We start from the raw sequence: 144,179 nt of genomic DNA on the forward strand, positions 1-144,179 counted from the left end.
TTAATATGACGCAACATACCCGGAAAATTGAGATTTTTCAGCTTTAAACACAGAAAGCGATAGCCAGACCAAACTTCCTACGGCCCACAGAGAGTTACTCTCAGGTCTCGCAGATGTGGGCCAACCGTTTGTTTAAAACTATCGCGGTACTCAAACACTCATTCTTGAGTCACAAAGTTAAGCCTACTGTATTTTCAAGACATTATTCAGGGCACGTTCCAAGTTTACGGAATTATTATCAGTTCATTCAAGACACCGGTGAGATTTATAGCCTGACTTTCGTACATGGATACATAAATTATCTCGCATTTCATAAAAGCAAGACAAATTCATTCAAGACACCATGTAATGCAGATATAACTTTGCACTTTTCACAGCTTTATTTATTTATTTATTTGATTGCTGTTTTACACCGTACTCAAGAATATTTCACTTATACGATGGCGGCCAGCATTATGGTGGGTGAAAACCGGGCAGAGCCCGGGGGAAACCCACGACCATCCGCAGGTTGCTGGCAGACCTTCCCACGTACGGCCGGAGAGGAAGCCAGCATGAGCTGGACTTGAACTCACAGCGACCGCATTGGTGAGAGACTCCTGGGTTATTGCGCTGAGATTTTCCGGTGCATGCATGAGAAAGTTGCCCGGCGAAACTTTCTGCGTATTAAACATCGTCTTAAATATATCCCCCTCCGGCTGTAAGTGGGAAGGTCTGCCAGCAACCTGCGGATGGTCGGGCTGTGCCCGGTTTCCACCCACCATAATGCTGGCCGCCGTCGTATAAGTGAAATATTCTTGAGTACGGCGTAAAACACCAATCAGATAAATAAATAAATAAATAAATAAATAAATAAATTTTAAATATATCGTTACGAACACACACGTTCCCTCCAACTGTAAAAGTAATGGTGTGCTGTCAAGCCATTTTCATATGCTGTATCACGTTTCGAATGATTTCTTAAGCACATTAATTCAGTCTGATAAGAAAGTGCATGATGGCTGTTCATTCTGTGATAATAGGCTCTATGAATGACACTTTCTGAAACACACCATGCATGTAGATGTATAGACATCTCACCTCTACGGTCTCGTGTGTCGGAAAGTCGGGCAGAATACTGCGGATGGTCGTGGGTTTCCTCCTACCGTAATGCTGCCTGCTGTCGCACAAGTGAAATATTCTTGTGAATACAGTGTAAAAACCCCCAATCAATCAAATAAATAAATAAATAAATTTACCCATTTAGTTTCTTGTTTATACTCTTGTTTTATATATCTGTTAACGCATATAGCGATACCATTCACAGCAGACGTATATGTATACTGTGAAGAAAGCTTTGCGAGTGGGTACAAATGTATTCCTCTAATATTAAAACAGGATACTTAATCTGATAGTTCAAGGAAAGAAGTCATATTTATTGCCAACTTCTGATGGGAAATCCGCTTTTAAAACGCTAGTGTTAGGTTAAAGTGGTTAGTGTCAGTGTTAAAGTGATATAATGTGTTACATGCTCTTAAATGTGAGTACATCAACATTTTAAAGTGTTACGCCGAGAAATGATTGTTAATTTAACATACAATAAACTACATATATATACATATAGATTACAACATTTCTAAGCATTTTGTAAAGTTTTATATTTCTTACACTTTAGAAAGTGTTAACCTAACATTACAAATTCGTTCTCTCATCCACCACTGTCAAACTGTTACACAGTTGAGTTTGAAGAGAATGTGTTTCCATATATAGAACAGACAACGGCATACCATGATAAGAGAAGTAAAAAAAAATTGCACACTTACTCCAAGCTCTTCTTGTGAGAGAACGACAGAAGTCGAATGTTTCAGGTTTGGATTGATCTTTTCGTTTTATATTCGTTTTTGTATGCACAAAAAGACTGATCTGCATGTTCTATACATAGAATTATTATTAGCAATTTGAACGACCATGTAAAACTGTATTGTGTGCATTTGAATATGGACAGATGTTCAATTTAAAATTTTTTTTGGAGTATATGATATTGTATAGATATACTCGATAATTTTAAAATTTAATCATATCCTACTTTTTAAATTTATAATTTAACTGACCCAACAGTAACGGAATCGGTTTAAATTTGGGGAGGAAATATCGTTAACCTATGCAATAAAGCTTATGAAGTATACACCAATGATCAGTATACATAGTCAGTATACGTTGGTAGAGCGTCCGCTTCGGGAGCGGCAGATCCAGGGTCAACCCTGGGTCGAGTCACACCTAAGACCTTAAAGGAGGAAGTTGTAACTTCCTCGCTTGGCGTTCAGCATGTAAGGGATGGTGCAACGACTGGTTGACCCGTATCAGTATAATTTTCGGCTTACTTGCCCTCGGTAAGGCGTCTCAGTGAAGCAGCACTAGATAAAAGAGCGGTGGAAATCCGTCCTGCAAGAAGGAGGCACATTACATACATTCTAAGGATTCCTTCGTCGTTAAACCCCAAACACTCACTTACTCTAACTATTGGGCATGAGATGATATAGTTTAACGGTTAGCGCCCCACACGCCTGTCTCGCAAAATGAAGCCATCGCATCATGGCTCGAGAGATACGTGCATCATATGAATAACAGTCAAATTGTGCTCGAATGACTGAGAAAATGTAGAGTTAATTATTACAGTTGTTGGCGTATGAAACAGGTGCATATACCTCATAATAGCATTCAGATATAAGCAATTCCAGATGTTTAATTAAAAAAAAAAACAAAAAAAAACAATTCCTTTTAATGCAATAAATTATTTTCTCTGTATGATTGCAGTATATTGTATCCTGTATCATTTTTTTCCCTATTCTTTTATGATGAAATCATACCAAAACTGATTACATTTCATACATGCATTTTACTGACAAAAAAGGTTAGTTTCGAGAGAGTTTTTATTGGATCACTAAGCCGGGCCTAGGACAGGAAATTTGTAGATGCCCTCGCTCTTACTCTCTGTATAGGGACCATAGGTAACGATAAGCGGCCCATGACGACCATGTGCATGGCCGTTTGCAGGGAAGTCTGAAGACCACGTCTCCAACCAATGTAGTGTGCATATCTGTATGTCACACGGGGAAAATTGGTTAGTAACTTGTCAAAGGACGTTGGTTATCCCCGGGCACTCCAGTTCCCTCCACTCATAAAATCTTTTCTAGACATAATATGTAATCCTCGATATATTTGCAAAAATATATCTGATAATGAGTGCGATTTTAAGCTGCGTGCATGTCAAAACTGATTTCGGGTTAATTTTTTTTTTTGTTTTTCTTTTTTGCTCTTTATGGGAGACAAAGTGTAATCTTAAAACTCTTTGGTGTATAAGGAATATGACATCACATGACATTTTAGGGTATTATACCGAAGTCATTTCCAGAGCATTCTTCACCCGTATGGAGCTACATTATGTTGTAACAACATGGATGGCTTACAAAATGAATGATTAATATTTATAGTCCTTTGTTTTCTTGTGTTCAGAAAAGGGTGTGAAACTAAACATCAATCGAAAACTAAGCCGCTTTTGTGCGTTTTTTTTTTTCTTCTGCCAGCAAGACTGTAAAATCAAAAGAATTATAGACAGGCTTACATAGTAATAACCAATGCCATCGCCGACAAGTTAAGGATGAAGTTAAATTACTTCACATCTCACGTTACTGCAAAGTCCCAAAAGTCTGTCTTAGTCAGCAGATTGGGTTACGGATAGTGTTTCCATACAGACCTCAGTTACAAAGTTCTGAAAGCTATAGAAAAGGTTACCATATGTTGTATAGAGCCAATGTGTGGCTTATATATACCAACATCATAAAGTGACAATTTACTGATCACCAGGAGACCAACAGAGCCGTCAAAATTCAGTCGTTAAAATCAGGTAGGTTCAAAAGTGTTAATGAGGAACTATCCAGTGATAATGCAAATTTCAAGAAAGTTAGGTTTTAATTATATTTAAAAGCGTCGAGTCACAACCCGCCGGTCTAGTGTGATGATCTGAGGTTTATTCATGGGAGAACAATGTGGGTCTCCTTGTCTGACTCAAGATATTGCAAGGCGTACACATAATGTTAAGCCATAAATACTCAGGAAGAAGTAGAAGATCATGAAAATGGCCTTCCACATCAATGATTGCGAAACTAATGCAACCAGCTCACAAAAAAATACGTTTCTAATAATTACATAAATAGTATTGTAAGTAAACCTTATATGCCCTGTAAAAGAGAAGCAACCAATAGTTTTCAGCCAAGCAGGGGAGACGGTCGATATTCCAGGAATGATATATATAAAAAAAAAAATTAAAATTCGTAATCTGTGATTAATTTTGTGGTCGAATACTAATATAGGTATCTAAGTCGCGTATCAAATACATCCGTTTATAAAAACCTCAGCTCATGCTGAAATATTAAACATTTATTTATTTATTTATTTATTTATTTATTTGCTAGAGCCAGGGAAACGGCCGGAGACATATAATAAACATGGATTTCTAGATACATATACTTGATGTATAGGCATAACTGAGAAGTTATTCCACTATAGTCTAATTCTTTTAGCCAGCTATATTCAGCTGTACTCGCTACCAAGTGAACCTGTTATTGCAATGCACCAACATGTGGTTAGAACAAACTCCACGCAATGATACAGTACACACTTTTGTCTCAGCGAATAGACTATATTGTTTTTCATAACAGAATTTCCTCACACCCAACTCTAAAACCGTACTGCCGTCAGTTCATATTGTACAAGATATAATCCAAAACAAAACTCTTCTATAAAGGTTATATTATACTAAACGTGAGAAAAATATCAAATATGACAGCATCAGAAACAGGGTTTCGATTAATGTCGATTGGAGTTTAGGTAACTGGTGAGCCATTCGTCGAAGTATATTGAACTCTGTCCAATATCTAACATGCCACTTTATTGTTTTTGTTTTTATATAAACATGAGGCAATGAGTTCTTGCCGTAGACACCTTATGCTTTTTTATGCAAGTTAACACGGTGAATTTAAAAAGTGTTCTAACTTCGTGTTCTGTGCATAAATATGAATTTTCAACCTATTCATGTGTAGAGCTTGTGTTGTTACGTGATGAAAGGCAATTTTGGTAGGGAGTATGCCTGATTCTACAGATAGCTGAATATAGGCGACTGGCTATAGAAATACTATCTATACTTATAGCAACATCACATTCAGGAGGATATAAAGTATCTATACTTATAGCAACATCACATTCAGGAGGATAGAAAGTATCTATACTTATAGCAACATCACATTCAGGAGCATAGAAAGTATCTATACTTATAGCAACATCACATTCAGGAGGATAGAAAGTATCTATACTTATAGCAACATCACTTTCAGGAGAAGATATACTTATAGCAATATCCCATTGTGGGGAATAGAAAGTACCTATACTTTTAGCAACATCACATTGTGGACAATAGAAAGTGTCTATACTTTTATAAACATCACATTCAGGAGAATAGAATGAATGAATGAATGATTATGGCTTAACGCCACATCCGCAATATTTCAGCCATATCGTGGCGAGATCTTTTAAATCAGATAAGAAAAAACCAAAACAGGTAAAACTCGAAAACAAACATATTTTAAAAATAGTATATCTAGAAACCTATATGTATGTAAAGTTTTATCTATAAATATTTATGACAATGAAAATTTACATTTTATGATATAGGCCAATAGCCCTCAAATGTTTTCTAACAGCATCGCAAACAAATCATGTACAGAGTTGACTGTGTAGAATCTGTGCCGAACATGGGCAAAGTCTACGCAGTCAACTTGGATATGCTTGATGCCATATTGGGGGCATCACATCCAACACACTTGGGAGAACTGTGTGTTAGACGAGAATGCCCGATACGACATTTGGTTAAAACTACTTGATCTCTTCGAGACATTTCACAAGTATAAGAATTGTAGCCAATGACAGGATGAATAGCATGCAGTTTATTATGGACATATAAGATATATTGTCCATAATAAAATATATTGTTTTTGACTTTAAAATTGGTTATTTGTTTTTCCTTAAGGAAAAGCGCACAGTCCCTAGGGGAGGCCGTGTGATCTCCAACGCAGTTGCAACACCTTACTGTGTTGCTGCAGTCGAAACCATCATGACCTTCACTGCCGCATCTAAAACAAACCAGTTTATTATTGCACTGGCCCTTGTCATGACCAAATCTTTGGCAAGTGAAACAAAATGTCGGGTTAGAAATGTATTTATTTATTTATTTATTTGATTGGTGTTTTACGCCGTACTCAAGAATATTTCACTTATACGATGGCGGCCAGCATTATGGTGGGTGGAAACTGGGCAGAGCCCGGGGGAAACCCACGACCATCCGCAGGTTGCTGGCAGACCTTTCCACTTACGGCCGGTGAGGAAGCCAGCATGGGCTGGACTTGAACTCACAGCGACCGCATTGGTGAGAGGCTCCTGGGTCATTACGCTGCGCTAGCGCGCTAACCGACTGAGCCACGGAGGCCCCGGTTAGAAATGTATAAATCCACATTAACCCTATACTGGCCAATGTAGATATACGATGGTAGAGAGGTATTACTGAAGGTATGTATTTAATTTGAGGATGTTGCCAGCTTTTTTGTTGTGAAGCGCTTCACTCTGTCAACACCTTGTGGCTTTAATTCTGTACATATTTCTTCTTCAGATAGATCAACGGTATCACCATCTCTATCACGTATTATTCCCTGACAGCTGTTCGGGGAATTGTGAGGGGGTGTATTAAACAGATATATCAGAGATTTCATTTAAAGATAATAAATTTTAGATTGTTGTTTCTGGAAACATTCGATGAGAATGTCTCCGGATCGTAGTTTTTTAAATGATTTTTAAAGTGCCTGCTGGTCCTTCTAAAGCCCTTTTAACAAAAAAGGATGGACTTTAGAGGCCTGCTTTTGTTCACTAATACTGGAGAGAACGATAAAACCGGCCAATTGTCCTGTCTGTTATCAAGCGGGTCGGACAAAACTTCTAACATCCTCTTTTTATTAGTACCTGAAGTTAGCTGAGAGGAAGATCGGATAGATACATTAGAAACGTTCGACGAAAGGTTTAGGGAAGACATAATAGATATTAAATAGGAATTCACCTCACGTGTTCCCCACCCACCACGGAGTGCCAACAAGGGCGATACCTGAACCCCAACAGGAAACGCACCCAGGACTCCACATGAGGTATACTCACATAGATGCCCTTAATGAGACCCCACCACGAGCTCCCCCGTCTCCTACCCAGTGAATAAGGACATACATTAGACACGTACTACTCGATTGAGCCATGAGCCACCGCCTCAAAACGTAGTCACCCAAATGAAATTTCAGAAATAACATTTTTCTCCAAAGAGTGGTGTCATGGAGAAATTCTGGGGTCACGCATAGGCAAGACGTGACCAAGCCGATTGATCGTACCGGGCCCATCCGACCTCCCGTCTCTCTCCAAGTAAGGGCCAAAGAGACGTGTTGGACTTGAGGATCTCGGAAGACCAGCATGCCCTTAACCACCAGTATCCTGTCCCCGGAAATTACGGGTCGCAACCCACGCAAACCCGTGGGCCTCCGGTTACCTCTCACACAACCAAGAAGATGCGAGCCTATATTATTCACCGGGCCCACACGGGAGAGCTCTAGGTTAGTCACCTTTTACGACAAGCTTGCCTAAAGGGCTGAGGTCCTAATCGTTTCACCCCAGAGACCCCACGGGGGCAGGAGAACAGAAAGTATCTATATTTATAGCTACATGACATTCAGGAGATCTGAATTCAGCAGGCAGTCTTGACCGTGCTATAGCGTTCCTACATGTATACCGTTTTCAGTGTCCTCCGTGGCCTATTGGTTATCGTGCTCTCACCAATGCGGTTTTTGTGAGTTCAAGTCCAGCTCATGCGGGCTTCCTCTTCAGTCATAAGGGCTAAGCTTTACTAGCAAACTGCCAATGGTCGCGGGTTTCCCCTGGTCTCAGAACGGTTTCCTCCAACCATATTACGTTTTTGAGTAAGGCCTAAAACTCCAATCAAATAAATAAATAAAAGTCTGTTCTTGTAAGCAATGTAAGCAATTTGATGAATGGAGACTCTCCATTTGAATGGAGACTCACTTCTATACGATTCTTCATTAACAAGACATATATTCGATTGAGTATTCAAACGAAAGTAATTAGTATACGTGAGTTATGACGCACGGCGGAAATTTACATTTGCCAACACATCGACAGTATAAATAAAAAGCCCATTATACGTGAAAGTCAATTAGCGTTCTTTTTTTTTTTTGGATGAAACATACAGAAGTCTAAAAAAACTATCATGCGCACTGATGAAGCTATCAATCATTATATCGACTGTACAAAATGCAATCAAACTGAACAAATGTAGGCCTACATTCCATTTAGTTACTGTTATCACTTAATAATGACGAAATAAATGACGTAGAAAAAAACAGATCTAAGTTTGCATTCGAGCCATTTCTGTCTAAGTTCAATGTATTGATAAAAATTTTATACGGAGCTTGAAAACGTGCCTACATGTGCATATATATAGAAGACAAATGAACAATTACTGCTCACGCCATGCGTCTCAAATTTGCAGCCAATGAGGTGTACCGCCCAATATTTGATAGATAAGAAACATAATCGTTCCCATTAACCTGCGCGTGCTATCGCATTCAGCAGATCAAACATATGTTCCATTTACATGATTCCCTAATCACAACAAAGGACTGTCGCGTGCGTTGCAATCGGAAACATTTTCAGAGCTTTTCAGTCCATTAAATCCCTACATCACGAGACGATGGGTTCATGTCTTTTTGTTCTCCGTTTCCTCCCACCATAAATACTGGTCACCGTAGTATAAGTGAAATATCCCTGAGTGTGGCGTAAAGCACCAATCAAATAAAAGAAAAGTCCATCCTCGGAAAGGAAATTATTAGGGTTCCACTTCATCAATTGTTCTTGGGATCGTGGTGGCAATAAGTAATCAATAGTGCTTCCTGGTGTGGTCTGGTTTGCCTCAGATCATTCTTGTCAGATTTTCTTGTGGGAGCGCTGGACGACAGAAAAAATAACCAGTGAGTGTAACTAAATCTGCTTCTGCTATTATATAATATTTTGGAGATCTTGACACAGGTACTGAACGTCAAGCCAATGAATATTTTCGCTTGTGTACATGCTAATCCAATCAGGATGGTGAGTCGTGTATGTACGAATGTAGGGCAGTTCCCCCTCCGGACATTTTCCCCTCCAGACCCCCCCCCCCCGGACATTTTCCCCTCCCTAAATATCTACATGTACATATGATCTGTGGGAAATATAAATATGATCTTCCAGGTGAGGTGTCTTGTAATGAATAGCCCAGGGGGGTCAAAATAAGCAATTTTTTTGGCATATTCCCAAAATTCAGGTATTTTGCTTCATATGGTGAAGAGGCCCCTGTAGCCTGTCAGGGGGTCAAAAGAGTCGTTTTTTTATTTTTATATATTCACAAAATTCGGGTAGTTGTCTTCATATGGTGAAAACAAGTTTGTAATCAAAGTGGAACTTCCCACAATAATGCAGTAACAAAACAGTATTGTGATAAAAGCTTCTGAATAGACCTGTGTTCTCTAGAATTTGGAGTCCATGTCACCAAAGTGCTGTCACCACTGAAGTATCATGTCGAAGACATCAGACACGACACCCCACCCAATCACATTAAATTGATATTGGGCCAACCAGTCCGGTTTCCTTGCTCTAACCTGTCGATGCTGAGCACTAAATGCTAGAGGTATATATGTCACTGGTAACGTCAATATGTTTCAACAAAATAACTTTCAGCCTTTCGCTTTACAAACAATCTGACCAACGTCAAAAAACATCGGACACTGTTGAAATTGTTTGATTCATCTCAACCACTGTAGGGATGTACTTTCAGCCTTTGGCTTTACAAACAATCTTACCAACGTCAAAAAACATCGGACACCGTTAAAATTGTTTAATTCATCGCCACACATGTAGGGATGTACATTGTGTAATTTTGTGTTCAAAGGGAGATAACTGAGTATATGTCTATACATTATGTGAGTATGTACATGTATATAAAGTGGTAAACCAACCTCACTCAACCTGCCCATATATTCCCAAAATCATAGGGTTAAAAACACATTTGCTATCATTATTGCACCTTTTGAAAGCAGACGTGTTTTTGACCCTATGATTTTGGAAAGATTTGGGCGGGTTGGGTGAGGTTGGTTTAGTTTACAACCTTATATAATAAATAGACTTGAACTTTTCGTTTCTACATGGTCGATATGCGCTTTCTGCACGTGGAATGCTGTAATAGTTAAAACATTGTAATGCTATCAGCTCTCTTCACCATGTTGTGAATATGAACTGACAAAGGTACCCTAAATTGTAATACATGTTGTAAATCTAGAAATGCATGCATGTGACCTATTTAGAATGTACACATGCAAATTGAATATGTATCAAGCCATGATCTCTACGCCAAGACGGTGTGGCAATATATGGACATTGCAAAAGCACTGTCAGAGAAGCAAATAAAGACCCAGTGGTTAGTCCAGGGCTAAAAAAACAAAACAAGAAAACAATCACATGTATAAGGCCCGGATAGCACAGTTGGTAGAGCTTCCCGGATCAATCCTGGGTTGAGTCACACCTAAGACTTTAAAAGAGGAAGTTGTAACTTCCTTGCTTGGCGTTCAGCATGAAGGGGATTGTGACCCGTATCAGTATAATGGCTCGGGCGGGGCGCCTTACTTACCTTCGGTAATTCCTCTCAGTAAAAGAACGGTGGAAATCCCTCCTGCAACAAGGAGGAACATTACCTACATCCAAAGGATTCCTTCGTCATCATATGACTGAAAAATCGTTGACCACGATGTTAGACCCCAAGCACTCACTCGCACATGCATGCTTGGGATTTAATTAAAAATTTCTGGTCGTATGGCGATAAGGAACCAATAGGTGTCTACACATACATATTGTGTCTTCTTGTGGCAGGGTGACTTATTGCCGCCACTTAAATATCATCCTTAAGACACCAGACATGACACTGACCCAGTCATATTATTTGGACACTGGGCCAACCAGTCCTGTTTCCATGCGCTCTTTCTGTTTTTTTTTTCTTGCCATGCAAGCTACACTTTTTTAATGTCTTTGGTATGACCCAACTTGGGTTTCCCCCAATCACTGGAGGTAGCCACTCTAACCATTAAACCACTGAAGTGGACATAACTGAGAATAGGGCGAGATACGGGGTGCATGTAACCTATGTCAAAGTGAACTAATTTTGTACACGCAAAATTAAATCCTATTAATTAATTTTTCATCTGCATTGGTCATTTAATACAGGGCTGTTGCTGTAATACTCTGGTTTTATGTGTTATCATGGGTATTCACATGTACATTTAATATGGGCTGCATATACATGCACCAATGACAACAGACAATATCACTGCACACAAAATAACTAGAGCTGAAATGTCAGACAAGCATTTTGATTTTAACGCAAGACTTGTCCTGTCCTCTACCTGTAGTATTTAGACAATTGCCACCTTCCACATACTTTACAGGCTATCAAATATGTTTATTTGATTGGTGTTTTGTGCCGTACTCAAGAATACTTCACTTATACAACAGCGACCAGCATTATGGTGGGAGGAAACTGGGCAGAGCCAGGGGAAAACCCACAACCATCTGCAGGTTGCTGACAGACCTTCCCACGTACGCTATCAAATACAGAATTATAACACAGAGCACCAAAAATCCATATTACAGGTGTTGAAGGAAACCACACTCACACTGGATTGTTGTTTCAACTTGAATAGAAAAAAAAAAAAGTTTTATGTGTTCAATATTTTATGACAATCAACAGTAGTGTACATCATTAATGCTTTTTCACACATCAGTGGGTGGTCAAATATGTCTTCAAAAATTTTCAACAATAACTGGACTGTCAGAAAAGTTCGACCAAAAGGAACAACATGCACATAACTGTCTTCTGGGAGTCTCTTACTTTGCATTGTCCATATATCATTTCCCAGGATTTAGTCCCTCTTCATAGCTACAGTATAATCATTACATCTTAGAACCAACTTGCAGCAGTTTTACCCTCTTCTCTGGGGAGTACACAATATACTGAGGATCTCCCATTCATGATCCTGTAATATCAAATTTATTAAACGAAATTTTGACTTAAATTTAATAAGTCTGATATGACAGGGTCATGAAATGGGGATCCTCTATGTATCACATATAACAAGTATTTTGTCATTCCACATGGCTCCCAAGACCCCAACCCAGACTCCCAAGACCCCAACCCAGACTCCCAAGACCCCAACCCAGACTCCCAAGAACCCATGGTCTACAGGTTATAGTAGACTATACAATTTTCAGCATGAATACATCTGCTGTGAGATCCCAGAATTGTAAATGTGGTAGAGTGTCAGATGTCAAGATCAAAGTACATGTATCTGCTTTTCATAACAAACATCTAAGATGACTATGAATGCCAAATATGGGCACCACCTATTTCTTTACAACTCCCTCCTGTACTTGTTACATGAGGATCATGTCAACAGATTATTATCAAACTTTAACAATTGTCCAAGAGAAATGTTAATATAAAGGTACAATTTTGGCAACATCCATGATTAGCAAGAAGCTTGTTATAATTGGGGTAATGGGTTAGGTTTCCACGGAACCACTGAGTCACAGTTTCTTCACTTCCTCAATTATATGAAGTTCTTCGATTATGCAATTTCTTCACTTCAGTGTAAATTCACAAAGTCCACTAAAGTACATGGAATAGAACTAACAAAGTCAATTTTGTGTTTCTTCACAGCTTTCGCCGCTAAACATTTGAGACGAATTTTCATTTGGCTTCTCAAGATGACTTCAGCTACCCCTGTCACAGTGGCCGTCATGGGAGTCTTCCCATCACAATTACATATGTCAATGTGCGCTCCGAAGCGGATCAACATCATAATTAACTGGTGAAGCGTGTCAAAGTCACTGATAGGGTTGTCATAACGAACAATGACATGCAGAGGTGTGTTGTTCCTCGAGTCCAATGCGTTTGGATCGGCGCCACACTGCAGCAAGAGTTTTGCCAAAGGCGCATTGGGAAAAGAGACTACGTCAACCACATGGAAGTCATCAATCAGTGTCGCAGAATCTGCTGCCATATGCAGAGGTGTATATGAGTTTTTCAGCATAGGCTTCAGGTGCAAGAAACTGTACACCGTCCTATGCAACTGGTCATCTTCTTCGCTACTTTTATTAGTCTTCAGTGCGATTACAATCAGATACAGGGCTGTGTGGATATTGGATTGATACACTTCTGACAGAGTTTCCTTTTCGTCCTCATCCTTTTCGAGACGTTCCTGATCCCTCTTCAGTTCTATCACAGCATGCTTCAGGACATCTTGTACATGTCGGAAATTCAGCGTTACGTCCAGGTGTAACATCTGCGAAAACACCTGAGCGAATCGCAGTAAATCTTTATAAATAGTTCGGTTGTTTTTCTGCCGCAATCTCATGGCATGCATCCAAAGGGCTATGCAGCGGTCAAATCTTGCCGTATCTGCAAACACTGCGCCTCTGAAAATCACAGGGTGTGGAACTTCTGGGTTATCTGGGCCCAGAATCCTTTCCCGAATCGTCAATGATTCCATGTGAAGGGCATTGAAATCTCTTTCAATAGCATCAAGTTCCATCACAGTTTTGCACTCTCTTCTATTGTCATACGCTGGCACAGGCCCATAAACAGGTTTGTGTACAACATTGTCTTCATCACTAAACCGATCCAACATGGCTCTTCGTAAATACAGGAACGCTTTACTGATGTCATAGTTTTCCTTGAAATTGGCAAAAGAAGCTCCCAAAAGTTCTAAGGCTTCAATCTTACTCTCTCTGCAACATTCGGGCCGTGAAATGAAATACTCAACAACATTCGCCTTGCCACTTTCTGAAGCAACCAGTAGCGGTGTCATATTGTGGTCATTCTGAAGAAGTGACGCTCCAGATTCAACCAGCTCTTGCACGATATCTAAATGACCACATTCTGCAGCGAAATGTAAAGCAGTTGCACCGCACAGTGCCCTACAGTCTGGATCAGCTCCCTTGTGCAGGAGATATCGCACTACATCTTTATGGCCTTTGTAACAGGCAATCATCAGACATGTGTTGTTGTATTTGTTTGCTATGGTAATATCCGCCTTGTTGTCGATCAGATATTCCACGATGTCCAGTCGGCCTTCAAAACAAGCCGCCCTCAGTGGGGTTGAGTTTGTAAAAGTGGGGTGATTGACGTCAGCTTTATGGTCAATCAAATATTTGATGATGCCGAAATGACTCGCTCCTGCTGCGCACCACAGGGACGTGGCCCCTTCGATGACATACCCGTCAAACTTCACAGTTCCCGCCTGCTCAATATCTACGTTGAAATTACTCAGCAGAACCTGAACAACTTTCTCTTCGCCATTTCTCGCGGCGATGATCAGCGGGGTTGTTTTCTGTCCGTCTTCTTCCGTTTCATGTTCCAGCACTTCTTTCACAATCGTTCGATCCAAATTCCACAACATGGCGAAAATGCTGATCGCCATTCCGTCCCTGGCGGCCACGTATACCTTTTGCTTCAAGGTCTTCATCATCTCTGGGCCAAATTCTTCAGCCATTCTGACATGGAAGACAGGTTACCCTGGCAAACTTTAGCTCTATCTCACATTTCCATGATGTACTTGTCTGGCGATGACATATTCTTCTCGTCGCTCTTATGCTTGGGTACTGCGCAAGTGCAAAACTTTTCGTCCAATGAAATACATGGCATTTGACAGCTCCGTAGCAGACTGATACTTCCGGATAACAACAGCAGCACGTGTTTCGAAGTGGAGACAAACAGCTCGTGCATTAGACTTTTGATTTAGTTGTAAGATCGCAAGTTCTAAAACTAAACTAAAAACAGTATAAACGTATGACAGCTTTTGGGAAGCAGTGTAACATAAATGTTGCTACAGTAGTGTGATATAATATGCTTTGAAACCATCCACATGTAATCTATAGGGTCTTTGCATGACCTACTTTTGACTTCGTCAAAAAGCTTAAGTTAGGATCACTCCTAAAAACCTGGTCAGAATGCTGGCCGCTAGGTCATAGAAATAAGAACGACTGGACGCTTTACTTCCCAGTGTGCTCATGTATATACATACATATGTACGTAGGTTGGTATTCGTAAATCACTGGGGGTATGTATATAATTTGTCTTGTACAAGTGGGAAAGTATTTCAAAGACATGAGTTTTCTTGCATAAGCTTTCTGGATTTTAAGGATGAATATGGATGTGCATGGCTCATTATTTGATAGACACATCACTCATTAAGATCCATAGTGAGACCATATTTTTCTATGTTTGGACTGTGGCGTTAAGCCATAATCATTCATTCTATTTTAAGTGCAAGGTGCACTATTAAAATTTGGCCCCCTCTTCCAGTTTAATTCTATTTATTGAACAGTTCCCTGCACTGACCTGAAATGAAAACAGCTAAAAATGCCTTCTCTATCGAGCTTTACACCTGGTTCAGTTTGTGGTGAGGTGCATGGGAATGACCTGGAACATACCGTTGCGGTTTGAGGGTAGAGATGTAATTCTGGAAGTAAAAGTGACTGTAGTCTGTATGGACCAGTTTTATAGGCTCTCTGTTGTGTTGGCATGATAGTTTTGATAAACTTTGTGGAAGGAGGCCCAAAGGGGAGGGGCTTGTGTAAGTGTGTGTGTGTTGAGAGGGGGGCAGGGGATGTGTAAGTATAAAGGTTGATGTGACATTTGGCATTTATAGTGACATGTCTCAATGACAATGCCTCTGGAAAACAAAGTCAGCTGTAGAGAAAGTGTAAATGTACTGAAGAATATGAACATGAACTTTTAGGTTGAAACTGATTCCATGGGCATATACATATATATGTTATGTGTTTTGTTCTTCTTTCCAAAGGGTTTGCAATGAGACGGAGAAATTTAAAACCAAGTGATGCGCAGAATGACACATCTTCCATCGCACGGTATATATATATATATACACTTGTTCTACTTTATGGATTCTCTTTTATTACATTTGTTTATTCATATGTGGATTTATGTATCACTAATCAGTAATCTAATTGAGATGTACACAAAACTCCAGTCTGAGGATGACTTATTATCATATCCAATGATACTGAGGGACTGCTCTCTATGCCTGTGAACAACACACAACCCAATATTTAGAGTTCACAGCTGCTTTCTTAGTTACTTATCAGGGACTTGAGCATACACTGCGATCCTTGGATGTTAAGAAAAATCAGCATTGATATATTTTTAAAAAATGAACAAAACCCACAAAAATCATGATCATCAAACATATTGGAATAAACTTACAGTAGCCTAATTCCTCAACCTTTTCAAATATGCACTTTATGCTCATTTATGAATATATTTTGGAGACAAAACTATATTGGTTGGATTAGCCAGTCTCAAGTCTGCACAGAATGATGCCTTCCAAATATGATTAAATAAACATTCTACCAACATTTTGAAAGGTTGAAAAATTACAGTACCTTAAAATGTTTAAAAGTCAAAACTTGATCTCTTTTAGCCCATGATAGAGATTTTATGGATTTCGGATCTCATAATTAGGGCTAAAAACAACAGTTGAAATATACCGCATCTTGTGCTAAAAATGCAACCAGCCTGTGAGGAATTGATGCACCTTGAGTAACTTCATGTGCCATAATGTGTATTTAATTATTTATTGAAATAGATGGTAGCTGGCCTACATCTACCATAGTGATTACGTTTGCAATTAACAACTTGTGCAGCACATGTATCACATATTACAGTGCATATCATTCACAGCACATCTGCTATAGGTTACGACTTAAAAAATCATCCGCTGTAAGTTACAATGTGTACGACTTATAACACGTCCGCTGTAAGTTACAATGTGTACGTCTCATAACACGTGCGCTGAAGTTGACAATGTGTACGCTTATAACATGTCTGCTGTAGTTTACAATGTCTACCACTTATAACACATCAATGTGCTCAAGACTTTTTAATGGGCTCAAAACCAACAAAACCTAAGGGTTTCTATTTCTTGTGTTTGGGTGCTTGCTCACATTGGGGTATACCTTGTAACAAACAAACAGACAGACACTCTAATAAAGCAAGCCATTCTGTGGCGTGCTGTGCCGTAAACATTCCCTAAAGCATTTCAGAAGCCATGTACTACAGGTATGCCACTAAGTTTGTTGACATTAGGCGGAAAAAGACTACAATTCTCTATCCTGCAAGAGCTCTCAATGGTATTCCAGGTTCAAGTTGATTTTGTTATGCCTTGCCACAGATCTTAACATTTGTAACGCAATGAATGAATGCTTGGGTTTTTACGATGTACTTAACAATTTTTCAGTCATATGACGATGATGTATCAACAATGATCTGACCATACACACATGTATATATATGTAGAGGTACATAGGTACACATATTAAGTACTAAGCTGTTTGGTTTGGGACTGGTTTAAGGTTTGCTCCTCTACACAGATCTAATCTGTTTTTCCATAACTACACCAACATGTTTTCATATTTTATGCCTTCTATTGCACGACAGGGCCTGATCGAGGATAAGGGTTTGGCAACAATACGGCACATATTAGTGTTCAGTGGTTTTCACAGGATGGTTTCTCATTCGTGTTGGAGACAATATGAAACAAAGCGTTAAATAAATAAACCCCATAATGTCTTTTTTGAAAAATTTACAAACAAAACAAGCCAGTTATTTTTGATTCAACATCATTTATGTATAGTCTTGTTTGGGTATTGAAATTATTGACATCTTCAATAAATATGTCGCTGTGTCTGTGTGGTATATATGTACTGTAATTCTTCAACCTTTGCATGTTTGCAAAGTGTTTATTCAAACATACACTGAAGGCATTAATCTGTGTAGACTGATAAAATTATACATTTTGTGATGTGGCCAGTCCAAGTTGATTTGTGTGCAAAATCTAATTATTATGTGTATAAATTGCACTGAAAGTTGCTTTTGCATATGCAAAAGGGTCAAGGAATTAAGGTATACAGTTGTAATGCCGATGATAAATTAGAGTTTTATCATCTAAATTTTTGTTCTCAAAAGTCAAGCTTAGAAGTCATTTGAAAGTTACGACATAGAACAATGTCTGGGTTACATCGCCCATTTAGGGTGGGTTCATGTCAGTAAAGGTACCCCCACTCTGAGTAACAGGTTAGGTGAACTCGTCTTCCAACATCAGTTTGCTGAATAAGGCAGCATATTGTGGATTAAAATGTAATTAAAGCACTTGATTACAGTTTTCATTGCAGTAGCTCTAATCAGTGAATGATCTTTACATTTATTGTCTTGCAGACAGGATCATTCAAAAGCGCATTCCGAATTTCATTGGGATCTCTGGTTGATTCTTGCATTGGATAATTGGATCTTTGATTTCGGAAGGCCAATAGCTGCGGTATGCAAATTAGTATATTAACTCGCATTCCAGATTTAAATTGTCAATAAATTTTTAGGCTACTTTCATGACTGCATTTGTATTAGAAAGATGCAAGATCTTGTAAGGCATATAAGTATCTCCCATGTTTTTATAAGTGAAATCCTTTTATAAGTGAAGGTCCACATAGAACACCAATCAGTTGGGAAACGAAGTCAGTCTTGCTTCCTGTGGATGTGTTTTTAACAAAATCTGAACATTCTAGTTATTATTGTAAAGCAGGGTCATCATTGCTCAATGGTTGATCTCTATCGCCTGTCAACACAATATGGCTGAAATATTACTGATGTGGCATTGAGTCATAATTACTCATTCTAATGAGTGACAATGCAGATAATTTTCATTTCAACCCCAACTATAGTGATTACTTCTAAATGATGTATCATTCAGGTAATGAGAAACGGTACCAATTTAGGATACCCTACTAAGGGTAGACAACTCTGTGATAAAGCCCTTTATTAAGATATGCACATCCTCATAGCGCTGTGCCTATCTTAGTCCCTTAGTTATAACCTAGTATTGGAAAATACTAGCTATATTTGATACTTTGTTGTTTTGAGCTAGGGGTTTAGAGTCAATGACAGTATTGCTTTGTACACAGTATCACCTTGTATGCAATATCACCTTGTACACAGTATCACCTTGTAGACAGTATCACCTTGTATGCAGTATCACCTAATGTTGTTATGCAGTATAAGGCCATCAAAGAGCTGGCTTAACTAGTGATAGTACTCCATCATGAAATGATTCATTTCAGTCCTCTCAGATCTTTCAGTCATAGTACATAATGGACACTGGGCTAACCAGTACTTCACTTTTTCATGTGTTTTGTATTCAGCTGTTTGTACCTCTAGAGTGGTCTCCCTTGAATAAACCCAGCATTGGGGATTACTTTCACATGGCCTACAATGTGATCACACCTTTCTGCTTACTGAAGGTAAATTCTCCAAAAAGTACACTAATATAGAACTGCAGCTGTAGAATACGGAGTTGTTCATTCTCTGAATTTACATGTATAAACTGTTTTGTAGATGTCATATTTCAACGGAATCTTGTGCTGCCTTGTAAGAGCTCCATGGTTGGCTCAATAGTTGTTTTTATTTATTCTTTTATTATTCTTGTTAAATTGATTATTTTGTTTTTTTCCTGTAACAAAAACTATGCTAAAATCAACAGTTGATAGGTGAAATTCGACCTTTGTTGCAATTACTATATTCAACTTCATTTGATTGGGCACTAGTTTTAGTGCAAGTATCATGGCCAAGGGGGTTAGCACGCCAGCATGGTGCAATCACCCGGGAGCCTCTCGCCAATGTCGTCCCTGTGAGTTTAAGTCCAGCTCATGCCGGCTTCCTCTCCGGCCTTACGTGGGAAGGTTTGCGAGCAACCTGCGGATGGCGTTTTCCCCCGGGCTCTGCCCCATTTCCTTCATCTATAATGCTGGCTGCTATGGTCTAAGTGAAATATTCTTGAGTCTGGCATAAAACACCAATCAAATAAATAAATAAATAAATATGTAAATAATACAAGTATCCAAATACAAGTGTATTGGCACTTTCAGGAATGCGGATCTTCATTTTTGTTTGTCTTTCATTTCCTCTAGCTTTTAGAGCGATGTCCGAAGAAGATTTCATCTACAGTGACGTATCTGACTGTGATTACGTTTGTGATGGGCGCGAGTCTTCACCTGGTGGGAGATTCAATCAACCATCGACTAATCCACAGCGGGTATCTCAATCATCTGTCTGTACGGGAAAACCCCATCATGAAACAACTACAGCCTCACTCACTGGTATGTCACAGCTCTGTCTAGAATTGATTCTGGGAACAACTTAGAGAATTTACAACTTACAGCTCATTATCATGGGCATATTACACTTAAGTGAAAACTGGAAGTACACATAAAGGTTTGAAGCTTAGTTTGGGGTATTTTTTATTTTCGGAAACAATGATAAAGTAAATAAATAAATAAGTAAGAAAAGTGTGTTGGTACCGAAATTTTAACTTCCCGTACCTAAGACCGTGAATTGAGAAATTATGGCTTTATTGACTGTGCATGCCCTAATTCTTCATTAATTTCAGTCGCCTGGCAACCAATAATTTGAAACATTCTGTGAGATCTTTGTGGTGTAGAGAAATAATTTGCACAGTTTTATAAAGCTTACATCATTAGTGACACAAGCAAATCTTTTTGGAACCATTTGATAGTAGTAAAATAAAAAATAATGCATGTAATAGTAATGAAAAATGGACCATTGCTGGTGAACAGAGGCCTTATATATTTGTTAAGAAAACTAACTAAGATGTTCCTTATCAGTTCAGCACTATTTTCGGTATTTCCATTTAGACAGTCTTTTAAAACAGCACGAAATTGATTTACTGCAGAGAACACTCTACATGTACATGTATATACAAACAGCATGTCTAAATGTCTGTGTTGATTTGTTGAAATTCTTCTGTATTTGAATGACCCTAAAATGTACTTTTCCTGTGATAGGTTAATCTCTGTATGAAAAAAACAAATTACACTCTCTTTGTGGTTTAAGGTTGCTTCATTTGAACTCCTGTATGCATATGATGAAGAAATTGGACATTTGATGTGGTAAGTTTGAGAAGAGTTTTCAAGGGAAACAAGCCATAAAAAGATAAAGTAAGCATGGTTAGAAAGACCATTAAAAACGGTACGTGTACCGAAAAATAACTTTACTTATTTTCTTTCTTTTTTTTCCCACTTTATTAAGTGCTTTCAAACGCTCGGATTGTAAGGTGGGCTGTATCAACCATGTTGATGATGCATGTCACCACTAAAATCACACAAGCATTTTCCGGGCTGTGAATGAAGTATTTAATGTCAGATTTAAATTTCCATGCACAGGCACACATTACATGCTTAATGGTCACAAGAATTTTACTCAGACCAGAAGGTAAAAACAGGTGTAGAACAGGTTGCCGTTTGTCAGTGGTGGTATACATTTTGTAATTATCAATATGGTAAAGAAGGCATATCTTACAAACTGCATTTCAGTATTCCGTAAATAAACGTACATATATACGCATTTTAAGGCACATTTTTATTATGGCCTTTCTACTTTGCTAACTTTATTTTATGGTTTCATTCCCTTGTATAATCTGTTAAGCGTGAGCCAGAAAGTTTGTGGAATGATTAGGTGATGACGTAAAGCCTTTTCGCCTCATATATTTTGATATTTGCAGAGTAATGTAAAAATTGCCATACCATTCTTCTCCATTATGCCATGATGCTGTGTCAGTAGGAGTATGACTTATTGGAGACATTCATTTGTCTGTCCAAGGATCTGTAGGTAGAGATTGTCAAGTTTGCTTATTCACAAATGTTTTTTTTTTTCCACCTGGAAAATGATACTTCCCTGTTCGTTTTTATTGGTTGGATGTTGCATTTCTATAATGCTCATTTATCATGGTTTACCTGCCTCTTTGGCCTTAATTATGTAACTCTGGGAAATTTTCACTGTCTGTGAAATTGTAATAGCTGTTGTTAGTTAAGAAGTATCTTCGTAGTATTTGTATAGATTTTCTGAATAATAGTTTGTTCACATATTATTCATATCTCGTGTTTCAGTGACAGTAGGTCTGTCTGTCTGTTCACACTTTAATTTCAATCCAGTATTATGCCAAGTTTTTTTGGCTCATGGTCACTTGTGGAACCTCACTTCAAGTTGGAAAACCAGCCAGATCCATAAATAAATTTTGTATGTTTCATTCCTTGATTCTTGGTCACCATGCAATAACAGTGTCTGATTTTGGTAAAATTTTGTACTCAGGTTTGTTTTGTGTGGCCTCATATCAATGATAAGTTAGCTTGCTTCGTGCAGAAGTTCTTGATATTTGGCGTGGTATGAAAATTTATCTGAATTCCGTTGTTGATTTGTGATTTGTCTCCATTTCTGTTTTACAGGTATATTCCTTTCTTTGTCACTGTGTGCTTGTATTTCTCCGCATGCTTTGTGAAGAAATCCTCGTTGGTCACCAAATTGTCAGTGACAAAATGGATACTAGTGAAGTTGTCTGCATTGTATTACTGGTATGTAGGCTACAGTTTCATTTTTTGTTGTTGTCAAGATATTTATTCATTGCCTGATTTCTAAACTAAATATTTTTTATGTTTACAATATAATGGAAAAATAGTATGAAGTCAGCCTGTATATTAATGTCCTTTTGCACAACTGTGATTTTCTTGGGGAACTACAATGTTATTCATCAGGCCCTTGATGGTCTGTTTGGCTTAACTGGGGGATGGACGCAGTCTTGAATCCAGTCCTGTGGGCCTTGTATGTGGCACAGAGGTGGGCAGTTGGAATGAAATGTCTGTGGTGCTCGTCAGTGAAGTGCTACATGATTTTAGCTGGAAACCACTTGCCATTCATAAAAAAATTTCACCAGTTTGATCTGCCACACGTCGCAGTGTTTTACACCTGGCACATGCTGATTTTCTCCTCTCATAGTATAATGGCTGAAAACATCAAGTAACAAATTCAGTCCTCGCCTCTTCAGCTGTCCGTTTCCGCGAGTGGGCTTGTCAGATACCTGGTGAAACGAAAGCAGGTGGTTTACCCTGGGGATTCGTACAAATCTTGACACCTTTCATTATCAATCAGATTAATAAATACCTAAATGTTGACTCATCAGTATCTTGTTGAATTTACCCAGCAGGTGTACATGTATGTTCTTTACCTGTAGGTATTTGGTGACAGAAGGTCAAGTGTTTGTCATATTTTTGCTGACCTATGTCTTCATGCTGTTCACAACTCTGAGAGAGACAAAACGAGGCAACAAGCTGGACATCAACGGTTGTTTCTTGTTAATGGTCTTCTCTGTGACCCTGGGACTGGTGGCGGTGTGGGTGGGGTGGCTGTGGAGAGACCCAGTCCTGAGGGCGAGGTACCCAGGCTTCCTCTACATTCCTGAACCCTGGGCATATTACACCCTCTACATTAAGGCTTGATGACAAGTTATTATGTGTTAACGAATGTTATTTCAAGGAGAAGAAAACATAAAAATGATGCACCTTCAGATGAAATGGTGTGAAAAGTTAAGTGTAAATGTTGTGTTCAGCATTCTTTTTGGAATCGAGATCTGATCAGAGAAAATATTGAAGACCATATTTATTAATAACTTTTGACATTCTGTCATCTGAAGTAAACTTATATTATTATGTTTTCTCCACCTTAAAGAATCTTGATTTGTTGATTTTTGGCATTGAATGCCTGAAAAAATTGTTCTTTCTATTTTTCCCAAATGTTAGAGGTGGACTACAAATTTGCCATTCTTTGATGAAAGATGAACTGCTTGAGCAAAATTCACGCTTTGAGAAAACTTTCATTTTTGATGATAACATGCGCGCTAGTGATTTACAAAAACATTTTCAAGATTATGTGATAACATTTTAAGACTGATTGATAGAAGTTGTGAAATATTTTGGGAAAAGAAAGTGGGGTGACTGATTTTGTCAAGATAAGCCTTTATGATTTAGAATGATAGTATTATTAAGCACAGATCTCATTTTTTTCCTCAGATTTTATGTCATTTTTATTATTATAATTATTACAATGTAATTAAATTATTGTTACATGGAATGTTGAGTAAAAGTCTGTCTATGCATACAGTGATTGCATATTTTTCACTACTCTCTGTGCTTCCTACACATGTATATCACTACCAGAAAATTTTGCACTGAAATGTTAAATACGAAGTTTTCTGGGGTCACAATGATGAGGTTTAACCTTTGCTTCTATTCGTACTATTAAGAAAACGGCAAATCATAAATCTACATCCAGGCATGGCAGTAGTATGTTATTTGCAGTTGGCTGCTGTGGAAACTAGAACTAGAAACTCAAAACAGTGCCAGTTTAAATAAGAACTTGGTTTATCTCAATATGAAAGTGCAGACTAAATATGAATTTGTTCTCTCTGCACTAATCCAGCGATTGGACTTGTATTGCGACCATGATGTTCTTACAAAGAAATGAATAGACACTGTGATAATACATGTAATATCCTGAAGGGGTAAGGGGTATGGTCGCAGTCATGTCTATCTGTTCACAAAGAAATTCTAAATTTCTTGAACATTTTCGTCTCTGCTTGAATTAAAAGATTTTCAAGGTCAAATAAATGTTTGACATATATCCATAAGTACTTGTTGATGGGTTTTAGTGCAGTTTTAAATTTAATGTTCATTTATTTTTACTCTTGAGTGCGCCATAAAACACCAATCAAATAAATATATGTGGGATGGTCTGTCGGCAACCTGTGAATTGTTGTGGGTTTTCCATGGCCTCCCACCATATCCCATCAGAATTCATTTTATGCATTTGCACCCTTTCCTTTTAAGGTGATTATTTTGTTTTTAACAAGTTCAAATATTTATTTATTTGACTTACCACAAGTGATAGAAAAAAGCTGTGTTTCCATGGTTACCTCTGATGGTCCAAAACTTATAAACCATGCTTTAAAGCAGTAAGACTTTTTACTTGGGTCTGTTATATTTTACGTCTACAATACTCCAAAACTTACAAGAGAGGGTACTGATACTACACTAAATTGGTTATTTTTCAAGAAAACAATCCAGATTATCTTGGTCTATACCATTTAATTGTTATTTTTATACTTAAGGAAATAGATAGGCTCTTTAAATGTACAACTTCCTTTTTACATACTGTATTTCACCTTCATGTAGCATTTGGCCTGTAAAATGCACTTTAAGAGGCACAAAAGGCCTTGAAATGATACTTTTAATGACAACACTTCATTTTTTATGATAAGTAATCAAACTTCTTTAAAAAACCCTAATTGGCCTTATAAGGTGGATGAATCAATCAGAATGAAGTTAAACTTGTCAGGTGAAATACAGTATTTAAAGATGTGTTATTATGCCTTTGTAAATTTTTTGTTGTGGTGAGGTTTCTACCACTTACATGAACATGTATACAAACCTCGCCACTACAAGAGTCAGTGCAAGGTTTAACTTCCAAATCCTTATGGTCATATACATGTATATTGTCACCAAAGAACCTTGTTTTTGTATACAAATGTTTATTTACATTTCGATGTATATAAATTTACAATGAAGTATAAGTTGTATGACATTTGTTATATAAGGTGCACTGTATGGATTCTAAAAAATAATTTTTGATCCTTGACAAATTATATTAATATAAAATAAAATGTGAATATTTGTAACAATTTCTAATGTGTGTATCACATGTGTACATTGTTGTCTGCCCATTCATATCCCTCAAGTACAAACTTGTATACGACAGCATCTCAAGCTTACGAGGTAAAAATTGTAAAGCAAGATGATGGCATTATATTTGCGTTACAATACACACACAACCTTCCAAAAAGCAGTGAGTTAATGAGGTTGTGTGTTGTTAAAATTGATCTGTGTAAACATGATGGATTCTGATTGGCTGTCATATCCTCTGGAAGTAGAATGTTTTGCCTGCTGTGTTGAGTTCTGACTGAAACATTGTCCGTTCCTGCTGTAACTGCTGCCTTAAAGCTTCTTGTCTGACCTGAAACAAATTTAATAATCTTAGAACAACACCGGCCATAAGTGGGAAGGTCTGACAGCAACCTGCAGATGGTCATGGGATTCTCCTGGGATCTGCTGCTGTCGTGAAAGTGAAACATTCTTTAGTATTTATTTCAAATAAATGATATGAACAATAGCAAATCTGCAACAGCTTCAACATGCCACATTACTTCTTAGGATACGGTGTCATCTTACACTCAGGCTGTGGCTAAGTGAATAGCCCACATTAAAATATATGACAGACAGACAAACAAATGGATACAACAATTTATAAGAACTGCAGCTTTGCTGTAATCGAAGAAAGTACATGTATGTACATGAGCCTAGATCCTCTGGACTGTACACACTGTGACTTACATTAACTGGTCTTGAAACTTAAAAAATGGTAATGTTAAATGGAATAGGAAAGAAAATGCATGACATGATTTACATATGTTTTGCTGTTTTAAGCTGCATCTTTTTTAGCTGCAACAAGTAGGTCAACATGTATGTATGTGCGTCTGTCAGTCGGTTGGTCAAATTTTTGACATCCTGTCACTGAACATGTGGTCTGAGTCTGAATGCAAGATGAACTCTATGCGGTATGTTGCAGATGTGTGTATCTGATTTGCTAATTTGGCTGGGCTGCTCACTTTTCTAGGAACCCCCACCTTCCCGAATTCTGAAGGCTGGCCAAGGCCCTGTAGGATGAAGGATTCACCTTCAAACTGAGAAGTGAAAGTACTAGTACATGTACGATGTACTAGTAACACTTACTGCCAAAGCTGCTTTCCTCCCTAATCTGACTTCCTCTTTAATTGTCTTAAAGCTTTCCGTCAAGCGTTTTCTTCCGGCCACTTCTTCCAGCTTTTCATTCCAGTCTGCCTTTAGGGTAATTTCATGATCTCTGTCCCCCAAAAAGTAAGGAGAAAAACACATGGTAACATCACATAATGACAGTCCATGGCTGTAAGTCAGTGATTTATCAGGTACATGTACGTGATGAATGCTGCCGCCTTAGCACATAGAATCAAGAAAATCATGAGTCTCCTGAGCTCCACGGTTAGATAATGCAAATACTGTATAGCCTTAGTCTTATATGACTAACTTTTCATGTATTAAGGATATTTTAATCAAGTAGGGCCTAGTGCATGTAGATGTTTATATCATATTAAGGCATTTCCTGTATATAAATATACAAAAAAATGAACATATTAAAATGTATCAAAACTTCCATTTGATCCATCATGATCTAAATTGTATACCATTCAATGTACTGTACCTCTTTAGTCCACGTTCTCTGTCAGCGTGTAATTCCTCCGCCTAAGAACAAAACAGGTTAAATCATAATTAATTAGACCAACAATGTTTTAATACAGGAACAGATGACATGTACAGTAGGCTGTACACAGACGCAAATGAAACATACATGTACATATGAAATGTACATATGAAATGTATGTACACGGTAATTGTAAGGAAATCAGGTTTACTTGACTACCGGTACTGCACTATGGTACATGTTCAAGATTAAATTGTTGGCAATCAAAAATGTAAGCTACACGGGCCTGTATTGTGTATTACATGCCGTAAGGTAAGGAGTCTGCATTGAAACTAGTTTCATGCTTGTGTGAATTTCCTAGTTTTTACACATGGGGACTCCTACCTAGAACTGACAGCTTGAGACGACTGTGACCACGGACAGACAAATTATTTGGTGCCAAGCAGCCGTACAATGAAGTCAACAAGGGGAGTACGGAGGTGTTCAAGGTAAGCTTATGGAACAAGACAGGGCTGTGATAGTATACGTTATCACAGCTTTACAGAACTAGACAAGGCTGTGACACTATACGTAATCAAAGCCCCACAGAGCTAGGATCTTGCGAAGGATGAAAAACTGTGACAAATCGGTAAATTGATCAATGTCTTGAGGCACGTGGCGTTGGCTTTAGTCCAAATGTTTGCCTCACCAAATTCTGAATATCGGCCTACATATGATTATTACTTGTATCGATCCCGTACTTAATTTTCAGAAGTTGGTACAAACAACAACTCACCTCTACACGGTCTCTTTGTCCTCGCAATGCACGCTGCAGACTTTTGTTGGCGTTGTTAACCTCAAATCTGTAAGACGTTGCCAAACTCATGGTGTTATTTTGACTGTAAGGATCTGCACAAGTGTTACAAATCCGACATAAAAAGCTCCAAGCTGTCAAGCACAAGCTCGGCGTTACCAAGGAACCGACGCACAGCCATCAAAGAAAGTAGTGCATGCGGTGTGTGCCCTTTCTTCATCCATATGCATGCATGTAGTCTTTTTTAAAATTTTTATTATTCACTTATAAAGGTAATTTAAATGGTATATGTGCAATGAAAACGGAGCTGAATAGCCTAAAATGGAGAAAAAGAATATCAATGTTCATGCGCATCAGGTTGCCAATGTAAACAAAGGTTCAGGGGAGATAACTTTGAAATGTAAAGTTTTTGGCTGTGAATGAATGAATGACTGGAGGTTTATCGCTACATTGGCAATATTTCAGCCGTACAGTGACGATCGATGGATTGCAAATATGAGGCGTTTTAAGGTTCATGGTGGTTGTCATTAAGCTTTTCTGAACAGTTTTAATTTTAAGGTACCGATAATTTCCATTGGTGATTTATACGTTTGGGGTGAAGGAATTTTCCATTTACTGGTGCCACAGGCACCTGCCGTTGTTCAATGTATATTAGCTGTAACGTATGTCGTTGTTGTAAGGTGCCTGTTCTGGTACTGGCCTACATGTATGAGGGCAAACATGTTTATGGATGATTCAAGAAGTTCATATAAATCAAATAATTAAATGTATTTATTTCTTTAATAGTTGTTCGTAGCTTTACAAGCATTTTTTACTTGTACGATGGCGGGCATTTTTGTCACCGGAGGATTCTGGAGTTCACGCATAAACCATTGACCTGTGGCAAATCACTGGCTTAGATATGAACACCATATTGTAATGAAAGTTTTCTTCAAAGGAAGCTGAACTGCGCAGTCACATGAGGAGGTGAACATACAAATTCTATTCAAGGTTGGGAGTGAACCTATATCTCCTGTGTTCAAGCACTCCAAAGACAAGCACCGGATCTGCTCAACCTTCTCTCTCATTAAATAAATATAGGCCTGTGGCAAGTTAACATTGGGCAAACATGACTGCTGTTGTCTTCACTAGCCTTGAGGCAAAACACAGCGTGGACCAGTGAGGCTGAGTGTTCAAATCCAGCTCCTGCTAGTTTAAAAGTATGTAGAGTTCATTATGTGAAATACTGTACAGAGTGGCATAAAACCAAATCACATGCAATTTGAAGTACGATAGCCTTGAACAACATCGTCCGGTTTAGGCCTGATTGTGTGTGCTAGTCTGTAACTGTTATGTACTTAGTACTATCTACATGTATATATTCAGACTTGTTCAGTGGATGGCGTTATGAATGGCAACATGTTACTTCAGCTGAGTGTAGCACTATCAATAGCCAGACTTGGTGTCTTTATTGCACTTTTTCTATTTTCCATATCTCTCCAATTTCATCAGAATAGCATTATGACTCGTCAGATATTTCAAAAAGAAACCCCGCCAACATCTTGTTCCAGCTTGATTGGCCTACACGTACATGAACTCATTAGATTACTAGTCATTAAATTTCAACTCAGCGATTAAAATTGACTTGATCAGAACACTGAACCTTGACTTAAAAAAGATCTGGCCCTTGAGAAATTATTCCAGAATTTATATGTCCAGGAAACCTGTATCATAGTGTGTGAAAGAAACCAGTAAGCCAAGTTACTATAAGCTTGATATGAATATTCAATCCTAAGGATAAAAACTATGGTTTAAAAATACTTAAAAAATAGTTTAATGGAGGTTATCTCAGGCCCTGGGGCCACCTGAACAGGATGTCAGTGGGCTACATTTAATATGTTTATTTATTTGATTGATGTTTTACACTGCACGTAAGAGGATTTCGCTGAACAGACCAGCCAGCATTGTGGTGTAAGGAAACCATGCAGAGCCATTGGGAAATCCATGACCATCTGAAGACAGACCCTCCAGTTATGCTGGAGAGAAAGCCAACATAAACTGGACTTGAACGCACTGCGGCCACATTGGTGAGAGGCTTTCAGTCAATGGAATGCACAACATTCTAACCAAATGGCCACAGCCCTCATTTATTATTTTGTCATTTATGGCCATCGTTATATTTTGTCCAATGTGATTGAGGCAAACTGTTCACTGCCCATTTTCCAGACTTCCATAGGATGTTGTAGGAATTAAATTCCACACTGATACAGACCAAGCTCCTTTCGTGCATTGCCCTTTTCAAATGTAGTCATCAATGACAGCCTACAACTGAAAAGGGACAGTCCTGTCCTCCACCCTGTTACCTGTGGCAACTAGAGGGTATGTTCATGTCTACCCAAGATAAAGATAAACCGTCTTGCATGGGTCCCCAGGCTGTCTGTTAACCAACCAAACAAGACAGCTTCACATGTCACAGTGTTGAGTGTCAGAGGATATAAAGACAGGCAAAAGCAAGCTAACATTGATAGTAACACGTTCGCCAGGAAACCTCCAGGTACAAGTTGACTCAACCTGGGAAATCTTTCTGCAAAAACAATGTAGCTTTCTGCTATTAAGAAACTTTCTTACAAAGCTGAGCTATTGGAAGATGGACGTAAATGTCACCAATGCATAAGTCATGAGTAATTAAGAAATTCTATACAGAATCCTGCAAGAAGAAAATACCTGAAAAATCAAGACTTTCTTCAATTATTTATTGACCTGGTGATGAATGATATTATAGTACAAAAAATTTTTAAAACTACACTTATAAAGAGCTACATGTATAAGTAACTATTTTTTGGCCCCAATTATAAATTTGTCCTATCTAAAATGATAAATATGTCCTGAAGTTTGATAGAATACACATGGTATCTTTACTGTCGAGGATAAATCTACTATTACTTATTTAGGGTAAATTAAAGTTCATGTGAAAACATGTAGTAATAACCTATTAAAAAAGCATCTTAGTCCAGGCAGATAACTTCTGTAGCACTGTATTCAGATGATACTTTTGGCGTCTGGGATTTCAATGTTTCTGTTTTTGATGATGGAGAAAGGTTTTGACAGCTTGCGTTTACGGGTGCCTGGTCATTTCTCAGAGGTAGTTTGTCTTCATGAATAATGACAGTTGGCTCTAATGGATGACATGGTCCTGATCTTATTTGTCCAGTAGATTCTTTGGGCACTGGTTGAACTGATTCACTCTCCGTTATGCCTGCTATCTCTGGTAGTTTGGCTTTCATGATTTCGTCTTTAGCTTTCGTGAAAAACGTTATGGACAACTGGTCGCTGGGACGTTTTGGGGCATCTGCCTTCTCCTTCAGATCTGCGGGGGAGGCCAATTGTGCAGCAGGGGACGCCGTGGCAAACATCTTGCTGTTTGGAGTTTTCCTACCTGATGTGTTCATGTTGTCTGTTGTCTCCCGTCTGTTAGGAATGGTCAAGTACTGCCATTCACATGGCACAGGTAGATGACTGAGGTTATACTGCTTAAGAATGCTATCATGGACATACCAGCAGATCTTCTTACACAACGAACGCTTCTCTCGAACAGCAATAGCAGCGATCCGAATTTCCGTCTGCCGTTTGGAAATGTTGCATTCGTCTTTATCGTCATCAACTTTAATGGGCGTTCCGGACACTTCAGCGCAAGAAGTAGGAGGTGCATCCGAAGACCCCTGTGGCACTTCATCCACATCCATGTCATCTTCCTTCCCGTCCGATTTTGTTCCCTCTTCGCTGAATGACTGTGAGATTTTCCGTGCCCAGTACACCCTGAATTCCTCAACCAGTCTCTTAATCCCAAGAGGATTCCCATGAACCAAGCGAATCAGATCAGGCATGGCTGTCAACACACAAATTTGTGAGACACATTTACACATGTAAAATCTAACTGGACAAACAGCAACCCACCTATAATTTCATGGATTTTTTTCACCAATTATTAAATCGCCTTGGTGACTGGTTAGTGAAAAATGATGTCAATTTATCCCTGTAAGTGATTTGTTGTGTCTACGAATTCTTAAAATTATGTTATATCTATGTACTTATGATATAAAGTTACTTGTCAACGCATCAATAAATCAGAGCAAGTCTTACATGTATGTAAAGAAATGATTATTTTGGACAGTCTTCCATCAAGATACTTTAGTACCAGCAGATCCTTTTATACTTCAGTAAAAGATTTACCTCAACTTGTAATAATTTATACACGTACAACAAAAATTTGAACACTTAATTAATACAAGAAGAAGAGGTGAAAAAAAAAAATCAGTTCATGAAGATTTAAAATTTTTCTTATTAATCAAGGATTTACAAATAATTTTTCAGTGAAGTCTTTAAACCAATATGGAGCATGATATAAAAGGAAGAAAACTCGCACTTTCAAGCTGTTAAAGGATACATGAAATACTTTGGTAATATTTCTTAATGTGCAGATTATGATGTGTAATAACACATAAGTGCAAACAAATTTTTCAACTACAGCTTTGAGAGGTAAAGATGGCTTCAAAGTACAGTTTGGCCCCAGTTCGGTCAGTTTGGAAATTTAGTAGCTTGCAGCGGTGGTGTCAACGATGATCCTTGTTTAAAAAGAACTCTGAAATGGCCAAATGGGAGCTGGGGTGTGGGAACAGACATAGTGAGTGCTGGTGTAGGGGCGCGCAAAGCTGGCCTGAAGAAGCCATGCACTATCTGTGTACGTCATCTTGCCCACACTGTAGCAACACGGTTCGGGTCATTTTGGGGGTGTTCACCGAGTTCGAGTTATATCAATGATGAAATAATTTCAGAAATACTCTGACCATTGACAGAAAATATGCATTATATAGAGGGGTAATTAACAGGTATAAAAATACTCCCAAAATGAAATTTTTTAAACAAATATTCCGCCGCATAATTTTCTTCCTTTGACATAAAAACATAATCCTTGTTTTAGATTTCATTTTCACGTATCCTTTAACCCTCCAGTCTAAGCTACATGCAGTAATATGTTGGAATACATACCTTCCTCTGGGACAGGTCTCTTCATTTGTCCCTTGCTGGAGGGTGTGTCCCCCTGTTTGTCAAGCCCTTCCTGGTTAGCCCCTCCCTCCAGCTTGGCTTTTTCTGCCCTGGTATACGTGGTGGGGATGGGATGGCCAGGGTCATTCAATACCACAGCCTGTGAACACACAACCAGTCAATGCTGTTCTACCTCCACCTTTTTATTCTGTTTGACATAGACAATTTTATGATTTTTCTGTTTTTAAAGGTTTTCTGATCAAGTGAACACGACTAAGAGTAAAATTGCTGACAATGCAGATTTAGAGGATTTGTCAGTTGAACTTTTATACCCTACTCTGACACTGAAAAAAGTCATTCTGTCTGTGAAACAAAACTATGAATTGGAGCGGCCTAAAGGAGAAACAAAAGACAGAGATTGCCTGTACAACAAAAATATAAATTAGTGTGGCCTAAAGGAGAAACAAAAGACAGATCCCTTATATACTCATTCAGGCAATATTCTTAAGAAAAAATCACTGAATGGTGTTCACACAAACGAAAAAATTTGACACATTAATATTACACTGAAAATAAGATATTTTCCTTAAACCTTTGATTTACACTTTTCACTTCTTTTAAGAGAGACTTCGTTTACAGTTGTTAAAAGCCCAAGAGACAAACATTTGTGTGTAGCAGAAGATTCCCATTCTAAGCATGTGTATTTGAACCGAAGTATTTCTCTAGCCTTCATGATCACCACAGGTGCTAATTTCAGAGCCTTACTTAATGAGATCAAAGACAAAGTCAGTCAAGACAGAAAGTGGACTTCCTGGTTTGAAAATTAGACAGTATCTGATAGTAAGTAAAGGATGCCTTTTAAATGCGCAATGCGGGGGTCAGAATGTTTGGTCATTCACTCGTCTTTAAGATCTCAAAATAAAAATCTCAAAGTATCAAGCAAATTTTTATGATTTCAAGCACAGAAATGAATAGTAGAGGTATTTTTGTTGAGGTCATCACTCATCACGATATGGCTGAAACATTGATGATGCGACCTGAAACCATAATCATTTTTTCATTCACTCTTACAAGCTCAAAATATCAAACATTTTTGATCCCTGCAAACCTTGATTACAATAAATCACCTATAATTTCATTAGGTTTGTGCTGCTGTACAAATATAGACAGGTGATTATGTGGAGGAAAATCATGAAATCGTAGGTGATTTGCTCCATAAAACATCTGGCTTACCTTGAACTGAGCTAACATCTGTTGAGCCTCCTCTGGGTGTGGAGTGTCTTGTGAAGTCCAGAAGCAGCCAAATACGACAGCTTTCTGGGGCTGACATTGACGCTGCAGTTCTCTTTCCCAGGCTACTAACTTGGCTGTCTGCTGAGCCTTCAACATCTCTGGTGTCACCTGAATATTACACAAAATAAAACTATCTTTTCCCAGAAAATCAGGATTGAATGGGGTGCTTGGTTTGTTTGAAGTGTGACATGAATTTCAGCATTAGTTCAGCCATAAGACAATATGGTGCTTATTTTAAGAAAATGGTTCTCATGCAGACACAATACCACTGCTGTACAAGTTGTGTTCCATTCCAAAGAGTGAGTGAGTGAGTGCTTGGGGTTTAACGTCGTACTCAACAATTTTTCAATCATATGACGACGAAGGAATCCTAAGGGTGCATGTACGTGTAATATGCCTCCTTGTTGCAGGACGGATATCCACCGCTCTTTTATCTAGTGCTGCTTCACTGAGACGACTTACCGAAGGCAAGTAAGCTGCCAAGCCATTATACTGATACTGATACGGGTCAACCAGTTGTTGCACTATCCCCTTCATGCCGAACACCAAGCGAGGAAGTTACAACTTCCTCTTTTTTTAAAGTCTTAGGTGTGACTCGATCCAGGATTGATCCTGGATCTACCAGTCCCATTCCAAAGACAGGATGCTGCGCCATCATAGATCAAGGGTTATGAGAACCCTGACAGCTTGCCAGTAATGGTTTCAGTTCAAATGGCAGAGTAAGCTGACAGGACTTTTTTAATTTAATTATTCAAAACAAGTAAGTCCCCAAAGCCCGTTCAGCATTCCCACCAAGTTTCACAAAGATGGCGTGAAAACTGTTGGATTACCTCACCCAAACATAAAACCTCACACAATCCAACAAAACTGAATAGTAGTGAGTCTCTAATTTATAATCAAAACGAGTAAATGTCCAAACCAGGTTCATCACTCCCACCAAGTTTCACAAAGTTGATGTGAAAAGATGAGACTAGCAGACCCAAACACAAAATCTCACTTAATTGGCCCAAACAAAAAAGCTTACTCCGACAACGCCCACCCCCCCTCCCCTCCCAAACACACACGCTCACAATACGTTGCCTTACTTTGTAACACTGAGCTAAAAATGAAAGGTAACGCTTCTGATTCTAGCATTTGTCAGTCTTCTTTTTGTATTTAAATATTTATTTATTTGAATGTTGTTTTATGCATATAAATAAATACAACAAATATGAATTTATGTCAATATTTATGCATTTATTCATTTGATATTTTATCTGGTGTTTTGGAATGCACTATATTTTTCGCTTGTAGGAAGGAGGCTCAGGTTTATGGGTGAAGGAAACTGGAGTGTTTCCTCATTGGCCAGGTGTAAGGCCAGCCCGGTGAGAGCAAGATTACAGTTTATGACCCCCTGGTCAGTCATCAGTCAGCTGCGAGCAATGCTGTGTAACTATGTGCAGCTTACCTCCTCATCCTCTACACAGCCCTCATCCTCTGACAGGTAGCCATGAGGAACCAGCCAGCCATCCTCCTCTTCCTCTCCATCCTCCTCCTTGTTCTCCTCTTTCTCTTCTTCTCCCTGAATGGCACAGCATTCAGTCAAAGTTACACAGAGGACAACCAATACGACACAGCAGACAACCAATACGACACAGCAGACAACCAATACGACACAGCAAACAACCAATATGACACAGCAAACAACCAATATGACACAGCAGACAACCAAAGTTACACAGCAGACAACCAAAGTTACAGAGCAAAACAACCAAAGTTACACAGCAGAGAACCAAAGTTACACAGCAAACAACCAAAGTTACACAGCAAACAACCAACAGCAAATAACCAAAGTTACACAGCAAACAACCAATGTGACACAAAAGCCAACCAAAGTGACACAGAAGGCAACCAAAGTGTCACAGCAGCCAGCAAAGTGACACTGCAGACAAAGTTACACAGCTGTTCCAGATATAAAACAATGAATTTACTATAAAAATTAACATTTTTTCATAGGAAATAGTTAAGGCTCAAAGCTGTAGGTGATAAAGATTCTGAATATATGCCTTTCCTCATTTATTCCTTCTATGTTTTGAGCAAAATTTTGCAGTCGCTGTGAGTTCAAGTCCAGCTCATGCTGGCTTCCTCTCCGGCCGTAAGTGGGAAGGTCTGCAAGCAACATGTGCATGGTTGTGGGTTTCCCCGGGGCTCTGCCCAGTTTCCACCTACCATAATGCTTGCCGCCATCGTATAAGTGAAATATTCTTGAGTACGGTGTAAAACACCAATCAAATAAATATATAAAATAAATTATGCTTTGGTCTCATGAAAATGGAAGGTCTAAATTAGTGTGTGGTCTAAAATGATTATACCCATACCTCTGAGGCAGAGAGACTCTCCCCTGGTTCTTCTTCCTCCCACTCATCATCACTGTCCACTTCATAGTCCAGTAGCCCCTAACAAAGAAACATATATAAATTCAGTAACAAAACAACAGTAGCATCAAGAAAAGTATAAAAAACAATATAATAACGAAATAATTAGCTCCCGCATCCCTGACAAAATAAAATCTTTACCCACCTTCATAGTTAGGTAAGCTTAACCAAAACCATGTTGAACTGAACCCAAAGTCTGTTATTTATTTATGTGACCCCGGTGTTTTACCCCGTAATCAGGAATCCAAAAGTCGGTTGTTACATTTGATTAGCTTCAAAGCATTACTGTTTGTAAATCACTCCTGTTCAGACAAAAACAAACTGGATCAGTCCATGAATTTCATGAAATTTACACGCACAGCGAAAATGCGTTGTTTTTACATGTTTCACTTCAAGGATGGGAGGTAACCTAATAACAATTGGTTGACATTGCTTTCCATTTGCATTTGAAAGACACACTTTCATTGGATGAATTCATAGGTCATTTCTGAACTGTCTAAACAGCTCAAGCATGTACTGACAAGGCTTCAAAATCGGAGTCTGCAAATCACATACTAAATGCACCAACATCTCACTAGATATGTCTGGAGCCTAATAAATCAGGCCATTGTCCATTACCAGAATCCAAATGGATTCCCATACATTCACTTTGTGGAAATTAACCAGAATCTGGTCCCACAGTGCAGATACTCCAGGGGTACATCTAAAACTTGTCATTATTCACATCAAAACACTCCAACGCTCACTTGCCCACAGAGGGTAGAAGTTATGACTCAGATATTCTATAATTTTTGGTCATTTTGAAAACTGTTTTGTTGCTTATTGTATGAGAATCCAAGCAGATTCCTGCAGTTTTGGTTTACAGTAGTTATGACAAGAATTGTGTTCCAAATGAAGAATAAAGCCCACAAAACCACTCACAGAGTCTGTTTTCCATGGATTCCTAGGGGAGATAACTTTGCTCTTCTTTCTCCATGTGCCGTAGTATGGTGGTCTGTAGTTGGTGTGGAACTGAAGTAGCTTGACATGATAGGTAACCTTCTTCATTAGCTCAGAGTCATGCTCTTGCTGGACCACATCTTCCTCCTCACACCTACACAGTCAATAACACAATCTCTCACAGGAATTTCAGGAACAGCAACGTAAGTGTAATGTATGCAAGGGCAACGCATGTATTTTATTTTTTTACAATGTAATACGGTGTTTCACAAGTTTAGCATTTTGCAGGTCACACATTTTGTTTGATTGTGACTCACTAATTCACCTTATAGTATGACTTTAGAGTATTTTGTGAAATCTAATTAATTTCTTACCAGAAAAACTTAAGTGTTAGCATCCGAAAGCATCTTATTAAGGTCTTCATGTGCCTCAAAAAGTGAGTTCTAAAACACCAAACTTCAGGTGAAATGCAGTACATACTAACATCTCTGCTCAGCTAACCTCTCTAGTCAAGAGCAGCCAAGATGACAGCCCACTAAGTCCACAGTGAGCAGCGCTATGTTTTACATAATTACCAGTGGATTTGAAACATTAAATTGGTCATCTTTTCAATCTGAGTAAGAGCTATACTACTTTCAGGAAACTTATGAATGTATCATTTTCTGCTAAAGAAAGGTGTGGCAGAATACATGTAAATAAGTGAGTGTGAATACATCGTAAATCCAACTGACTTTGAACTCAACATTTATTTAGGAGTCTGTTACATAGATTCTTACCCATCGTTATCCCTGCTCCAAGACTTAGGCTGCCTTTCCCCTGTTCTTATCTCCTGCACGTACAGTTAGTGCCGTCCTAAAAAGACATTTATATGTACTATATTTACTTCATGAAGTTCATATTATTAGCTAATAAGTGAGCATACACTCTTTTGTACTTGAGAACTTTCACTTACATGTATATACATGTCCCAGGTTCAAGACATACCACCTGATTAAAAGATGTGGCCAAATAAGAAAAACTGGATTTGAACCTTGAACCTGCGGCCCCATTAATCAAGGTCTCAAAGATTAGGGAATATTCCTGCAGAAGGCAGAAATAAGTTCCCAAGTGAAGATTTGCACTGACTCAAACACAATATAATTTTAATTAGATTGAGATCTAAATGTCTTTAAATGTCTTACCTGAGAAGCCAGGTGTTTGTCAAGATTAAGTTTAGACTCCTCAGAGATCTGACAAAAGGTTTGTGGAGCCAGTTTCATGTCCTTCTTCAGTTCAAATGGCATGAACCTACCAACACTCTGTTCATCATCTACCTATATGAGCATAAGAATGAAGGGTTAGATGTTTAAATTGAAAAATATGAAGCTGGTCCAGGAATTTGGAACCATTCAAAATTTTTCGAGAACATATACATGTATCCATAAGTTTTACGGTCGTCTTCAGTTTTGGGTAAACCCAGAGGATTAGTCATATTTCACCTGAACCCATAAACTTAGTCATATTTGTGACTGAACTCACAAGCTTAGTCATATTCTAAGTGAACCCATAAGCTTGGTCATATTACGGGTGAACCCTTAAACTTAGTCATATTCCAGTGTCAACCCATACAATGTAAGCCTACTCATATTTCTGGATGATCTCATTAAGCTGAGTCATATACCTGGTGTACCCATAAGCTTAGTCATTTTCCGGGGGAACGTGCCAGCTTTGCCAGATTTCGGGTGAACCCGTAAGCTTGGATAGATTCTGGGTGAGCCCATATGCTGAGTAATATTCTGTGTTAACCCATAACATAACTAGGAAAGGAGTTATCTTTTGAATTTACATGTATGCTTACTTAAGTCATACTTAACAATTTTCCAGTCATATGGCAAAACAATGAGTCCTTAAGTGTGTGTACATATACTGTGTCTTTTTGTGGCGGGACGAGTCAATGCCACTAAACTACTGCATCAGTCACCGGGTCACATTATCCTGAAAAACATGTCCTGTTTCCTTGTTTTAACAACTCAGTGCTCAGTGCCAAGCCAGGCAGCAACAAGTACTACTTTATAGTCTTTGGTATGACCCAGCTTTGATCCCAGGCTGCTGAATTGCAAGGCGAACTTCCAACCATTAGACTATCAAATCAGTTGATCTTATGAATAAGTTAAGAGAGCCATGTTAGAAAAAAATTGGACTGCAGAGCTCAGAGCCTTTACCTTTCGAACCGGAGGAGTAGGTTTGGGTTTGGTGAAGAACCTCTGGAAGTTCTCCTGCATCTTTTTCTTCTGTGTAAGCTGAAAAGTAAACACATCTATCAATATTTGCCTTAACCAGCCAAGTAGCTGCACACACACTATGAAGTAGCCAGATCTGCACTACACATTTCACCCAAGTGATATTATAGGTTGTCCCTACATTATCTGTGATTATCGACTGCCATTGGCTGACCTGACGAGAATTTGGGATCGTAAAACATTACATTAATCTGCACAGGGTTTAAAGTTATATATACCCCGTGTGGGCGTTGTCCACAGCTCTGACAAGTTTATGTCAACATGTTACCCCCTCTAATCAGAGAATGGCAATCAAGAATGATGGATGATTTAGGGATAATTTTAGGAGTGGAAAAAAACAGGGATACCCAGGGTAAACCGACAGACCTTTCGGCAAGTTACTGAAGAATATTCCCACCTTTGGCATTACAGACTTGCATGCAAAATACTAGTGGTGGAAGACAAGTGGCCTCGAACTTACGTACATGTATTACTGCATAAACAGCCTTAAGGGATTGGCTGACCACTTGTCACCAAGACCCCACAAACAGGAAAATTGTACAAATTCTCAAATGAAAACTGCATACCACTGAAGACATCCATCTGTCATCATTTCTTCCAAAATCAGTTGTTCATTTGAATTAATGAATGAAATGGTTTACCACCACACTGGCAGTTTTTCTGCCATACTGCAGGCAACTTTTTTACTAATGGACTAATGTTCGATCTACATTACATCTCCTGACGACGCACAATCTCTTGCTGAACAGCACCTACCTTTTCTTCCACCTCTCTTTGCTTCTCCTCCTCTTTCTGCCGTTTTTCCTCTTCAATAAGCCTCTTCTCTTCATCCTTCCTTTTCTTCTCCTCTTGTTTAGCACTGAAATTGTTTCAACAACTTCTGGTACAAGTCTAGGATGTGCTAATTCATTTATTTGATTAGCATTTTTACTCCGTCTTCAAGAATATTTCACTTCTACAACAGCAGCCAGCATTATGGCAGGAGAAAATCCGGCAGAGCCCAGGGGAAACCCACGACCATCTGAACGTCAATGGCAGACCTTCCCCCGTACGGCCAGAGAAGAAGCCAGCATGAGCTGGACTTGAACTCCTGGGTCATTACGCTGCGCTGGCGTACTAACCCATGGGGCCACAGAGGCCCCGAATTCTAGGATGTAGGTCACATTTTTACGCTACTGTACGATATAGACAGTAACAGATGGCTGAATCTCTTTAAAAAAGCCTATCTCATTTAATTTAAAAAGGCCCCAACCCAGGCTAAGCAGTGTAAATGGCTTTTGTCAAGTGTACATTTACCCTTGACCATTAAGTATGCGTTGGATTATAGCTCGTCTTACTCTAGGAGTTCCTGCTTCTTCTTTCTCTCTTCTTCCTTTTGTTGCTGCTTCTCCAGTTTTTCTTTCTCGAGCTGTTCTCTCCTCAACTGTTTCTCTTGCTCCTTTAGGGCACGTTCTTTTTCTTTCTTGTCCTAGGCAATAAACGTTGCAACATGTTGAGCGACTGAAGTCCTGATTTTTAAAACACTCCTCACATGAAAACTTCCAACATTTTTTTTCTTCCTTTCACAATTATTGGTGTATGTGCACTCATAAAACACCCATAAGAAAACTGGCATGTTATATCATATACAAAAGATGAGCTAACGTTAAAAGCTCGGTGTTAGAACCTCCACAAAATAAAAATGTTCAAAGAAAGATCTCTGTACCAAGTAACTTTCAGCCATCACTTGAGTGAGCCATCACCTGAGTGAGCCATCACCTGAGTGAGCCATCACCTAAGTGAGACATCACCTGAGTGAGCCATCACCTGAGTGAGCCATCACCTAAGTCAGCCATCACCTAAGTGAGACATCACCTGAGTGAGACATCACCTGAGTGAGCCATCACCTAAGTCAGCCATCACCTAAGTGAGACATCACCTGAGTGAGCCATCACCTAAGTCAGCCATCACCAGAGTGAGACATCACCTAAGCCAGCCATCACCTAAGTGATCCATCACCTGAGTGAGCCATCACCTGAGTGAGACATCACCTAAGTGAGCCATCACCTAAGTGAGCCATCACCTGAGTGAGCCATCACCTGAGTGAGCCATCACCTGAGTGAGCCATCACCTAAGTCAGCCATCACCTAAGTCAGCCATCACCTGTGAATATTGTCTTAGAACAAAGAGAAAGAGTTGAACCTGACTCCTGTTATGGCTAGCTGCATAAATTATCATCAAATATCTAGATCAAAGCCTACCTTTTCTTCTTTCCTGAGACGTTCCTTTTCAGCCTTGGCCTCTTCCTTAAGCCTCTTTTTCTCTCGCAATTCCCTTTCCTTTTCTTCCTTTCGTTTCTGTCTTTGTGCTTCTCTCTCAGCTTTCTTTGCTGAGCTCACCTAGATATTGACATATATTCATACTTGTTTCATGCTATTTTAAAGCCTGTCCATAAGGTGAACATTATCAAAAATATTTGTTAGTGTTTAATAAAATTTCTAGAGCTTTTCTTACCTGTCCAGGGCCAAATGCAGCGTTTGTTTTTTTAACAGTGAAGTTAGATTTATCAGGCAATATTCCAGTGGTATGGACTTGATGAAGTTTTGAACTTGTGACAAGGAAAAGTTGGATTTCACTGTGTTTTGTGGAGCTCCACATCTCAACCTTGTTAAAAAAACCTGTTACATGTTTATTGTTGCAGAACCATTTCACCTTCTTTAGGCAAGACCTGCAGTAATTCCACTGACTAACTTCAATAAGAATATCAGCTATCAGTTATTCACGATCACTTGAGCTGTAACTGTGAAACTAACATCACCAGTACCAATATTAGGGTAAACAGGGGACACTACTTTCATTCATCAATGAGGTTCAAGATACAGCACCGTATGCTTCCCTTTGAGCCACATTGAAGATGTACATAATACGGCAAATTGCTCTCTGGCATTTATGATAGGCTGACGAGCAAACATTCTACGGTTCTTAAGCTGTTTTCTCAGGCATGAAGGAAAATGGTTTTCAAGAACTTTCACCGAACTGATATTCTATGTATTCCAGCACCTTCCATAACTTTTCTGTTTAAATACAAACCTTCATGCAGAGATTAATGGAAGCCATTGTAGTAGGTTATTTACAATCTCGTTTTGAACATAATGCAATGTGATATTTTTATTGAAATTCTCATGTAATTACAAGGGCTTCTGCCAAAATAAAACTCTTCATTCAAGGATCAGTGAGAACTCTAATTTAAAATAAATTTCTAATATGCTTTTTATAAGTATACAACTGTCAGACAAATGTACACATGTAGGTTTTCTTACAGTTTCCCAAAAGGCTGAAATCTCCTAAATCAAAAAAGCATAAATGTGCATTTCTCAACAAACATATATCAACCTCTTCCTTGGATCACCAAAAATTGTAACCATCGCTATGTTCAGTCACCTGCAACTCTCGAAAATCATACCTTGGATCTGGGTTTGGATGTTCGCGGTGTACTACCCGCAGATGTGGCTCTCTTGAAGCTGTCATCTGCAGTTACAGGGGAGACAACTGATGATGACAGCTCTAGCACACTGTCATCCATGCTGCTGTCCGCTGTTTCGGAGGCTTCGCCTGAACCACTTTCTTTTGTCTCTGGAGTCGTTATGTGTCCAGAATCAGAACTGCATTCCACTGGGTCAGCATTTTTTTCAACAAGCTCTCCATCTACACTCTTGGGATTATCAGTTGAATTTAAAGAATCACCAGAAGATTTGATAGAATTATCTGGGGATGAAGAATGTTTATCAGATGTGTCTTCAGATTTATCCAAGGTTTTTAATTCATTTTCAGGGACTTTTGAGATCTTATTAGTGACCTTCTCAGTTTCATCAGAGGATTTAGTTTTTGTACAAATGGCCTTAGAGTTCAACTTAATACTTGGTTTCTCTATCGTACACTTATCATCGACACAAACACTGACAGGATTTTCATTTGAAGTCCTCTCACTTGAGGTCAAGGTTGAATTAGAATTGTCATGAATTTCATTAACAACATTTGAAGGTTGAACACACTGCTTTGGTGTTTCTTCACTGGTCTTCGATGTTTTCTCATTCTCTGGAATTTTAATTTTCTCAACGGGCTTAACATTTACAGAATTGACAAGAAGTGTACGAATATTCTTCGCACTTGGGGACTTATCCACAATACTCTTTTCAGCTTTCCTTTTATTTGGTGACAGACACTTTTTCCCCTTAAGTTCAAACGTCTCAGAAGCCACAGTTTCAATGACTTTGCTAACATTATCAATCAAACTTGTGTTTTCTGTTACACTATCAAGCACAATAACCTCGGACTCATTTTCCTTGTTACTGTCCACTTCCATTGGTTCATCAGAACTATGAACATCCCCAGTTGTCTTTCCTTGATTTGCGCTGTCTGATACACTCTCGGTAAGATCAATCACATCATTAGTAGATGTGATATCATCCTCTTTTCGAACACAGCTAACGAAGCGTTCTAGAGTATTCCTGCTAATTGGACGAGATGAAGAACAAACGCAGTGTAAGTCGGCTTCTGAACTTGAACTGACTTCATTGTCATTTTCTGGCTGCGATGACTTCCCAGATACTACTGGTTTCAGCGACTTTGGTTGTTTGGCAAGAGGCGTGTCCGGGTCGGAAAGTTTCCTTTTCTTGCAGTCCTTGGACACAGTTTGAACAACAGTCAATGTTTTCTGCGTTAGTGGTTTGAAAGCCAGTCTCCCTATAGTTTAAACAAAAAGTGGTGTATCAATCAAAAAGGGTAACTAAAATATTATCTTAATGTTTAATTTCATGACCATATTACAACATTTCATGACGGACAACATTTTAATTTTAATTCCAATTCTAATGTACATAGATGTTTGCTAAGTTAAACAACGTGATTATGACTGACCGACTATCACTCTGTCACAGCTAAAAATCCTGCAATTCAGTTGGGCCCGCTTGCACAAAGTGATTGTAGACCCTACAGTTGAGTTTACAGTTGACTGTAAAAATAATTTACGCTGCTTGCACAAAGGAATTGTAAGGCAATTGAAATTTCTTGAATTACAATCGTGATCATAGATCAAATTTGACTTGTACATAAAGAGTGACCTGGATAAATGAACAAAGTACCAGTCAATAACTTTTCCTGCCTTGATTTTCAAAAGACTTTTACCTCATAATGATTCAGCAGCTGGCAACAACATGTAAAAATATAATTGTAACATCTCTTTAGGACAATTACATTGCACACATTTGCAAAATGAGTTGAAAAGTACTAATTAACAGTCTGTCGAAGGTTAACCTTAATTTTGGGGTAATTGTAAATATTTACAACAGGGTCGGCCCGATAATTTTTGGTAATTTTTGATGGTAACTTATAACTATCGTAGCTTATAATCCCTTTGTGCAAAAGGATGTCAACTGATATCTTAGTGATTTACAATCACCTTAGGCATACCACTCCTTTGTATACATGTAAGTGGCCGCTGCTTCTCAAATTTCGCAAAATTTGTTTGTAAAATTGTATTACAGTGGGCTCCTTTTTGTGTGCATTGGACGGCCCTCTCTAGATAATCTAGTAAAAGCATTGCTCAAGCTTGAAAATGATTTTTAAGTTGGTGCAGGACATAACAAGCAAATGTTCCAGCTTCCCCAGCTAATCCCAGTTGCAATGTTATATACATGTATGGCAGTTTTGTCCTACGCCAAATAGTATTTTAACAGTGGTACACTGACTGTCAGTTGAGGAATAATCATGACTGTAGGTTTAGCAGCAACAATGTTGTCTCAATACTGGGGAACAGGCTGAGTCCTGAGTAACCACGCCACTAACCTCTAGCTGGTCAAATCCACATGGTAACATGTCCCCCTCCAATCAGAACACAAAATTTTGTGATCACAATTCGTGGAAGTGTTGTTTCAAAGGGTAAAACCTCAAGACAATGTTGTACTGTTGTATTTTTAAGATGGAGGCATGAATTTAAAATGGGTGAATAAAATTTTGGGAACATGCCCATGAGCAGACTTTTGTAGTTTTTCTTTTCTAACAATGATAATCTTAGTTTTGTGCATTATTTTGGCAGAGCAATTTCTAATTCTTTTGGAAGTGGGTTATTTATAGTGTGCTAATTTTGCACTATCTTATATTAATTCAACCACGAATTTTAGAGTCCAGGAGTTTGACTGTTGGTGACGATTCAACTGTTCACGTGATATGGTCAAACAAAGAGGTAATTGGCCGTTGTGTTGAAATTGCTGGCGGCAGTATACCCTGAAGGGATTTTACTAATGAAACGATACTTTGTTGGATTATCATTACAAAATTTTGTGTCCCAAATGGAAGGCAAGATGTTATGACGTGGATTTGACCAGTTAAAGATAAATAGAGTGGTCATTTGGGCCGTTACCTGTTCCCCATCATTGAAATAACATTGATGGTCTCTGAAGCCATGAATAAGGCATATCCAAACATTCCTCAACCAACAGTCAGTGTACTTGGACTATACTTTTTGGTGCTGGAAAATTGTCGAAGTGTTGTTGTTTATTTCAAGCTGATCAACTGTGGCTTGAGAAACCAATCAGTTCACGCTGATCAAGCAGAAAAGTCTGACTCTCTGAAAATGGCCAAAGCAATGCAAACCGCTGGGCAAAGCTAGCTACTCACCCTGCTTCATTCTTTTGGACTGTGGACTTATCATGTCAACTTCAGGATTTGAAACATTTGGATCAGCTGAAAGTTAAAAGCAAACTTCATAGCTTAAGATGACATTTTGAATTATCTTACACACTGTTTATTAATGTCCAAATTTCTTCAAACAAATTGTCATACTAATCTGATAATTGTATTACAACCCCACCACCCCACACTCCACCCCCACCCACAAGGCAGATTCCCTGATAAAGACCAGGCATCACTTTCTTCATATCATCAGTATCAAGAAATATTATTTCGGTAACTGGCATCAAGAGTTTTATGCTTATGGTATTGCTTCAAGTGTTTGTTTAAAACATTTGCAGCAGGTACCTCCCTCTCCCATCCCAGTCACATACGATTTCCATCCCAAACATCAGCCACATGTACATTTCCTGAGATGGATTTACTGTCAACACACCAGGCATGTTATTTTCACACGTGCCGAATCAGATGACTGATATTTTCGTGTAGGACACGTTTGTCTACAGCAACAGAAAATATTATATTATTGTTGAATAATAAAGCTCAAGTCTGATATTTAAAGCAGAAATGGCCGATGGTAGCGACACAAAAATACTATGATAGCCATTGCTGGGTCCGTTACTTTCACCACGCACTGCCAGTAAGACGGCAATCGCCACGATCTTTTCAAAGTTTAAAGGTACAAAGTGTTTCTTACTTGCATGTGAAGTAGTTTTCACAGTTTCAGCAGACATTGGATCAGATTTCTGTGAAGCCAACACGGCTCCGATCGACGAAAAAGAAGCCAAAATACGGATACTCAGTTAATTTCAGAAATTTTCCCTCCTTCGGAAATATACAAATAGTTGCATTACTCTTTGTAGTTGGCGCGAAAGGTTGCGAGATCGCGCAAAACATGAAGGGAAGGAAACTGTTTGATTGGCAGATATTCCACTGTGTAATTCCATATTTATTTTGTCAATGTTAGTTTTATTTGAATATTTACTTTTTAAATTAACAAAATGCGCGACGCATTCTATAGTTTTTTATTGTCTATTTAACAGCGAATACCATCTTCAGCCCGTATAGCTGTGACGTCAGATGGGGATATCCTGCGAGTAAAGTGTCAGTGGGTGTGTGACACTGTAGAGTCACCAAGCGTGTGAAACAAAACTGTCACATTATTTTTCGCTGTGGACGCTGACTTACACTCAACTAAAATGTCGTTCGCAGGACTGAAGAAACAGTTTAATAAAGCAAATCAGGCAAGTATGATATATGGTTTGACAAAGTCGGTATGTAAATCCAACGTTGTTTCGCGAAACGTTTGATATTTTGACTTTTGTCCTGTCTTGTCTTATGAAGTTCTGGCAGTGGTTCGTGGTTCATAGTTGTATTGGCGGGATATTGTTGACTGACAGTTTGATTAAAGAGCACAGTGGAATGTAGGTGATACATTAATCGCTGTCGAATTATTGTTGTCGTATTCCAGTAAGATGTGAACAGGTGTTTTTAACCCCATCATTTGCCTGTCATACCAGAGATGGCTTGTGGTGGTAAAATGTGGATGTTTGATGTAACCACAGGATATCATAGACCTTCCCAGTAGTCAATCCAACCACTTAAATTTAAGATGTTGATGAAATAGGTTTACGTATATAAGTAGCAAGTAATTTTACTTCAAATATTTTTCATTCACGCTTACATTTAGTTTATGTAGATAAGCTTGAACATTCACCATTAGTAATAGTTTTGAACAGCAGGCCTATATCACAATGAAACACAGCAGACCTCCAAAGCACTGAGATACACCTTTCACAGAATTTAATACCAAGAAGTCTCATAGTATACCTCAAAACTGGGAGCAGTAAGTAAGGTTTTTGGCTTCTGTTTTGGTTAAATATTAGGGTTTGATAGATCCATGAATTGGAGAATCTGCTTTCTGTAATGGACATGTATGAAGCGGGGAAATGATGAACAGGCAGCAACCCCAAATTTTCAACAACCAGTTGTGGGGATGGGCATTGTTCAAGGATCGAGGGGGAGGGGATAAAGGATGTCAGAGATTGAAAATTGCACTACATTTTATTTAGACATATGTCCATGGTCTTGTCAAGCTAAATATCTGAAGGTTCAGATAGGACACTAAATATATCTATATGGTTTACATATATGATATTATTAGCAACATTCATGAAATCATGGGTCATTGCTAAATTGAGGGGCTATTTTATATATGTCTAGAGACATTTAGCATAATTTGGGTTATTTAAAGGATCAAAGGAACAGTGATGAACTATATACAGCCAGACTGTAAAAGTTCTTCAGGGGTGCATATTTTCTTAATAAACATCATTGTTTACTTGATCATTGAACTCAAAATAATTGTGTCTGTAAATAAACTTCCCTTCCCCAGCCATCTACGGTAGTTATAACATGGACCAGAGCTAATGTTTACTATCTTTTGTCTGTATCATTGTTGCTTGAAAAACATCTGGTTCATGTTCATGGGTCAGAACTTATCAAATTAGCTCTGATCATATCTTGTTTTCAAAAACAAGATCAGTGTATCTGAGCGGCAGTGATAATTATACGTATCTTCCTGTTGTCTATACATTAGGAAGTCCAGTGTGGAGAAATGTGGCAGCGTTCTCAGTTACATGAAGTGCTTTTGGCTCTCCTTTTTTTTTTCCCAGATTACATGCACATTTGTGGTTTTCATGAGTTGATATTCTTGTAATTCTAATTGAATTAAAAATTTACATGTACAGGTAATTGCAGGAGGTTAGCTAGAAATGTGAAGGAGGGTGTCCAAAGACCTCTTTTTGAGGCCATTATATTATAGCTGGGTGTCCAGATTTCATTTTCTTGTATCTCTCCAATGTTAAAAGTACCGAAAACAGGGTGTCGAAGTAACACCAGTGTTCTGTTTCACCTATCCACTTAGACAGGTAGCTGGCTAATCTTATGCGAAGGACTATGGCATTTGCTCTAAAAATTTGCCCCAAATAGTGTACTTTTAGGTGTTAATAAATGTTGTAAAATATTAGGTTTGGTGCTGGAACTTGTTTCCAGATGACTATCATTCTATCATGCAAACAAACTTCAAAATGTCGATGTCTAAGATCAGTAGAACTCCAGAATCAGGAGAAATAAGGGATGTAGTCATAGACAGAATGTTAGGTCATATACAGCAGTTTGTTTTGAAGTTGTTCATTTTGTTCATCTTTAAGACAGACTACTGTTGTATGCACATGCAGATAAATTCATTGTACACGTATATTAAAGGTAATTCTCACTCTCAGGTAAATGACTTGTGAATTACTCTTCAGCATTGTGCACTGGAGAACAGTGAAGTAGCATTATACCGGAAGAAGTACAAGCAGACACATATGTTCAGTTTGTTGATAAGCTCTTCCAAAGGAAAACAATTAATATGGTGTATGCATGGAATTATTGTTCATTAAATGAAATAGTCTATTGGGTCAACAATTAAAGTGCTATATTTCGGGGTGAATTATGCTAAATATGGCATATATTGTGTGTGAAGATTTAACTGATGGGTTAAAAAAAAAAACAATGTTTCAAGAACAACCAATGGTGTTACAGCTTTGTATACAACAATCTGGTTATACATGTAAGTTCAGTGCCCTCAGGAGCGTGTAAGTGCGTGCATTGTGCTTATAATTCTGCCTGACTGAGTTCTCAAGCGGTATCTCTTTTTACTGGTCTGATTTTGAAAAATAAGCCATTGAACCTTGAACACTGAAGCGTATATATACAGTGTATCCACATGTACATGGAGATGGAACCCTAATACTGATTGGGACATACTCACTCCCTATATATGCATGTACTCAAGTTTGTTCATATCATCTGTAGGTTGAAGTATGCACATGCATATAAATCCATTATACATGTAAATTAGAGGTAATTCTCATTAAAATAAATCAATTGCGAATTAATCTTCAGCATTTTGTACTGAGGAACAGTGAAGTAGCATTGTACTTGAAATAGTACAAGCAGCTATGGTTTTCATAGTCATACAAGTGTCAAACAACTGAAACTTATTTTCAATCACTGAACTGAGACTGCATGTAGAATAAACGACCTGCGTCCCTTGTAAGCTTCTTTTCAGATCCGTAATAAATCATTTCTGTCTGGTGAGACAAGACACTATTTGTTTTTCTCTATCCCCTAATCTACATCTGTTTATAACATTCTGTGCATAGTTTACAATTTTAATAAAAACTGCAACAGCAAAGTGCGTCTACATCTAAGCTAATTCCTCAACCTTATCACATATGAAAGATCAACTGTCAGTGCGGGTTATGTTCATTTTTAACGTGATTTTGGAGACAGCTACATGTACGTTGGACGGAATGGCGAGTTTAAGGACTTCACAAAAAGTATAATTTTATCAGTCCACACAGAATAATGCCTTCTGAATATGCATGAATAACACCTTGCAAACATGCGAAAAAGTTGAAGAATTACAGTATTCAGTACTAGAAGAATATTACCTTTCTTTCCAAGCTTTTTGAAAAACAAAGGTTTGAGTATGTTGTTCATTGTATGGTCTAACCATGTGAGAAAAAAGAACTTAAATATTCCTGCTACATGTTATATGTACACTGGTTAAGAAGGGCAGATTCGGTGTCCCAATAATTGTATGAAATAGGGTACCCTTTTACATCTGTGCTTTCTGTCTCAAAACAGGAATATACCAGTGCACTTTCAAATACATGTATGCCAGATAAGGTAGACCTAGAATTACAGTGCCCCTCATTTAAAGAAAAGCAAGTATATTTCAGTACTTGACATGTGCAATCAAGTCATCTTTTAATCATCTTTTTTGCCATAGCCAAATGCTCATGAATGACTTTGCAATAAGTAGAGCATAACTTCTTTTGCGGTACTTACAACTAACTTGTACATTTATATAGACTACAGGTCAAAGGTTTAGCGGACACCTACATATATGGTACATGTATATGGATGTAGCAGGTTTTACAGTTAAAAAAAAAAGGAAATGTAATTTTTATGTCAGTTATGCTACTTATGTTTTAATTAACTTTTACATTTCTGTAACAGATTATGAGATTTTGAAATTTGAGAGAGCTTCGTGACAGGAAAATAAGTACAATTTTGAGCACTTGTAGATTCATGCTCAGTTTACGCACTGCGTGCAGGTAGTTTTATCATGTGGAAATGACGCATTATAATAGCCAACACTGTCAGTGTGTTTTTTCTTATTGTGACCTAATTTCCTCGATAGGCTGTTGGCTTCCTGTTTTAGTTGACCTGAAATAGTGACAAGTCATAGTCACCCCAGTTGTCAGTAGCACTTCTGCGTCTTTCAATAATTGCTGTATATGTAACAGTGTTAAGAGGGAAGTGGGGTGAGATGGAGTGGGTCAAGGCAGAATATATCCAGATAAAGACATGTTAGTGTAGCTTGGGTGGGGCTGCCCTAGAATTCGCTTTATTAAGACTCTGTATAAATAAACAGTGAGTGCCCTATATGTTATTGTGTACAAATATCTTCATATTTGTGCATGTATGAATGAATAGATGGGAAGTTGTTTGTAAATGTTGAGCTGTGCATTCCATGAGTACATGCATAGATCCATAGATATACATGTGCATATAAACATACAGTACTACTGTACCTGTTATTGTACATGAATACGAACACCTACAATAGCTGGATGTGCATGTACAATGAGTCTTCATTATCGCCTTCCTACAATTATATGCTGGATTTTTCACCATGATAAATTAACTGTCCAATAATATTTTTTTTATTGTTTTCAATTTTTTTTTTTTTTGCATTTTGATCCATACCATTGTGTACCAGGTCAAAAATCTTATGCAAGTATTCTACAATACATGTAGCTGCATTGAATGTTGATATGTACATTGCATGCAAATGTAGAAGAGTTGACTGTGTTCAGTAAAAACAGAACAAACCTATAGTTGAGGTGGACACAAAATATTTTTCTTTAACATTAATAACAAAATTTCACAGTCCTTTGAACTAGGCAAAAAGCTTTGTGCTGATTCATGTTTTCATAAACATATTCTGTTGTTTTGTTAGCATTTCACGTTGTCGATGTTACAGTTACCAGATGGTGCATGCTTTGTGCAGTTGGTTTTTCAAAGAGCTCTGTATTCAAATCTAATTCTGTCAGATTTGCATTCGTAAAGGGTTTTATGTCAATAACTACATATAGCTTGTGGGTTAAAAATCAGTGTAGTGTTGCTGTTTAATTCATGAGAATTTTATGTTTGTATTTAGTGCTTGAAAATATTCACTGAAAATTAGCCTTATTTATTAGCAGGAGCCGAAAAAATTATACAATTCTAAGATTTTTCACCAATGGGCAGAATATTTTGATTAGGTCTATGTATGTTTGAAAAGACTGCAGTGGATAATTTACAAAGACATCCATAAAAACAATAAAACTTTCCAGTTCTATAGTGAGAGAAATGTCAGAGTTGAAATCCTATCCTGAAGGTTGAAAGTCTGCATTGGATGAAGTTGAAGAATTTAGGCTGAGGCATCTGTCCTTTCAGTTGTAATTCAGGTCTGTCAGTCATCACTGCTGTCATATCACTGATTTTCCAATCTATGTTTTCTATAAAGCATACTTGTGATATTTTATAGTGGGTGAAGTGTTTCTATTTAAATGCAGTTTGTTTCTCCATAGTTCTCAGGATTTTCAGAATCAAGCTGTTGCATGGCTGGTATTTAGATTATGCATGATGAATATTCATGACTACATGTACATGTGAAGTGCTATCACCTACACTGTAGTGATGATAAACGCAATCCACAAATTAGCTATTATACAGAAAGCGCAAGCGGTTGGATGGGGGTATCAGGAATTGTGAGCTCAGGGGATGTTTAACGAGTGTAGAACACAAGTTGAACTGACAGTTGTCAAGAACTGACAATTGCTGATACCTCATCTCATCGCTTGCTCCATCTATTACATGAATAACCCTCCAAAACAGCATACCTGCTGGCTTGGTACTTTAAAACATTGAATTTTTACGTGGATAGCGTATCTATACAGTGCAACAAAAGTAAGTTCCCCTTAAAACCCCATCGAACATCTTTGAGATCAGTTGAAACAATCAGTCTCTCGTCGAGGTGGGATGGAGTCCACTCTTGACGATTTCAAACGCCACCTTCAGGAAGAGTGGTTAGCCATACTGCAACGTTGGATCGCACGCCTCATCAACACAATGCGAGTGCGTTGAAAAATCTGGTTGACTCCTTTTATGAAATTTTCAAAATCGACCGATTTTCAGTTTACGCATGCCCATTAGCGCACAACTGCACGTCCACGTTAATCCTTGATATACCACGTACGCCGGATTCCTGGAATGGTGTGTGCAAAATTTCATTGCAATCTGGTATATATCAAGGGAGATATCAAACAACATTTTGGGGGGAACTTACTGTTGTTGCACTGTTTATATCCATGATCCAGTTGTTACTTACCCAAATTCTCAACCTTTTCGCGCATGAAAGAATGACTTTCAGTACAATTTATGTACATTTTTAATTTAATTTTGGAGACAAGACTACATTGGTTGGATTGGCCAGTTTCAGGGCTTCACAAAAAGTATAATTTTATCAGTCAACACAGAATACTGCCTTCAGAATATCTTTGAAGAAACAGCTTGTAAATATGTGGAAAGGTTGAAAAATTACAGTAACAAAATAAGCTTGAATATGTCAGAGAGCACACAAAGGTCCACATTCCAGCAAACTTCACTACATGTACTATAGTTCTACATCAAGTTTTTATTCCTTTTGACGATTCAAAATAAAATTTGGTTATAAATGGTTTGTTTAGGGTTCAATAAGCAAAAATACCTGTAGGACAGATTTTGTATCAGTATGCCACTTTTAACCTACAAAGAATCTTTAATCCAAAGTTCCATAAGAGAGCTGTAAAATAGTATTTCAAATTTTTACTGTATGTTGATTCAGTAGCAGGGGAAATACATGTACAGTATCTGGTATCTGGTATTTATAACAGACTGTGTTTTTTATTACTTTGATTAAATTGTTTTTCCAAGATCACTGAAATGATGTTGCTTTGTTAGAAGAACTAAAATCACAGATTGGATCTTATATACATATGTTTACATGTACAGATCTTGAATAGGTGTTACACTTGTTCAGGTTAGAGATATGTAACTGATACTAGACTGATACTGAGTTCCAGTGTACACTGTTGCCATCAGTAGTTTTGCTTGTTTTGCTAATGTACTATTAATATAAAGCAGGGTGTGACTTAACCTCATCTTGTTATTTTCTGAGGAGCAAAAAGTAGATGAACAGTGGTAACTGTACTAATTGGCCAGAACAATTACTGATAAAAATAAATGTTTGCATTGGCAATGGAATGAGGCTGTAAGATTGGCTCAGGCTGGTGATAAATGAATGACACATTGTCTTCTGTGTCATCTGATGTATTCAGTTTACTATATATACATGTACATGTACACTCAAGAGGAAAAGACATTCCGGTATGAAGGCCTTTGAAAAGGTAAAACTGTTAATCTGTTGTACAGTTCACATGTGCATGTAATTGCAGGCCTGTGACAGTGGTGTTATTTTGTTAGACCTTCAATTTAGATGGCAACTGTCATCTGTTCCTTTCTTTCGCCCATATATATATACACGTACATTTACCTGGCAGCAGGTCAAAGTATTATGAGTACAGATCTTGCACATGCAGATAGCTAACTTGTATAGGCAGCCAGAGGTTGTTATATTAATGACATTTTTGTTGATCAGAGGTTTAGCGTTTACATATGAACAACTAAATACTGAACCCCTCTCTTCTGTACGTGTGTCAATCATGTTAGAAGATGCTTCCATGGAGTAATGAAGTCGAGCTCAGCAAACTGTTGGTACAATTCTACCCAAGCTGGGTGACAACAATTTTAATGTGTTTTACTGACCAGCCAATATTAAATATCCAAAAATGGAAGAAAAATAAAATTGAGAATAAACCTTTGTTTTAAGCTTTTCTAATCGTGTAAACATATCTCCGACAAGAAAGCTTTTCAAGCCTACATTTTCCATATATTAGATGCGTTTCATGTTTTATTTTTTGACCTTCACTGGTCAAGGAAAAATTTTTGAATTAGGTTCTTTAGTTTTTAGTTTCTTTTTTTTTTTTAAAGAAGGGTCTTCTGAATTTAGTTAAGTGCTAAAAATGAAAATAATGTGTTGCGAGTTTCGTCCGTTTTTATCCTGGTTTCTGTCTCTCTGCCAAAATGGTTTTATCCCTGGCCAAAAGTTTTTCATACACATGTACTAGAGAAGGCCAGTCATTGCTCACCACTGCTAGGATATAATGTTCTTGTCTACTCTTTGCATTGTAGACATGTGGCGCCTATAAATACAATGTAACTGCATGTGTTTATTTAATTCTGCTTGGTAAATGACGAGCCTTAATAGAATCTGCATGTAGGCCAATTCATTGCCAGGAGATTCAGTTTGAAAATTATAAATGTAGTCTCCGAGTCTAGAACAAAGCAATACACAAACGTATATGTTTGTAAATATAGAAGCAATAAACATTTTTCTTCCCTTCCAACTGTATGTATACATGATGACGTATAGTCTACTAATTGTATGATGAATTCATTGCCTGGTGACATTATTTTTAAATTTGAACTGTGGGCTTTAACAATGATTTGATACAAACATTAAACATGCATCTTACACCTGAACCTGCATATCATGGTAATTTCTAGCATTAATTGTACCTTAAATTTTATATGAATTGAGTAATAAATACATTCAGTTTTAATATGGATATGCATGTACACATGAAATCCTTCATACACATCTCCAGTAAGTTTATACAACTGAATGTACATGTACCTTTATTCCTACAACCTTTTTTGCACAGGAAAGAGCACCTTTCAGTGCAATTTACGCACATTTTTACGTTGATTTTTTTAGACAAACTACATTGGTGGGATTTGGCCAATTTCAGGGCTTCACAAAAAGTATAATTTTATCGGTCTACACAGAATAATGCCTTCAGAATATGCTTGAATAAACATGGGAAAAGGTTGAAGTATTACAGTTTTGATGTAAGATATTAAACCTTTGATGATTTTTAGAGTCAGAATATTACTTTCTGCGCTAAAACTTAATTTTCCCAGAAAAATATCAATCTACCTTCCAAACAAACCTTAAAACACCGTTTTATCTAAGCTCAGTAGAACTTTATAAAGAATGGGGCCAAATGAGCAACTTAATTAAATAGCCATGGATGGAATTTTGGGTCATTCACAGTAATGTATTTTTACTTGAGCATGTATACATGTATACACTGTGCATTTTACATGCACACTTCTTGTTACTAAAATGATATCAAATCTATATGTGCCGTACAAATTTGAAATGTTTTATTTCTTTATTATTTCAGTATTCCAGTCTGCACTTGAAAATAATGAAATGGCTAGATATTGTACATTCTGTATGTGCGGGCTACATGTGAAAGCTAAGCCTGTGCAAGTCTACATGTATTTACATGTACATGTTTTCCCTGTGTTAAGGTGTCATTTGAGTAAGATTTGCTATAGTTTGTAGTATGTGCTTGTGCAGCCTTACAATGTCTGTCTTACTCCATGACAGACTAGAAAGATATCCTGTGAGGGGCATTCTCTGATGACCATCACAGGGGTGTCAAGTTCCACAACCACATGTGCCTGAGGGCTACAACAGCTTGGCTGGTACTCAGACCAGCAAACCTAGATATACATATACATGTACTTGTATAGCTTTTATAAAAAACTGTATCCCTCTTTGCCCTTAGCCAAAGTCTTCCTGGTCCATGCAGTTATGTACATGACTTCATTCTCCTTCTTCGGTAATAGATATGACAGTCAAGACTGAAACTTGGACTTTAAGTCTGTGTTTTCAGGGGATATTTATATTTATCTTCTATAGATCCTGGTTGAGGGCATCCTGTTTAATCATTTCCAATCTCTAAATTCTTGGTAAGAATTAAAGCCCAGACATAATTCTGTCACACATCATGATAAGAATTGTTTAGTGTGAGAGGCTTTCCACAGAAATGACTGGCTCTGCTCGATTTAATCCAAGGATGGCCATTTGATGGAAGCTTTCTTCGGATAAATGTTGTAAAACCTCATATTCATGCCACTCCACATTATTGAATACGTGTGAGATATTGTTATCAAGAGTCCAAGGAGGGGGGGGGGGGGAGGGGGCATTGTCTGTGACGTTATGCGTTATGGCATCGGGCTTTTTAATACAATTTGGAGATGATGATCTACACTCAAAAAATTAATCTGTTAATTTTTAACAGAAATTTGGTTGTCTTAATGAGGCCAGAGTCTATTTTTAGGTATTATAACATAATATTCTGTCATATTCAACATTATATCATGTTAGTCTCGTAGAATCTTTTTGTTAAATTAATAAAACGTGTTATATTCAATAAAATAATCTACTGTAATGGGAGAATACATTTTAGTATCACTCAGACAACTGACTTTCTGTTAAAATTAATTGATTTAAATTAAATTGATTTTTGAGTTTAGATCTGATAAGAACAACAACTGAGGAGAATTTTGGTCTAACTTGCATGTAAATGTTATTTTATCCCTTTGGATCAAGTGACAATATGTACTTTTAGTCTTATGGTCAATAATTGCGTGGGCAAGAAAATTCCTCTTAGAAAATTGCTTGGGCTTAGAGGGCACGTGCTCTGATCAGGTGCCTGCCGCATTGGTTAAGTTTCTTGCCACATACAGATTGTACAATACCTGGCAAGGTGCAGTAATCTTTTTTAAGAGATCCATCTAATTTCTGCCATCATTCACCCATAAACCCTATTCATCACATTCAATTACAAAATATTTGTCTGCACCATTGAAATAAAGTGAATGTAAATCACTGGTAAAAATGCCTAATTAAGATGGACAAATTGATATTGATATGAAATATACATGTACCTGTTAAGATGTATCTTCTTTAAGCTCTGTCAGATTTTTTCCCCATTGTTTACTGATGAACATTAATGAAATATATGTGTGCGCATCGTAAAACACCAATGAAACAAAATTTATAAATTAATGACTAATGTGTCTAAAGTAGAAGGCAACAGAGACAACCATTGACTATACATGTTTGATCATATAGTTCACTTGTAGGCCATGAAAACCCCCATATACCCGAATGTTTCTCATTTTGGGGACATCTGATCCGCTCTTTTAACTAATATACACTTAATTGTAGCAGGAATAATTAAGATTCTTTTTTTTTTTTCCACATGGCCAATCATCAAATAAACAACATGTTTATATCTACTTTTCCCCATAACTAGGAGAGCAGTGTAATTCTTTGCTTTCAGCACAGCTAATATCTGTCCTAAACATGAGAAGTACTGAGGTACATGTAACATGTGTTTTTGTACCTGTATGTTGTGTACATGTCATCATGCTGGATCTTTGAGTTTCAGATCAAGTCATTGCATCAGTGAAGACGCACGTTTCTTTTTCTCTCTGATAAACATGAAAGAGGAAGCACGTTTGTATGGCCGTCATATTAATTCCCTTAACAGATTTCTTGAGTAATTTTCCTGTCTCCTTTTAACAAATTTGTGAAGGTGTGCGTGCTGTAGCAATGGATTGAGGTCAAACCATTATTGATCTTCCTATTACATTATACTTTCCCAAACATCTGGTATTTGTGGGAAACTAATCATTTATTCATTTCATTCGGAAGAGTATAAGATAGTGTTCTTATTGTTCCTGATGAATGAACTATTCAGCATGGAAATGTTTTTATAGCCTAGAACAGTACAAATGTGTGGGCATATATGTAATATACATCATAATATGACCCAAATTCCTCAACTTTTTCAGCATATATAAGAGCAATTTTAAGTGTAATTTATGCAAATTTCTGATGAAACTAACATTGGTTGGATTTGCCAATTTCAGAGCTTCACAAAAAGTATAATTTTGTCAGTCTACACAGAGTTATGCCCTCAGAATTTGCATGCATGAACAGCTTGCAAACATGCAAAAAGTTTACATTTACAGTAAAGAAAAGTTCACAGTCATGCCGGTAAAACTTTTAATGTCATTGAATGAGTGAAAAAGCCACTAATCTGACACTGAAAACCGATCAAATAAATGAACAAGTATATGTTTATGAAGAACAAGTTTACTGACCCGCTCATACTGCCACAGTACAAATTGCATACATGGTACATGTTAAACCACTGTCATTTTTATTCTTGTATCGTGTTAGATCCAGCACGATGTAAATTCTTTTGACTGCCTCATATAGCCTCAGGTGAGATCTGTGGTAAAGGTCAAGCCTTTGGTCTGGTGGCCAAGATCACATACAAGAACTTCCAAAGGCATCAGCCATGTGTATACTGCTTTAATGAATGTCAGTTTTACAGAGAATGGTTTCTACCCATCACATTTCATAAGAAAGGTCAACTGTATTAGACATGATTACTGCTCTACCTGAGAAAATTGCCATATAAATTGTAGCAGGAAGCATGTAAAGGTTTGTTATTCTGTTTGGCTTTACCACAGTGATGTCTTTGTAACAAGTTATAGGGGGTGTGTCCATGCAGTCATTCAGGGTTTAATTGTTATTAGATGGTGTCATTTTTTCATTGTGACTGTAATTCTTCAACCTTTTTGCGTGTTTGCAAGGTGTTTTTTTAAGCATATGATGGAGGCATTTTTCTGTGTAGAATGACAAAATTACACTTTTTGTGAAGCCATGAAATTGGCCAATCCAACCGATGTAGTTTCGTCTCAAAAGTCAAATTGAAAGTATGCATGACAGTGTAAATATAATACATGTACATGTGGCTCACACATCTTGGTACATGTAGTCTTCATAAGTAAAGACACTGCATGAAACAGTACTGATTTTGTCATTTTCGTATATCCCTCAGACCTCAGAGATTGTATGCACATGTACCTTTGGAATATCTTATGAACAAGTGCATTTTTGATGTTTAGAGTCCTCCAGCCATTACTTACTTGTTGTTGTACATGAAGTTCTTAATATGTATGTAATATATATCCTGTACAGGCTGTATAAGAGCATTCTGATGCATATGTACATGCACATTTATGTGACCCAGGAGCCTCTCACCAATGCGGTCGCTGTGAGTTCAAGTCCAGCTCATGCTGGCTTCCTCTCTGGTTGTACATGGGAAGGTCTACCAGCAACCTTTGGGGGTCGTGGGTTTTCCCTGAGCTTTGCCCAGTTCCCCCTACCATAATGCTGGCTGCCATCGTATTAAGTGAAATATTCTTGAGTACAGTGTAAAACATCTATCACATAAATAAATAAATTTAAACCATGTTGGTACATTCATACACTAGCTATCGACATTCATTACAACAGAGTATTCAGATTTCAACTCAAAATTGAAGGGAATAAAGCTTGATTCTTAGTAATCTGTTACAGAATTTTAAAATCTGGAACAATTCATATCCAGATGAAATGACAGTGAGACAGGAATGAAATTTGGCAAATTTATTGCAAAAAGACCCCCAGGGTCTTAACTGATAAAACCGGGTCACTATGTCTTTGCAGGGTGGACAGTGCTAGAACACGTACTGTAAACCTTCAACCTTTTCAGCCACTGATGAATTTTTTTTTTTTTTCAGGGAAATTTATGCATACAATTCTTATGAAAATGATGCTAAAAATGATTGTGTCGCTTAAGATGCAAGCTTCATTAGACTGTGCAAATCATTTCTCTACACCCCACAGTCCTCTTAGAATGTTTGCAAAATATTGGTCGCAGTGGTGGTTGAAAATGTTGAAGAGTTAGGTATATCTGATTAAGATGGTAAGTAGGCCTTCTGCCTTTGAGCTCGGTGTTTACTGAAGATTTCTGAGTCATGTGACTGTAGCATTCGTTAATACATGTACATGTACGTGTACAATAATGCATGTACAATAATGCATGTTCATTTTACTACAACTACACTGTGCATGTACAAGCAGTATCCGACATCATAGCAGAATTCTATTAGAGAATTTTAGGGGGAAAAATATGCATTGTTTGCGTAGACACAAGTCACCTAACCTTTGTAATGTTGAAATAGAATCAGCCTTATGAAAACCGTGTGACATTGTTTGTGTTGAGGAAGTGGCTATGGATGATTTTCTTTTCTTCTCCTTTTGACCTGTGTAAATAGAGAGCATTTCTGGCACGCATTGTGTATTTTCTATTGACTTCAGGTTGAGCTGAGTATCTTCAGTCTACATATTTGGCAATACATATGTGAAGGTATACAAAAAAAGAATCGGTTCTTGTCTCGTAAGCCATGCAGCCTCCAGTTCCAGATATAAAACATCATCTAATGTTCATAGCAGATTTATACATATAGGTCAGATCTGCTCAGAATAACTCACAGACCAGTTTTTATTAATGTAGGAATGTGTTTTCTTTTTGTTCGGGGTTTGTTTTTTTTTTTGTTTTTTTTTTATTTATTTATTTTGTTGTTTTTTTTGTTCTTCTTTTTATATAAGAAACATCCATCAGCAATTTTCCCTGTACACTGTATTTGTAAACATGTTAATTTGTCGCCAACTTCAATGTTGATGGTATATCATCTAATAGGCTTATCTAAAGAACATTTGTTCACAGCTGAAGGATATGAAATTTTCAAGCCAAAGCTACAAAGAATGATGAACTGCTGTTTGACAAGTACTCATTATTTGGAGAATAAAATAATGAAGTACACTTATATGTCCATACATACCTGTAAATGTACATTGATATTTTGTACATGGACATAGGGTACATATTTTCTATGAAAGACAACATGTTATGGATATGAAAGCATTAGACATGTACATGTAATCCCTGAAGCAGAATTATTTGTATCCTACACGTACAGTGTATATGACAATCTTCTACTGGTTAGAAATTGGGCAAAGGCAGTTTAATATAATACGATGTTTAAAAAATATACATATAGATTTTTAAGTACAGTAGACATGTACATGTATCTTGCTTGTACTATATAATGTTTTGTGTTATAATTGTTGGCAAGCAATGGCACAAGTTGGTAGAGATTTCTCTCTGACCAGAGAATACATCTACGTGTCAAGACATTACATCATAGAGGCCCCAGCTGGCATTCTCAGTGACCTAGACATCTACATGTACTTTGCTGTCGACTTCAGCTATTAAAACATCACATAGGGAGCTACATGTCCAGTGTAAATTTATAGAGCTTGGCCTAAGGAAATTTTAAGTGTAAGTGAATCATTACGTGTAGCTATTCTGTTTTGCTGATTGGGGCTGTGATTTATTGTACATGTAACTTCTGTTCACAGTCATGCTTGTACAATATATATGAGTGTCTTAAGTGTGCTGCAATTATTATCAACTACGTGTAATATCTACATGTATTTATGTTTTATTGCTCGTGGAAAATGTAGTAATGTTACAGTCTACCAGGAGATGATTATAGGGCCACCAGAGAATCTTCCAACAACGTGTTTTAAAGCATGGTTTAACGCGAACAATAAACTGAGGAAAGAGTTCAGATGTCTTCAGATGTCTTAACCTTGCCAAGATAATAAATAAAAAATCACTGAGTATTTGGCAACACTGATTCCGAATCAGCTTTTGGATTTTGCCTATCTTTGTAATGCTTTGAGATTTGGTCAAAATCTTTTTTGACCATAGTCACGTAATTTCAACAGGCTGTAACTCGAGAACTAGAATTGAGACTTGCCCCAAATTGTAGCCCCAGTCATGTAGTTTCTGGTGCATGCCAACAGATTTGAGCTATAGTGTATCGTTTTTTCGCTAGAAATATTTAAATGACACCACCCTACTTAAAAAATAGAAATGTAAGCCCGTGCATTTAACATAGACTTTGGAGATAACTGTGCATTAGTATACATGTGCTGCAGGTAACCTGCCCCATAGATCATCCATCTGTCACTCAAACTGAGAAATGAACAACTATCCCTCCTATTGACAGCTATCAACACACAATTTTCAGTGTTTGCGCGTAAAGCCAGCACTATTCGCAGTGCATCATGGGTAATTCTCAACAATCCCGACGGCATTCTCCCATACACCCATGCTATCAGGAGTAGAATTCCAAAGACATGGCGAAATATACCTAAAATGTCCATCCACACATGACAACCCCAAAACATGTTACTCTTACTCGGCCGAACTCAACCGTTAAAGAATATTGCGCTTTCCAGTTTCTATTCAGTTCTAGACCTTACGTGCCCATAAGGAAGAGACAGGCTTTAGGATGCCACACAGAAAACCGTAGGCCATGGCTTTGGACTGAGGGTCTTTTATAAAAACAACAACACACAACTCTGCTTATTCCTTCGAACTGTTTGGACCAAAATTTCATATTTATTGTCTCCTAACATTTCCTGTCGCCTACATGCACTCTGCCCTCATCCACTTTGAAAATTGAACTGAGCCCAGGCAAACCAGATGGGAGGCTAGAGTGAGGTAATTGCACGCCATGTGTCAAAAAACCTGAAATGTACATTGTCAGCCAGGAGCGGTGATCACCAAGGCCTGACTCGATCAAGACGCCGTGTGGTTGTTTTCAGTACCAGACGCATTGTATATGTTATTTGGTTATTTGGGGTTCAAACCCAGTTGATTATTTTTCATTTTTATCATGCTTTTTCTCCATGTGGCCTGTTTTGTAAATACTTTTTCAATTTGTACATGCAGGTTGAATGTGTTGAACTTTCCATTGTCGAAGTACTTCAGCAGTTGAATAAAGCTATTCGTCGTTATGTGTGTTAGCATCTGTTGGTAAACAGATGTTTTCCAAGGCGTAATTTTTCCATTCGCGGCAAATTAGTTCAGTGCATTACTTTCATAGTGTTTTCTAATTTGACATTCGATTGGACCTTGATGCTTGGCCACTGGTATTGCTGTAAGGAAAGTAACAACTTTAATTATCGTTTGTTTTTATTTTTGCAGTATATGAGTGAAAAGATCGGTGGTGCTAAAGGGACAGAGCTTGATGATGAATTCATTGAAATGGAAAGGGTAAGTTACAGTATCCTAAATAGATGCATGAAATGACGTGAAATAGGAGCTTTGGTCAAAGTCATCAAGCACCTACATTTTTTACTAAAGTACATGTGGCAGGCTCAGTGCAGGTACATGTAGCTGGCAGCCTCATTTCAATGAAATTTCTGATAGTAATGACATTTGTGATCTAAAAATATTTATCATTGAAGCTTATTTCACATCATTAAACTCATTCACCTGTTTGACATTTAAATACTGCGTATGTTGAGAGTTGTTTCATTTATCTGTGTTTAAATACATATACTTGTAGGACATCGAGCATTTGCGTGCAAGATAATTGCTGTTAGCTTGCTTATTTTATGGTCTGTCAAGTTCTTTTACCACAGACATGGCATTTCATGATGATTCACATGTTCATGTACATTAAGCTGTGCTCAGTCTCAGTTGACTTGAACATTTCCTCTCAAAACATTCCACTTCCTGGAACAAAACATGTGGAGCCTTTTAGAAGATTTCCTACATTGCAAAAAAAAAAAAATGTTCTTCCTTATCAATGTTCAGAAGAATTGAGACTTCCTTCAAGAAACAGGGAAGGAAAAAAAGACTGATAAAAAGGAGTTAATGCAGATGTACATGTAATTGTGGTCTGAGTGGTACGTTAGTCCGTCAGTCCTTGGCTCAGTGCATGCTCATGATTCTATGTCTGCCTGTGGTTCAGTAACACCATTAAACCCCTCAGGAAGAGCAGTGTGGGTTCTGGTGGCCATTACTCTAAATCAAGGCAGATGTTGAAAATCTGATTTATATTAGGCCAATTTTTCTAGGCACAGATTTTGTGGGGGCTTAGGGAAAAACATCTAGTTCTTGTGCAATGAACATTTCACTCGGGGTCATCCGGCTAGTGTATAGGGTCACCCAGAAACATTTGTTAAGGAAATTCAGAAGATTGAATTGGTTCAGTTCAGTCATACGTCCATCATCCATATGCATACATGTACATGTAGTCATTACATCACACTTACCATGAATAGTACATTCACATGGTATTTATGAAGTTTTTTTTTTTATTTTCTTGATTGTTGTTTTAATAATATTATACTAGTACTCAAGAATTTTTCCCGATGATGACATGGTTTTATGGGTGGAGGAAACCAGAGTATCTGGAGGTAAACCACCAACCTTTGGCAAGTTGCTGACGAACTTTTCCACTTGTGACATCGAGATATGCACATCATATTGGTCAGATGGGACTATTTCGACAAACATTTGACTGCACAATCTTACAAGCGCTGAGAGGGAGAGACATTAAGGTGCGATGCACTTTCATTGAAGTTTTCCAAGAAATTGATACATGCACATATATAAATGTATCTAAGGATTTTTTTTTTCTTACATTTTTTGTCATATCCATGTTTTGACCCAGGCTAGTGGTCATGACAGAATGTTTTCTGAAACCATGCGACAGTTGTGGATTAAGAAGTGAAACATTCATCGAAAAATATGGATAAATAAATGAAATGGCTGTACCCTGAATACACAAAGCCTGACGCTGAGCTGGTTGTATAATACAAACATGTAGTACAGCTCCATGTACTCCTTCGTTCTGTTCACCTGGCTCCGTCCTGTCCCACCCCCAACCCTGTATAATCTGTCTCTGTCTGATGTAATACCGTGAGGGGGCAGATCCGTGGGTATTGATTGAGCCCCATGACGAAGGTTGCGTGGGCTTCTCACCATAGGCCAGCATTTCAGTGGGATAGCCATATTGTTTTTCTCCTCTAAATCAATTAGTCTCTGAGTGTGTATTTGTAAACCGCCCATCAACATGGGTTGAAGAAAGAGAAAGGAGAGCTCAGTGAGGAAATACACTTGTCTATTTGCTTATAGTAATAATATTGATTATATTAAATTGGAGAGGGAGCCATGGCCGAGGGTCTTTCAGTGGCTAGAGCACAAGAGGTGGGGGTTCGACCCTAGTCTTGAACAGGATTGTAGATATCCCCCTTTCCCTCCTTTTATTGTTTGTTTGGGTCTGGGTCAAAAAGGGCATGTACATTGTACTAGACTGCTGACTACAGCTATCCCAGTAGCCGTCTACTTTGGATATTCTGACCATTTAAACCAATAGTAACTGTGAAAGAATCACTTTCAATTCAGCTGCCTACTTTTAAGCTCTGGTCTCCTTCTCTAATTCAAAATGAAAACCCTGTTTGCACAGTCAAACACTTGTCTTCCATAATTATTTTTTCATATGTAGGAAAATTTGTGATTAGCTCGCCAAAGGTTGGCACTCAGGTGTACTCCATCCATAAAACTGACTGTAGTCTTGTAAGTAAAAATGTCTTGAGTATGCCATTAAACAATAATTAAAATAAATAAATAAAATACATGTAAAATAATTGCCCTAGGCTTTGACCAGTCAAACTTGCTTTGACTGTGTCAGCAGCATCTATACAGCAGGAAATTTGCCAGTCCCCTGAAGAGATAGCCATGCTTACTTCTGCACTATTTGTTTCCACCATTTACAAAACTGACCATGGTCATACAGTGCACATACCTAAATGACCTAAAATTTTGCCCACTAAAGTGTATTTTAAGAGAGACAAACAAATGTCACGAGATATCATTTTTGTGCTGAAAATTTTCTAGTAGAATATCATCCAGTGTTCCAAGCAAACCTCACAACATCTTTCTAACCTCAATAGAACTCTCAGAATCAGGAATAATGGGCAAGTTAGTCATGGACGAAATTTTTGGTCACTTAGGGTATTTGATGTATTCTTGAGTAGTTTTAAGCAAACTTTAAACAAAGATTTTTGGGAAGTGAAATTTAAAATTACATGTACCATTTTCGTGGGCGTCAAATACATGTGTTCCAGTTACCCCCTTGTGTGCTCTTAACAAGCGCTCATTCTATCTGCCCATTATTTCTAAGTTTTTGGATTCTTGGACACAAAACTCCACAGATTGGATTGGCCAAATTCAAGCTCCACAAAAAGTATGATTTCATCAGTCTACATAGACTAATGCCTACAGAATATGCTTGAGAAAACACCTTGCAAACATGCGAACAGGTTGTAGAATTATGGTATAAGCATCGGTCAGGACTACAGCTACATGTACCTTTTCATGCTTGTGTGAAATTGTGTACACATGTACATGTACATCTGTTATTAGGATTGCACGTCGTCACTAAAATTCCTCAAAATATGCCTAATTATCTCATCAGCGATCCACTTTCTTTGTGTTTATTTCAAGACAAATTTTACTTTTTAAAATTCTGGTGGAACTATTTTCTCTAGCTTTTTGTGTATCTTTAGAAATTCTCTGAATATTAAATTTATCTCATTGACTGCAAGTATATTGACATTTTAAAATTTTTTTCTGTTTCATTTTTACATGTAGGCATGGTTTACAGCTAAATTCTACGCTGTATGCATGATGATCTTGTGTTATTTGAAGGATAAAACAAAATGAAATTTTAGTTCTATTTTTTCACCTGCACCATACGTGTACATGTACACGTATCGTATTCTAAACATTTGCATGTAAATGTACACAATCAAATGTACAAATATCAGCCTTGATTTTTATGAGGCTCTGCATTTTAAAGCTCCATGTAAATTCTAATGTGGTACATCTTTTCGGTAAATGTTGATTATGTAGCATGGTTAATTGGCAATATTCCAAGACAAGCAAATTGATACATGCCATACATGTCCTTGTATATATATATATATATGATACTATTACAATTCCAATGTTTTCAGAAAACAGATGTTATGGGAAAGCTTGTGGATGAGGTTATGATAAAAACACATGAATTTCTTCAGCCAAATCCAGGTAAGTTTGTGTAACTAATCAAGCTAAAGTGTTACCTGGATCGGCTTAATTATGTTCGATTCCATGACATTAACATATAACATGCACATCTGCTTAGCATTTACATGCATGTTTTATGCATCTGTATATTAATTGTTGTCAAGAAAATTTTCTTTGATAAAATTTAAAAATGCCAGTTTAATTATGAGGATGCAAATGACCTCCCTGTAAACTGCTTGTATTTTGTTACTTTAGTTATTGGTTCCTCAATGTTTGGAAAGTTAAACTGCAGGCATTCATACAGTCACAATCTACTCACAGAATTCAGTGAATTGGATATCTCAACAAGAAGGGGTTCACTTGTGTAAAAGAATTAGAAAAGAAACATTTTCTAATGTCAGTTTCATTACTCTTTCCATGCCAGCTAAACCATTCAAATTTGTATCTAGAATGTTTTTACCCCAATGAAGCCATCTGCCTTCATTTTATTGAAAAATTGTGTACGGTGCAAAACATAAGTTAAATAAACATGTTAAATGGGGAGACAAAACTGTTTATTTTTTTCTGTTCACAGCTTCCAGAGCCAAATTGGTGGCCGTCAATTCAATATCCAAGCTTAGAGGTCAGTCCAAGCACACCATGTACCCCCAGCCAGAGGGGACTCTTGGGGAAACCATGCTCAAGTACGGCAAGGAGTTGGGCGAGGAAACACCATTTGGTAAGAATCGGGGTACAAAGTTGAAAAAACTTAAAAAACATTGATATAATTTGAATATATTGGTCTGTTTTTTCTGCACGTACCCTAGCTGTTCTGGTATCAATCAGAAATACAGTATATTAAGTTTTCTCCACCAGCGTCCCAATGGAAAAGAATAGAAGTGGCAAAAGATGCCTGAATCGAAAATGTGCATGCATGCATAAAGGATAGTGTTTGCAATATTAACACACAAGCATCACAAGAGAGATAAAAGCTGTCAAAGTTTTGTCGTGGAAAAGGTGCTAGGATTTTATTACCAGTGGTCCTGGGCTCTCTAATTCTCCTCTAGTTCTTCAAAAACTGATTTTGACTTCATTATAGGCCGTATGAAGACCCATTTTTTTGGTAAACCATCCAAACACAATTCTTTTTTTAAATAATTCAACAACGAAATCCTTGTTATTTTTTCCCTTAACCTCCACCTCTGCAGATGTTGATTTCACCCAAATCACAGTCGATCAGTTTAAAGCATTCTGATGACCATTCGTTGCCATACTCTGTAATGGTCACATTTGCACGGTGGCCAGCAGATAATTCTCTGTAGGCTGAAATGATTACAGAGGAACTTGCAACAAGTTTCCAGTGATGGCAGTATTTCATGTCCATTCTACAAAGAACCTTCATGTAGACTCATCGTACATGGATCATGGCTGGCTCTTGTAACCATCCTGAGAGTGCCACATGTATATACGTGTATACATGTACAGTATGTCTGTCCATCCCACGTCAAGGGTTGGTGAACAAAATTAGTGCATCACTCAATATATAATCAAGTAATTTGGAGAGATGCAGAATTTCATACAAATGTCTCCAATCACAGACTTGAAGGTTTCAGAAAGTATCATGTTGAGTTGCATTTTGTAAAATTTCTTTATCTTCAGACACAATGGTTTGGGTTCAGAATTTTTAATTAGTTTGACATGCATGTTTACCATTTCTTATTTTTGTAAATATATGTGGCGTACTTATATGATTTCATACAATAGTGCCCCTAAGCTGGATGAGGAAGGACCGAAGCGACTTTTTGCCTGCACACACATGTACAAACTGCAGTATATTGCAGATAAAGTTTCATTTGCAATACTACATTATAGCTAAATGTTGAAATACCCTTCCACAATGTGATGTACATCAGCATCCATTTCCATATGTGCATGCTATAAAAATACTGTGGCAAGTGTTGAACCGACACATGCATGTTCACACGACCATGTACACATGTACAGTGTAAGTCATCTCCAAGCATCATTGATCAGCCCAGAGCGTCCTGTAAGCCTTGGGCCATAATTTGCAGTGCAAACTTGATATATATATACAAGTACCCCTCTGGTGGGGGGGGGGGGGGGGTGTCATGTGGCAGTAGTCAGGGGTGAGGGGTCACTTCCTGGTCTGCTGGGTATAGGTAGTGCCAATTAATCATGTGAGTGCCGGGATATCTACTTGTGTGTATACATGTACTTGTACAGAAGGTTGGGTTAATTCTAAAGGACACTAAAATGTCTAAGTGGAAATGAGTGGATTTCGATGTTTTGAGAGAGGACTAAAAGCTTGCATGGTCAATCTTTGAAGCATATCAACCAACAGTGCTTGCCTTTCAAACTCTGTCCTGAGAGACTCCAGAAGAGGTGTATTTGTTGAGCATGATATTGAATAACATGTAAACCTACTGCTGGTATATATACTGCATACACATGTATATATCTTTCCTGTCGCCTTGGAATGTTATGCTGTTTGCTTGCAGAAATTGTCCGGAACATCAAAGGCATAATTCCATATACTATCATTGTGCAAATACAGCTTTCTATAATGGACACCACCTTAGCCTTACATCCTTCAAGTTAATTCTGTGGTAAATCCCAGCAACGCACTGTTACATCAAAATACATGTAGAATAGATGAGATCTTTGTTTTTTTGTTTGTTTTTGTTTTTTTTTTTTTTTGCTCTGATCCTTACATTCAATGAATGGATGCATTGGAATTTATAAAGCCTGTGAAATCGGTTTCTCACTGCACTGGTTGTTGAATGGGTATTCTGATTCAAAAGGTTTGGGGGTTTTATTGTGACAGAATAAATTTGTAACTTATTTTGTCTGGTGATTCATGTAAGTGTACATATATATGTTTGAGACAGATTATATGCATATACATGTGCACAACTGATATAATCACATCCTGAGTTGAAGCTATGTATAGAATATAATTTTTTTTTAAATTTCACAATTAAAAAATTAAGGGGTAATTAATTTAATTAACAACACTCACATTTGCCATAAAGAGTATAATTATGGTGTTTTATGGACATTTATAGTGTTTTTCTACAGATAATTGGATTCAGCAGCTGTCATCTAATACTGACAATAAACTGCTGCTCTTTTTGTGGAAAACAGGTGTTTATGACATGCCAGAGCACTCTCCATGCTCCCATTAATCCTGCTTGTCATCATGGCTCAGTCTGCACTGAAAACCAAGTCTTTTTGCCTGAAATGCCTTCAGCTGTATGGGATATTGCTGGACAGATATAGATAGTGTTTTCAAGAAACTTTGCAGAAGCTTGTAACTGCAATTCCATATTTTAGAACTACAAGTATAACAAAAATTTGATTTATTTATTTTGTTTGATTTGTGTTTTACGCCATACTCAAGAATAATACATTTACATGGCGGCAGGAAACCAGGTAGCACAATTTAAACAAAACCCCTCATTATGTGGTGATTATTTAAGTTATTTTAACTGCCAACATTAAGACGTTAGTAGTTGGTGTGGACCTACAGCATGCATGTAGGTCTTAGACATGCACCTGTGGATTTTAGTTACATGTGATCACTTCAAATTCTGCCTTGAAAGGTTGTGTGTAGATTGGCACTTAAATGCAGTGTGAAGACTCTGTTGATTTGTTATTTGATTTGTGTTTCACACCATACTGAAGAATATTTCACTTATACGACTGCGGCCAGCATTATGGTGGGAGGAAACAGGGCAGAACCCGGGGAAAACCCACTACCATCTGGCAGACCTTCCCACTTATGGGCGGAGAGGAAGCCAGCATGAGCAGGATGAAGGCTCTAACATCCACAGGTAAATACATGAAGCTGGGTACAAGTGTTGCCTGGAGTGACAGCCATGACATAAAGGGCATGATATTCCCACGAGACAAATCAAGGTTGAGTGTGGGACGTCTATTGCTAGAAATGACCAGTTACTATATAAAGCAGGCTTGCATGGTGTAATATTGATTAGGTATTCTGAAGGCATCATATACGGGCACACCTCCATGGTGGCTGTATTTCCATAGTGCCTGGTGAACCCTCTGTTCTATGTATATGTATAGTATGGCAGCTTGTCCTGTATGCCAGGGTGCATGTGTTTATCTGGCCAGTGTTGAAGTTATCTGCACTCGATTGCGATCTCCGTTGAGACCCATGAAGTCATTTGTTATGCAGTATATCATTGATGCGTTAGGATGGTGTGGAAGTAAGAGTCTCCCAGCTCTCCACAGTCTTGAGCGGGTGTAATAGCTATCAGTTGGCATCTAGCATTTATGCCTAAAATGTCTGAGTATTAAAACATGGTACATGCCTCCACTGAAGAGGCAGGTTCAAGCCGGAAAGAAGTCAATTTGTACCAGTTAGTTATTTATTTATTTGAATTGTGTTTTAAGTCATACTCTAGAGTATTTCACTTCCACGTGTACAACAGCAGCCGTCATTATGGTGAGAGGAAACTGGGGAAACCCACAACCATCCACAATTGTTGGAAGACCTACTCGTGTGGCCAGAGAGGAAGCCAGCATGAACTAAACTTGAATTCTCAGTGACTGCTTTAGTGAGAGGCTCCTGGGTTTTTGTGGTGCGCATTCAACCTCAATTTTGAATTCAATTCTTTTTCAAGGGTCTACAGTTACGAGTGCTTTCTCCACTACTTAACGACAGTACAGCATTACAATAAAGGCTGATACATTGTAACCTGGTAGGCATTGCGCTACAATCCATTTTTGATGTAACAATGACTCATTGTCCTTGGGGGCTGTTTCTCAAAACCAAATTGGTCTATGGGTATTGGACCAAATTGGCCTGTGGTTGTTGGACCAAAGTGGCCTGTGGGTATTGGACCAAATTGGTCTATGGGTATTGGACCTAATTGGCCTATGGGTATTGGACCAAATTAGTCTATGGGTATTGGACCAAATTGGTCTATAGGTATTGGACCTAATTGGCCTATGGGTATTGGACCAAATTGGTCTATGGGTATTGGACCAAATTGGTCTATGGGTATTGAACCTAATTGGCCTGTGGCTATTGGACCAAATTGGCCAATGGGTATTGGACCAAATTGGCCAATGAGTATTGCTGTAGCAATGGGTATCCATCTGTTTCTTGTAGGTTCTTGAGCCTGTGTGTCTACTATCTTTTAAAAATCCTGTTAGTAATTTTCAGTATAAATTTATCAAGTCTTGCCCAAAGGCAGATTCATTAATATAAACCTGGATTTAACATGGCTTTATTTTCAGGCCCAGAAGCTAGGTTTGCATGTTAACTATGTGGATGTTTACCTGTATTTTACCTTCATTGATAACCATAATGATAAAGAACATCAACTATAATGACAAAGTCAGTTTTAAGCTCTCTCTAACATTAATGCTGATTTCTGTGCTATTTGTTTTCTACAGGCTCTAGTCTGGTTGAAGCTGGAGAGGCATTCAAACAGCTGGGAGAATCCAAGTATGCCCTTGAATTTGCCGTCAAGCAGAACTTCCTTGATCCTCTTGACCAGTTACAAAACAAGGATTTAAAGGAAGTAAACGTAAGTGCTTGAGACATGAGCTGAGGTTCCAGAACCCTTCACAGCTCACGACTTTTGGACTGGTAATTGTAAACAAGTGAAGATTTTTCTTGGATGAAGTGTTGAGTGGGTGTTGCTTGTATATGTCTTGGTGTAATGATATGTACATTTAAGTACATTGTAATCAGTTCATTGGTTTAGAATTTCTTTATGGCAGTCGGATTTACTCCTTTGCTTTATAAATTGTAATTGAAGTACTAATAAGTGGCAAGATGCCAAATGCCTTAAAAATGCTAATCTTTGTTAGCAATCTCCTTTGTTAATGCATAAAAATGAAATGGTGTCGGACAGGCTTATATGTTTTTAAGACGTGAATTTCGGCGTACCGCTGACAAATGATGAGAGGTCTAATTGGTGTGTTTGTGCCGCCATGGAAAATTGCAGGGTGTTTTTTTCCCCACCCTGCTTCCCCCATCACTCGTGAACATAACGGCTGTCATACATGTTAATAATTTGTGGGATTGGTATAAAAGTTAAACTCAAATATTTGAATTAAATGTTATAATTGAATTGTAACGTATAAGTTGAGTGTTTGACTCCAAATGATATTCAAGCAAAATCTGCATGTACCCTCTTGCAGTAACTTTAAAGCATACATGAACGGCTTGAGATTTTTCTTTATATGGAGTATGTGATATGGCCTAACATATGAAAGCACAAAAGGCTTTTCTGCTTTACTCTTGTGGCTTCAAAAATGGCTTTAAAGTACAGTTTTCCTAAGGTCCCAACGGTCAGTCGAGAAATTAAGAGTAGCCTGCTATGGTGATTAATGTCAAAGGTGATAGTTATCAAAACAAGTTTATTTAGGAGAGAGCCAGTATTAGGGGCACAGTTCCAGTATATTCATCGATGATGACGTTTCCAAATATTTCCGACCATTGACTTAAAATATGCATAAAATGGAGGGGTTATTAAGAAATATAAAACATGCCTAAATTAAAGAAAAAAATTTATCTCATTTCTGTGGCACATCTATTTTAATTTTCCGTAAAACCGTACGCTCTGTTTTATAATACCTTTTACCTCATGCATCCTTCAAATGTTGAAAGTGTGCTGTAACTATGAGTTCTGTATGATGACAATTGTGTATTGCTGTGTCAGTCACATGTACTGCTGTGTCAGTCACATGTACTGCTGTGTCAGTCACATGTATTGCTGTGTCAGTCGCATGTATTGCTGTGTCAGTCACATATGTTGCTGTGCCAGTCACATGTGTTGCTGTGTCAGTCACATGTGTTGCTGTGTCAGTGGCGTGCTGTATGACTAGGATGTGAGTTACACATACAATCTTGCCTACATGTATGTAGTTCTGGTGTCCTCTTGCTAAACGAATTACAAAACATGTAACATCAAAGACAGGTGTCATGTTTTATTGTGATCACATAAGTCATGTTGTGAAAAACAGAATTCTTTCTATTTGCATAAGGATGAAGATGTGAATTGTATGTTCTTGCGGTTTTCTGTTCTTCAGCATCATAGGAAGAAACTCTCTGGCAGGAGACTGGACTATGATTGTAAACGTAGGAAGAAAGAAAAAGGTAAAAAGTTTTATCAGAAATGGTTTTATGTACATATTTAATCTTTATTTGTGTGTCATTTATGCCGTTGTGAAGTAACTGTAAACCATCTGTGTGTGTTTTGCAGATACATATTATCTAGGTGTAGGTTTTAATACAGATGTGTATCTGTTTATAAAAGCCTTTTTTTTTCATGAGCTACCTGAAATTCCCTCCTTTTCAATATTTTCCCTAAAGGTTTGTAATGAAAACAAGTACATGTAATTAGGTTGTAGGCAACAACATACCCGTACTGGTTTTTCATGATTTCGACATCGCAAGTTGTTTTCCTTGCTGGAAACAGTTTAAAGCATTTAAATGCATCTTTTTTTTCAAGCTTTTCGAATTCTATCATTTGTTATGACAGTTTCTTATTTGGCTTGACATGGCTTCTATGCTGAAGTTTAGCCGTACACAGTGGCTGTAATATGCAGACCCAGTAGACCTACATGAACAATTAGCTTAGACATTTGAGCTTATAATTGCCAACTTCTCGTTTAAATTGTGAGAGTAAAATGTTCATTGTGATATCTGTAAGAGCCATTCAGAGTTAACAAATATCATTTCTATTTTTAAATGGAATATAGAATAAATTTTGTGTAATGTTGTAGCGTGGTTGTATCCATGTTGTTTTGTCCATACTGATTTATTGTTATATCTGCTAATGTAAAATTCTTCATTATTTTCATTTTGTTTCCATCTCTTTTTCATCATTTTCGTCATTTTATTGAAATACCTTTCATCTGGATTGCTTGATTTTCATTCAGCTTTCACGATCTTTGTATTCTCTAACCCCTGTTGTTTGTTTTCACTTTCATGATCTGTCAGGAGGTAAGAGTTGTTCCCCTTTCATAGCTCATCTTGAGTCTCTTGTATGATTTCACCCTCTTCTGTTTTATGTTATCATGCTCTCATCTGCCTCACTTCAGTTGTAGGCTCTATCTTACTTGCATGAACATAAAAGCTATTGCTAGCCTGTGTATCAGGAATGGTTGCTGTTTTGCTACATGTTTGATGTAATGATGCAAATAAAGTTGGCAGTGCATGGTGGATAAACAGCTTACTTTTTTCGTGCCCCAAGTTCAGTAAGAACATTTTTTACAAAGTAGTAAGTTTGTGAAAAAAAAAAAAAAAATTAAAATTTTAAAATGAAAAACTTGTATAGGCCTGCCAGATGTTTTGGCCAGTTTGTATTATGTTGTTTCGAAGTTGTGTGCCAACAATTGCTCCCAAGATGAAAACCTAAATTGTGGATAAAGCTATGCATCAGACATGATCATACTGGTTTAAATCAGAAGCCTATGGGTGAAACATTGCCCTAAATTTTCTAAAAAAGCCAAAGTTACTTGAAATATTTGAAATATTGGCATTGGAAAGAAAGTTATGAAATTGTAATTGTTGTAATATGACTTAAGCTGTGTAAAAAAATTTCGCTGTTCACAGCTGACCATATGTATAGGATTTACATGGATGTCAGCATCTTGAAATTATATACATGCATAAATTAATTGTATTCTAAACTTTGACAAACAATTTGACAGCAATATATTCCATATTTGAATTAAAAAGTGAATACTTTTTCAGATGGCTAGAATGTGTAATACATGGACTTGCAGCTAAATCTTGGTCAAATTATACACCAGCAGAATAGCATGAACTGACACACACACACACACACACACATATATATATATATATATATATATATATATATATATATATATATATATATATATATGTTCACATGTGTGGTGAAATGCATCACATGCAAATCTAAAGGTCATTATTCATGCAGTAAAGGATCTTGTGATATTACAGCATGCTAGTGTGGTGCTTGGGCTTTAGATGGCAAAATCTGAACATCTTCCAATGTCACACAGGCTTTCATTTTGATCATTTTTAACTAGAATTTATATAGATAATTCCCATAGCTTCACTTTACAATAATGACCCAGAATCTTGTTCAAATCCACAAAGCAGTGTGTTTTGACAGCTATAAAACAATGTGTATTCTGTTGTGAAAAAAAAAATATTAGTTTGAATTGGACTTGAGGGAAATCCAAGCAGATTCACCTGGTTTTGGTCTATCAGAGTCATGATGAGAATCAATCAGATTCACGGATTTCTGTCAAGCGGCCAAAAGTAAAGCCCTATCACATAAAATGTATATAAATGGTTCAACGATATGTATATTACATGCTGCTAGCGCTAAATAACTCTATGTGACCACATGTATATCATGGTATGGCTGTGGAACTTTGTTTTCAAATAAACTGCAATATATTTTCGTATCAAACTTCACTCATAAAGAGTTGGTTGTTATGGACACTACAGCTGGCTAGTACCACAACCATGTTCTGTGGAGTTGTTGGACCTTCCCTTAAGGTGAAGGCCTAGCACAGGGTTCTGAGTATGGTGTGGTCAAGACCATGCTGCGTATACCATTCAACCTTAGTGTACATGTGTTCCATGTGACCGCCAAGAGTTTCAATTTTTAACCTTCTATGTAAATAAAATATAAAGAATTTTATTTACTGGATGAAAATTTAGAGGCTGAGGTGAACTTTACGAAAAGAATTCTTTTTTAGTCAGGCCTACAGTTCTCCAAAAATACAGTGGAAGACATGGGCCCAGTTGTTCAGAAGTGTTTGAAAGTTAAGCCAGGCTTAAATCTTAATACCAGTCTCATCCTAATACAGGGTAAATGGCACTTTAGTCTGGACTAAAGTCAATACCTGGCTTAAGTTCTAATACACTTTTGAACAACTGGGCCATGGTGTACATGTGCAATTTGTTTTCAAACAGTATACTGTCAGGTACCAAATGCTCATGCTAATGTGGGATGCATAACTAGCGTAGTGTAAATTTGGCTAAAATTTGTCTTTATACCGGTTGTAGCATACGTCATCTGTGCATGATGTGTATGGATAAACGTTTATATATCTGTGCACAGGTAGATAACAGATCAAAAGTGCATTGGGAAGAAATGTTTATTGAAATGACATATAATAAATTGCGAATAATTATTCCTTTATGTATGTGTTTTTGATTCAGCTGCAGGAAGTGGTAATATATATAGATATGAGCAGTCACGTTTGGTTTCATAAATAGTCCTTATTGAGGCATACATGTGTGTGTTATTTAGTTTTGAACATATCTATGGTGTACTCCCAGCAAAATCAGTTAATTAGCAGGAAGTTGTGAGAGGACTTTAGAGGTGGGAATAATGCATATGTGTAATTGTTCAGGGTTGAACCTTTACAATCTGCACACTTGTATAATTCTCACAGTGTTTCATTGAACTTTAAGCAATTCTCATACTTTGTCTTTACAGCATTAAGTTGTCTTAATTCGTACATAGCTGCATCCCTGACATTTTAAGGAGTAAGCTCTAAATACAACTAATCTAGAGTACATTATTAGCATCATCCTAGAAATTATGATGAAATTTTTATTCAGTCATGGTAGAAATGTAACCACCCAAAGACATTTTTGCAGTATTTGCTTTTTTTATTGTCAAGTGACTGTCTGCAAATAGAATTCATCTCTCAAGGCAAATTGTATGCATCTATCATAAGTATTATATATAAATATACATATGCTTATCATGGCATGCTTCACACTTCTGTCAAGGTGGAGTAAAACCATAATACATCATTTACATGCTTCACGGTGCTTGGGAAGGTCTGACAGCAACCTCCAGATGGTCAAGGGTTTCAGTCGGGCTCTGCCCTGGTTTCCTCTCACCATAATGATATCCACATTCAAATAAGTGAATTATGCTTGAGTACAGCTGGAAACATCACATAAATATATGAATATCGTAAGACATTCACCCATCATGCTTTACACTGCCAAGGTTGAGTGACCCATTCATTTACATGCTTCACAAGTGGTGACTAGTTTTAGGGTTAAATTCTGTTTTTCAGTTGTAGAGATAAAGTATGAAAAGACAGTTTCACTGTCATTGTTTACAGGAAACATGTTTTGTCCTCTAATTTCCATGATTTAAGTGTAATTTGCTGAAGAACTTCCACATTTTTTATTCCTGGTGGTGGGTTTTTGTATTGATTTGGTGTAGGTCCCCATTGTTCAGGGTGCTGGAATTCTAAGTTAAGGAGTTCTTTTTATTTTTTTTTCTAACATTTACATTATTTGGCATGTAATAGGTTTTATAAGTTTTGGTGGCATACATATTTTAAAGGCAGTAAATCTTTTTCTTTTTGGTAAAGAAAAAAAAATAATTAATTTTTTAATCTGTTCATGATTTATGAATGAAAACATGTTTAAAAGCTTTTCAGAAAGTTCAAAATTCGTAAGTTAGATGCCACTTGTAATTTGTGTTTTGTATGCTTTTACTTGAAGTATATAGAAGAAGAAAATATATAGATACATAAAAGAAAAAATATCTTATATTACAGTCCTGCCCACATGGCATCATGAGAAGTTGCATAATGTTTGTTCTTCCTGCTGAGTCCTGCTTAAGGTTCATAACGGATGCTGATGATTTTGATATTTTACATGTAAATAAAAGTACATGTAGAACCATCCATGGTTTACATGTTTGAAGCTCTCTCAGGGTGCATTTAATTTGTCAGCAAGCGTGTGTTTGTGAAGTCACTCTCTACGTGCAGTGACTTTCCCAGGCACTTTTGTGTTCTAATCGTGTAGGAGATAAAATGCACTTTGGAATAACCAAGGAATTGCACAGCATCAGAATTTGGAGAATCGTCATGTTTAGTTATTTTTTTGTTGTCAAAACTCTCTTATTTTTATTTATTGACTGAATTTCCCGTGATAATGGACATTGCATTTTGAAGGTTATTTCTCATATAAGCTGTAATTTAGTATGGCCAAGGAGTGCTTTGAATTTCACATTTGTGCCATGGTTATGGTGCAGTGAGAATGTTTTTAAATTATCAAGTCTTTAAATTTATTTTCTAGGTTCCAATGTTGGTGAAGAAGAAATCCGTATTTCAGAAGAAAAATTTGAAGAATCTAAAGAATTGACAGAAACAGCAATGCATAATTTATTGGAAAATGATGTAAGTTTCGTTAAAAAATAGAAAATCTAGGACTACTCTTGAATGATACTTGGACAACTTTCAAAAACTTTGTAAATCAATTTTTCGTAGCTTTTCGTGTAAATGACATCACTTTATGGCACTATAACCGAGACAACACCATTGAAAGAAGCTAGACACCATTGAAAGAAGCTAGACGCCATTGAAAGAAGCTAGATGCCATTGAAAGAAGCTAGATGCCATTGAAAGAAGCTAGACGCCATTGAAAGAAGCTAGATGCCATTGAAAGAAGCTAGATGCCCTTGAAAGAAGCTAGACGCTATTGAAAGAAGCTGGACAACGTCTTTTATGAAATGTAACTGAAGAAGTTTTGTGAAAATAGCACCTGGCTTGTACATTCATACATGTATGTAAAGTGCCTGTTGTAATGGTATATTCATATCATAGTTTTCTATTTGCTCCCCCTTTTTTGTTTTGTTTTCTTTAACCTGTATATGTAATGTTCAAGGTCACTGTGAGCTGCATTTTTCATGTTCATAATCCTTTGTTATGCAATCATGATAGGTAAAATCTCTTTATTGTTCATGAAAAAGGAATGGTCTTGTTTCTAAATTCAAGTAGAACAAGTGGTCCACAAGTGGTTCAGTAAGCCAGAATACTAGTAGAGGCACAGGCCCAGTTGATTTTGTTCATTCAGTCATAATTGCTTGTCATTTCAGGTAGAGCAAGTCGCCCAATTGATTTCCTTCATTCAGTCCCAGATGGATTATCATCGTCAAGCGGCTGATGTCCTTTCCTCACTAATGGACACCCTGGAAGACAAGTAACTTCATTTATTCAATTGAATTTAAAAATTCCACCCTTTGTGGAATTTTTTGGGGTGAATGTTTAACCTGGGACAAATTCGAAAGAACTTTTACATTTTCATTGCTCCAGAAGTGCTCTCTAGTTTAGGAGATTAGATTGAATGTAAGAAATTAATATAACTTCACACAAAACTCTTATTGTGGAACCCCAGCCTTATGTGGGAAGGTCTGCCAGCATCCTGCAGATGGTTGTGGGTTTTCACCGGACTCTGCCCGGTTTCCTCCCACTGTAATGCTGGCCGTTGTCATATAAGTGAAATATTCTTAAGTAGTAGGGCATAACACCAATCAAATAAATAACTAAATAGACTTAATGTGGAACCCATAGGTGGATAAATCAATTAGAATCAAGCAAATTGTGTGACTTGGAAAAATGCTAACTTGCGGAATCTCTTAAACACTATGTTACAGACGTAATGAGGCTGCCAGCAAACCTAGGACCCTGCACATTCCCAAGCGGGTGTCGTCCGGCAGGAGGAGCGCGTCACCGTCACCGATGTACGACAACGACTCTGACACGGGCAGCTACACATTCACCTCTAACAATCCTCCCTCCTACTCCACAGGTGAGCTTGTTAGCACAACACTGTCTTACTCAAGTACTCTAGTGTCACAGTCTTATGCTCGTTAAAAGACACTTGAAAAGGTGTAAAGGCCTAAGCCAGGTGGGAGTCTCAGCCTCCCATAAGTATTAACTAGGGTCAGCTGTTCTATTTTCCTCAGCAGGGCTAAACAGGATTACTCGTCTACCTGTACATATAATTCAGTTTTTCTGGATTTTCCTAGTTAGCTGTGTGCAAAGAACTGTGGTATTATGGTACATGTATGTTATAGCTGTGTTTTTTTCTACTGGCCTTACTGGAAAAGAAGTCCATTTGGGATAAATTTAATGGAACAGTGCAGTTCTGTTTGAGATGCTGAGCTGCCTTTTACTCCAGTTTTCATAACTACATTTCTTACAGTTGATATATGGCGATAAATGTACAAAATGGTTGGCAGTCAGAAGGTATATATGTTCATTTAGAATACAGGTGACAAAGCTTAGACTTTGCCACAAGTCCGTTTGTTCAATATAGCTTATCATGTGTACAACATGTAAGTGTTGTTTTGTGTATGATACACAGGCACTTTTGATTTCACCGATTTTGGAGGTAAGAGAAACCAGAAGAAAAAAGTAGAAATCAAAAACAGACAGCAGCAGCCTGACTGTGCAATCCCCACCTCGCAGCTTTAATTCCAACTATTCCAGACTTTTGTACAATATACAAGTACTGTAATTCTTCAACTTTTTTACAAGTTTGCAAGGTGTTCATTTAAGCACATTCTGAAGGTATTATTTTGTGTGGACTGAAGAAATTATGCTTTTGAAAGCCCACTTTGAAGCTCAAATTGGCAATGTAATTTTATCTGCAAAACCAGATTAAATATGTAAATAAATTGCACTGAAAGTTGCTCTTTGTATGTGAAAAGGTTGAGGAATTAGGGTAATTATCCTTTGAAAGAAGATTTTTTTTTGAATATACTGTATTTCACCTAAAATCTAGCATGTGAAATCGCAATAAAGGCCATAAAAATGATATTTTTGATGCACCAGCTTCAATATTTATAAAAAGAAGTTAATCCAGCTGCACAAAATTCTGAAGTGACACAAAAAGGTGGATGAACCCTTCAAAATCAAGCTCAAAAAATGTGGCGCTTGAAAAATGCGGCGCTTGAAAAATGCTAAATTTTAGGTGAAAAATAGCATGTGTTACTCAATGAAATACTGGCATACAGCTGTATATACATGTGTCCACAAACTTCTACATAATTATGCAAGTTGATGTACACTATATGTTACTGTGCAGAGACCACTCTGTTTCACTCTGAGGAATAGGATTTCAGAGTGGTTATGTGGAAGGAACCTCATTTAGCTGAGTACTGCAGAATTCGATGCTGTGTCATTTAAGTTAGTGGTAGGAAGAAGGGTTGTTCTGGGTATAAACAGTTGTAGGAAGTGTCATCTAGACTAACACTGGTAGGGCATGTCAGTAAGTCTTTAAATAGTGTTCAGGAGTGTCATATAGGGTAATAGTGATAGGCCTATAAGGAGTGTCATATAGGGTAGCACTGATAGGCCTATTAGGAGTGTCATATAGGGTATTAAACAGTGGTAGGCCTTTTAGGATTGTCATATCGGGGAGCAGTGTTGAGAAGTGTAATTAGGTGTTCTCAAATAGTGGTGAGGAGTGTCATAAAGGGTAACAGTGATAGGCCTATGGGGATTGTCATATCGGGTAGCAGTGATGAGAAATGTAATTAGGTGTTCTCAAATAGTGGTGAGGAGTGTCATAAAGGGTAACAGTGATACAAAGTGTCATTGAGGGTAACACCAGAAAGTAATGTTGTGGGTTTAAAGAAAAAAAAATGGAAGTCTCATTTGTACCTGTAAAACTAAGTAAAGAGTGAAAACGTTTGCAGTGCAAACCTAATGCTTCCAATCCATCCAGTTTAGAACTGTTTTCTACTTATATATCTCAAATGATCACGCTACAAACTGATGCTGTAACAATTGTCCTGAATTGTTTTGACTAGGCCCAACAGATTATGATGGTAAGTGTATGCACCCGGCATGTGTTATGAGTATAGGCATGAAGCTTGTAGGGGGAGGAAAGGATGGCTGTTTAGGTTATTGTCTCTGTTTAGGTTATTGTCTCTGTTTAGGTTACTGTCTCTGTTTAGGTTACTGTCTCTGTTTAGGTTACTGTCTGCTTGTCTTTATGTTGTCATGCAGTAGCTATCAAATAGGCTGTTTCAGAAGGATGCTCAAGGTCACCTTGTCCTACACGGATAAAGATTGTAGCAGTTACATGGACAAGGTCATCTGCTTGACAGTTTTCTGATTAGTTTTCTCTTCTTGGGTTAAAGGTCATGTCGTTTTAAGGGGAAAAGGGAAAAGTCACAGAAAATGTAGATGTATTTTTTTTCTTCCTTTGTTTTTTTTTGGGTTTTTTTTTTTGTCCGTGGGTGTATTGAGGTAGGTGATGGTGTGTAATCCATGTTTTCATATATTCTTGGCCTGAATTTTTTATAGAAACTTCTAAATTTACAGTTTTGGTATCAGCATCATCAGCATTAAGAAAAAGAGGTTAAATAATGTCTTATGTCTTTACCATATAGAAGTTGGTAGTTTCATGTTCTTTAAAAGCATGTATAACGAATATTTCTTGTAGTCTTTTGCTGTATTCATTCATATTGTATCACACTTGCCCACTTTACTTGTAGTTGCCCACTTTCCAGCCATATTTTTATCAAACTTGCCTATGCATTTAGACAATGCTCTTTACACTCTTGCCTTCAAGCAGCTTATATTAGCTACATGTTAACTACTAGTACAGCATCATCATCATCATCAGCATCATCATCATCATCAGTGCTGTACCCTCCTTGGCCTTCTAGCATTACCACTCCTGCCCTTTCAGCCAGAAATCTCATATAAGCAGATCTGTGCTCAATTCCAAGACTAAAACTTTAGAATTGGTGATCCTCATACTCCCTCGGCTTGTGCCAGTGGTAAAGAACATGGCAAGTTTAGGTCTGCTTAGTGTCAGTGTTGTACGTGAGGCTGTTTCTCTAAGTGGCCATGACGTTACGCTGGTAACAATTCCAAGAGGGCCTATGCCGTCAGTATGTGATGTCATGATGATTAGGCCTGCGAAACGCTAGGATCCTTTTGTAAAACTAGGGCCAGATGGGTTGAGTGTTAGGTCTGGTTTACATCAGGATGTAGCACTTTAAATGGAGACCAGACTTCTTCAAGTAGGCATTATTACAAGGTGGCCAAAATACATGTAATCCTGGAAGAGTTGTTATTTCCCAAGGAAACAAATAGTCCAAGTGCAGTGGTCTCATAAATAAATCCAGATGTATCACTTATGCTACTATTTGGCTATTAGCACTTCCACATTCCATTTTTATTTTATTTATTTATTTTTTTTTTATTGTACTGTATCATTTCGTTTTTTATCACACACATTTTAAAAGCAATATTTATATTATGCTCACTTTGTTTGCACATTTGAAACACTTGAAGAAGATGTTTTGATCTTCTCATGTCATATTTGGCCTCAGGTGATCGTGGCCTCGTTTGATATGAAGTACATGAGGTATTCTATGCGTGAAATCTTATCACAAGAATTCACGTACTGGAGTTAGCCAGAACCAGGTAGCCATGTTGACGGGACTGGAATGAATGATTAGGCTTTAAGAACCCATTGTACTGGCTGGAAAAATTTGTGAATATACACCAGCAAGTATATGTACAAAAGCTGTGACTGTCGTGACGAGGAATGAGCAGGTGTGCATAAAACAAAAAAACAAAAAGAAAATCACAGACATTTGTGACATTGCTCTGCTTAGCTGTGTTGCTAGCTTACACACAATACCCACCTGTATATGGATGTCTTGTATTACTCGGTAGTTAACTGCAACTTTCAGCCTCAAGAGATATTTATCTGTGTCAGCAGGTGCAGATTGAATTGTATGAACTAAGAATTCGACTATTTTCTCTATATCTCAATGTGTGCACACGTCAGCAAGGAATTCCCACTGATTTGAAGTTTGTGACACCCAAGTGTGAACATATTGGTGAAGAATCATGGAAGAACATTTGGAATATGTACTTTTTCATTTCCACCATTTAGAAGTAATTTGCACTCGGTGATTCTGTTCTTGTGTATGAGTACAGTAGGATATTAAATGCCAGAATCTTCTCTGATACCCAGATTTTCCTCTGCAGTCTTCGCTTTCCCATATTTTATTTGCATATTTATTTCTAATGATTACCATGATTTGTATATTTTTATACTGTACTAAATATTAAGGTGAGATCGATATTAGCTGATAATGCACAAAATTTATTAAGGTAAGTTCAAATGCAGAAAATTTCGTATGATGGTTTCATTTAAGACTTTTGGCAAACATACCTGAGGTTTTTAAGGAAAAATAACATATAAAAGTAGGTCATTTTTCAGAAAATTATTCTGGTGTTGAAATGCGCAAACTGTGAACTTTAATTGAAAGAATATAGAGCACTTTAGCTTGTGTCGAAAAGCATTCTGACCATTTTAAACATTTACAAAAAACTGAACATTCCAGTTTAACCTTGTTAGTTTCATTTACACATAATGTGACAGGTACAGTTAGCTGGTTAAGTAAAAAAATGAGAAGAAAAAAATCACAAAATCCAGTAGCATATCTAGACATAAATTATTGGGAACACCAAGTGATGGGCATCTAGCAGTTTTGTTTGAATGCTTTTATTGTCGTTTGCAGCTCCCAATAATTCCAATAGACAGAAAGCTTGCTGCAAGGCACTGTACGATTTCGAACCAGAAAACGAGGGTGAGTTGGGTTTCAAAGAAGGTGACATCCTGACACTGACAAGCCGTATAGACGAGAACTGGTTCGAGGGATCCATCAATGGCGTCAGCGGTTTCTTCCCCCAGAACTACGTTGAGGTCCTGGTGGATTTGTAACAGACTTGTTGATTGGTCACCGGTGACATGTGCCGATGGTTGTACTATGTGTGATAGTAAAGACAAGAAGTAGAGGGGGAGCAAACAGTGCGTATGTTTCAAGTTGTATCTTTTCAGTCTGACATTGAATCGCACAGTGCAATCATATGACACAGCTTTGTGTTAATATACACATGTGAGTGTGTGAGTGCTAACCATGCAGGTAACATCATCAAACAGTCTGAAAGACAAAAAGGGAAATCAAAAATGTCAATATCTGTGGTTTCGTTTTAGCAGTATTTTATGCCTTTGATCATAAACTTTGAGTCTAGCATACGTACTCAACACAAGCAACACATTGTGGGTTTGTTTAGATTGAAAATTTGCAATTCGAAACAAAAACGTTGAAAGTTGTTCTCCCTGGTAAGTTACAATTGTGAATTCACTGCTGAACAGCACTTTACCCCTACTGTGGTCTTGCAGGCCTACAGTCCATAAACTCAGTGGAAGTAGGAGTAGAAAATTTAGGCGTTCAAAAAAATTTGTTTTCAGCTATAAAAAAAAAATCTGGATTACTTAAGGCAGGTATGTTACAATTCTACAGCAGCACAAAATGGAAAAAAAAGAAAGAAGAAAAAAAAAAAAATGTGGTCAGTAGCCTGCAGAGTTGTTCCCCCTGGTCGTCACGCATTCAGTTTTAGTACTGAGCTTATGGAGTGTAAGCTTGCTTGTCACGAATATATAATGAGAAAGATAGTACAGGCGTAGGTCAACATTGTCTAATTTGAACGACTCTCATAGTCAATTGTTAAAATTATTCATAAATCCAAACTTTATCAACATGGATTTGTTGCAGTGTGTAGTTAGAACTGCGAAAGTTGAAGTTACAGTGTTGGATTTTGATAAACACATGAATTTGTTATGAATTCTGGGGGTAACAGGAAAACTCCACATGTTAGAATATCTGTTGTCAAATGAAAAATTAAAACCAAAAAGAAATGAAATGGCAAATAAACCTTCACCCAAACACACTGGCAACAGAGTATTGGCTTGGAAGGCAATTATCAAATTAATTCTAAAATTATTGGGGCCAATTTGCTCAATAAGTGATTGTTTCTGCTTTATAGACTGCTGTTTAAACACTTGTGTTGGGGTTTGCCGAGGTGAAAGTAATATCCTTACAGTTCCAAAATTCTTTGACCTGTTTGTAAGATACATACACATGTACTTGACATTATTGTACTCCAGTTTTTTTTTCTTTTTTTGATTTTTGGTGTGAAATTGAAATTGTCAGATAGACTTTTTTGTATTGTTTTTGACTTCATCTGCTGATACCTATGTGCTGTAAATATAACTGGCCACTGAAATTCATTGGATTTTGAATTTATGGTCTAGTAAAACCATTCATTAGCTCATAGAATCATCACTGTAGATAGTTGAACATTTCGAGAGTTTGGTTTGTCTCCGCGTGCTAACAATAATCTATTTTATTTTTCTGTATAGTTTCTTTTATGTCTTCTTTACAATTGTTCATTTTTCATTTCTAACGTGTGTTGCAAAACAAAGTTTGCCTTTAGCCTATGGTTTCTGTTGGATGTTGTTTGTCAGATTTATGTGTTCAAGGAAATAATGAAGATTACTTATACATGCACTTCAAATTTGCTATGTGTTTAAATTTAAATGGTACTACACTGTTGGCTTTGCCATTAGGAGAATTAAGTTGATTTTATTGCTTTAAATTGCCAGTTACGTTCATTGATATATTGTCGTATTTGTTGTTATAAGATACAATTGGAATTGTGCCAATGCATGGCAAACTAATTTCTTGTGAAACAGAGCAGTTATCATCAATTCCGAAATCATTCCGATTTTCACATTTCTCGTACTCCACAGTTGTTCATTATTGCAGTTATCGTGCCAATCTATGCTTTATTTGTTGTCCCAGTTCAGTTGTGTAAGTCCGTTTTTTTTATCTGTTGACTTTACCTTACATTGCAACAGGGTATGCATGTATTTGAAAACCATAGGGGCGTCTGGTACATTTTGTGTATTTTTATGTACATAAAGATGATACTTTAAAATTCTTAAGTAAAGTTCTTATGCGTACCTTTCCAAACATGATTTACTCGATAAAGCTGTGGTACTATTTTCTTGTATAAAGCTGTTGCATAGTTCCATGACAAAGTTAAGTTTTTTAGGAACTGGGTAAACTATATTGTTGAAGGGAAAATAAAATTGAAGAAATAGTGGGGGGTAACTAGACAGCTATGAAAAATTGTTAGTGTTAAAACCGCCGTTAAAGTGTAAGAAACTAAGATTGACACATGCGACTAAATTACTGCCTTTAAACAGTGCTCATTGTGTTCCCTTTGATGCCAATTATGTTTGTTTGTTTGTATGTATGTATGGTGTACATGTAGTATGGTGTTTGTGAAAATCACTTATGCAATGCACTGCTCTGTCAGATGCACTTTGTCTGGCAGTTTCATTTCCGACTTTCACTTTCAGTATTGTTCTTTGAGGGCAGGTAATCCACTGATTGCCACTTTTGTATATCCATTGGTGTGAAACTTTTTACTGTAATTCATTTAATCATAGATTCATGCATTCACCAAGTTTTTGCTTGTAAGTGTAAATTTTGAAACCACATCATTTTCATTACTTACAGTTATTATTTTTCATAAGTTCCTGGTGACAAGGTGCATTCATGCATACATGAACGACAGCAGTCTAAACTGTGCATGCATGTACGCAGATGGGTGTTTCTCAGAGATGTACATGTATCTTTGGTAGCTAGCTAGCTTCAACAGGGGTTTAGTAAGGTCATATCTTCAGTTACCAGGATAAGTTGCATATTATACTAGATGCAGTTCTGTTCCTCACCTGATGAAATTACAAAGCTGGTCTACAATAACTTACTAACCTCAGTCCATCTTACATGTGATTTTTATGCCTCAACTCTTTAAATCTGCTGTTGAACTAATCCTATTGAAACTTGTTATGACAACTTACATGTATAGAATCATGACAGCCAATAACAGCTTTGTCATACCTGCGATACAGTATGTTGTTGATGTTCTGGCTCCGGCTTCTTGAAACTTCTTAAGTTATTTTGCTGAAGCAAAAGTGTTTTGCTTAAGCAACATAATACTATACTTAGGAAGCATTTGACTTAAGATTTGTCGAGAAACACTCCATCCTGGACTGAGGCCAAAAAAACTCTGACTTAGGCAATTTACTGGGGCCAGTTCAGTTATTAAAGCCAGAATTAGACATGCTTAACGCAATCCAAGGTAGGCAGCAGATTCAAACATGCAGATGTCAACTGTTGAAAATGTTTACCTTAAGAGTGCTTCTGAACTCATTGATTCAGTTGATGTGAAACCTAGGCCAACAACATAATTAATATTTACATCATACATGTAAGTGGAATATGGGTCTATAATATTGATAACACCTTATGTCAAGAGAAAAACCCATGCCAGATCTATATTTCCCTTCCCTCAGGCTCTGCCCGTTTTCCTCCCACCATGACACTGGCCATGGTGGGAGGACAGTACAAGTGAATTGTTCTATAACAGTACAAGTGAATTGTTCTTGGCAGAGTATGGCGTAAAACACCAATTAAATAACAAAATAAATAAATAAATAAATCTGTACTACCCTGCACAAGATACGCAGCCCACAATTTCATCACAACCTTGTTTTTATGAGAACGGGGTATAGTACAATCATCAAAAGAAATGTTTATGAATTAACTTACAATACACACTTAAAATGATATCAGCAGTGAATGGAGCATGAATGGGTTTACACTTTTGATGTAACTTCATTTAGATATGCCAGATAGTCTACAGATGTCATCAAATCTAAATTTTTGTTTCCACTAACGATTTATTGAACACATATTTTATTGAGAAGAATTTTGTAGCTAAAGACAGTTCTATTTCGTATGCCATTTGTCAGGGTGTGTAGGTAACACCTGGCTATAAACGGTTTCATGTTGACTGGGCTTGTTGCCAACTTTAAATTAAATTTTTTATTTTGAAATATAAAAGAAATAGAGATATTTTTTTTCTTTGGTATCAGGGTGGATCTCTGTTGAAAAACATATCGCTTTGTGCTATTTTTGTTGAAAATTTACATTAATTTGGCACATACTAGTTCAGCCTGGTATTGCAGCGCAGACTGGAGATTTTCAGTTAAGGTCAAAACACATTTCTTATACCAGTAGAATTTTAAGAAGGCATCTTAAATTTTATTTTACATATAGCCCAGAGTGATAAGTTCAGCACATGTAATATAGATGAAATTATTCGTTACAGTCATGGATGTATATGAAGTATTATATTTAACGAGAAATTTAAAATGGTTCACAAGAGTTTCTGGTCGTTTCTATACAATCAGCATTCTGCTAGCATAGCTATACGACCATCAGGGCCAGAAATAAGTGAAGCGCTGGAAGACCTACAGGTAGACCTACAGGTAGACCTAGATGTACATGTAGTGCTTCAACAGGGATTCTTAGTCCATTGAAATTTCCCTGGTATGGAACTTGAAACGATGGCCAGGCAGTGAAACATACAACATGTAAAAGCAGAAAATAAAATCTCCCCCCACCTCAAGATTTCATGGAGATAAAATACCTTCACATATTCAAACTGAAACCATTTTTGTTAAGAACATCTGTTACTTGTAGCATAAGCCCTGTTGTATAATTAAAGAGCAGGTAGGGCGTGTATATCAAGACCTCAAGAACATGATACAGTGTATATGCGCTTTGGACTTTGCAGGCATCAACTTTTCTGACTTCAACTTTTGGGTAATGTGAATTAGGAAATAAAGGTGTATATATGAGTAAGTTGTGCACTTAGTGATTCAGATTTGTTTGTTAGCCATTTGCTTGATATTAGGAATGCTGATCTGAATATTAAAACTTTAAGACCTAAAAATGGTAAAAAAAAGAAAAAAATGTCCACTCTGTCTTGTGCTCTGTATATCCTGGAGCAGTGAAGTCATTTTGGAATTGTATCTTGTCAATTGTAGATCAAAATTAGTGTAATGGAAGAATACAAAATTACTGTTTATATTTCGCAGGGAAATTATGTTACATGATTTAAAATACCTTGAAGATCAGAATACAACAGAGTAAAATTCCAGCTTTCTGTTCATTTTCATTTACAATGCAGTTTGCTGGCCAAGACTGTAATATAGCCATGTTTCAGGCAAATGATTCCAAGGAGAGATAAGTACCTTTAGGGTATGCTTGTGTGTATTATATACTATGAATAATGAAATTACGATGATTTGATATTATCTATCAGTAAGAATATAAGATGTGAATGATTATGGAAATGTAGCCTGTAGTTTGTGATTACCACAAATATCTCCAGTGAATATTTCTCTGGGTGAGGGGTATACAGTTCATGGCATTATGGGAGGTTGATTGTTCACAATGAAATAAACATTTGTCACTTCATTATAGGGATGTTTTGCCTTTTTACTGCTAATTAATGGTCATGATGATTTTAATTTACAGCCTTACGATTATCCATATGTTTCAAATAAAGGGCGAGGGCCGAAGTGTTAAGCACGCCAGCATGGCGCAGTGACCAGAGAGCCTCTCACCAATGCCGTCTGTGAGTTCAAGTCCATCTCATGCTGGCTTCCTCTCTGGTCGTAAGTGTGACGGTCAGCCAGCAATCTGCAGATGATTCTGGGTTTCCCGGGAGCTCTGCCCACTGTGCTTACCATCTTTATATAAGTGAAATATTCTTCAGCACGGTGTAAAATACCAATCAAATAAATAAATCCAGTAAAGGGCCAGCCCCAGAGATTCTTGACTCTGTTTGCATAATATGCAGCTAGGGCTATGGAACAGAGGGGATGAAAGCTGAATGGCTCAGATACTGCAATGATCACTGCAGCAAAAAGGCTGACCCAGCAGAGTGAACACTAGGTCGCCAGACAGACTGGAGTTGGGAAAGTCCCAAGTGGACCTCGTAGGCCAAGGTGCTGTAGAGCAGGTCCCAATTGGACTTTAATGTTCCAGGTGTATCAAAATAAAACATGGTTACAGGTGAACTAGCTGGAGAAGGTAATGTCCCAAGATAGATTAACTCTCAAAAGGACCGGAGAAGGCAAGGCTTACTTGCCTTCGGTAAGTTCCCTCAATGAAGCAGCACTAGATAAAAAGAGCAGTGCAAATCCATCCTGCAACAAGGAGGCACATTACATGCACTCTAAGGACACCTTCTTTGTCATATGACTGAAAAATTGTTAAGTACAACTTTAAACCCCAAGGACTCACTCACTCACTCTTGGCTCTATGAGCACAGTTATATAGAAACGGTCATGTATATGTATTTAAAAAACAAAACAGTATACCGTTTGATTCACTTGTTTTTGGCACACAATAGGTAGCATAAAATAAACGCCCTGGGGTATGTGCCTGCATGGTGTGCTCAAAAAAACTTTCAATTTTCTGATTTCATAATTGGTGATTTAGACAGTGTTGAAGAATGCTTTATTTCACTTAGTATCTGACAGTCAACAGGTTTAATGGGAGCAAAATTGCCAGAAGTCCTTGGACAATAAGTTCAGATTCAGAACGCCAGCTTTTACGCCAATCTCCTGGTATAAATGTATATATGCTTGGGTTTTCACATCATACTTAATACTTTTTCAGGGGGGGGGGGGGGGGGGCACATTATTGCCACTAAGGCCCCACAAGCAGTACAAGTGAGAGAATTTACAAACGCCTTGACCGACAGATGATATGTCCTAGTGATTTATTTACTTATTTATTTGATGGCTGTTTTATGCCATACTCAAGAATATTTCACTACTATGATGATGGCCAGCAGGGCCCAGGGAATACCAACAACCAACCAGATTGCTGGCAAACCTTCCCATGCATGGCTGGAGAGGAAGCCAGCATGAGCTGGACTTGAACTCACAGCAACAGCATTGGTGAGAGGCTGCTGGGTCATTGCACTGCGCTGGTGTCCTAACCACCTTAGGCACGGAGGCCCCTCCCAGTGATTGAAAGGCAAATGCCACTAAACACTACACCACAGACCACTCCCTGTATGTATATATTAAATATGATCAATTACTACTTAAGGGAAAAGCTATCCATAACATCCTGCCAAAATGAACACTGGTATAATAGTAGATAATAGTCATTACATAGGGGTGCTTTCCCCATGTTAACGTTGCAGTTGCATACAGCCCATGTACCACTCTTTATCCGACATCAGACGAAATACTTTTCACTGGACAACAATGGTCACTTGAAACCTGCAGACCATGTCAAATGTGTTTATTGAGTACGTTATCTCCCTTTGTTTGGTTGCGAAAACAATGGTCACATCGTTGAATGGATTCACCTTTACATCGGTCTTCTCCACTAAATCGATGGGTCTTTTGCAGGATAAGTTTCTCGCATGGTTACTCAGTGACAGGATACGGAAATATATGGTGTCAGTGTCACTGGCCCAGGCAGCCCTGGATTACCAACACCATATATTTCTGTATTATATCACTGAGTAACCATGTAACTAAGACCCTGAAACGAATAACCTACACATCAGTTTTCTGCACTGAATTGATGGCTTTTTGCAGGATAAATTCGTGACATGGTCACTCAGTGATAGGATGTGCCAATAAGAGGATTACTGACGCCATATATTTACGTATCGTATCACTTACCATGTAGCAAATAATATCAGCTTCACTGTGCTCTATGGTGACTCTTTCCGTAATGGTTCAACGTGAGAAATTTATGAAGTGCGATACATTGCAGCATTCTACACACATGTACATTCTGTCAAACATTCACAACTCACAACTACCCTTGGCCAGCAAAAGAGGAAAATCACTTGCAACAATTCTTTGTACGCCAATATTATAGGTCAGAAACTTTTACTGTTTCTGGGAAAACTCAACGGTGAGATTAAAATAACATTCTTAATTAGAACATGAACAACTGTGAACAGGCAATGTCAAATGACATGAAGACATTGCCATTGTGCCTAACATGAAGGAGTCCTCTGCAATGTGGATACACAAAGAATATATCACACAAATGTATTTATATAAATATATATATATATATGTTATGTTGGGCATAACCTGACAGAGCTTCCAAATAACAAAGGCTCTGCTCTATTTTTTAATGGGATTTTGCTAGCAGGTTTTTTTATTTCTTTTCTCACAATATTAATTTACTTAAAAATCCTCCGTTTTTTTTCACATTGTTAAAAGCAATGCCAGACTATCTGACACATATCTTTTCTGACAGCGTCATGTTACATCCAACAAAGAAGACTGGCCTCTGCTCAGGTACCAAAACTCACAACCATAACTTAAACTGATGTTGCAGATTTTATACATTTTACCAACAATAAAACCAACTGTTTTGGCCTGTTCTTTCATTTTAGATATATGAACATGTAATTCTGAAAATGCCAGTCTGAGTTATGCACACTGTTAAAATGCAAGAATAACTATTCACACTGTTAAAATGCAAGAGATCTGTCAGCAACCTGCGGATGGTCGTGGGTTTCCCCCGGGCTCTGCCCGGTTTTCACCCACCATAATGCCGTCGTATAAGTGAAATATTCTTGAGTACGGCGTAAAACACCAATCAAAAAAAAAAAAAAAAAAAAAAAATGCAAGACAATTTACTAATTCAACAATCCAGTGACCTCCCACATCACTTTCAGATAACAGAATCCCTCAATAAAATCTATGTAAACAAAATGACAGAAACACTGAGAAAAAAAGCCCTTGTAAAACAAGTTAAATTTTGATCATTTAGCATTTGATGTATATAAATTATTCATCTGAATCACATTCAAGTATTAAAAACTTTGTCACCTTATTGGCCTGACAATGATTAAACTAAGGGCCACAAGGGTTAAAAATTTAAATGCTTTGTTTTTTAAAGCCAATACAAAGTTACACTACGAAAGTTTTCGACAGCTTTGGCAGTGGCGAATGTGAAAGTTGACGACATATTCTGCATTTGTTCTCTGGACGCTGATGGCAAATGGCTCGAATGGGTGGAACGTAAAAGCAACGAGTCTCCGTGCTGTAGGAGGAGGGTTATGTCCCAGAACTCCTGCATAGATCTTGAACTTCAGCAGTGCAGAGTCTCTGGCGTAAAATCTAAAACAAATAGAACAGAACACTGTAAAGTAAATTTCCACTTAATGTTGTGTTTTATAATTTATTTGATTGGTCGTTGTGTTTTATAGGTCTTTTTCGCAAAGTCTAACATGAAGTGGGAAATCAAAATTTCATGAAAGAGTTTGAACCTTGAAAATCAAAATTTCATGAGAAAGTTTGAACCTGGGAAATCAAAATGTTATGAGAATGTTTGAATCAGGGAAATCAAAATTTTATGAGAAAGTTTGAACCCTTGATTATATATACATGCACATATTGTAAGGTTGATGTAAATGGAATATAAAACAACGTTCATATACAGTCTGGGGCAAATCAGAAAATTAGCATTTGCCGACTGCTGCAAAAGAGGCAAATCCACAAACACAGTCAGTGAAAAAAAAAAATAAATAAATGAACAGGCATTTACATGTAAATCTAGTTGAGAGGAATGGTCATTATGGTCTAATATTTCTTGCCTGCAAAAGCCGGTTCCCAGGTATTTAAAATCACAGTTTTGTTGTTACTGTACATGTATTCTCTGCTTGGAATTAGTTAATGCAAAAGGGCCGCACCAAATTACCTTCCTTGAGGTCATTCTGTTCTCAGGAAAACGTCGTGTACTTTTTTAATCAATTCGGCGGTAATTTAAAAATCCTAATCAAATACAATTGACAGCTTCGCCCAATTCTTTTAAGCTGAAAAACATGGACTTCATTCAAGTTATCTCAACATTTGTGACTTTCAACAGCTGATATCATGTTTGTTTACGTACTACATGTTTTAATAAGGGAGGTCCCACTTCTCGCAGTTTCACTCCTCCAAAACTAGTCTCCCGTTACATCATTAGTTTTGCTTGTGTACTGCCTTGCTTTACAGGCATAACTAAACAGAATGCTGATGGCTTAAAGAAAACAACACAAAAGCACACCACTTGGATCAACCTGTTTTAGGCGTCAAATTAGTCCAACATTTTACCTGATGGGGTGGTCCCCACACGCCTTCGGGCGCTCCATCACAGACACCCACTTGTCGTCGTAACTGAAGAGCGCCAGATCCAGATAAGGGCTGCTGCTGTATGACTGAGCACTGATGGGAAGCTGCGCCAGGAGACGTTTCACAGCTTCCGTGTGTCCCCCAAACTTGGCGTTTATTATAGTCTGTTTAAACCTCTGCTGGATCTGGCGAGCGTAGATATTGGACGAGGCAGAACATGTGAACTGAGCCTGACAGTGAAGTGTCGCATTACGAAACATGTCGCAGAAATTTTCAAACAAGTCCAAAAGATTTTCAGAGCCATTTTCATACACGGACTCAACTTCCGTTGTCAGCATGTTGTAGATGACGAAGAACGACGGCTGAGAATTGGGGTCAGAAACGCGCAATGTCACAACGTCCTCGCTGGCATACTTAATAAGGACATGGTTCTCGTCTAGCAACTGCATTTTCCACATGCGTAAAGACGTGAACTGGTCGAAACACTGGTAGAACCTGCGGAGTCTATATGGAGTTCCGTCCTCCACGGCTCTTCTATACAGGTACACCATAAGACGGTGCTTTAGGGAGTTAATCGTTACCTCGTTGTAGGCATGGTTTGGCCTCTGAGGGTTGGGCCGGTCCACGCCCATGTGGAAAATGAGTTCATCGTCCTCGTAACAAAACCTACCAATACTGCGAACATCAACAAAGCTTCCCGAAGGATTCACCTGGAAAATATGAATTGTCTGTTGCTGTACTGAGAGGACAGCGAGCGTGTCCCTGTACAAATACAAACCCTGATTGTGAGATAAGAAAATTTTGTCGCACTTGAACTGCCGTCGGTCACATAAACGTCCAGTGGACAGTTCCACCAAGTATAGCGTATAATCCTCAAGAGGGTAACGCTGGTTAGGTGTCACAGACTCATTGTTTCTGTACATGTCATAGAAATAGGGATGTGGCTCATCAGGAATGTAACAGGCAGATCCGACAATAACATGTTTGCCATCATCTGTAAACAAGCTACACTCCCTGTTCAAATGTTCACCATTCACAGCCACAGCCGTCACGTGTCTCAGTTTGAAAAATATGTCGAACAGCTTGCCCCGAATATTCACGGACACCTGGTCATTGCTTGCTGCAGTAAAGTCACCATGGGTGTTTTGTAACAGTTCTTCTGCAGCTGCCGGACCCTGGAACTCATAGATCTCAATAGATGTCTGGTCCGAAGAGAAAGCGATAAAGAAACGGCCATCTGGAGAAAACTTCCTCAGGAAACATGGCGGTTTTTCTACATTGATTACCGTGAAGTTTGGGAAGACGTTTGTATGGAAGATGCGTGCCCGGTGGAATTGGGTGCCAGGACGCCCTGGGTGAGTCTCACGCTCCCTCACTCTGTACACAACGTTTTGGTTGGGGATTTTTCGAGGTTTCAGTTCAGACAGGTTATAATCTTCGCCTTCTCCATTTTCATCCATCTTTCTACTTTAACTTCTGCGTAATCCTCAAAATGCCTAGTCTTCCTGAAACACACAATGAAACAGATGTAAACATAGACACCAGACATTTTAATTCACAGTAAGGTTGACTGCGACACTGCCCTGTGTACTGATGAACGAAAATACAAGATATACGAAAACAGCCTTTACAGGTAATACGTATATGTTTTGAAAAAACCGACCTGATAACACGACTGTTACATGTACATTTTCTGTGGTAAGCAGTGCAAAAGTTATTATATTAGATTTGCATTAACCACTTAATGGTACTGCAATGAGGTATGATAAAATTGGCTACACCAAAAGTTTCCATGCTCATGAAAAGGGGAATAACTCTTCATGCACATTCCCCAAGAGATCTAGTCAAGTTAATACACATGTTTCTAATACATTCATCTCAGACGAATCAGTGTTCAACTTGTACTGACAGCAATGAGCATTGCTTTAACTGACCTTGATGGTTATGGTTTTTAGGTACTGCTCAAATGTAATTCAGTGAAATTAAATGTCGAATGTGGTCCTATTTGGTGATATGTTAGCAGATGTGAACAATCAGATCCTTAAATATCACCACAATCAATGCTTACTTTAATTGAACTATGCTCAAATGCTGAAAAACAGCCAATAATATTTTGAGAATAACCCTGCTGCATTTGAAGAAAAATTAACTTATTCTTAACTTATTTCAATGTTCTTGCTGAGTCTCGCCTTAACGCTTTAGTCAAGAGCGATAAATATTGAAAGCAAAACTTATTGCATCAACTAATTCTGAGCAGAGCATACAAGTAAATAAGGATAAGACAAACACTCTGTGTTGCACACTGGCAGCGACCAGCACACATGCAGCTAGAATTTGTTCACAGTCTCCCTGCCCCAAATTAAATTAAATACATATTAAATTATGCGCAACTAGTTTCTTTACCTTTTAGATAAACCCAACAACCATGTACCTGATTTCATCCTTAGTAGTAAAAATAGTACTTACTGCTTTTAGTCATAATTATGTGGAAAATTTTGTGTTTCAAGTTTTTAGATGATAAAACGATTTGTGGACCTGGTGAAAAGATTCAGAAATAGTGTAACCTTGCTTTTCTTTGAATTCCATTTGATGACATGAAAGAATATGAGAAAAATGTGGCGCTAGATATTTTTTAAAGACGAAGATACATATGCGCCGTCAATATCGCAAGCATCAAATTCGATGTCGGAAAGAGCTATTCTGTGTTTGTAAAGGCGAGTTCTGTATGGACTGTAGAGGGTTGGGATGGGGTATATATTTGTGGTAGTTACAGCGTTGTTCCACAGTCAAAATCTAATCTACTACACGATGCAAACTCTGACAATCTTACACATGGTTTCACTTTCTCTACGTCGACATTTCCAACCCTTCGACCTCGTTCGTCCAGCGCCTTTCCGTCCTCCTGCCCACAGTTCACTTGTACTTCGCGCACCAGTCAAAATCCGTTTTCTACGTACCTTAGGCCCAGTAACTCAAATATCAGATATATTAATGAGTATTACTAGAGAAAAAATACGTCACGTGGGTTACCAGGCCATTGATTCCATTAAAAATGATTACATTAACAGGTTTTTCTTATCCAAGGAAGCAGTACTTGCCGTATGTAAGTCATTCAGCTGCTTAAACTGCACTTCCGGTTGTTTGACACTCATGAGAATAAGGTCACAGATCTTCCTCTGCCGCAGCCATTTTCAACAAGGAAGAAGAGTGTGAAAAGTTCCAAATTTGTGCACAGTTTTTCAACAAACAGGTGATTTATTTCAGCTAGCTTCTCGGTCTACAATATTGCTGTGATCTTAGCATGCTGTCGATTTCTGATCTGAGCAAATAACGATTCCAACACCCAGGACTTCCACTGTCCACGCCAGTGTTGTTGTTGCTGTAGCATCATAGTATATATGTAGCTGTTGATAGTTGCATTTAACAGTATAGCCTGAAAATGACTTGAGAGAAAACATCCACTGAAAATGTCTGCAAAGTGACAGAAACTCGAGCCATACCACTCATTGTCGTGACTAGTATTCTTCACAATATCTAATCTACTACAGGCTGACGCTCACAGGCATGAATTGATAATAAAATTTCGATCGACGTTAGTTGTAGGGTGACGTAAGTCTTAAATCAAGCAACAGTGGAATACAATACCAAGGGTGTCAGAATGACAGTAAGGGACATTTACTGCGTCTTATCAGGTGCATTAAAAACTTCCTTAACATAAATCGATGTTAACTGACTTTTCAGCATAATCAGCTGACCCGTACAAGAAATGACCCATGACAACCTCACAAATTCACAAAACAAGTTGATTTTCAGAAACTACACCCAGTGTGGCCGTAAGACGTCTGTCACCATTTAGATCACTTGCGAGAATGAGCGAGGGTGAAGCAGTTACTGCCATCTGACATCAGAGGGGAGGAGGAACTAGCCAAGTAGGCTACTAGACTTGCTGTAATGATTGCCATGGGGATTATCTCCCTTGAGCAGTCTTTCTTTGCTTACATCTATAATTTGACTTGTATGCACAACTATCAGAGCAAGATGGTGGCTACAGTGGGGAAAGTGTTTGAATCTGTATTTATTTGTAAATTTGTACGATTGTCATAGATCATGTTTGGTTCAGCCAGACTCAGAACAGGTTAGTTGATTGTGGGATGACTCTGTGAACATTGATTTACGCTGTGAAAGTGTTAATGCTCATGTGAAGATGCGGTAAATGTGCCTTACCATCATTTCAACAAATTTGAGGATGTATTCCACCGTAACTCTCGCAACACTTTGTGTTGCTTGAATAAAATGGTTACGCCACTCCGCAACTAGATCGAAGTGGGAATTTTGCAGTTGGGTTTTCGTTAGCAGTAAGTACTCAAATACAGTGTACAGCTACCAGTGAAAGTTGTGAATGAAGCCGTCACTTTTATTTGAAGTAATTGACCAAACATGATTGCCCCATATCAAATTTTTGCTTCTTCCGTGCACGCTCACACCATTGCTTACACTTGAGTATAACTGTTTATGTGGGTAGACCATTCATAGTATACTTGTTTGTTATCTCATTCAGCCAGCCCTACGAGAGAAGGTCTTCCAGCAACCTGCGATTGATCCCAGGTTTTGCTGAAGTGAAATATTCTTTAGTATGGCTGAAAACACCAAATGAAATAAATATATATCTCACTCAAGACTTGTCTTACATGAAAATAGGGCACAATTCCTCAAAGCCAACCCTACCAGTTTAACCATTGTTGCAGATGCTCAAAAGGAATCTGACAGCCTGCATACATAAAGCTGACAAATTACATTTTTTTGTTTGGGTCTGTTAGTCTCACCATTTTTACCACATCCTCAGAAAACTTGATAACATGTTAAATATGCTTTTAAGATGTTTATGTAGACATCTTGTTTGTGAGATTACACAGAATTTTTTTTTTTTTTCTGTTTTTTCAAAATTACTAGTATTTTTGCTTAGGCAGTCATGTGAACTGAAGCACTAATCAGCGAGCCGCCAGGTTTCTCATAACCATTGGTAAACATTACTTTTCCCAACTGAATAACTTCGTGGCTATTGTTGTATGTTTATCAGTGAAAAGGAGCATCTCTTTGGCAGCGGAAATAGCAGCGTAAGCACATTACCAGTAACTTTAGTATAATAGCCTGTGACAGTAAAAAAAAAAGAAGTGGAATCTTTTTCCAGCAAAGTCATTTGTGTTATTGTAACATGTGATACTTCTCCCACTCACCTCCCTCTCATTCAGATATGAATAGGGAACCTTCATAGACTAATTGTATCGAGAATCATACATAGTCATACTGGTGGTTTCATAATAGGCTTGTTTGTAGATGTACTTATAAGAATTTAACGCAGTCAATAATAAATAAATCTGAAACATTGGCAAACACTAGTGCTGTGGTGGTTGTTTTCCTCTACCCCTTAACCCCTCATGGTGTGAGTGTTTAGTGTGGCATTATGCGGTTACTCTGCCAAAGAAATAATCACATTTATGCTATTTGGACATTACTTAAAGATTTGTGGCAAAAAGGTTGCTGGTAGAGCAGGTTCAAGGGACACAACTCTAGGAGTTATGTTTGTTGAGATAAAATAGCTTAGTCATTTAATAATGACTTCTCAGTCACATAGGTTTAAAGTAAATCTTTTTAAGAACTCACTTCACTGTTTTAATTTAATGTGACAGAATGTTACTGCCGGGATCAAGGTGGTAAGGTCACAAAATGTAGCAAAACAAATCCTGTGACGTTTTGTGACATTGGGGTAAACTGTGACAAGATGTAGATTTGGCTTCATAGTCTTCGTTTGTCCTTTTAGAATTATTTTGAGCATTTTAAGTTGTTTGAAATCTATAAAACCAATGGTATTAGGTAGATAATAGTTGATCTGTTTATGATTGGAAGTCACCATGAACTTGCTTATCCATTTAAAGCATCACTGTCGTTAAAAAGGCTATTCTGAAGATTTTTGACAGAAAATTAATCGGTGCAAATCCAATCAAATTTTTGCTAATATTTTAGAGTATGCCCAAATATATGCACCTTTCACAAATTATCAACCTGGTCTGAGCATGTATTACTGGTACTATTCAAAATGTGTAATAAGTTCCTAGAATTTATGAAATGGGTTATGAAATGTAATGACCTGTATTTCAAAGAGCTCCAACTGTTAACATGGTGAACTTTTAAGTTCAACAAGGGATAAATTGTACAGTCTGTTTTGGAGCATAGTTTAGATGCCAAGTAGATGAGAAATAAAGCCTTAAAGTGGCCAGGCCTTCTTGTACAAATAACCATTATTCATGTACCTAAATAATAATATTCTGGTGGCAAAGATCTATATATTTCACCTGATGTATTGCAGGTAACTGAAAATGCAAAATTTAATGAAAATGTTGATCAGAGTGTGACGTGTAAGGGTTGGTATCTAAACAAAGTATTGAAGATTTTACATTTCTGTGGCCATGTTATGCATGCCTGAGTAGTTGGATTTTCAGACCTTGTGTCCCCTTGAAAGGGAAATTACAGACTTCTGTGACTCCATAACAAATAAGTATATCGAGATTGTCAACTATCACATGTTCATAAAATCCCGTATCTAAAAAACCACTTGGAATTTGGAGCTACAAGAAGAGGCTGCAAAATTCTTGGCCGGAGGTACTTAGACAAGAAATAGAAAACTGAAATTTTTATTTTTCAGTATAATCTCTCTCTAGCTCAACACATTGTTCACATTTCATATTCAATGCCTCGATACCATTAAAAAAATATTCTTTGTCTTTGACCTCAAAATGCTCATTCACCACCACCATGATGTCCTCATGGTCCTCAAACCTTTTCCCCCGTAGGTATTTTTGCAGGTTACTGAATAGAAATTCGTCGCTAGGAGCCAGGTCTGCAGGGTGCATGATTGAGCTCTTCAAAGCTCATTTCTCTAAGGACACCCCTTATGCAACCTGAGCAATGTGAACGGGTGCGTTGTCTTGCCCCTCCTCTTCAGTTTGCCGTACCTTGGGCAAAAGGCCAGCATAATATGTCCCATTCATTGTAGTTCCCTTAGACAGGTAGTCAGTGAGAAGAATCTCTTCACAGTCCCAGAAATTGTGGCCATGAGCTTGGATGCCAACTTTGGAACTTCGAATTTCTTTGGTGGTTTTTCACTTTTCTGAATTCACTGCATGGACTCTTGTTTGGATTCCGGGTCATACTGTTGAATCCATGTCTCGTCTGTGGTCATGATACGAGAACAATTTCATCCAAATTGCCCCTGCACAGCTCCAAAAACTCTCTCGAACATTTGACTCGTCTCTGTTTGTCGAGTGTAGTGAGCATTTTTGGTACCTACCATGTGTTCACCGTTTTCATATGCAAATGTACCTGCAAAATTTCTCCAACTTGTTTCTTACTAATCTTTGGCTATCTGCCACAACTTGATTCTATGGTCTTCTAGTACAAGTTCTTAACTTTATCAATGTTGTCATCTGTGACAGCTGTTGATGGTTGGCTGGAATGGGTGTCGTCTTCAGTGGACTCTCTCCCATGTCGGAACAGTTGTATCCGGCTTTTCACTGTAGAATATGAAGGTCCCGAGTATCCATAAACAGCAGACATTTCCTCAAAAATATCCTTCTGCGTTTTATGGCTCTTTGTGAGGAATTTGATCCCCACGCGGTGCTCAGCATTCATCAAGCTTGTTGATTCATCAGATATGGTGATGTTTCTCGTTCAAGAGCATAATGACCATAAGGACTTGTAACTTCCGTTACATATTGATAAGGAGCTATCCAATTAGTAATCTACATAACAAGCAGATCGGATGCAACCTTGAATTAGAAGATCTTTTCCAGTCACAAAATCTTTAACAGGCACAATAGCAGCAATTTTTAAACATGGCCTGCCGATATAGTAGTTCTATTAAATTAAACGTTGAGGTCTATTTTAACAAATTTCTGATGTTTGCCTGCCCCAACGTTTGCTCATTGAATTCTAAAATCTAGTCCATCCGTAAAGAAGTGGGCTTTTAATTTCACACAAGAGCACGAGAAAATGGGACCTTTATTATCAATGCTACTAGTATAAATCTAATCCTGAGTCAGAATGTTGCAATCCACAGAAATATTTCTTCTCGCTCGTCAAAATAATTTATTGCAGTCATGGTGAGACGGGTGTACTAACATATTGGAACTGCATGCCATAAAACATGGAAATGAACCTAAAAGGACCACACAGCCTTAAATGACAAATTTAGTGATGGTTTCATCAGTCATCATGGATTAAAAATAGAGAGAACAATTTGCCCAGTCAATCGAACGAGAAAAGTCAACTGCAAAGGTTTCGGTCAAGGCTTGCATTTATTGTCTGCGTAGCTGTCTTGTTAACCATGTTTTCTGACGTGGCCTTAGATTTAATCTGGTCTTTGAAGAGTGAAAAGTTAACACTTCATCAGATTTTCTGCGTATAACTAGTCCGAAGGATTTAAATGTGTACTGGTTACTGAAAGAATCCTTTTATCTTCAACTCGAACAAGAAGTCATCATTGGTTTTTCTTTTTAGTTGATGCAGAAAGGAAAGTATGTGCCGCAATACGAACGCATATGCGCGAATAAGCAAAGGGAGATAATTTGTTCTTAAGTAGCTTTCAGCACAGAGCTGTCTCTTATTACATCTCTCAGTGGTTTGCTACGGCCGTGAACGGTGTTTCCTACGTTTTCAGTGAATAATAAATTCATTGTATCTTTTTCATGCTGCTATAAATTAGAAAGCAGAACTTACAGTTGTCCCTACATCTCATGCTTGCTCTGCAATTTTATTTGTTGATTTTTTTTTTTTTTTTTTTTTGGCCGGTTTTAAGTTAGCCAGCTATGGCAAACTTTCAGCCCACTTTTCGCCATTTTCAGACCCCCATTTTGATCCCTGGGATGACTGCTAGTACCTCAGAGAAAGACCAGTTCTCATATAGCTTAGCAACACTTTCTCATATATAATATGCTATAATATTTTAAGAACTTTTTCAGAAAAATACAAGGTAATCACTATCACAATCTCTAAAAAATAAAAAAAATTTTTAAAAATTTTAAAAATTGTATGATTTAACATGAAATGACCCAAAAGCATGCTTTCACTTATAAAGGTGAGATGGCCAAAGTACTTCTGAATTAATAAAAGTCAGGATTTCCATTAAATTTTTCATGATGTTAAAAGTGTAATGCCAAAAGTCTGTGATGTATACATGTATTTTTTTGTATTTGTTCAGGCTGAAATCAGTACTAACTTGGGTTTACCTAAATGTTTAATTGCTTTATGATACAATGAGCAGATAGTGTCACTTTTGTCTGTCATTTACATACAAAGATAAAAAATGAAAGTTATACTCAAAACAAATAGTGCAGATGATCTAGTTTATGTTCCTATGTTTTAGAAAATATTGTTTCATTTAAGTGAGCAGTAAGGGTTACAGTTTGTTTTTTCACAACTTGCCAATCATCAAAACGTGTGGTGGGACAAATACCATGCAGGCATTTTGCATGACACTCGCTTGAATCTAGGGATTCGACATTTCAACATGTGTATAGAAACCAAACAGTCAGTTTCCGTACATGTATACATGTGATTAGCTCACTGATAAAAAACAGGACAATATATTGTTTCCTCCATCAGAGTTACTGTTAAACTGTTTATCTACATGAAATATAATCTCTCATTTTTCTTTTTTTTTTTCTTTCTCTTTTACTCCAGTAACACATGCATATGTACAGCACAGGCATTGTCAGATGGAAAGTGATAGTTTTAGTAAAGCGTGCTATAATTTGACCGTTTGATGTGAGTGGTCACGTTTACTCATACTGCCTGAACAATCGCTGTGCACCATTGGCTATCCTGTATAATAACCCCATTGAATAATGTACAAAATGACGAGCGTTTTTAACATGGCAGACAATTTGATGTGGCTGTAAATTATGCTGGTGAATATGGTGTGTACCATTGCAGCTGTCGTGTGTCCTTTAGCTTGCCATGGTTGTTATAGGTTTCCCATTTTATTCAGACCTTACAGTTTGAGGAAAATTGTTTTCTTGAGTATAAGTGTGTAAGGTTCATGTGGAGGGGGGGGGGGGTTGGTGGTGGGGGGGCAGATGCTACATTATGAAAAGGTTTTACCTGTAAGTTTAAGTTTCATAGTGTACACATACATGTTGTTATATTCTTTACAAATAGATATTACTCAGTTTGCATATACATCTGCGGTAGCATGGTAGTGGTAACGTGTGTGGCACCAGATTTCATACTTGTACTATTCTGACAGTGGGGAAATCTCAAGAAAGCTCAGAACATGTTTTTACATATATTTGTGACGTATTATGTTCAGGACTTGGCCAGCTTTATAAGGCTTTGCATGATCAGGTGATCAGTCTGCACATAGCAGTTCTGACCAGATGTCCCTTCTCCAGTATTTATGAGCTCATCAAGTCTCCCTGAACAATGACCTGATAGGGGGCACAAGCAGTCTGCTATGACTACCTTGTCCACCTGGAGATAATTACATTGCATGGCCCGAGTTTGTGAGGCACAAAGTCCTGACTGGCTGCAAAGGGGAAGCTTAAACACACACACCCTTCTGAGTTTTCAGAAGATCCAGGCTATCTGCAATATTGATGGCAGCCACCAGAGTTGAATGTAGGGTATTGTTGTGTGCATCTCTTCCAAATAATCGATTGGTTTATTTTATTTATTTCATTGGTGTTTTATGACGTACTCAAGAATTTTTCACTTATACATTAGCGGAAGAATCAGTTGAAGTTCTGCATTTGGATATAAAAACTTGATGGATTTGCGCTTCCAAACTGATTAACTACTGAAATGTCATGTTTTCAAAGCTTCAGTTGAAGTGTTTAGTGATTAATATATTGATGTAAAAGGAACTACATACTCTTATATGTAAAACCATGGTCAGTGTAAAACCTTGGTCAGTGTAAGCTATTGTAATTATCTTAGTGCTACATGTAATTCATTCAGCTGAAGCCTTGAGGTGTGGTAGGAAATGACTGGGCAGAATTTGACTGTTTCCATGTACATGTTCTTTAGTACATGTATCTTGTACTGTAGAGCTTTGCCGACCTGCCACACCCTCGTAAGTTTAGAGCCTGCAGTTGTGGCCAAAATCATAGACATAATTAGTATAAAAAAAAAAAAAAACAGCAGAGTGCCATTGAGACTGTTCCAAGTGCTTTGCCAGCAGAGCCAAGGCTAATATAACACGCTGAGGAGGAAAAGTGGAGAGTCATCGTTAAAGGTAGTGCTTGGAGTGTGTATATAGTTTGATCATCTCAGAAGTTTCAGCTGGCAGAAGTCTGTCTAAATTTGTCCGCGCACTGCCTCGGGGCGTGCTTTAGGTTTGCCATCTCTCTCAATCTCATGCCCCTTTTCCCCTGTTATTACCATGCTTGTGCTACCTGACTATTGCTATGGCAGCCCGCACAGCCTGCCACCAGCGTGTAAATCAATACCTGGAACCAGTGCCACGCCCTGCATGGCTGCCTTATCTTCATGGCTACCTGTCTTTAGGTGGGCAGTTGCCGTCTTTCCAAGCTGCAGTCACAATCAGGTAGCCAGGTCTGTTCATATAGCCTCTAATTAATGGAACCACTACAGGTAAATGAACGCATCACACTTAATTATCTCAATTTATACCTGGCGCAGGTTTCACTAACGAGGGCTACACCATAGTTTGGCACCAGATCTGATTAATGAAACTAACTGATATGATGACGTTTTTTCAATCTGCCTGTCTTCTGTAGCTCTACATCTAAAGATGTTCCCCTACTTCCCTGTTGAAATATGATTCTCTGTTGTTAGTCTCTTGGTCAGTAGGATAAAAAAAAAAAAAAAATTCTCTTGGGCGAGATGGCACATCCTTATTATTTTCAACCATGTGCTCATAATTCCGTACATTCATGTTGACTAATTGTTTAATGTTGGGTGTGGCTTCTTTTGCTATTATAACAATGGAATCTGAAGTGCTGAAACAGTTATCAAGGAGAATCTTACTCCAAGGTTTAGATTCAGGACTCTAGAATAGGCTGTTAGCAGCCATGGCTGAAGCGAGAGCAAGCCTGGTGAATTTCCGATATATTGGTTGATTGGCTTGATGTTGCATAGCTAGCTGACGTGTGGTCTTATTGATTCTGTACCTGAGGTAAAGGGAAGCCAGCACGACAAATATCCAAAGGCCCGATCCCATGCGCTAACACAGTGGCCGGATGAGGTGTGTGTCATGTCTCCCATTGTATCACTTGGGAAATTCATACTGAAAATGTAAATGTTGCACAACTATTTGTATACGTCTAAAATTACATTGCATTGCATCACAGTAGAATATTATAGTGCTAGTGCCCAAGTGACGCGCCATTTTGTTAGTAGAAACCGTGACATGTTGAAATCAAAACTTGTGCATTTCTCAATGCTGTGCCAGTCATATATAGAACACACCACATTCATTTTGAACATAGGTTTTTACATTTTTATGTTAAAACATGGTGAGACAATTCAACAATTTGACATTTTTTTAATAGGAATTTCTCAATAGGAATACTCTCAGTGGTCAAGTGGAAATTATGTGCGGATGTAGAGAGGGTTGGATGTACTTCTGGAATAATGAAGTTTGATGTCATATAACAGGAACTGTGAAGTTTGATGTCATTCAACTGGAACTGTGAAGTTTGAAGTTTGATGTCATTCAACTGGAACTGTGAAGTTTGATATCAATCAAGAGGTTGTGCTCTTCACATTGCACTTGAACAGAATAATGAAAAAAATAGGATGATAATGCATGGTTTTGAAAAGTCTCTTTCCTTTGAAAGATTTAAAGGATAAAAATGTTAAACTGATTGTTTCATACACTTCATGTTGTACAAATTATTACACCATATATTTTTTTCCATATAGGCCTTATATATATATATATATATATATATATATATGAAAAGGGAATACATGTACTTTGTTGTTACTCTTCGACACATTATACATTTAAATTATCTGCTCCCTGTTTTTCTTTGAGAAAGAGAACATGGTTTAAGGTTCACTGCATAATAAAAAGCAGCGCATATAGTGTTCATGCTGAATTCCTCTCCGGCCTTACGTGGGAAGGTCTGGCAGCAACCTGTGGATGGTTATGGGTTTCCCCCAAGCACTGCCGGTTTCCTCCGACTATAATGCTGGCTGCCGAAATAAGTGAAATAATCTTGAGTACAGTGTAAAATACCAATCAAATAAATAAATAAATATAGCGTACTTATATACATACTTATATATAATGTACAATTGTATGCTGGTTGAAAGGGGAGATTTTCAGCACGGTACATGTACTAACAAGAAGTCTGTGAGCAAAAATATGGTCACTTCCTTATGGATGGAAAACTGATCAAAATAAGTGTTTTTGAAGGCATTTAAATGTGGAGAGTACTAGACTGAGCATTGGTGATCATCAGTATAAATATGTCTAGCTTGCGGACTTATTCCTTGGTATTAAAGAATATTTAAAACCCTCCAAATACATGTATGTGTGAAAGAGCCTGGAAGTACATCATTTAAGGTAAAGTTAATATTAGCTTAGGTTAGGTGTGTTTCAGACTTGCCAAGTGGAATTTCAGACTTGCCAAGTAGAATTTCAGACTACATGTTACAAGTATTTCACAACAGCCTTCATTGACATACATGTACTTGAGGAGAAAATGGCCATATTTTCAGTATAAATGTAAATATATGTATATACAAATGTGTGTGTGTTTGTGTGTGTATATATATATATATATATATATATATATAGCCTACAGGTAGTTTGTTAAACTGGCTGCATGTAATCAAGCATCCATTTTTTCCTGGGTTTTCATTGGCAAGAACATCAAATGTCGACATCAAATTGAAGCTCAGGAGATGGCCCATTCAGGTATTAGCAGGTTCTGAATAGCTATTTCCACTGACTACCCTGAAGCATAGCCTCAGTGTGGGCCCAGTGTTGCTGTGGTAACAACTGTCTCTTTATTAGTTTATGCGTATTTTGAGAGATAAAATAAAAAATACATGGAAGCATCAGAATCATCCACATACAGATTTAGTCATCAGTTGGAGCCAGAGTACTTTGGTCCCATACATTTTTGGAGCCATGAGATTTCAAATATTTTACACGGTAACATCATGAAAAAGGACAGTTTTCTTGCTTGTGGTGGAAGATGCCGGTGAAATATCAAAGTACAAACAGTTTCAGTGTTGCAATCAATTTATCTGGTTGTAAGGGAATACCAATGCTATTCTGTGTTATGTTGTTATGTTTTTATGATTTTCCGGTTTCTCAAGACTTTCTGATCATGTAAATATGTCTTCAACATTGAAACTTGCATTTTCCAAAAATTTAGAGATGTTTAAATGTAAATACCCTCCAACATTGATAAAAGATTTATTTTGCCTGAAAAAAAATTTTTTAAATTTGTTGTAGATTAATATGGTCAGAGCATCTGGATGAAAGTGTTCCATTCCAGTTCACCAGTAGTTGATTCGTTTACTCACTTTCAATGAAATTGCATTCACGGATGTTCTAATACACACACAAGTGTACATTTACCTGTGTATAAATTGAAACTGTGCATGTACATAAAGACCCATGCGCACTAGCGCAGCGTAATGACCCAGGATCCTCTCACCAATGTGGTCGCTGTGAGTTAAAGTCCAGCTCATGCTGGCTTCCGCTCCGGCCATAAGTGGGAAGGTCTGTCAGCAACCTGCGGATGGTCGTAGGTTTTCCTCGGGCTGTGCCCGGTTTCCACCCACCATAATGCTGGCCGCCATCGTATAAGTGAAATATTCTTGAGTAAGGCGTAAAACACCAATCAAATAAATAAAGAAATAAATAAAAACACATGCATTAAGTATGTTTGAAATGCAGATGATCAATACATTTAGTAGGTTTTATAGTGTGACATTTGACTGTTCTACGTGTAAGTCGGGGTGAGTATGAGTTGTATTTGTCAATTCTGAATGCTGAGTTCAGATTATATGGGTGTTCGGTACAGGCATGCTGGAATTTTGATATTCAGTACCGTGTAGACTGCACAATTGGGTTGATGTTTGTCAGTGTCAAGCCATTTGTCTCATACTATCACTTTAAGAGGGCTAATTGCTTTGTATACAATTCCCTCTTTCCATTGAATGTCACAATGGGTAGCTTTCTGCATATTAACACTAGCTGGCCCAGCTTCTCCATTATTAAATATACATATATGGAAGCATGAAGTGGATCATATTGGCAACATTATGGTTAACGACTGTTGCTAATACCAACAGAAAGGATGCTTACCTTGGTCTGTAACAATGGAAAACTAAACATAGAGCAGTAAATAGCTAGCCATTCTGCTGTCCAAAGAAATGACAAGCTGGAACTAAAGGAGCTTTTAGAACAGGAGTTAAATTCATAAGTCTATTATTCTTGCAGTACCGCCGACAACGGGCATTATAGTTTGGCATTGCTGTCACCATTGATTTTAGACGGGTGAATAGCTGCAGTGAATAAAAAAGCGGCCAGTGTAACAATTGGTCAATGTAGACAAGTGCGATGTGCCTGATGATGATCTTCGGGAAGCTTTTAGCACACCTCTTCTTTATTCTGGAAGCTCATTAGCCCACCTGCCATTCTGGTTACCACAGAAACCTTGTCAACTAGAGGCGAAAACATGACTAGAGACTGCGCTAGCTACCAAGTTCACCTTGCCTTCCCCTGGATCTCCATTGTAATGATGATAGCCCTTATTCAGATAAAGGCTGCTGTGTTTTCGTCTCTGGGGAGTGACAGGTGGGCAGTGGCCATAGCTTTGAGACAAAACCATACCTATTAGTACTACCATCCATGATTGTCAGTAATGCCATTTACCACTGAACAGAACAGCTGTCAAATAGTTCTTCTTTAGGAAGTGACTGTCTACCTGTATAATGGACATTATGGGACTGCCATGATATGTCAGCTACTCACAATGAAAACAAGCCCTTGTGACTTGAAGGTGTCGCTGTTCATTTTACAGTTAGTCAGGTTTCTTATTATGCAAGAACCGTCATATTCGCCTTAGTAGGGATGTTGTCCATTTCAAAGAGTACTTCTATAATGTCTCAGTAGATAATGGATGAGACGCGTAATTTTCTCGGAACAGTCTTTTGAAGCCGGTCTTAATTTGGCATGCACACACAGTTGCATCAGCTCCTTTTCATATTGCCCGTTAGCATCAGTATTTTATGCCTGAGACTACCAGGGCGCAGCCAGTTTTTCTGGCCCCATAAAACTATCATATAAAAATAATGGTAGAATCCAGCTTTAACTAACCTTTTAAAGAGGTAAGTCTTTGTAACTAGTGAGGATTTTTCCTAGTTTGATTAGACAGTTAATACGTGTAAGAATTGAGTTTGAGATTTGTTAATTGAGCTATATGTAACTGTCAGTTTTAGTAATTAGTGTAACCTTTTCAGCCTCGAAAGCCTTTTTTTCTATGGAATTTATGCATACAATTATTATGAAATTGAGGCTAAAATGATTTGTTTGTGTCAATGAAAATGCAAGCTGACTAAACTTGTACAAATTATTTCTTTTATACCAAAATAGTTCTCTCAAAATGTTTTGAAACATTGATTACACCTATGCTAAATATTGAAGAATTAGGGTGGGTAAGCAGCCAGGTAATCATTAAAGAATACTTTGTTTGGGGTAACAACCCTACCAGAAATAATTCTGTTTTTTAATTTTATAACTCATTAATGATAAGAGATATGGATTTTAAAGAAATTAATATGGAGAAAAAACTATTGAAAGAAATTCCATCAAAAGTCCGGAAAAAAATTGAGTAGGGCAACACCCAAACAGACATATTTCTAATTAAAGCCCTATGAAGTCAAACACCAGGGCTTTTACTTTTGGTGGCTACTGTACATGTATGTATGATTAACGAGATGTCTTGTTCATTGATGCCATCAGTGTGGCATGGAGAGAAAATACGAAACAAAAATACAGTGTAGCTCTGAATCAGGCTAAGTAATCTTCACTTGAGACAAAATTAAGGACTAATCATTATCATAATTATGAACTAATTATGATTAATCAGGCATATTAGTCAAAGCTTTAATTTATTGGCGATAATGCACGTGGATTTTAAACCATGAATACATTAAGTTTTCACTTCACACAGTGTTCCACTTGCTGGGACTTCTGTAAGATTTCAAACCCCAAAAGATTCAAAGATGTGATAAGTCTATGGTCAGGAGCATATGGCTGAGGTGACCACATACTATTTTTGCATCAGGGCAATATTGGCAATTAGACCCCTAGCTAGAAATCAAAATGGGCAGGGTACAAGGGTACATTTCTCAGAAAAGCAACAGTGTGGCAATTTCAACTGTTGTACCAGACATAATGTAGCCAGGTGCAGTGCCCTTCTGAAAATTGCCCAGCTAGCGGTTTGGCCATTGTTTACTCATAAATTGTTAGTTACTGTAGTTTCCAGAAGAAAATGTAGGTTGATGTGAAACCAGTGAAGTGCTGCTCTGTAGATCTATATGGTCAATACGCTGAAGTGTGAAATCTGACTATAGTTAACAATCAAACATGCATGCATGCACATTTATTGTAATATCTGGGGATTAACAAGGAATGAAACCCGTCAAGTAGGTGTGTGAACTGATACTGCATCATGTTTCAAAGAAGGGTTTTACCACACTTATAAGCTTTCTGCAAGAGAATCGATACCTGTGCACATCAGGGTGGGTCTGATGGCTATTACAATTGCATATATAAACGTATACTTCAAAAGAGAAAAAAAAATATGCCAGATGTCATGATAATTTTCATAGAAAAAAAAATGTTCTGAAGTTTACAAGTACAGCAGGTTACAGTTATCAGTGTACATGTGTGCAGTATGTGTTATCAACATAAGATTGGAACTTTCTTCAGTAGGGTTCATTGACATGTTTTATATGTATAGACATGCACATTATAAAACCACAATATACAACCTGTTTCAAAGAAACCCATCCCAAGTTATAGGGTTACCCTGAGTGTAGCTGCAGGAATGAAATATCTAAACATCTAGAGCTGCAAAATATAGTTCTGCTTCAAAGTTTACATTAAAAACTGATTCAAACATTTTCAAATTGGAATGCTTCAACTACCTTATTAATCTGTCACTGCTGTTCATTAAATGACTGGTTGGGGCAAATGAGCAAGTACTAGAAGCCCAGGTTTATTTTTATACTAATGATCTAGAGCACTACCCGATGAAGAGAATGGACAGAATAATGGCCTGTGTGGTGGTGCATGGGGTCTGGGGTATGACTATTATCTGGTTGTGGGGAGGGGCACGTGATGAGCACTAAAGAGAGATTGTGGGGGGCTTATGTAAGATTCCTGATGATATCGAAGTTCATATACCAGGGGCTAATTTGTTAATCATATGTACAAATGTATCAAATGTCTTGTCCTTGTCGTTCCTGAGAAAACAGTGTGTTTCATCTGTCATACTTTATACCCCGAAGGCATTCTGGGTACCGCCCAAATATTGAGGGCATATCACTAATAACGTAAATGGGGCTTGAAGAGTTCTTTGAGCTCATTGTTCTGAATTGAATCAGAGTCCCTCAGTCCCCCTGGGTGGAGAGAGGAAGGGAGAGAATTACCTCAGCACAAAAGAGGATGTTCATTCCTAGCTTAAGTCTCATGACAGTGCCCAAGCACTCACTCTCATGGCAGTGAAAACTGGCAGCTACAAGTTCAAAATTTAAGCAGATTTTAATAAAGTCATCTGAACTTTATATGATGGAGCAGAGCAATACTAGAGAACTAGAGTGAAATTGCAATAGCTGATGACTTATGACAAAAGTTAATGTCACCTGACCAACTGATGAAAGCATACAGTTTCTTGTCAAGGCTTATCTATTTTCATACACCTTAAAAAAGTTTCAGTAGGTGCTTACATCTGTTGACTTATTGTGCTAACTGCAGTGTTTTTTTTAGTGACAAGCTGCTTAATGTATTATATAATGTGTAGGAAGTTTTAGAACTTTTAATGTCACATGCAAGTGAATATAATGGATATTAAAGTAATCAAGAGAAGCAGGCAGTTTGAGTATCTACATGTGCTGTACTTTATGTGCTAAAATTTAGTCCTTGAGTATAAAGTTACTTGTTTTGCCTGATTCTTAGAGTTCTGTTCATCGTAGAAAAGTGTTCTTAAGATTTGTTTGAAAGATACATGTAGGATGGTGTCCTACTTGAACAAGTTTTGTCAAAAAAAGCAATATTTTATTACTTTTATTTTCCTGTAAAAATGCACTTTCTGGGGTGAAATTTTAGGGCAAATTCATGTACATCAGTCGCATGTTCAGACTGTTACATGGAAGTGGAGGAAATGAAAATCTGAAGTCCAAATATTAATAAACAATAAACTTGAAATAGTTTGTGAAATACATGTATATAGTATTAAAAGCCAAGATGTATCTTGGATTCATGCGTGGAGTGCACACCAGTTTATCGCTGGTGTACCAGCTCAATATTGTGTATGTATCACAACTGCTTGTGTTTGTTGCATTTAGTTTAAAAGGAAGCAGTGTTTGTTGTGCTGAGTAGTCGCTCATGGTAACAGTGGGCTTTATCTGTTTAGCGTGATTATTGATTGCTCAGCCTTCACCTTGTCATCACAAGTTTCTCCTACGATCCTGTTACAAGCTGAAGCTATAAAAAGGTTTTCTTGCGTACAAATGTTTGTTAATGACAGCAGGAGTTTGTACATGGATGTGTGCCTCCACTATTAACTGGTAGCGCATTTTCTTATAAAAGATACGTTTACATGCATGACTGTGACGGCATTTTTAATTGCTAAAGTAAAAAAAAAAAAAAATAGTAGGAGGGACTTTATTACGTGGTTAAGATGCTTGTCATTGAATTGTTTATCAGTATGCTGCCTCAGTGAAGCATGATGGACAACAGACATGATACACCATCAATCTACATTATTCCGACAAGAAGCTTAGTGTGTACTGTAAGGCTTCTGGGCTCTGAGCAAAGATGTAAAGATCCAGTACTTAAAACAGCAGTAGGACAGTAATTGTTGGAAATTTTATCCACTAAGGGTACATAAATGTTGGCCAACTTCAAGAGCCTTGATAAAAGTTAATTGGAGTCTACAGAGCTAATTGAAACTGTATTGTGAGCTGTTAAAACCACACATATGTGAATGTCATAGGCTAAAAGTCTAGAACAGAACTGTCACCATAGTTTGAAAAGGAAATAAAATGTATATATCACCAATTAATCAGTAGAACTGCGCTGCCCTCAGAAACAAAATTTTTGTAATGTTGCCTCATGGCATTACGAAGTTGCCTGTAAGTCATAAAGTATTCTTAATGTGGCGTTGATTAAGTTCGAAGTGTCAATCGGTCATTTTGCTGGAATGACGTTGAAAGTGTGACTTGTGGCTAATAATGCTAATTGTCATCCATACCACCAGTGAATTGTGTTATTGGTGAGTTAACTCAGATAATATTTTTTCTACTGAAAATAGGCTTTAATTCAAGAGGTTTGTCATTTGCAGGGACATGGGGAAAGGTCAGTGGTTAACCGGGGCACTTCTGTTTCCTCTACCCATAAACCTGACCGTCATCCTAAAAGTGAAAATATCGAATCCGCTCAAAATATATATTGCAAACAATATGTTATCGCAAAAAGTATACAAGCTCCTCTAGTGTAGTGGTAACCCACAGGCCTATTGTGATTCTGTACTAGTTTTGAACCGCTTCACATGATCCACGATGCATAATTAAGTGCGCTTGTGGGACTGTGTTAATTATGTGGGCGTTGTGCCAAGGTGGAGCAAGACTGCCTGAGTGCATGATGCTGAACGACTTGGGGGTCGAGCTCGAGCTAATGGCTTTCATTGCCAGGAAATTCCCGCCATGATTTCAAGCGGGGATCTCTAGTGCAAAGACAACTCCTGAAAACGGTATAGAATGTATGTATATATTTCAGCCAAATACAGAAATGGAGTTAGAGTACAATTTGAACGCTGATTGGATTCTAGTGGTGGGTTTGTGGTGGCATCCTGTTTAATTTGTCAGCGCACAATAGCAAACAAACGTTGAGATATTCCAGGTGAGCTGAGTACACAAGTAGAGCCTGACTGCTATTGATATTCGTGCTTGATTGGTTGTGTTGCCTTCCTATCTCAGTCGGCTAACAGCATCATTACCCGTAAAGCCATCCCCCATTGTTTCCTCGACAGGTGAATGCAATCACGGTCCAGTAAAGGCAATTAGTCAACCCCCTCGTCTTGTGCAGCATTAGGCTTTGGGTATTAATGCAATGTCAAATACAGTACAGATGACATTCTGGCTGTTCCACCATGTGGAACATCTCTATGGGACAATGACAAAAACCATTAACTAATCCACATATACTCTAGCGTTGCCATTAATTTTTACATGGTTCTTCATTGTCAACATCACCCTGTTTAAATCCACCTTTATATTGAAAAGATGGAACCGTACGGAATATCTACATTTAGGTGACGTTTGTACGAAAACAGGAGCAAATTTGCAATTGCTGGACAACTCACCAAAAGTTGACCTCGTTTTACACTCCAAACCCTCATTCAGTGAATTGCCCAAATTAAAAAATTTGAAGTCAAAATTTTTTACTGAGTTACCCAATAAACCAACAGCCAGATGAGCAGCTACTTCAAGCATAGCAGCTGAAAATAATGAGCACAACTTTCGTTTGTACATGTTCATATTTAAGAATTAACATGTACGTTAATTAATATGTCTCATGAAGCATGATGGACACTAGGCATGACAAATCCAAAGAGCTACATTATCCTGACACAAAGCTCAAATTGTAAGGCTGCAGAGCCCCCAAGATTTAGTAATTAAGACAGCTTTGATGTTCCTACTGTAATTCTTTAAACTTTTTGCATATTTGCAAGGTGTTTATTCAGTCATATTCTGAAGGCATTGTTGTGTGTTGACTGATAAAATTATACTTTTTTGTGAAGCCCTGAAACTGGCCAATGCAACCATTTAAGTTTTGTCCTCAAAATCAATTTAAAGATATGAACAAATTGCACTTGAAGTTCTTTCATATGCGAAAAGGTTGAGGAATTAGGAGAGATGCAAGAAAGAGCCAGTTCATACAAAGTATGGTGTTTTGATTTCTTTGTTGTGTTTTGGCAGTTGCCATGTTTAGCGTACCTGTATTTGGTTATTAGCCTGATTGTGCGAGTACATGTAAATCCTTTAATCAATCCACCTGTTGTGATATGAAGGCAAAATTAATCTGTTATGTGGAAGAAGTTTTTGAACTATGATGGAAGGATTCAAGACTTAATGGAGAGTTGTTGGTCTTAGTCACAAAGAAGTTGAATAATTCAGTCATTGTGTTGTTTTTTATTTTCAACGTTATAAATTGAACAGTTTTCTCTATAGATTTCTTTGCATAAATGTACAATGACACAATCAAACTTGTCTTATAAATAGTGTCCTACTAGTGGAGAATGATTCGCTAGCCTTCAATATAAACATATCAATGTATTGGTTATTTTGAAGTTATAAGATCCAGTTGATGATGTAGTGAAGAATGTTCACTTGTGTGATTGTTTCAGTTATTAAAGTTATTATTTTACACATGTATGCATATTTGCATTCTGATCTCATTATTTGATAATTATTGTCGGTCTGAATGAAGTTACCGATGTATGAAACAGTGATGAAAATACACGATATGCATTAACGAAACAAAGGAAAACATTTGAACTTTTTATATTTTGTTTTTAATCCAGTTCTCAGACCTTGACTTCCGAGTAAAATGTAATGCAATGTAATATTGGGTAAATTTCTTTGGCATACTCGGAAACAACATGACCGGTGATTAACCTGGTAATAATAGTGAATGATACGAAGTCTTCTACGAAAGCCCTCAAGAAAGCCAAATCATTGTGTTAAAACTAATCCAATATCCAATTGACCAGTAGTCTGACCATGTAAAGTTTATCCCACGTTTATTGGAGAAGTGTATGGTCAGGAAGTTTGTGAGTTCACCTGTGAGTTGCTCAGTCCACTTATAAACATAGCCATCATCATGTGAAGCATAATATATATATATTTTTTTTGATTGGTGTTTAACGCTGTACTCAAGAATATTTCACTAAGTATACTATTTAGAATGGTTATTAATTGGATGTCATGCATGGAAAAACTTCAGTAAAAGGCAAAATCAAAACAGTACCCTCACTTTCCACATTTTGGTCACAAAATTTTTTTCATCAAAGAGTTTAATTACATGTATATACAATGTAGCAGAGTTAAATGTACATGTACATTGACAGTCTATTAGAAAAGCAGTTATTTGAAATTATACATGTATATATTGTTTGTACTTATTCCTGTACCTCTGGGAAGAGAAAATTATATAAGTTGACTCGTTAGGTTTCATTTTTTCACGTAATCCTTAATCAAATAAGAAAAAAAAGTAAATCAATAATTCACAGGCTCTGCCAATGTAAAATAATTGAATATTGCACTTTTGATTTGATTCAATAGTATGGCTGTTAGACTTTCTAATGTGACTTGGGCAAGTCAGAGCATGTTATCATAAACTAAGGGGTTATGTATTATGTTTTTTGTAAAGGGAACAATGGCATTGGAAACTAAGGAGTAAAATGTTGAGCATTGTTATTAATGAATGTACAATGTAGAAGTGGTTGAAAATAAATATATAGTTTTTTGAGATACTGTTGTTAAGGCCATGACACTGAAGACTGGGGCAGTTGATAGATGTGAACGGTTTTGTTTAGGATATTGTTTGTGCTGGCAACATACTTCATCCTTTTACATAGCTGTTGACAAAATACTCAATTATTGATTATCAATTCATCAATGATCCCAGCCCATGTTGGTCCCTGAGTGACAAGGGGCATTGATCAGCTTAAACATGTTTCAGTCCAAAGAACCAGAGTCCGGAAAAGATGAACAGTTTGCTATCATGGTACCTGTACTCTGATGGGCAGATCTGCTCTTTGCATTGAAAGCTTACTGTCACAGGGCTCTAGCCTCTCGTTGATTTGCAGTGGAGACCGATAAAACCTGCTATACATTCTTGTATATCTGGTACTGTAACTTCATAGTCGGTATACCCAAGGTTTCATTACAAATGTGAGGCAAAGGGATGCTTCGGTAAATGCTTAATAATGGACCCGGTTGAAAGAGTTGGTTAATGTGCACTGCACTGTATGCCTTGGGACAGACTCTCAGTAACAATACTACACAGGTAGACGACACAGTTTTTTTCCCCATCGGCCCTTCATCATTAAAACCTTGTGTTATTGATTTCTTCACAGCTACAGGTAAAGTTCTTTGATCTCCCCCATCCTGTTGCTTTTCCCTTCCTTGGTAGATCTTGTCTAGCCAGCAGGACAGTCCGTCTTTAATCACATCAAACACTGTTCACTCTGATCAACATTATCGTCTTCCCGGGCCATAATCCAGGTATCTCCCTAATTCCCTTACCCAATGAAGAGGATCTCTAAATGAGCACCTGGTTTGAACTCAGGTGATTCTGTACGCCTATAGACCTTAATGCAAATTCTAAACCTAGAACGTGGAGATGCTGGACGACATGAACTTTGTCATTTTAGCGACATGATCTGTATTGGTCTAATAAATAAAGGAATTATTATATCCATCTCGTATCAAGAGCGAGATATCATCAGTGAATAATTCTGCAGTCTGGTGAGTGGGGTGGGCGGGGAGCATCTGTATAAAGATCATGTCAAACATTGTGAGAGGAAATGGACTACGCCATTCTAGTTGTGTATTTTTGGATCAGAGTTTCCAGAGTTCTAGCTCACTTGAAATCGTCCTGCATGCAGTGGTTCAGGCAGGGTTGGAATTTACCACAAAATGTTAGTTCAGTTGCCACGAGGAGCAGTGCCCTTTGAAATCTACAAATAGTAAGGCATTAGTTGGTCCATGAAATAAACATAGGAAAAATAATGTGATGAGACTGCTTTACATGTAATTTTCCTCTAATGGCGTAGCAACTAGTAGTATAGTAACTACTATATGATAGTTTATTTATAAATGTAGGTAAGTTTGCTGTCTTTAATAACTGGATTAAACTTTAGAACAATATTTAAATCTCAGTTTTCTTGTTTATTGAATCTACTGGCCTGACCAAATGTCCACTGGCCTTGGGTGAACCCGTGTTGGAACTATGCTAGTTTACTGTGGCCATTCAGGTGTACTACATTCTGTGCACATGATTGTAAGATGCTCTGTGGAAAATGTATACCTGCCTTAGTACTGGTTATATAACATTTGTGACGCATAAATCTCCACACAAATGTCCTTGTAGACTCTACATTAGGGTTTACTGTTAATATCTCTTACGCGACTTTTCACTTCTGCTACGGAAGTGGGAAAGCCACTCATTTAGAGGCACATATTTCTGCAACTTTCTGTTCAAGCAATACAAGTGAGGAAGGCAGTAGTTGAAACATACTTTTGCTGTTTTTGGAAGTCATAGACATGTGTCAAATGTGGCTAGCCACAGACGTTAATCTTTTTCGAGCAAGTGCGTGCTTTTCATGGCCCTTGCAGATGACCATGTGTATGATTTGTGGTCCTAAATTTTCAACGAATAATTTGGAACTCGTTAATACAAGGTGTGGATTAACAGAATGCCTGAATAGCAGGAGTAGAAGGTGTGAAGAATCAGATGAGCCTTTTTAAAGTGAACATAAAGTTTGCCACTATATATACCTTGAAAAAATGATATAAGATACAGTTATCACAGAAAAATATTTAAAAAATTCTTTAATGTTTTGAAAGCTGAGAAGATGAAGTTCAGCATTAGAGATGTGGCACTGACGGACAATTCACTCTGAGCAGCTATGTTGCAGAAGCCCTTATGAACTTGACCAATCACTAGTGCTAAAAGTGTCACAAGATAATTGGCTGTCACGTAAAAAAAACCCTTTAGCTCTCGATTGTTAGAGTGGTTTCTTATAGTGAATAGACAGATATCGATGCAATGAATTGGATTTTTAGTTTGTGTTAAACTGATGCATTTTGAACCCAGCATTTATGAGCAGGGAACTGAGAACGGCTACGCATGTCACAATGCGTACAAGTTGGGCAGGATCCTGCTGTAACTTGTCAGGGTGAGCCGGCAAGAAAACTGCCTTGGGAAAGTCATTGTTTGAAGAAAAATATTGTGACTTTACATTATTTTTCCTTAGCAAAGTCAGATTTATTAGGAAAATATCTCCCCAAAATGTGAATAAAACAGTCGGTTATAATTCAGAAGGTCTTCTTTGTTTGGTAAATTCCCTGAAGTCGGTACAGCCAGCCAGGCCAAATGCTTACACCCATGAAGGATGATACTTTGACATATTACAGTTATATATAACAGTACCAAGCTGCCAATTTATATACTTTGCTAAATTTTTCAGTGTGCATGATTTTAATTTTTGCATTTGTATTGTTATTGTTTTTTGATGACCAAGGCTGATGTAATTCCTTGGGATTTGTTGCCACCGCAGATAAGTTTCTTGGTATGCATGATATGGACGTTTGTGCTCGCATATTTTGACCTGCATATATTTGTTACATCTGTAGATAAGTTTTCCTCTGCATAATCTGCATGGTTGTGCAAAAGTATTTTTACCTGTATAAATGCAATCGTTAGAATATTAGAAAAACACAAGCTTTCTGTAACCTGACTCTGATGACAAGATCAGCCCATGTCTGTCATGCCTGATCTGTAAGGAGAACATAAATCCTTCATTCATTTGATTAGAATGTTATCACACACAAATGTATAGTGGTCTGCAAACCCACTGTGGTAATGAAGCTAGCATTGATTTCCTGTCAACAGCTCAAGACACACTCATTGCCTGATTGGAATCTCTTCCAGATTATGATTTTCATAAGACAACAGAATAATTCATTTATCAGAAGACGTCTTTAATACATATATGTGCTTGTTTTTTCTCTGAAGAAATGCAGTCAGCATCGTCAGATATTCTGTGAAAACATACATTTTACATGTGCTCTTGAAACACTTTATAATAAATATGCCCACGCTTCAGCAAATGTTCTTTATTTGTGAATTACATGTACATGTACATGAGCTCTGTTTCTGGCTTACAAGTTGAAATGTTAGACTAACTAATAATATGATGTCTGTTCATTTGTATAGTGGTATGATGTAAAATTAACTACATGTTTCATTCCAGTTGCGTACATGTGCATTTTGTATGCTTTAATGAAACATGTGGTAACGGAGTGCCTTACTGGCCAGTAAGGTTGTATGATCTAATTTATCTCCTGCCAATGGGAGTGCCATTTCAGTCGGGAGGTTTGAGGTACCTGGTGATGCTTAGTTTTGCCTGGTTTGCCTCCACCTTCAACCAGACTATGGTATAGAATAAGTAAAATATTCTTAAGTATGGCATTTAATAATCAATGATGTGAATTAATTTAAAAAAAACGGAAAGGAAGGGGATATACCAGAGATTTTTGGGAAAATATCCATACCCACTAATCAAATTTTCGGTGTTTACAAAGAATATCTCAAATTATTGACTTTCAGAAAATATCAGAATTGGACCTGCAATATTTATAGTGAGAACAAGGTTCTAAAGTTTAAAAAGTTATAATGACAGCCACCATAAAAATGCTAGGTTCTTTATTACCAACTTTAAATGATAATGATAGTATGATATTTTGTGAAAGGTAATTATTTCGGCAATTTTTAAATAGTAGCAAAAATTTGATTGGTTCACAGTTGTTTTTTGGAAAAAAATTCTGTTTAGTTTAGGTTCTTTGAACACTGAATAATGGAAGCATTTTAAAAGAAGAATCAAGAGCTGAAGATCATAGAACAGCAATGATGTCTATCAATAATGCTTACTGTGTAAGCTCTCTACAAACTCAGTTGTAATAGGCAGTATTAATGAAAAGTTTTTTCTGGATACTATGAGCATCTGAATGACTGTTGTATGTGATCAGCAATATTGGAAGCTGTTTATAAAGGAAATGTCACTGAGCACATTGCAGTTGGATCCATTGAACTTGGTTACACCTACATTTAGATCTCCCTAGCAGAGTTATTCCTAACCAATGCCCTAAAGGGATTGTTATGTATGTAAATGCCTTGTGTATACAACACAAAGCTAAGGGAGTGAACTCAAAACAATTGGGGTAATAGCTATACACCTCTACTTCCAAGAGCTTTGGGTAAAATTTACTGAGCGTAATTATATTTAGTTTAAATTGGTGCAATGAGATCTGATGGAAACATGGTAAAAAAAAAAAAAAATTGCCAGTGTCAAGTGTGCCAACAGTGATGTATATTTACATGTATGTGGGCATGCAAACACTACATTGTGGCCTGTAGTGGCTGTTAGGCTGTGTATGGGAGCAGGACCTGGCTCAGTGGTAGAGCTGCCACCCCCAAACTGATCACACACAAGGTGCAGGTTCAATCCCAGCCTGGAACAGGGAATTTTTTATACTTCACCAGCAATAAAGTGGTAGATAATGTTGTCTGTGGGTCAGTTTGTACAGAACTACGTGTGCATTCGTTGAAAACCACCAAAATGGCAAGCTTATCTGTAAAACAGTAATGTCACATGTACATGTAACAAAAGTTGTTAGGTTTCTGTGAGACCTCGGAATGGGTTTCTTCCCCTCATAAAACTGACCACCGCCACATAAGCTCTTGAGTATGGCTTTAAACAAAAGTCAAATAATTAAGTAAAACATTAGACTACTTTAACGGAACATGTGTATTAATATTGTGTATATACATGTCGTGTTGAGTGGTTGTCCTGTTCAGAGCATTTGTAAGGATTTGTGAACCATACCTGGTTTATAAATATTTCATAGTTGGCTCGTATGTAGTGTAATACCATAATGGCTGTAGAACTTCCTGAACATGTGAAGCGACATTTACACAAGCCTTATGTACATGTACGGTATATACATGTATACCCTTGATTTATGGGAAATGTGGTTTTTAGGGCAGAAGTTATGAATTTTGTACACAGTGCAGTATACACATGTATTACAGGTGCATGAACTTGTACTGAGATATAGCTTTCTTTTTTTTTTTTTTTGGTTGCTCTACATTTTAAGCTGCTGAAACTGCCCTGTGCTGTTCTGTTTGTGTCGACACCTGTGATTGGTTGGCGGTTTACCTGGTCCAGGTAGCCTCTGTACTCAGTAACTGCCACCTTGGCCCAGGCAGAAACATGCAAACTTCTGTGCAGTCGTTCAATATTGCATTGCATACCTGCCGTCCTCTTATTGGTTGGTTATTTTCTCGTTACAGGTATATAATTGCTGTACAGGTGTGCCCCGTTAGCAGACAGCCCGCTCTCCCAGGACGGGACGACAGACCTCTCTCACCTGAATCCGGCGCCCTGCCCACCTTGCCGTCACCGTGACAACCTCAGCCAGGTGTAGTGGGAACAGTCATTACCTGAGGGTGATTGTTGATTAAACAGCCAGAAGTACCTGTGTTCTCTGCCCTCTCAGCGGCCATGGCGCACGAGGTTAAACAGGATGTCGACATGGAAGGTGAGAATTTCTAATTAGCGACCATATCGGGCTCTTGACACACCTTTTCCTGAGCATGTTGTCAGTTCCTTTGACATAACCGGTGGTCTTGTCACCAGTTAAGAAGCCGGAAATGTGACTCCTTAAGCAGCTCAGCATCAGCTTTGATGAGGTCGCTTTCGGGAAAATTCTGAATTCCCAGAACACCTACCTAGATAGGTACATGAACGTCACATCAACTGACTGACTCGAGGCCAAAAAGACATTTCACCTGTACAAAGCCAGTGATGTTTTGTGACATGTTCTACAGTCATATTTTATGTTAAGGGTGTATGAGGGGTACTTCTTTAGAAATTTGTTCGAATGAGAAACATTTTCATCAGACATGACGTAATAAGCAAAGAACTATGCATAACCAATGACCCTGATGTAGATGTAAATGTGTGTGTGTGTGTATCTGCTCACACATGATAATCATCCACGATAACCTTACAGGTGTCAGGCTAATACATACATGTACACAGCATTTCTCATTTTAAGAAGCAAAAACAGCTAAATTTTCAAACCAGTTGCTTCAGGTTTTGTCAAAGACTGAAACCTTTATGTATCTGCATTAAATTTTGGTTAAGAAAACTCAAAGCGATGTTGGATGCAAAGGTTGATAAAAAATATGTTCTTGTATAGTATAGTCTTCATGCAGATGTTTCTTGTAGTTGTCACATGCAGTGCATTTTATAACTCCGTGTACATGTAATATCTTGTAATATCTTCACATGTTCAGTATGCATGTAGTATCTTAAGGCACAATTGTAATATCTTCCAGTATATATGTAATATCTGGCTAGCATAATGTAATTTCTTGCTAACATACATGTAATATCTTGTATCCAGACATATCGTAAAGCTGGTCATTAGTAAGTCCCAGGTAGAATTAGAAATAGGGGCAATTGTAAATTTACTCGCTTGACTGTTGTAGTTACATGTATATTTCAATTGATAAAATATAAAGATTGAAGATATCAAAATATCTTGTAGGTGACATATTTTGACAGATTTTCTTATTGCACGCGTCATATTCCTACCTGAAGTTATAAGTTGAGATTCGCTTATTACCTGAGAGGACTTCGCAGCAGGAGCCACACCCTTGGACTCAATAATTGGCCTTTCCTCTCTGTGCCTCAATATCTTCAGAAAACGAATGATATTTCACAATTAGTGAAGTGTAAGAATAGCAAAAGCACCCTCAGCTCTGAAATCCGCTCTTATTAAATATTTTTTATGTTTCATTTTGCCCTGGGGGTCCTGGAAAGATAAGAATCAAACCTCAGCATGCTGAACAATTCTGATGGTGTTGGGTTCCATTAAAACGGCTGCTGACAGAGTTCAGCATATGGAGGGGTTTTTGTGTTTAATTTTGTAAAATAGGGTTGGTTTTGTTAAGGTGGATGACTAATGTGAGTGTTGATCACGGGGACACAAAGCCTCATGTGAGACTGGCTGGGGTCCTGGGTAGTCGGAGGTGAGGGAGGGGACAAAGAGCTTAAAGGTAAAGCCCAGGTACAGCAACCTCCCAGTCCTCAGATATCACACGGGTGATCCCTGCCTCTTTAGCCCTAACCTTTCCTCAGCCGAAATAACAATTTAGGAGGCAATTTGTGCCATGAAGGTTTTTAGTGTCCAAGACTTGAAATTGGATTTTCTGAATTGACACACTTTAGAAGGGCAAAGAAATGTTATTAAATATTTAGTGACATATTCCTATGAAGAAGAAGCGGTGTTTTCCTTGTCAGATCATCAAGCAAATTTATTTTAGGTGTAGTAGTTAAGTGCATTCATTATAGGCTTTAATCTGAATATAAAAAAATGCTGAATTGTGCAGAAAGTCACTCAGCACATTTTTCCTGTCAAGAAATCAATTCATTTCTGTGGCTAAATGTTCACTTTTTTCATGCTTCATTTCTGTGGAAACAAGAAAACACTCCATAATAAATCTGCCCATTTATAGTAACCTTGAGTTTTTTGGCAGGGGTTTAAAAGAAACGGATGTACAGCCTTAAAGTCTTAATCAAACATCTGTCCATTTTAAGTCCACCTGCTGATCAATCCGGCCACCACAAAAAGTGCACGTCAAAATGTGTCTGATATCACATTAATCAAATTCACAAACCGAAAACTTTTCAATGTCTCATTCATGAATTGTTTTCTGAGAAAATTTAGCTTTAGAACATGTTCTTCTTATTTTGCCTCAGACTTGCACAATACACACCTGATATTGTGACACACACAGATTTTAGCCTATGTATGTTTCATTTTGAATGTTTCATTAGGATGATGATATTTGAGCAGATTTCTCTTCAGTCAGACGTACATGTAGACTGCTGTATTGTTGAACAAACACATATGCATGTATTATGTGCTTTAGTAAAATGCTCTGTATAGTAATGCTCTGTATAGTAATTTTGATAAATCTGTTTCTTCAGAAGGTTTCATAGAAATTTTGTTTTTACAAAATCAAGTGAAGGGCTTAGATCCATGATCGATTGCGTTGAAACTTGCTCACCCCCCACCCCTCCCCCGTTCATGGTCTAGAAAATGTACATGGTTCAAAACAGAAAAATCAAGTCAAAGAAAGGTGGTGACATTCTATTTGTTGATATCGGCCAACTGTGCATCTTTCTAGACAATACACTGTAAAATGTTAATATTTTGGATGTTTAGATTGCCATGGCAACTGAGAACTTGCTTCTTTTTTGCCCCTACTTTCTTCTCTGCCTAGCCGATCCAAATGGGTAGAAATAGTATCCAATTGATTTGGTCTGGGAGAAACAAGTGCCACGCCTTACAAAGGGAAATGGTCGGGTGGCTGTGAATGGACGTCGTCGTATGGTTGTCAATACCTGGCCCTGAGCCCCTGTGTGGTAGCCTATTGATTATCATTAACCTGGGCCACCATTACCATTCACCAGACTCCATTGTGTTCTTCTCTCTCCCTGCATTGTTCCCACCTGAATCACCCCATCAAAATGACAGGTATTAAAACAAGGAGGCCAGTTTCCAATCTTCAAAATGGGTAGGAAAATTGGGCAGAACAGTCTTTGACAATATTTATCAGGGAGAGGCTCGCGAAATGTCAGCTTTATTGACCAGAATTGTGATGCTGAGCAGCAATGGCCTTTGATTGGCCTTCCTATCGCACTCCCTCCCTACCAGATAGATCAGTTTTCGTTGCCGTATCAATATTAGGCAGCGAGAGTGGGACTCTTCCCCACCACCCCACTGTAGGATCTTTTTAATGTGGGCCAAGTTTCGAATGTCATAATTTGGGCTGAAATAGAGAAATTGTGGTAGATCTAATGTTAGGACAAATATGCAACTAAATAACAAGGATTTTACTTGGAACTAGGGTAATATGAAATCACATATTTTCAACCCCTCATTAATCAACATTTTAATTTCGTCTTTTTTTTTGTCCTTTTTTTTGGGGGGGGGGGGGGTGCTTTTTTTGGCCTTGGATTCCCATGTGAGTTCTCACTATGGGGATGAAAAATACCTGCATATGACCCGGCTCACCGTCGTTTCATAAGTTCCAGCTAGGGTTAAGCTAATGGTGCGACTCACACCATGGTCATGCGATCCCAATCACCTTACAGGTGACGAGAGTTGGCTCATGGATTTATCAACAAAGCCCATAACTGATAAACCATTAGCCATATGTAGTCTCCTGGGAACCGAAGTACATGGGTTAGTAGCTTGCTTGTTGGACTAATTTGTGTTCTGGGTGAGAACAAAACCAGTGCCTCTACCGTAAGTGATGAAGTGTAACGGGGGTTAATATTGTATTAATGAGACTGTCAGTAAAGCGTACATTCACGCAGGTCTATCACACTTACAACCCTGCCTGTGCTGCAGCCAAGGTAAACAAACCGAGGCGTCCATAAATTCCCCAGGTGCCCTCCTGATTAAACTCCCCTTCAACACCTCTTGGAAAGCCTCCCACCTTTCTCACCTTATCACTTGCTCATTAATTAAGTCCACAGCAGTAGTAAAACACCAATGAATAACCAATCAATTCCTTTTCTAGAAATGATTTCCTTCCTTAAAAACATGATGAAAGTGCTTTGCTGATGTTGAATTTTGAAAGTGTAATTGTTGAGTGTAATCTTTGAAGTGTCTTGGGCTGAAACTCCCCTCTCAACCTTGCAGTTTGTGCAAGACTGACATGATCTTTGTGTTGTTAGTTCGCTCAGATTTAGTGCACATCTTGAAAACAAGATAGAAATGTGTGCTGACCCACCCAGACTCCTATTAAAACTTTGAAATTGGAATTTAGTATCATTCAGGACATATTAACTGTTAGTGTAATGGGTATTATTGTGAAGGTAAAAAAAAATTTTAAGCGAATGTTGCAAGGAGAACATTCTTTCTTCTGGGCCTATCAGATGAGCTTGTATATTGTGTAGCTACATATAGATTTAAATCTACTTGCAGTTCATATGATTTCTGTGAGATCCAAAATAAGTCCTTTCGAACTTGATGTGAATCGTTGTACCAGATATTGCCCATTACTTTTCTCTCCTCCTGGTAATCAGTGTGAAAAAAGGTTGCATTCAAAGCTGTATAAATTAGTTTCAGGCCACACCAATTTAATTTTTTGTTTTAAGGGCAGAAGGCATGTTTTTTCAGTGTAGTTAAAAGGTATAAAAATAAAACTGATAAATCATCTAATTTGTGGGGAAAGTGGACTGTGCCGGCAATTGTTCCTGTTGAAGACAAATTTATGTTATTGGGAAGGCATGAAAAAACAGGACAGTCGTTAAAAAAAGAAGATATACGGATCAGACACAATAAAAGTGCAGATTTTTTAATTTTATTTTTATTCCATTTTTGGATTTTTTGATGTCGGCTCACCCATAAAACACCAAATAAAATTGTTTTCTGCTTACTTTCCTTGAATGTTTCTTTCTCCTCTTCGGCCACAGGTACAGTTGTCCTGAAACAGATGAACTAATAAGTATTTAGGTGACACACCCCCTTTCCTTGTTATATACTAACACTAGACTGTTTGGGTCTCTCCCATTGTGGTTCTGGCAGTGTCAGGAATTCACCAAGGTTTCCCTTTTTTGGAGTCTAAAGCCTGACTCAACTCTGACTTGAATATGCTCTCTCTACGGCAAGGAAGACACCCACTGTGGGCAAGCACAGTGTTGTAGTTGGTAGCTGACCTAGATGAACCTGTAAGTCTCACGTTTTACTCTCAGTGAAGAAATATTTTGAGAAAAACTGTAGCGTATAAACATTCTGGTTTGGAAACAAGATTTTTACTTGTAGGTCTGAATTTTCTGTTTTATTTACAAGAAACTTCTCCAGGACATGCACATGTGTTTCAGCAGAAGGTGTTGATTATTGCTAGTAAGACTGTTGTCTACCTTGTATCGCTCAGTATTTTCATTTGAATATTGGTGTACTATTGGCACAGTAATTTAGATTTGTGCCATTGGTTGAAGGAAAGTTTATTTGCATATACATAGATTTGCATACACAATGATTTGCATATTAGAGTTTTGAGCATACGAAAGGAAAGCTAACCTCCATGTCACTAGAGAGACATTTGATAATGGAGCTACCTGTACTTTAATGTGATATTAATAAGGAAACGTGCAAGTAATCTACTAATGTACAGGTGCTAATACAGTTCAGGTAACCTGTAACACAGGTGCTAGAACAGGTGCTAATTGGAACAGGTGTTACATGTGCATGGAGATGCAGTGTTACAGATTTCACAGGTGTTATATGGGATATTTTGTAGCACAGCAAACTTAGAAACTCACAATAAATAATTTATTTGGGAGAACTTTTGTCACTTATTAAACTTTACAAATCATTTAGATTGGATAGCTTTAAACTTTTCTGAAACTGAGCTATTTGAACCATATCTTAAGAGCGTTATGTTATCTGTGGCACTACATTTGTGTATTATAGATGTGTACAATTTGCAGACATGGTTCTATTCTGTTCTGTATGTGCATATGTATACACTTTTCAGACCTGATTCTGTTCTCTAAACATGTAGATGTGTACAGTTCCACATCTGATCCTGTTCTGTACAGGTGTGTGTGCTGATTCTGCTTTGTACAGGTGTGCACACTGATCCTATTCTGTACAGATATATAAGCTGATTCTGCTTTGTACAGGTGTGCACACTGATCCTATTCTGTACAGATATATAAGCTGATTCTGCTTTGTACAGGTGTGCACACTGATCCTATTCTGTACAGATATATAAGCTGATTCTGCTTTGTACAGGTGTGCACACTGATCCTATTCTGTACAGATATATAAGCTGATTCTGCTTTGTACAGATGTGCACACTGATCCTGTTCTGTACAGGTGTGTGTGCTGATTCTGCTTTGTACAGATGTGCACACTGATCCTATTCTGTACAGGTATATAAGCTGATTCTGCTTTGTACAGATGTGCACACTGATCGTGTTCTGTACAGGTGTGTGTGTGTGCTGATTCTGCTTTGTAAAGATGTGTACAGTTTTCAGACATGGTTCTCCACTGTATAGTTTCCAAGTTTCCACACCTGATTCTGCTCTGTGTGCATGTCAGGAGGCAGTTCAGGCAGACCACTGTACACGTTTGCACAGACTAGGGCTGTTACAAGCCACACACAGCGCATACCCATAGATTAATTTATAAACTGCGTGTTGAGTTGTGGCAAAATACGGACCATGACGGAGAAGCCTCTGATGTGCTGGAGGATAAGGATTGGTTGTTGCTAGGCTACACCGCATCAACAACAGGAAGTCCTTGTGAGCAGGAAGGACCTTGAAGTCTCTCCTGGCTGGTTTACTTGGTCCAGTCATGACAAGTCTGGGTGAGAAGGCCCCTAACAACTAACTGCCAACATCAATCGTTACTCGACCCTTCTCTGTGGTTTTCCACATGCTTCATGTTCCGCCAAATCCTATTGTTCTCAAATAGGCCCACTCGATTATGATTCCATTGATGCCTAATTTATACAAATGCCTAGCTGTCTCTCTGATCAGTGAAAACATAATTGATGAAAAACTGATATATGTATCAGGCAGTGGGTGTAGGAACATCTCTGACATTCCATATATGGTTTTACTGTCCGCAGACATCAGCATGCATGGATTCTGACTGGTCGTATAGATGTATAAGTTTTCTGTTGTGTAATTTTATAGAGTTGTGTAATTGACAAATCAGCAGTCCTACATATATATATATGTATACATACATACATACACAGAATGTTTATGGATGTACTTGTACTTGAGCTGAAAGACACAAGCTTATGTAATTTAAATGAATGTATAGACTCCTGTTCTGAGAATCTACATGCACAGTGTTGAAAAAACTGAGCAAAACATTTCTTCATTGAGAGCTATAGCGAAAAGAAAAAATGGGATTCAAGGTAGATATCATTGCCTGGGAATAAGTTACCCCTTCCCCCCTTTTCCCTTGACGCACAAAAAATGAAAATGGGCCATTGTTTTTTAATGGCTGAAATTTAGGCTGGCATGTTCAGGAGAGGAGACTAAAGAAATTAACCTGGATTATGGGCTGATTGTGTGTATGAATTGTGGAGATAAACAGAGTGGTTAGCCGTGAAGCCAGGTGTATGCTGATATCGCTGCAGTGACCAGGGAAGCTGCAGATATTCCCTGGGTGGACATTAGACATCAAAGCTTGCCCAATGGCCACGGTTAATTATTGATATTGTTGGTTCAGTCATCGAGCCATTGTCATATCTGCTTCGGTTTCCTGATTTTCTCGACTACTCCTGGGTTTAATGGAGTCCCTCGCTCTACCATTCATCCTATTAGGCTAATGGAATTGTACAACCCAAATTAAGTTGACTTCAAGCTGAAGCCGATTGCTTTGACCCCTGTACGGAAATCTCTGGGTAACAGACTGTGTTGAAACCAGCATGATACAAGTGCATGTGTAAGGATTGCTCAGTGTACTTGTTTGCTGTCTAGGTTAAATTAATAACTTGCCCTTTTCTTTTGTGTCCCTGTAGATATGTTGCATGTGGGGTGTTTTGTGGAACAATCGGCTTTCTGCTGAGAGCACCTGTCCAGTTGTAATCAGAGATTTATGCAGGTTGGGGGAGTGTTTGGGGAGGTGGGGAGGGTAGGATGATGTAGAAAGTATACCTGTACCTGGATGATTAGCACAGTCACCTGATGGGTGAGGGACTTTCTCTGGCACAAGGTGATAATATGACTTAATATGTAAGCAGAGGTGTAATTCTTGGTTTTCTTTGATACCTGGCCAGATGAACTAGCTGGCCTGTTAATTGTCTGAAATCATTAGTCATTCTCACCCAGACCCTATCACTCCACTGCTCCTGCTGGGATCAGGCCTGGGAAGTAAGCCTTTGTTCTGACAACTGTCAGTCCCCCCTTTTGTTCACCCATGGGGTTTATATAGGGTAGCAGCAAGACTGTGGGGGCTAGTGCCAATACCAAGTGTTCAGGGGGCAACATAGGACCTGGATCAGCTGTGGAGCCCAAGGGCGGTGGCTCACAGCCCTGTCAGCCTCCAGTCTTTGTGCTCTGCTAGCTGTCCCCTCACACAAAGGCTCTGGGGCTGGGGGACCTGTGCTAAGGCCATAGCCTTTGTCAGTCAGTAGTGGGGCCTGCTCAGGTAGAGTGTACACCTAACTTTATATCTAGACTCTTACCTCAGGCAGTCTAACAGCAAGTAGTGGACATGGAAGAAGACATGTCACCACAATACAGCAGTGAAGAGCAAGGTGAGTTTTCTAGACATTTTATTCACCTGTGTTTTTTGTTTTGTTTTGTTGTTTTTTTTTTATTTTACCTGCTTATCAGGTAAGTTTACTGGGGCACCAAAAACTCTTCTAAGCTCATTGTCTCCTTTGTGTCAGATTTTAGGAGAAAATCCATCCAACTAAGATTAATAGTATTTTTTAACCTTGTGACTGTCGCATGTTTTAATCGTGTACATCTTTAACATGTACACACTCGTATCAGGACTGCTCTCCAAGCCTTTTCTTGTCTGGTGAAGGAATAAGGGTGAAGACCTGCTGCACTTGATTATGGTCCCTGTTTACCCTTTAAACATAGTATATTAGGTTGAAGAGCATAATTTCATGGAAAGACCCCAGTCATTTTCTTCTGATTGAGAAGTAGAAAGCTTCTTGTTCTCCTAGAAAATTAATGCGATTTGAAAAGGGAAAGGCTGAGGATGTATGGTATGTTTGTGCACAGAGCTTTTCAGCCTCTGGTTTGGAGAGTAGTGATTACTCAGGTGTGGTGGTCACCTGATAACTAGTACGCACAGGAAAGTAGTTCCTCATTGCCCACACGATCCTGCTTCTGTCTAACCTGATTAAGTCTCCAGTAGGGGGAAAAAGTAAAATGACTTGGACAAGGAAGGGATGGCATTGTCCATATGCCTGGTAATCTTCTCTTTGAACCGGCTGTTGGGGAAATGTCTTTCTGGTCACGGAATTGATTTTTTTGCCGGCACAATAAGCAAGTGCATGTGGGGCTGCTTTGTGCTACGGGAAATCCAAAGGTAATATCTTCCTGAATAAACCTTAGACAGTGTGGAGGAGCTGATTATGTCTAGGGTGTGGTTCACGCAGGTACAGAGCCTTAGATGAGCAGGTATTACCTGGATGGAGGATACAGTAGCTGTAACTTGTACAGTGTAACCGCCTGGCACAGCTGCATGTATCCTTCCATGTAAATGTTCCCAAGACAGAAAGGTTGATCATGTATCTGCATAAGAGATACGTGTACAGCAGCTTGCATAGTATGTCAATGCATAGAATATACATGCCTACATGTAAATGTAAACATATAAGTGCTTGCAAACAAAACATGTACCTCTGGCAGCCTGCTTTAAAAAATAACTACATTTACAAAAAGCAGATGCGTTTACAAAGAGATATACCTGCAGTATATGCAGGTAAAATGTACTGATTTTCGATACTGTAGCATTGAAACAGCATTCTACAGGATAACAGGCAGTACCAAGATTTTGTAGCCCACAGATGGTGCAGGCACATTTATGCGTTATCAGTACATGTGCATGCATTTTATGTACATCTAGATTTGCATTTGTATGGAACATGTGTGTTAACAGTATGTATGCACAGAAAACCACTTTCTCTCCTGTCATTCTTCCACATAAGATAGGCCAACTCAGACTTGGCATTTCCATGACCAGAATCTTCAGTGTAAAAGCTTGTACAAGTATAAGATTCCACAGTTTATCTTGATACAGAGAAACTTTCTGTGTTTTTTTTTTTAAATGCACCTGGATTTATGTTGTTCAATCTCCTTCCGCCTTAACAAAGGTGGCTCTGGAATGCTAATCTGTTTTATTAGGAGTGTAAATTACATGCTGTTCTAGATATTACAGTTACATTGTACCTGTGCATGGAGAGATAGTTTGAGTGCATATACATGTAAGTTGTACATGGACATATCACATGTTTTGTGAGGAGACTCCATGTTGATAGTACAGAGCAGCCAGGATGCTGCAGTTGCAGTTATAAAGACAAAATTAAGTTATGGAAGGAAGAGACAGGAGACAGCTTTGTATCCTTTAGTTACCTGATTCCATCCGCTAGCATTGCTTGATTAGTTTGTCTTCAAGTTTTGAGTAGGTGAGAAAAGCATTTAATTGGCTGATCACCTTTCCTGTAAGGGATAGGGTGTGTTTTACAGTACATGGCCAGCTGTGTGATGGCTCCGTATTTGCCGGCGATGACATGCATGCTGGATTTATCGACCAGACTGCCGGCTATCACTGCCTGACTGCCTCCAATTATTTACCCTTGCAAGCTGACAATATTTTATTCATGGCATGTGTCAGGTTCAGAACTAAAGCCCGCCGTCCTCGGGATAACATGTGCGGATGAATTAGAAAGTTTCCCTGCTGGAAAAAAAAGTAGGTACAGTATAGGATAGAAAACTATATTGTTGGAAAAGCTGATCTGGATAGATCCTGTGTAGTACTGTCATTATCATGGCAGAGCTTAGCTTGTGTTCAGTACGCCATGGGTCTACCACAGGAGAAGGTCTAGTAAAGCTAAGGTGTGGCTAATAGTTACTTTGTGATTAGCAGCCCCACAATTAGAATAAGGAGAAGTTCCTTGGCAAGATCTTTTGTGAAAAGTATAAAGACATTTCTTACACTTTTAGGTTTTCTGCAGAATAGATTAGTGGCTGACTTTCATTCTTTGATAGTTCGGTGGTACAGGTACGAAAAATGCAGGTTTCTCTGACCGGAGCAAGTCATGACGTATTCCCATTGTTTGAGTTTGTTGAGGAGTTAAGGAGAGATTGTGACTTTCAACACTACCCTTGGTTACATTGACTCTACTGTAGCTCAGTGATTGGCAAATACAGACATGTATATTGTAAGTACCAAATTTAAGCAAAATGGAGGATAGTAAAATGTCTGAGAAATGTCCAAGGAAAAACAATTGCAAAACGTACCCAGATCAGAGCTTGGTTCTGCAAAACAACCACAAAAGTCTCCCAGATATTTGAACATTGTTTGAACTTAAACCCTTGAGTTATTTTCATACCTGTCCCTCAGGTTTCTCACCTGTGGCTTATCAATGTTTTGGTGACAACAGGAGGCAGTGTACATCAGTTGTACTAACTGGAATTATGGACCATTCCTTGAATGCCACTTACCATGACCAACTGAATGTAAATGTTTATAGGACAGCTTTCTCATCAATACAGGTCAATGTAATGGCTATTGTTTCTTCATTTGGAACAGAGAGCCTCCCGAATCTCTTCCATTTGTGGTCATGTGCCATTTTCCACTTGTTTTGGTTATAGCCTGTAAGAATGCCTTTAGTATGGGACGTGAGGGAAAGAATGGTGTATTGGGAAGGCCTTGTGTTTTGCACAGTACGAGAGGGTAAAACAGTTGTGTGCTGAGAACAGAGCCGTGTTCATACTGCACTGATGCTGTTGTCTTTGTGAAGGCAAATAAAAAGTATTGATATTTTTACACTTTTTGTTTTTTTTGGTTTTTTTTGCTCTCTTTTTCTCATGTTTTCAGTATTGACGCAACTCCATCAGTGAAGCTCTCAGCAGAGGTAGTCATGTTATAGATGGACGTGAGTCCTTCCTCACTCTGTCCATTTTCTGCGAGCACTGCTGGAAAGCATTGTTTGGTGCGACATAACAAATGGCATGCCAAATAAACGAATGGTTTGTTTGCCAGAGAATCACAATATCTTTTCAGAGCTCCCATGTTGACCGATAAGCCTGTTAAAAAGAGTGATAATGACAAATATAACCGAATCTTCCACGTGTATGTTTACCTGTAGCACACTTTGTGATTATAGTGTTCGTTTCCGTGTTTTGGGTGAGGCTGTTCTTAGTATTGCATTGGTTTATTCTTGATACATGTATTTGCTGATATCCTGTATACACACATATATCTATGTTCAACAATTCTGATCATAGTCTTGATGGTGAGAGTAATTGTTCTATAGAGAGAATATATTATTTGCTATGGAATCAGAAAACATCCTTAACACAGAATACAGAGACAAACAGATATTACAATTCAATTCACCTTCTCAAATTAACAGAGTAATTAATGATCACATAGAATTGTTAAACCGAACATGAATCAAGACAAAGAAATTAAGTGGGAACATTAAATGAATGCTACATGTAGATTTGTCAAAACAAGGCTTTCTATCAGCCTAAGCATAAATCAGAACCTAATCTCCGTCATCAAGTCCCCAAGAGCAGTTCATTGTTCAGACCAATTTGTCTGCCAAGTAGGGCTTGTGATGGTTTTCCGGGTTGATACCTGCCAGAACCTTGATCTTACACTAATTATCTGTGACCTCAAGCCAGATCAGAGCTTGACACAAATTGTAACTCTCCCCACTAACCACTTCTCTGCACCCAAAAGCTTTGTCCTGCTCTGTTGTGCTTATTTGGGGGCATATGCCACTTTGCCTGACCCATTGTTCCCATGGCATGACTAGGGGGTGAAAATTAAAGGGGAGTATAGTTTGGAGAGCTTAATGAAGCCTAGCCTTTGTGCTACCTGCACATGGCGGTCATCTTTACCTGGGGGATTCACATGTGACCAGATGGCAGGTTGACTACCAGGCCTTAGATGGTCATTGAAGACAAGAGAGTATTAAATTTGGAAAGTGGGAAAACAATTCACCAGTGGTACAGTATAAATTGGCAGCTGTACATGTACAAAGCTGCATGAAGGCATGTACCATTTCATGAGGGATTTCTGCTCCAAACTAGGGAAAACATGTCTCTAAAATATCTTCCAAAAAGTGCCTTTTAAACACAGATGGAAATAAGTCATAAAATATTACTTTTGGTGGTGAAGCTGACATATGTGAGAACATCTGACCAGGAAAAATATACATGCAGCATTACTGTTGAAATCGAGTTGTACTCTATTAAACAGTATTCAAGTTTGCCTATCACTGGACAGGTGGAAGTACTGTAGGATGAACCCTTTTTAACAGTGCTTTGATACACTGGTACGTACAAGCACACCTAAACCATCTGGCAGACTTAACTTTTTGTTGGTCAGCAGAACAAGGGAGCCAACTCCAAACAATCCTTGACCAGCTTGTTGACAGGACAATAGGTGATGCAGTACTGCCAAAGGTGCCTCTAGCACCCTGTCAATTCTGCCCCCTTTAATGGCAGTGCGAGGGGTGTGAACAATAGAGGTTGTAGCATTTTGGAGTGTGGAGCCTAAGCCCAGGTAATGGAGCTGTTGTGTGAGCTGAATGGCCAGAACATGTGGCTTCATCTGAAGCTCTGGGTTCCCTAATGGTCTTGCTTTTGTTGCCTGATGAAAGGCTAGGAACCAGTGTCCATTCAGGTCCTCTTAGTGCAGGGCAGTGAAGCTTGCTGTAGGTCAATAACACAGGCTTTTGATGCTGTATCCCAGTGACATATGGTTTCTCATGCAGAACCAATTTCTTTCGTTAACTTCACCCTCTCCCCCTACACTTCCAACCTTGTGACACCCCAGGGGAACTTATAATACATAAATTGTCCCCCTAGCACACCTGTAAGCTTTATGGAAATATTGATAATTTCCCTGAAATGCTGATCTGTTACCTGTAAATGGAAGGCTTGGACAGGACCACAGGCTCTCGACTACATGTGCAGTGGCATGGTTATTGCGTGCATCCCTAGTAGCTTTCTTTCTTCAAGCTCCAACAAGAGGTTTAACCGCACATAGCCATTAATCACCTTATTTAAGCTGCACTAATTAAATGTCAGGAATCAGATAAATATATTGGGTCGGGCAAATTTAATCACCTAGCTGCCTCTAATTGTCCAGTCAATTTCTGAAAACCTCCGGATGAAGGCCTAATGCACACAAAGACATTGACAACAGAGACTGTGTAATTTGGTTAAACTAAGAACAAATGTGGCTCACAGAAAATGTGCTTTGTTGCTGTATTTGGAAGAACTGCTATGAAAATTATAATTTGCTTTGGGGAGTTAAAATACTAATTTTTTGATTCTCATAGGTTTTGTAGAATTATTTGTACTTATTACCTTCACTTTTTTTATATTCTGCCTATTCACATGGCTTGATCTAATTGGGGTTTTTTTTGTATTTTTTTTTTTTTTTGTATTTTTGATTTACATGGTCTGTGGTTACTGAAAACATACATAAAGTAAACTTGTGAAAGGCTACTCACTCGATAGTCTTTGTGCATGTGTACTTGGATCATAAGTTGTGTACATCATAACTTCATAATTCACGTTTTGCTTCATAGGTAAAAATAAATATAATTTCTGCTGGTGGATATGCTGTATAAATATAGATCAAAGAGATCAGGATATGTTGCTGTGGTCTGTGCCTTGGAGGGAGGCAAAAATCAGTTTGACCCGTTAACATCAAAAGCTCTTGTTCAAGTTGACTAATAAGTGCGAAGTAGGAAAGAAGTTAAATGGAACCCACTGTGACAGAACATATATGTGTTTTGTTCAACGTATCTGATAAACTGCTGAACTCAGCAAATGGTTTCATCAGTGGCAGATGAGGGTTTTGTTTTTGTTCTTTTTTTTTTTTTTGTCATTTTCACTTAATCCTTTGTGAACAGAGTGTATGAAGGACCTGATGTGGTGTGTGAAGTAGATGAACAACATCCATGCAACTACATTTGTTTTTTTCCAAGCTGCATCTACAGTCTTAACTTGCCAACGAATATGTGTATAGATTACATGTACTGTATATCTAATCCCAAACAAAGCTGTTTGGGAAATATGTCTTGAGCAAAATTAAATCAGAACTAACACAAAAGTAGGGAAAAATATTAAATACTACAACAGAATGTCCATTCTCAGGTCTGCTGGTGTTCAAACCCAGTTTCAGTAAGTTTGTCAAATGTCAAACACCAATCGACTAAATTTATAATTCAGGTCATCTACACCACTAGTTGGTCAGCTGGTCATGCAGAGGCCTGGTTTCCCCAGTGTACATATGTTGTATTTTCTACTCTTTCCAGGAAGTATGAAAAGGCCCCATGATGAGGAAAGTGGTCGCCGTGACGACGGGGGTCATAAGCGAAGACGGGGTGGAGATGGCCCTCGATCTGAAGTACGCGTTTTACTCCAGAGCAAGGTGAGTGAGAGTTCCGCTGAATCTAGGGCACTTGTTCGTGATGTTAAAGTTTGCTTTACATCATTTGAGATGTCAAAATCCAACCTCGTCATTAGCATCAACAACCCCAATCACTTAGCCATTTTGACTATTCAGGGCTCCTGTTTGACTTGGTACCAATTTGTATGTTCTAGGTTGTTTGCCAGTTCTTTGACCATGAAAATCGTAACTGCCATTGTCTTCAGTTTCAGGGCAACATTTAGACTTTTTTTTTGTGTGTGTGTACATAGGTTTTTGGTCATTTGGCATTCCAGTGGAGATCTAGAGAGAGCCTGACCTTACTTGTCATTTCAGAGGCTCCACATTGAGAAGTAGCCATAATGACGCAGTGGTAGTAGGCAATACCTAATAAAGGCTCTTCATGGAAAAAAACACAAGTGCTTCCTTTGTGGTAAAGGATTCGTTTGTCTTTATTTCTGGCATAGAAAAGAAGGATTTAATGATGCTTTTGATGGCTTGCACTCCGTGGTCTTTGCAGTAGAGAGAGTTGCCTAGCGAAACGGAGCAGTGTTCTGTGACTGACTGAGGGGTAATGGAGAGGCTGTATTAGGGAGGGTAATTTCTAGCCTTACCTTGTGTCCACTATTGATTTACACCTGCAATTGTAGAGGGCTCTAAGGAGAAGGTGAGCCTGTAATGGTCTAAAAACCCAACATCGATAAGACCATTGATTGAGTGCCCCAGCCATTGTGTATGCAAAATCGAATTACTTAAAATGAATTATTCAAAGAGCGATCAAACTTTGCCCAGCCACTAGCCTTATTGGTACCTTTAGACAGGCTGAGGCAGCACCCGCTCTTCCTTCTACCCACCCACCTCCTTTAGGGCACTACCTGTATGTTTACTGAGTCATGTTACCCTCAAATCTACCATCATGAAGCGGCAGCCTTAACCAGCCTTTATCGATTCTTCACAGAAATTTCCCCTCCCCAGAAAATATTTGCATTCTCTCAAAATTATACGACAAATAAAGCCTGCCACATTGAGTAATTACATATTGGAATTTGAACTCTGTTAGCCATAGCATGTCGACCAGAAACAGGGCTATTTAGGACCATTATCTTGCCAAGCGTTGTCATAGCTACAGCAAAGCAGAACAATCGTGCACATGTAACAAATAAAAAATGAAAGTGTGCTGTTGTCTCTTATGTCGGATCCATTAGAACGTAACTCTTTTGTAAATCGTACCACGGATGTGTATGTACACACAAAACAAAAGTGTCTCACTTTATTCCTGGCTCTGTTGGACATTAACATTGCACACACGGTTTTGCTTAAAGCAGAGCTTTGTGATATGTCAGAATGCTATTGTTTTGCTAAGAATTCTCACTAGAAGGCACATTAACTTCCACATGCTGCCCTGTGCCAAATGTATCCTTCATTCATTGCATGTTTCCCTG

The 144,179-nt window shown here is 37.9% G+C and overlaps 7 protein-coding genes across 12 annotated transcripts in view; 3 read left to right on the plus strand and 4 right to left on the minus strand.

The window, feature by feature from the left end:
* Positions 1-11,828: 11,828 nt before the first annotated feature.
* Positions 11,829-14,803, minus strand: LOC135472226 (protein fem-1 homolog B-like). The gene has a single exon (XM_064751622.1). The coding sequence runs from the start codon at positions 14,709-14,711 to the stop codon at positions 12,804-12,806; it is 1,908 nt and encodes a 635-aa protein (XP_064607692.1). The 5' UTR covers positions 14,712-14,803; the 3' UTR covers positions 11,829-12,803.
* A 110-nt stretch (positions 14,804-14,913) lies between these two features.
* On the plus strand, positions 14,914-23,852 carry LOC135472227 (ceroid-lipofuscinosis neuronal protein 6-like). Its single transcript, XM_064751623.1, has 8 exons — positions 14,914-14,962; positions 16,023-16,089; positions 18,455-18,554; positions 19,432-19,530; positions 20,197-20,385; positions 21,140-21,195; positions 22,528-22,653; positions 23,310-23,852. Exons 2-8 carry the CDS (start codon positions 16,031-16,033, stop codon positions 23,572-23,574), a joined length of 894 nt encoding a protein of 297 aa, XP_064607693.1. The 5' UTR covers positions 14,914-14,962; positions 16,023-16,030; the 3' UTR covers positions 23,575-23,852.
* A 1,276-nt stretch (positions 23,853-25,128) lies between these two features.
* LOC135473932 (uncharacterized) lies at positions 25,129-28,338 on the minus strand. The gene is made up of 4 exons (XM_064753886.1): positions 28,200-28,338; positions 27,425-27,465; positions 26,920-27,049; positions 25,129-26,143 (listed from the first exon to the last, which is right to left on the minus strand). Exons 1-4 carry the CDS (start codon positions 28,287-28,289, stop codon positions 26,042-26,044), a joined length of 363 nt encoding a protein of 120 aa, XP_064609956.1. The 5' UTR covers positions 28,290-28,338; the 3' UTR covers positions 25,129-26,041.
* Positions 28,339-30,961: 2,623 nt separating this feature from the next.
* LOC135473329 (chromatin assembly factor 1 subunit A-B-like) lies at positions 30,962-47,680 on the minus strand. The gene is made up of 15 exons (XM_064753178.1): positions 47,528-47,680; positions 46,819-46,884; positions 43,607-44,886; positions 42,405-42,542; positions 41,502-41,632; positions 40,921-41,023; positions 40,087-40,164; positions 39,067-39,198; positions 38,662-38,720; positions 37,868-38,039; positions 36,890-36,967; positions 35,980-36,093; positions 34,473-34,640; positions 33,243-33,399; positions 30,962-32,082 (listed from the first exon to the last, which is right to left on the minus strand). The coding sequence occupies exons 1-15, from the start codon at positions 47,562-47,564 to the stop codon at positions 31,202-31,204; spliced, it is 3,594 nt and encodes a 1,197-aa protein (XP_064609248.1). The 5' UTR covers positions 47,565-47,680; the 3' UTR covers positions 30,962-31,201.
* Positions 47,681-47,938: 258 nt separating this feature from the next.
* On the plus strand, positions 47,939-92,749 carry LOC135473115 (endophilin-A3-like). 4 transcript variants are annotated; one of them, XM_064752942.1, is made up of 11 exons: positions 47,939-48,074; positions 64,854-64,922; positions 68,678-68,750; positions 69,304-69,447; positions 74,154-74,287; positions 75,798-75,865; positions 80,825-80,927; positions 81,626-81,729; positions 82,184-82,338; positions 84,347-84,364; positions 87,086-92,749. In XM_064752942.1, exons 1-11 carry the CDS (start codon positions 48,030-48,032, stop codon positions 87,286-87,288), a joined length of 1,116 nt encoding a protein of 371 aa, XP_064609012.1. In that variant the 5' UTR covers positions 47,939-48,029; the 3' UTR covers positions 87,289-92,749. The 4 variants fall into 4 exon arrangements, with proteins under 4 accessions (XP_064609012.1, XP_064609011.1, XP_064609013.1 ...); XM_064752941.1 differs by lacking the exon at positions 84,347-84,364 and adding an exon at positions 82,897-82,923 and having other exon boundaries at positions 75,798-75,864; positions 80,827-80,927; XM_064752943.1 differs by lacking the exon at positions 84,347-84,364.
* Positions 92,750-95,982: 3,233 nt separating this feature from the next.
* Positions 95,983-100,391, minus strand: LOC135473734 (DET1 homolog). The gene is made up of 3 exons (XM_064753608.1): positions 100,265-100,391; positions 97,417-98,939; positions 95,983-96,441 (listed from the first exon to the last, which is right to left on the minus strand). The coding sequence occupies exons 2-3, from the start codon at positions 98,892-98,894 to the stop codon at positions 96,237-96,239; spliced, it is 1,683 nt and encodes a 560-aa protein (XP_064609678.1). The 5' UTR covers positions 98,895-98,939; positions 100,265-100,391; the 3' UTR covers positions 95,983-96,236.
* Positions 100,392-100,603: 212 nt separating this feature from the next.
* The window catches only part of LOC135472159 (heterogeneous nuclear ribonucleoprotein K-like), a 55,793-nt gene continuing 12,217 nt past the window's right edge, over positions 100,604-144,179 (plus strand). For all 3 annotated transcript variants that reach the window (XM_064751525.1, XM_064751523.1, XM_064751526.1), the window contains exons 1-3: positions 100,604-100,684; positions 126,845-127,092; positions 142,625-142,740. In XM_064751525.1, the coding sequence (XP_064607595.1) occupies positions 127,056-127,092; positions 142,625-142,740 (153 nt within the window). In that variant the 5' untranslated portion in view covers positions 100,604-100,684; positions 126,845-127,055. The remainder of the gene's footprint in view (positions 100,685-126,844; positions 127,093-142,624; positions 142,741-144,179) is intronic.

Source organism: Liolophura sinensis, chromosome 8 (assembly GCF_032854445.1).
Source record: "Liolophura sinensis isolate JHLJ2023 chromosome 8, CUHK_Ljap_v2, whole genome shotgun sequence".
Taxonomy (NCBI): Eukaryota; Metazoa; Mollusca; class Polyplacophora; order Chitonida; family Chitonidae; genus Liolophura; species Liolophura sinensis.

What these genes read in the sequence shown, in the direction of transcription:
- LOC135473329 (XM_064753178.1), bottom strand. Translation starts at nt 47,564, where the DNA reads ATGTCTGCTGAAACTGTGAAAACTACTTCACATGCAA. An exon ending in CATCCAAACCCAGATCCAAG is followed by an intron (nt 42,543 to 43,606) that starts GTATGATTTTCG and finishes GTCAATATCTAG; the next exon opens with GTGAGCTCAGCAAAGAAAGC. An exon ending in AAAGAGAGGTGGAAGAAAAG is followed by an intron (nt 40,165 to 40,920) that starts GTAGGTGCTGTT and finishes TTTACTTTTCAG; the next exon opens with CTTACACAGAAGAAAAAGAT.
- LOC135472226 (XM_064751622.1), bottom strand. Translation starts at nt 14,711, where the DNA reads ATGGCTGAAGAATTTGGCCCAGAGATGATGAAGACCTTGAAGCAAAAG.
- LOC135473932 (XM_064753886.1), bottom strand. Translation starts at nt 28,289, where the DNA reads ATGAGTTTGGCAACGTCTTACAGATTTGAGGTTAACAACGCCAACAAA. An exon ending in GACAAAGAGACCGTGTAGAG is followed by an intron (nt 27,466 to 28,199) that starts GTGAGTTGTTGT and finishes TTTTGTTCTTAG; the next exon opens with GCGGAGGAATTACACGCTGA. An exon ending in GGAGGAAAGCAGCTTTGGCA is followed by an intron (nt 26,144 to 26,919) that starts GTAAGTGTTACT and finishes AATTTGTTTCAG; the next exon opens with GTCAGACAAGAAGCTTTAAG.
- LOC135473734 (XM_064753608.1), bottom strand. Translation starts at nt 98,894, where the DNA reads ATGGATGAAAATGGAGAAGGCGAAGATTATAACCTGTCTGAACTGAAA. An exon ending in TGTGGGGACCACCCCATCAG is followed by an intron (nt 96,442 to 97,416) that starts GTAAAATGTTGG and finishes TATTTGTTTTAG; the next exon opens with ATTTTACGCCAGAGACTCTG.
- LOC135472227 (XM_064751623.1), top strand. Translation starts at nt 16,031, where the DNA reads ATGAGACGGAGAAATTTAAAACCAAGTGATGCGCAGAATGACACATCT. An exon ending in GACACATCTTCCATCGCACG is followed by an intron (nt 16,090 to 18,454) that starts GTATATATATAT and finishes ATTGTCTTGCAG; the next exon opens with ACAGGATCATTCAAAAGCGC. An exon ending in AACTACAGCCTCACTCACTG is followed by an intron (nt 20,386 to 21,139) that starts GTATGTCACAGC and finishes TTGTGGTTTAAG; the next exon opens with GTTGCTTCATTTGAACTCCT.
- LOC135473115 (XM_064752941.1), top strand. Translation starts at nt 48,030, where the DNA reads ATGTCGTTCGCAGGACTGAAGAAACAGTTTAATAAAGCAAATCAG. An exon ending in AGTTTAATAAAGCAAATCAG is followed by an intron (nt 48,075 to 64,853) that starts GCAAGTATGATA and finishes TTATTTTTGCAG; the next exon opens with TATATGAGTGAAAAGATCGG. An exon ending in AATTCATTGAAATGGAAAGG is followed by an intron (nt 64,923 to 68,677) that starts GTAAGTTACAGT and finishes CAATGTTTTCAG; the next exon opens with AAAACAGATGTTATGGGAAA.